The following is a 101,557-nucleotide window of genomic DNA, read 5'->3' as shown; positions in this document are numbered from 1 at the left end:
ATAGCGACCGGTCATTCTGGTCATTATGGTGTTCTGGTCGCTGGCTTTTTATATATAGAGACTAGAGGCCTGGTGCACAAAAATTTGTGCACTCGGGAGGGAGGGGGTGTCCCTCAGCCTGGCCTGTGCCCTCTCGCAGTCTGGGACCCCTCGGGAGATAACGACCTGCTGGCTTAGGCCTGCTCCTGAGTGGCAGAGGGCAGGCCCAATCCCTAGGTGCAGCCCCTGGTCGGGCTCAGAGCAGGGCAGATTGGGGAGTTGGGGCGCCGCCCCCTGTCATGCACAGAGCAGGGTGGATCGGGAGGTTGCGATGACACCCCTAGTCACGCTCAGGGTAGGGCCGATTAGGGGGTTGGGGCACCACACCCTGTCACACTCAAGGCAGGGTCGATGGGGAGGTTGCAGCGCCACCCCCTGTCATGCACAGAGCAGGGCCGATCAGGGGGTTGAGAAGCTCCCCCCTGTCACTCACAGAGTAGGGCCGATAGGGGAGTTGGGGCACCGCCCCGTCACACACAGAGCAGGGCAGATCAGGGGGTTGGGGCGCCGCACCCTGTCACACTCAGGGCAGGGCCAATGGGGAGGTTATGGCTCTACCCCGTCACACACAGAGCAGGGCCCGTGGTGGGGGGGTGCCGCACCCTGTCACACACAGAGCAGGGCTGATCAGGGGGTTGGGGAGCTCCCCCCTATCAGGCACAGAGCAGGGCAATCAGGGGGTTTGGTCGCTGCCCCCTGTCACGTTGATCCCAGTGCCGGGAGGCCTCGCGGCTCCGCTGATCCCGGTGCTGGGAGGCATCTTACCCTTTTACTATATAGGATAGAGGCCTGGTGCACGGGTGGGGACCGGCTGGTTTGCCCTGAAGGGTGTCCTGGATCAGGGTGGGGGTCCCGCTTGGGTGCCTGGCCAGCCTGGGTGAGGGGCTGAGGGCTGTTTTCAGGCTGGCGGGTGACTGAAGCTCCCAACCGCTCCTTTTTTTCTTTTTCTTTTTTTTATTCTGGGCCAGCTTTAGCTCTGAGGCTTGGCTCCAGCTCTGAGGCCTCGGCTGCTGAAAGCAGGTATCTGGTTTGTTTGGGTTCTATAATCGAAACACTGTTTCAACTCCAGCTCTGAGATCCCAGCTGGCTGAAAGCAGGTTTTTGGGGTTTTGTTTAGCTTCTATATTTTAACAATGTTTCAAACTGCAAGCTCAGAGGCCGGCAAGGCAGGCAGGGAACGTTGGCTTCCTCCGTCACTGAAGCAAGCAAGCCTCATGTTCCCTTCAAGCTGCCTGGCTGCCAGCCGCCATCTTGGCTGGCAGTTATTTTGCATATCATCCTGATTGGCCAATGGGAAGGGTAGCGGAGGTACGGCTAATTACCATGTTTCTCTTTTATTAGATAGGATTATTGTATTATTTTCCATACAAACAACTATAAACCTACTTTTGCCCCACCCTTTATATAACATCACTGAAAGACATAAAACCAGATAGAGATGCATACCATCTTCCTGGATGGAAAGAACTTAATATTCTAAAAATTCCAATTCTCCCCAAATTAATATACCAATGCAATGCAGTTTCTATTAGTCTCACCACAGAAATGGCAGATATGCAAATTGTGCATACCTCTTCTGCTTATACACATACTCCATTATCCCATCACACTTCACTTAAACATAAGTTTAAAGATGAAAGCATTAAGAATTCCAAGATATCAGTGGAGTATTAAACCAACTGTGGTCCCTTCTGAGCATGGGCCTTGTGCAACTGCAGAGATTGCACACATACAAAGCCAACCCCGCCATCCCCATCTCCATATTTAAAATGAAAATGATCCCTGCCATTTCTTCTTTTTCTCTACATCCTGATCTCTTTTTTCCCCCAAAGCACTTATTTTCTCATGTACTGCAGAGTTTATTTGTTAAGTATATTGATTGGCTTCTACTGCTAGAATGTAAGCTCAACACCGACTGGGATTTTGTTCACTGATGTATCATCCCATGTGCCTCTAACAGTGCCTGTAACATTGTAGGTGTTCAGTAAATATTTATTGAATTGAATGATAAAATGGACCCTCAAGTGCTAATAGGGCCTCTATCCTAGACTAATGAAACTCTATGAGGTAGAGCAGTGATTTTCAAGCTGTGTGTGGCAAGAATTTTGAAAATATGCAATACCTATTTTCCTCTTTTCCCTTAGATTGTCAAATTTTTAAAAATGACAACACTTAACACAATAGTTGTCCGGTATGAATGAATCAAAATTATACGTACTTTTTGTCAGATCAACAAAAAATATATTTTTTGGCGTGCAGCAGAATTTTAGCCATTAGTTTGTATGTGCCATGAGATGAAAAAGGTTGAAAATCGCTGAGGTAGAGTTTTGTGGTGATTCCTCACTGGACATATGCTGCATTGACTTCTGAACGTCAATGAAGAGCAAGGGAGACATTGGGCCCTTCACTCACATGCTTGTATTGCTGTTCATTTGCAGGTTAATTGGGTAAAAATAACCTTAAAATGGTCCCAAGTTGGTTATATTGCCCATCTTTGAATCTGAACTAAGCTTTGGGTGTGGCCTTGCCCCACATTTAGGCAACATTACCAACTGGCCTACTAATTCTTACCCACTGGCTCTCAATAACAAAGGAAAGGCTCGCTCCCTCAATTCTTTCTGCTGGCTCAGGTACTCCCAACCTCTGCTCATGCTGTGAAGAGCCACATCAATATCAACTTGCTGCTTATTAAAGTATGAAAAGTATGGATTTCTTTAAATGTAAGAACAAGTCTGAGAAGCTACACCAATCAAAATCTATGGTATGACTTTTAACAGAGTTGAGCTCTAAGCAGTTTTGGGATTTTTCACTTTTTCACTGTTCTGGTTTGTTTTGTGAAGTGATCTGGCTTGGGGGTGGGAGGTGTTGCTGGGTAGTTTGGATTTCTGGTAGTAGATAAATCCATTATATTCTGAGGTGCACCCTCTGTTTGGGGAGAATTTTCAATAATACGATCTTTTGTTACACGAAATTAAGAGTTCATCAGTTGATCTTGGAGAAACATGTGAAGTCATCATAAGTCCAAATCCAGATGTTACAATATCAGCAGCTGATTTTTCAAGAAATGTAACATGGTGGTTAAGAGTACAGGTACTAATGTCTAACTGCCCATGCTCCATCCTGTCTCTACTTGCCCCTACCTGGGTGGATTTACATTGGGTTTCTCCATGACTCAACTCTTTCCTCCATCAAAAGTGATGACAATGTTACTATACCTCATAGAGTTCTTGCGTAGATTGAATGTATTATTAAAATAACATCCGGCACAAAGTAAAAGCTCCATGAGTGTTAACTATCATCACTAGTTCTGCTTAGTAACTAGATACGGTGTTGACTGTGCTGAGCTCAAGAAGCAATGGAGAAATGCTTTTCCTAAAAGTAAATTTAGATAGGACTCTCAGTGTTCCCATGTGGTGTTATTAAGATAAACTAATTTGGGCTTTGAGAAATCCACTCTACTGTAGCTAGCCTTCCACTCCCTCTCTCAATCATTTTCAAGCAGAAAACTAAATGGGTTTTGGAATCAAGAGTGAGGGGGTGGGGCAGAAAGAGCCTCTTTGAGTCTGGATTTGGAGCATGTAAGTTCTTGGAGAGTTTTGTTGATGGGCGTTAAATTGGCCTCAGTATCTGGGAGCCTGATAGAAACTCCACAGGGTCCCTGATATTGAATTTCAGGCTCTTGAACCTGAGAAAAATTACAGCCAATGGTAGAATAAATCACTTTTGGAGCTGTCTTTTGGTTATCCCTAAGCATGCAGTAAAGCTTTATTAACCACTAGGACCTTAATTGGGGGGAATTCAAGATATTAGACTGGAGATGTAACATTTTAATAATTTTTAAAAATTGACTTTTTGTAGACCAAGCCACTAAAGCAGGAGTACACAACACTACATATTTTAGTTATACCACATTGCTTAGTTCTGTAATGTTTGAAGTATTTATAACATGTATACTAGTACATTACTTTAGAAATGACAAAAGAAAAAAATGTCATATATACACATTTTTTAATCCATCTACACAAAAATTATTATAGTGGGGTCTTATCCTTTGAGGTCAGACGATGTTAATTATTCAACAAACAGCACAATCCAGAAAGTTCTAGAAAATGTGCCTCTGAATTCTAAGGTATTTTTTAACAGCACAATTAAAGGCTATGAATATAAAACTGAAGTAGTTCTGTTACATTCAATTACTTTCTTTCAAATACCCTCTTTTTTTTTTTAAATATATTTTATTGATTTTTTACAGAGAGGAAGGGAGAGAGATAGAGAGCTAGAAACATCGATGAGAGAGAAACATCGATCAGCTGCCTCCTGCACATCTCCTACTGGGGATGTGCCCGCAACCCAGGTACATGCCCTTGACCGGAATCAAACCTGGGACCTTTCAGTCCGCAAGCCGACGCTCTATCCACTGAGCCAAACCGGTTTCGGCCAAATACCCTCTTTATTAAAATATAACTTAAATTCAGAAAAGTGCACAATTTATAAATGGACTTCTCTATAAATTATTACAAAGTGAACACACTCACGTAACTATAGCCAGGAAAGTAAACAGCACCGCAGAAGCTATGCTCTTGAGACACTACCCTTCTGTCCTTCTCAAAGGACAAGAGTGGAATCGCTGGGTATGCATATGCAGTATAAAATACAAATAATTATCCAAAGAGCAATATACCTGTTCCCACTACAAGTGTATATGAATTCTACCTGCCTCACTTTTGCCAACACATGGAATTGTCAAAGCTTCTTAATTTTTGCCATTCTGGGAATGTGTAATGGTGTCTTATTGTGGTTTTAATTTGCAATTCCCTGATAACCAATATGGTTGAGGAATTTTTTATATCCCTACTGAGCATTGGGTAACCTTTTTTGTAAACTGTTTTAAATCTCTTGCCCATTTCCTACTGGAATGTCTTTTTCTTAATGTTGTAGATGTTTCTCATATATTGTAAATATGAATATTTTAAATTTCTGCATTGTGCAAATATTTTTCTTACTCTTCTGCCTTTTCAATTCAACTCCCACCAATAATTTCTTCAAGAATCTTCATCTCTTTAAATCTAGTTCTCAAACCTCTAGACCCCAGAGATTCAGAGGATTTCTATTCTAACTCTCTCACTCCTAATTGCAAAGTCCATTCATTTTCATATCTTAGTATGATTGGAAGTTTCTAATTTTAATGTAATCCAACTTAGAATTCTTTTTGTTATTTGCAAAGATATTTTTGCCTATACAATCATGAAGATTTTTACCTACTATTTTCTAAGAGCTTTATCTTTCACATTTGGCTGCATAGTCCTTTTGGAATTTATTTTTGTGTATGGTATTAAGTAGGAGGAATCAAGATTCATATATACATACTAGAGGCCCTGGTGCATGAAAATTTGTGCACTCCGGGTGCGGGGTCCCCCCAGCCCAGCCTGCACTGGGACCCCTCGGAGGATGTCCACCTGCCAACTTAGGCCTGCTCCCCAGAGGATCGGGCCTAAGCTGGTAGTCAGACATCCCTCTGGCAGCTTGGGAGCCCTCTGGGGATGTCCAACTGATGGCTCCCACCACCACCCCTGTGCTTGCAGCCATTAGCTGGGCTTGTGACTGAGTGGAGCTCCCCCTGTGAGAGCACACTGACTACCAGGGGCAGCTCCTGTGTTGAGCATCTGCCCCTGGTGGTCAGTGTGCGTCATAGTGACCAGTCATTTCACTGTTAGGGTCAAGTTGCATATTACCCTTTTATTATATAGGATAATCCTCAGCACTAATATTACCATAAATCAAGTATCCATATATGTGTCAGTCTATTTCTAAACCATCTATTCTGCTCAATTGGTCTATTTCTCTATTCTTTTGTCAATGTTACACTGTCTTAATTATGGTAACTTTTTAATAAGTGTTGGTATCTAGTGATGCAAGTTCTCCAACTTTTTCTTCTCTAAGAATATCTTGACTATTATTGGACCTTGGCATTTTAATATGAATTTTAGAATCAGTCTGTCAATTTCCACAAGCCAGCTGAAATTTTTATTAGGATTTTATTAAATCTGTAGATTACTTTGTGGAAAATTGATTTATGGTACCAAGTCTTCTGATACATAAATACAGCATTTCAATATCTTTCTCTTAATGTTTTAGTCTTATTCATACATGTCTTTCACTAGCTTTATTCTTAGGTATTTGATGTTTTTGTAATAGGTATCATTTAAAATATTTTCAAATTTATTCCTATAAAGACTAATTTGTATAATTTGCAGTATATTGATTTTTGAATCCAACAACCTTGCTAAAGTCACTTATAACTTATCTGTAGAATCTTTAGACTTTCTAAGTACATAATCACATCATCTGCTAATGAGTTTTATTTCTTCCTATTTGCCTTAACAATTCTTTTTCTTGCATTATTGTGTTGACTAGAATCTCCATTATAATATTAAACAGAAGTGGTCATAGCAAGCATCTTTCCCTCATTGCTGATCTCAGGAATATTACTTTCAGTGTTTTACCAGTTTGCTGTATAGAGGGGAGGGCAAAAGTAGGTTTACAGTTGAGTACACGAGTTTATTTCATTAGTTACATTACAACTGTAAATCTACTTTTGCCTACCTGTATAATTTTTTATATGGTGAGATTAAGAAAATTCCTTTTGATTCCTAATTTGCAGTGATATTAACAATGGATATTGAATTTAACATTTTTCTGCTTGAGATTTTTCCCTTATGTGGTAAATTGCACTGATTTTCAAATATTTGATCAACTTTGCATTCTTAATATAAACCTAATATGGTTGTGATATAGTTCCCTTTTTATATATATCACTGAGTTTGGATTTTTAATATTTAGGACTTTAGCATCTAGGCTTATGAGAGATTACTCTATAATTTTCCTTCCTTATATCTTTGCTTTAGCATCAAGGTTATGTTGGCATCATAAGTATTGGGAATTTCTTCCTCCTTTTATATTGTTTGTGAAAAATTGGTATTAACTTCTTCCTTTAATGTTTACAGGAATCAAGAAAGTCATCTGAGCCTAAGTTTTCTTCACAGCAAAGTCTTTAAGGATTCACTATTTTAATATACATAAAATTGTTAATGTTTTCTATTTTATATATTGTTATTCAGTTTTTTAAAAATTTTTTTTGAAGTATAACCACTTAATCTAATTTTTAAAGTTTATTGGCAAATAGTTCTGGTCATATTAACCTTTTGCTTTCCTTTTAATGTCTGAAGAACATGTACATAGGTTTCCCTCTTCTCTGATATTGGTTGGTTGTGCTTTCTCTTTTTTTCTGATCAGCTCTTGCAGAGGTTTATCAGTTTCATTAGTCTTTTCAGAAAACCAACTTTTTAATTATTTAATTTATTGGGGTGGCATTTGTTAATAAAATTATATAGGTTGCCAGTGTACGACTCTATGTATGGTACATCATTTGTATATCATTGTGCTTACCACCCAAAATAAAATCTTCGGTCACCATATATTTGACCCTCTTTACCCTTTACTACCCGCCCATCCCCTTCCCACTGGTAACCACCATACTGTTGTCTGTGTCTATGAGTTTTGTCGATTGTTCATTTGTTGAAAAGATAAAACTGCCATTTGCAACACAGGGATGGATCTTGAGAATATGGTGCTAAGCAAACTAACTCAGAAAAAGTCAAGAATCTTATAACTTCACTCATATGTGGGATATAAGTTTTTACTAATCCTTTCTCCTGTATATTTTATATTTTACTCTACTTTCCTTTTATCCTATGTGTGTTTATTTTGATATTTTATTCTGACCTTTTAAAATGGATATTTAAATAATTGTTCTCACCTTTGTTTCTTTTCCAATAAATTCATTTAAGCTTTAAATTTTTCTCTATGCATTACTTAAGCTGGCTCCCACAAGTTCTGATAAGCTGTATTTTTACCATTCAGTTCAAATCTTTTCTAACTTTTATAGTAATTTTTTGACTGCTGAGTTACTTAGAAATTATTTCATTTCCAAGCATAAGAAAAGGTTTTAGTAAACTTTTATTTCTAGCATACTTCCACTGTAATCACAGCACATACTCTGAATAATTTCAAATTTTTTTTATAACTGTTAAGACATTACAGTCTAGTACATAATCAATTTTGTAAATTTCTAGTGCACTTTAAGTAAACATGCATCCTGGGGTTATGTGTGACCACCATTTACTTTTATATAATCTTTATAGAAAAATCAAATTATTAAAATATATTTTAAAGACCTCTTTACTGATGAAAGTAAAACTTGTATTAAAATTAAAATTTTCCAGAATTTTAATGACATTTGTATCCATAAATTTCTAATATTCAATATTGTAAAAATGTTCTTTTGACCAAAAATAATTTTCATTGTTAATAAAATTGCTGAAGCAGAATAAAGGCAGCTGAAATATAAGAATGACAATGTTTTTTTTTTCCTTTCAGATTTAGAAATAAATTACCTCTAGAGAATTTTGCTAACCCTTTGGTTAACTGGTAGCTTGCTTTAGACAACCTAGTTATGTCAAACTTCTAAAAGACCCCAAAAATATGCTTTTAAACACCCGAGATCCATCAAATATAAGAAAATTAGTTGTGGTATATCCATAATTTGCAATTACACTTTTCCACATACTATTGTCAAGCAGTCATTTTTGTTAACCTTGCTGAGATAAACATGTTTTCTTTGGGATTACAGTTAAGTATAATAGCTAAGAACTATGTTATAGATCTCTAGTATCTCAAGATCTACGGTGTCTTCCAAGAAGTAGCTACCTGACATCCTCAGAATTAAAGTGGAATATTCTAGCTCCGAAGTGGGAATCAAGATGTAAAGCATTCCTAGCTTGTAAACAGTCCAACTACAGGAAGTCATCTATATACTTCCCGATTTAAACTTTCTGAAGGACTGACTCCAGCTGTCATTCCTTTTGAGTCTACACATTATATACATACACTAAAATGCTAGAAAGATTTTTTCTTTTGTGCTTTAAAAAAAACTCAATTATTATACATCTATCAAATAATGTATTATTTAAATTTCAAAACCACTTCCCTATGTTCCAAAGACATGGATTGGAACATAGATTTTTTCCTTCTGCCACATTTCTAGTATTATTGAGAAAAATGCAGATTAAACTTTTTTAAGACATGTTTTTATTGATTTCAGAGAGGAAGGGACAGGGAGAGATAGGAACATCAATAATGAGAGAATCATTGATCGGCTGCTGCTTCTTGCATGGCCCCTATTAGGGATTGAGCCCACAACCCAGGCATGTGCCCTGACTAGGAATGGAACCGTGATGTCCTGGTTCATAGGTCAACACTCAACTAGAGCCACACCAGCCAGGCAAAATAGTTTAAAAATTTTTACATGACCCTAACCAACTTCTCCTAGTAAGAAAATAGATGTTCTTCCCTCACTCACTGATATTCCCCCTAAACCTATGGTTATCTAATGTCTCTGTGCCTCAGTTCCCTCAATTGCAAAATGGGGATAATAGTACCTAAGTCCCAGTGTGAGGATTAAGTGTAATATGTTCTTAGCAAGATGCCTGACACTTAGTAGTTGTTTAATAAGAGGTAACTTTAACAGCTTTACCTATCTCAACTCTAACTAGCCCACAAATTTAACTCTCTGGCCTCTTACAGCACCTGGTTCCATGCTATTATAGCACTTATTAGAGAGTATTATAATCTGTTGCATGCATTAACTCTCTCACTAGGCTAGACTCTCGAAGGCAGGATCTTTCTATTTACCCTAATATTCCTACCTTCTAATTCAGTGTCTGGAAAAAAAAAAAGAATTTCATGAGTGGGGGGATAAGGACACATATGTAATACCTTAATCAATAAATAAATTTAAAAAAAAAGAATTTCAATGTTTGTCAGAAGAAGAATGACTGAATGAAGTGATCCCACGTGGGAATAGAAGCACCTTCAAAAAAATGATATAAGTGGTAAGGATGATAAATGACCACAAAGGTCTTTTTTCCTCACTTTACAACAGTTGCACAAAGTCATATAATTAGTAAGTAACAAAGCCAAGATGCATATATCTGCCACTTGTTTGATTCATGAGCCTTAGCTCTTAATCACAATGGTATATGGTCACTGCATGCTGGTAGTGCTGTGGGAGGATTTGACTCTCAGGTAGTCTCAGTTGGTTCACATATGACTTCTTCAGTTAATCTATTTCTGACATCTCATAAGTTCTTAATAGAAAGCCTGCATTTAGAATTATAGAATTTTAGCCCTAACAATGATCATTGAGACCTAATAAGGAAACTGAGAGTTGAGTAATTTGCCCATGTATGTAGACTTCTAGTTCATAAAAAGTTTACATGCATTAGTACAATCCAGATATAGACTCCTTTCTCACATAAAGTCGATCTTAAGTGTATTTTTATCTTTGGCTTATTAAACAATTGAATAATGATATTTTCTTTGAACTTTATTAGTAAAAATACCCTCTTGGTATTCAATCCTTAGTGGTCAGATTTCCATTCACACAATCAGTTTCTCTGATGTTCTCTATCATTAATTAGCAACTACTCATACTAGGAAGAAGATACATTATTGAACAATATATTGTATACACTTGAAATTTAATTCCTTCAAAATATAAATTCCATGTTTTGGGCATGAACACTTTAACCTTCTCAATTCAGCTTTACTAATTTGCTCACCACAGTAAAAGAAATATATCAGTACACCAAAAATAGTTGTTTCTGAATAATGGAATTATGAGTAATTTTTATTCAGAATTTAAAAATCTTTACGTTTTCTGTAATGACTCTTTTCATTCTAGCTTTATCCTAAAGCCAAAGCTTTGGGGGCTGAATAGGGTGATCAAACCCTCCTTGAGTGGAGAGGAAAAAAACCCGTTGGAGTTCAAGTGGGGTGAGAAAGGTACCACACAAAGAAAGGAACGTGTGTGTGTGTGTGTACATTTAAAATATATACATGTGTGTGCTGTACACACACACAAAGCCCTCTAGCACTATCCACTGAGGAGGAGTGAGGGCAGTGACATCCCAATCATAAGCACATCTCATGCACAAATCGTGGCTTCTAAATAGCAATTTTCACTAAAAGGTGTAAAAATGGCTGATTCCAGAGCTGGACAAGGCAAGTACAAGACGAGTTTGGAAATCCTGTGTGCACAAAAGAAAGAGCTTAATAAAATGTTGACAACATGTCAAAATGACACAGAAGCCAACTTAAAGGAGCTCCCACTGGCCAAATGTGGGATAATTTAAGAGTCAAAAGAAATAACAGATAATCCAATGACTAGAAAACCACAAATCTCTGCTAATGTTAATAAATTTTGATCAGGAGCAAGATATATATATCTTCAAATTATATATATACTAAAGGCCTGTTGCACGAAAAGATTCGTGCAATAGGCCTTCCCTTCCCCTGGCTGCCGGCACCGGTTTTCCTCCAGCACCCGGGACCCAGGCCTTTGCTCTGGCTGGAGCCGCCTTCAGTCTTCGCCCCGCCACTTCGTGCCTACGTATGCAAATTAACCGCCATCTTTGTTGGCGGATAATTTGCATATCGCACTGATAAGCCAATGGGAGGCGTAGCGAAGGTATGGTCAATTACCATGTTTGTCTATTATTAGATAAGATTTTAGGGGCCCAGTGCACGTATTCGTGCACCTTGAAAGGAACTGTGGGCCACGAGGCTGCAGTAGGCACAGGGGTGGGTCTCGGCCCATCATCCGCACCGTGGCCCCAAGTCCTCTGTCTGCTGGCAGCCCCGCTCCTGTGGCCACAGCTCCCACGCATTGACGGCGCTGGCCCCACTCACACCTGCTGATGGCATGGAGTGACTGGGGCAGCTTCCAGCAGTGGGTGCGAGCGGGGCCGGTGCCATCAGTGGGTATGAGTGGCGACTGCTGCCCCGATCACCCCTCAGGAGCAGAGGGAGGTGGAGAAGCCCTCAGGGGTGGTCAGGGCCGGCAGCTGCCACTCACACCCGCTGATGGCGCCGATGATTGGGACTGGCACCGGGCACCAGCAGCGGGTGCAAGAGGTGACTCCAGTGCCGGCTGCAGGTGCAAGCACCAGACAAGACCGTGGTGTGTGGGAGCAAAAAATTTTCAGTAACCACCAGAGGCTTGGCCCGATGACAGTGACGAGTGCCCCGCCTTGGTTTGGCACCCCTGCTCACCTGGTTCACCATCGCGCCGCAGCCAATGCCCGCCATGTTCCACACACACCCTCTGGTGGTCAGCGCATGTCATAGCAACCGGTTGTTCGATTATTTCGCTGTTTGGTCTATTTGCATATTAGCCTTTTATTATAGAGGCCCAGTGCACGAATTCGTGCACGGGTGGGGTCCCTCAGCCTGGCGGGTGATTGGGGTCAATTGGGGCATCTCGCCCGGTCCCGATTAGGGCTGTGGGAGGTTGGCCGGATGATGTGTGGGGGAGGGGCCGCAGGAGGTTCCGATCAGAGCGATCGGGGCCAGCCAGCCGGGGGAAGGGGCTTCGGAAGGTTGGCCAGCCTGGGGAAGCGACCATGGGAGGTTGGCTGTGGGAGCTCACTGACCACAAGGGGGCAGCTCCTGCATTGAGAATCTGCCCCCTGGTGGTCAGTGCACATCATAGTGACTGGTCCTAATGGTTGCTTAGGTTTTTATATATATAGATGGTTTAAAACTACCCCTCCCTGCAAAAAAAATTACAGAGGGAAAAACAGTACATTTACAGTAAAGGAGCCTGATAGGTAGTACCTTAACCAACTGTTCAAGATGAACATCATCAGAAATGAGGAAAATTGAAATTGTGTACTACCTGACAATGCAATGAGAGCACAAATTTGCTTCTGTAATATCCCTGCCAAAAAAGCACAACTGGAATCTAATCAGTAGTAAATCCAAATTTAGGGACAGACATTTTACAAAATAACTGGCCTACAAAAGTGCCAGAGTAACTAAAGTCAAGGAAAGACAAGGAACTGTTCCAGAGTGAAAGAAACAAAAGATCCTACAACCTAAGGTGACAGATGATTCTGAACTGAATCATTACAAAACATTATTGGGACAATTAGTGAAATTTGAATGGTGTCTGAGGATTACATGGGAGAAATGTTAACTTCCTGGTTTTTATGGTTGTATTGTGGTTATATGGAATTCCTTCTTCCTGGGAATACAAAAGTACCAAAGGGTGTTATGGCACCATGACAGCAACGTACTCTCAAAGTGGAACATTTTTATTTGTATTGTATTTACCACCTTTCTGTAAGTTTGAGACTGTTTCAAATTTTTTCTTTAAAAAGCAGAATGCAGAGAACCAATCCACAGATTCTTAGAGTTGATAAAGGAATTCATGAGATATATAACTCTAAAAAAACATAACTTTAATTACAATGGACTCTGTCCAACTCCTGTGTCCACTGTGTACATATGTTCTTCAAAACTGTTTTAGTTTTGTCATTAAGTTGCCCAAAATTTTTCTCACAAATAGCTTTCAGAATTTCATTTAAAAATCAGCACGTGCACACAAGTGCACACACGTACACACGAATTCTGTTAGGATAGTGACATGTTCATAGGTGCTGTTCAGAGAAGCTATGTGAGTTCTATTTTTAAAATCAAACAAAAATATAGGTATTACTATAAAAATAACATCTCCCCCATGTGGCAAAAATTAAAAAATACATCCCACTGGAGAATCCTAATATAGAGGCACTTAGTATTGTTCCATATAAAGTTTTTCACATACTGGTAACTCCATATGAATCCTCTAAATAGTACACAGCATCTGCAAACAATATACTTAGAGGTAGTTTCACAGTTTTCTTTAGGTCAGCATTTTCCAGATCCTATTTGGATAATATTCTCTATAGCAAAAGGCTACAGATTTAACAGAACTGCCATAACAAAACACCAGAGTTCAAATTTACCCACAGTATAAAGGTTAAAATGATAGGCAGGTAAAAAGGGATGGTCTTTCAAAAGCGCCAGCCTATTTAAGATAACAGGGGCATCAAGAACGCTTCCTAAGTCTCCAAGTTTAATCTAAAAAATTTGACAGTCCACCATTGGAAATTAATTCCTTGGTGTTGGCTCCATCCAATCTTCACGCTTAGTTTATTAATATGAAGACACTCTGGAAGGGATAAACATTTTCCTTCACTTAAAATTGCCAATGCTGAAAACAAGAGTAAGTCACTCATCTGAGATACAAGTGAAACTTAACTTATTCCAGATTTTTACTACTATTCTTAACCCTCTATGCACCTTCCTACTAGTCACGACTAGACACTGATAATTCTGTTGTACTGACCTTCCAGTGATTATAATTTAAGTGGTTTTTGAAAGTAAACTTAATTCGTTTCAGACTTTTAAATTAAAAATGGCTCAGTTGGATACTGTCTCTTCAACACGGTAATATAAATATTAGTATCTTGGCTAAAATGAATTATTGACAAATTTAATACATGTTGCACAGTACATATTAATATAGAAAAATACATGTTATCAGCAGCATAATGTTGACCATGTTCTAATCCATTCCACCTGCTCAAATATTAGTGCAAATAATTATATATTTGTAATGCATCACTGCTGTCTAGCACAAATCTATGCCTTCTGAATAAATGACTTTCCTCTGAGGTTGTTTGCTGTTGGAGTATGATGTGATATACTCATATTTAAATTGGCTTTGTATGATGTGGCAGACTGCAGCCTTCTAAACCACTTAGAAAATGAGCAAGTGTGGTTAATTACTTGTCTCTCCCCCAAAAGTGACATTAATCACAAGAACTGAAGTTTACTGTTCACTCCCATATTACAGTGTTAAAGTATACAGGACCTAGTTTAAAAATACCAATCTTGTTAAGCCCATGGTTATCTGCCTAGCTGCTCCAAATCTCCAATTAAAATTCTTACTCTAATATATCAGGTTTCTCTCTCATATGCTCTTGAGGGGCTGTTTCTCCCCTAAATTTGGAGGAAAAAAAAAAGAACTGATCAGTGGCAGAAGTAAAAGTTAAGAGTTAAGGCAATTTTTAGAAAGATTAAACATGCAATTTTTGATACATAAAAATGACTACCTAGCCTTAATAAACTGAGTACATTTTCCTTTACATTTTAATTCCAGCATTAGCCATTTAAAAACTACCAATGCACTAACTAACAGAACTGGCAAACTTATGACACTAAAAGAGTCTTGTTTTTGAAGGCAGAAGTTCTGATTTCGTCATATCTTCCAAAGAGGTATCATTTACTCCCATGTTACAAGATATGATACAAAATACCTGGACTCTTTCTAGTACAAAATTATGAAGCAGAAACAGTATTGATTATGTAAAATAATACTCACTAAAGAGAGTTTTTTTATGGAACTATTTCTACTAGGTACAAAATTAATATTCAATTAAAATTTCATGACCACTTATAAAATTTTTAAAAACAAATTTAAAAACTATGACCAATCTTGTTAAGTCCACAGTTACCTGCCTAGCATTTAAAAAACCCAATACTAAATTGGATATACTGTATGTCCACTTCATAATCTAAACATTACAATGAGAAATAAAATCAGATTAACCAAAACCATTGAGCCTATACAAAAGGAACTATTTAATGTTAAAGAGAATTGTATACAGAACATAGAGTGAGCAAGAAAGATGTTCCAATTTCAGCCTATTCCTAGCTATACACCTTTAACAGGTCTACTTCACCTTTTTGTGCCTTAGGTGTTGCATCTGTCAAATGGATATAAAAGTACCCAACCCCAAGGGCTGCTTTGGAATCAAAGAAGATAATATATGCAAAGGGCTTAGCATAGTGCATAGGACTTAAATCAATAAATGTAGCTGTAGTTATCTTTATTAATTTAAAAATTGCTGCTTTTAATGTAGAATTATTTACTCTAACAATATGGGCTGGTATTTTACTCTAAACTAAGCACACTTGTATTTCAGGACAGAGTTTTTCAAGCAGAAAAAAAGTACTGCAGGAACCGAATATAATTAAACTAAGTGGATGAAAGCACAGAATATTTGCTATGAAATTCTCCATTAGAAATCAGAACTCAGTATGCTACTAGAAAGCATCTCACATTTGTGAGTGAATGGGCAGTTCATGGGAAATATGCAGAATATTTTTGCATTAAAAAAGTATAACTACCAGATGTGAACTTTTTAAGTCACTAACAAATTATGCACTGAATGAACCTTAATTACTTTCACATACAATTCAAGCATGCCTTAGGCACTGCCTTATAAACACGACCACCTTGAGGGCTTTTGTGGTATTTCAGGAACCAAATACATTACATGTATCTCTTTATCTGGATACATGTAAATATTCGTCACAGATAAGAAAAAGGCACTTTAAGGGAGCAGTACATTCTCCACTTTGAATCAATCTACTGGCTGATAATTAAATTATTTCACTAAGAGCCAGATAATAAAATATTTAAAAGGAAAATGGCTTAAAATATATCATAAATTAAGATACTTAGCAGCTTTTCTTTTTGGTGAAAGTCTGATCTTTTATTTTTTTAATAAATATATATATATATACATATATAATTTTAATATATTTTTATTGATTTCAGAGAGGAAGGGAGAGGGGAGAGATAGGAACATCAGTGATGAGAATCACTGATGGGCTGCCTCTTGCACACCCCCTACTGGCGATTGAGCCGGCAACCTGGGCATGTGCCCTTGACCGGAATCAAACCCGGGACCCTTCAGTCCACAGGCCAATGCTCTATCCACTGAGCCAAACCAGTTAAGGCTTAAATATGTTTTTATTGATTTAGGAGAGGGAAGAGAGAGAGAGAAAAAAAAAATCAATCGACTGCCTCCTGCACACCCCATACTGGGGATCAAGCCCGCAATCTGGGCATGTGCCCTGACCAGGAATAGAACATTGACCCCTTGATATATGGGACAGCGCTCAAACAACTGAGTCACACTGGCTGGGCTAGACTTCCTTCTTAAGCTTGTGTTCTGTATTTCACTTTCTGTACCATTTTATACAAACATAATATACTCAAGTTTTAGAAAAATAATTAATTTTCAATGTTTTAGAGTATATTTTCAACTTCAAAATATTACCTAAATATTGCCTGTTAATTCATGTGAAACTGCAGAAAATTGCAAAGATTATCCTTATTCAAACGTTGGCTAAAGTTACTAATATACAAAGTTCCATATTGCTATCTGAAATTTTACCATGTACATTTTACTCAATAATCATCTCTTTTGAGCATAAATTTTGGGCAAAATTTTATAGTGGCTGTGAATATAAAAATATTTTAAAAATTGGAATATGAAGAATGCACGTTGCTTTGTACAACAAAAAATTTTTTTTCTTAATCTGTTCAGGTGAAATTTCTAATCTTGATTATATAGTGAAGTATTTCTCTACTAAAAAAGAAAGTGAGAAGACCTATGCTATGAAAACTAAGGAACATCTTAAAAATTTAAATAAAATAATTTATGAAATTCAGTATGGGTGTTCTTAAATGTAAAATATGAAGTGAAATAAAAAAAACAATTGCAGGGAATTTGTTTATTGAGCATTAATGTTAACACTTCTAAATTAAGTATTCACTTTTGAGTTTTGTCACTGCCCTGTCAATGGACATAATGGAAAATACTGCAGAGAACTCAAGCATGGAAATAATAAACAAAATATCTATGCAACAAGTATATGCTGTACATTTAAAAAATTAATCCAAACAAAATAATTTAAAGCACTTCTCTGATTTGGAAGTCTTAAAATGTTCTCCCATGTTTTATTTGAGGTCCCTCCTCCCCATTTTTTACAAATTGACACTGTATACAAAGAGTTCAAATGGCCAGTAAAACTACTGCTTTAAAATTGTTGGCTTTAAGTAACAGAGGTATAATTTGAATTCACATCAGAGCTTTCTAAAAATGGCAATAGTACAAGCATATAACTCTCTCTAGTATCCAAAACCTGTTCTGGCTCTCCCTTGGCTAAAGAACAGAAAACTAGACAGCCTTCTAAAGCTGCCACAATTTTCTTAATGCTTTAATAAGAAATGGCATACTTCATTTCTCTTGTTTACCTTGATAACACTGGGCTAAACAGAAAAAGAAGAAAATTCAGTTAACAGTAACTTAAACAGTAGCTAGCTCTAGACCTGAAAGTTCAGGTAAAGTGGATGACCATTCAGAAACATTCTTAAAAGAAGTTTTCCAAAATTAGGCCAAAAAGCCTATTTAGAGAAAAAATACCAAGAATGAATTGAACATTAAAGTTTATCTGTTCCTATAAGGCTATGAATACAATGGAAGCTGAAATTACATGTAGTTAAGAATGCATTCTCACAGAGCAAGTTTATAGAGTAATGGCCTTTCTAAATTTCCACTGGATGTTTAAAATTTTATAAGTGATTTATTAAGTCACCATATTAAGCCAATTCAATTAACTATATTCACTAGGAATTGGTTCAGAAATGCCTTAAAAAAGATAACAGAAGTTATTGATTTGAAAAGCAACTAACTTTTTCAAAGCTCACCTCCAGACTTAGGGGTATATGTTATCTATCAATTCCCAATTCCTCTTAAAATAGAAGACTGTCTGCATATTTACCCATCCCATCTTATTCCAATTTAGCATTAAGATCGAAATATTAAAGAATTGCATTGTTGCTAAATATTGTCAATATTTCTCATATACACCATTTAGATTATACCTCACTTTTTTACTTCCCTTATAATATTAAAATAATGAATAAATATGGTCCTTATGTTAAGGTCCTCCACCTTATCTTAAGTGAAATATAAAATAAGGTAGTTTTATTAATTTACTAGCAATGACTTAAAATCTGTCTACCAAATAAGAAATAGTAAACTTTAAGTTGTGGTGTTTATTTTTCACCCAGGAGGCAGATATATTCTGATCCATACCTAATATCTACATAAAACATCTCATCGTTTTAGTTTAGTGTAAAACTTTTTCCTTGAAATAGTATTACAGTTGTACCTCAGAAAAATCCAATCAATCATTTACAGAAATTACGCTCAATTGGTAACCTTTTGAGGCAAAAAGTTCTCTAGGAATACCTAAAATAACTTGATTAACAATCATCAGTGCGGAAAAGGTCATTAAAATTGATAAAATAGGATGTTGAAATTTTCCAGTGGACTATGTTAAAGAACATGAATTGGATCACTGGTAACATCTCATTTGCCTTCTGACACTAAGATTTTCCAGGATGAAAACCGTGACATGTAGTTTCACAGAATGTGAAACTTGTATGTTCAAGGACAGTACTAAAAATCAACGTAAGGGGAAAAAATAAAATATGGCTAGTAGTCCAAATTAAAAAAAAAAAAAATCTCCAGGGTATGGCTGCTGTTTTTCCAAACAGTCATTTTTCCATAAAGTGTTGGCTATGTCATAAGAAATTTCCTGTGCTTTCTATCAACCAAGGCCTGCTGAAGTACAACATGTTTCCCTTATAAATTCAACCTCAGCTGAAATGTCGAGCAAGGCGGGCAGATCTATAGTCAGCACGAAGTTGTACGAAGGAGTGAAGAATGTTCTTGTCCAGATTAGCAAGTTGTTCACCTGAACAGACTTGCTTCAAATTATCTGGGGCAACTACCAGGAGATTGCAAAGTGCATGCAGAGTATCAAAAAGCTGTAACACCAGTGGGATCTAAATTGAGATAAGAGAAGAAAAAAACATTAAAATAATTTCCAGTTTTACAATTATTCTGTAAATTCTTCTCACGTATAACTGTCAGTCAGAACTTACTAATGTGGGATAGTTTAATATATTAGAATTTTTAAAAGCTCCTGTAGTGTTAAAACTCAAATATTTCAATCATTACATAAACTTAGCTATAATCTTCCTGAAAAGATACATATCTTGTCAACTTTCTTCAATAGTAACAATCATTTATACTTTTGTGGACTAGAACTAATTATCATTATTTAGCACTTTTCTTAATTTAAACCTTAAGAAAAAGTGACTTCAGGGAGAAGTACACGAAGAGGGAATATATTTTGCTGATGTGTGACATATACAGCATTAGTAATGGAAGTCAATAGGTCATTTGGACTGTGGAATAGAAATACGACTTTGTCTAAAATAAAGCATGAAGCAAAATGTATTAATATTGGAAATATAATTAGAGTACTTTTTTCAGTTAGGAAATGTTATATGTCATTATAGTATCAACAAAAGTTATAAACTTTACACAAATGATAAGTCAGTACAGATTTTTAATGGTCTGACATATGTTCATGAGCCAATTTACAAGTTTGATATTTATGAATACATACCTTAAAGTCTTTGGCACACTTCCTATATTCAGCTACATCACAAATTGCTAACATGCCACCCATACAACTGTAGGAATATTGTTGAAGATGCTCATAAATAAGTCGATGAAAACGTACTCCAAATTCCATCAAAACTGTATCCACATTCTTCCCATCCATGGAATTTTTAATCTTCTCTACTTGTTTCCTTACATAAGCACAGACTTTAACACAGGCCTGTAAAATTTTTCTACAATTATTACACAGAAATGTGTATCATGTTAGCTAAGGAGAAAATACATATAGTTTCTCATTAAAATCTAAGTATAAAAAGAAACAGACTATAGAATATAGTTAGATACACCAATGAAAATGTTAACACAAGTATTAAGAAAGCAGATATTCTTACTAACATATCAAATAATTTTACTCACATTAGTATACTGAATCAAAACATTGTTTTCATCTTCTGGCTTAAAGTCTGTTTTCTTTTGTTCTGCAGCCAAAATATGCTTCATTTGTCCAATCATACAATTTAATGTCCTAGAGAATTGAGAACAGCATGTATTTGATCTGTTTAACTTATTTATATTATTTATACTAAGTTAAATTAAAATTTCCTTTTTTTTGTTGGTTAATCCTAATTTGAGGATAACCTTTCCATTGCTTTTCTTTTATATATAGACTAGAGGCCCGGTGCAAGAAATTTGTGCCCGGGAGAGGGGGGTCGGGGGGGAGGTGTCCCTCAGCCCGGCCTGCACCCTCTCGCAATCCGGGACCCCTTGGGGTATGTCCGACTGTGGTTTAGGCCCGATCCTGCAGGGGTCCTGCAGGATCGGGCCTAAACTGGCAACCGGACATCTCTCTCGTAATCTGGGACCACTGGCTCCTAACCGCTCGCCTGTCTGCCTGATCACCCCTATCCACTCTGCCTGCCTGATCGTCCCTAACTGCTTCTGCCCTGGCCCCCGCCGCAGCATCTTTGTCCAGAAGGACATCTGGAAGGTCATTTGGCTGTCTGGTCTAATTAGCATATTATGCTTTTATTATTAAAGATCTTTTTGACTACAGAGAGGAAGGAAGGAGAGATAGAAACATCCTATATAATAAAGAGGGAATATGCAAATTGATCATCAGTCCACCACAAAGATGGCAGCACCCACAGCAGAGATGGAGGGGTGGGGTTTCCGTAATACAAGATGGCTGCACCCAAAGCGGAGGCTGAGTTTCCATAACAAGCCTTAACAAGCAATCAGCAGGGACCTGAGGCTGCGCTGCCCCCTCTCCCCGGACCCTGTGGGGCTCAACAGGGGACCAATGGCCGTACCTCCCATCCTGGCGCCAGGCCAGGGGATCTCAGGCTGCGCCCCCACCTGGCAGGGCTTGACGGGGGACCTCAGCCCACGCCCCCAGTCCAGGCACCAGGCCAGGGGACCACAGGCCATGCCCCCCACCCGGCAGGGCTTAATGGGGGACCTAGGCCACACACTCTGCCCAGCAGGGCTTGATGGGGGACCTCAGGCTGCTCCCCTCACCCCGGCACCAGGCTGGGGGACCTCAGGCCACGCCCACCTGCCCAGCGGGGCTTGACAGGAGACCTCAGGCCGCAACCCCCTGCCCTGGCACCGGGCCAGGGGACCTGAGGCCACAAACCCCATCCTGGCGCCGGGCTGGGGGACCTGAGGCCGCATCCCCCGCCCAGTGGGGCTTGACGGGGGACCTCAAGGTGTGCCCCCCCACCCCAGTGCTGGGCCGGGGGACCTCAGGCTGCTCCCCTTGCCCCAGGCCGGGGGACCTCAGGCCATGCCCCTCTCCCAGCAGGGCTTGACGGGGGACCTGAGGCTGTGCCCCTCCTCCCAGTAGGGCTTGGCAAGGGACCTGAGGCTGCACCCCCGCCCAGCGGGGCTTGATGGGGGACCTCAAGGTGTACCCCCCGCCCCGGCCTGGGGGACCTCAGGCCGTGCCCCCCGCCCTGGCGCCGGGCCAGGGGACCTGAGGCTGCGCCCCCCGCCCGACGAGGCTTGACAAGGGTGGGACCAGCCGGGTCTGAATCTAGCCCAATGCGGGGTGGCCAGCCAGGTCCGGGTCTGGGTCTGGGTCTTGTGCGATTTTCAGGCACATGTTGGTGGGCGGGGACTTGACTCTGGGTCCCGTGGTGCACCCCAGACTCTGACAGGAGGAAGATTTTCATATACATTTTACTAATTTTCTTTCACCTCTGACACTTCTATTATAGAGAAATGGCAAATAGCAGTATTAAAATATTTATCGCCCCTCATCCGGCGGGGCTTGACAAGGGTGGGACCGGCCAGGTCTGGATCTAGCCCAGGGGTGGGCAAACTTTTTGACTCGAGGGCCACAATGGGTTCTTAAACTGGACCGGAGGGCCAGAACAAAAGCATGGATGGAGTGTTTGTGTAAACTAATATAAATTCAAAGTAAACATCATTACATAAAAGGGTACGGTCTTTTTTTTTTTTTTAGTTTTATTCATTTCAAACGGGCCGGATCCGGCCCTCGGGCCGTAGTTTGCCCACGGCTGATCTAGCCCAATGGGGGTAGAGGGGCCAGCCGAGTCTGGGTCTGGGTCTGGGTCTGACACAATTTTGAGGCACATGTGGGCGGGTGGGGACTTGACTCTGGGTCCCATGGTGCACCCCAGACTCTGACAGGAGGAATATTTTCATATACATTTTACTAATTTTCTTTCATCTCTGACACTTCTATTATAGAGAAAGGGCAAATAGCAATATTAAAATATTTCCTCTAAGTAATCCCCTTTTAACGTGCACAAATTTCGTGCACTGGGCCACTAGTCAATGATAAGAAAGAATCATTGATCAACTGCCTCCTGCATGCCCCCCACCAGGGATCGAGCCCACCATGTTGACTGGCTGGGCTCCATTGCTTTTTAGAGAGAGTGGAAGGGATGGAGGGAGGGGGAGAGAAAAGCATCAATTGGTTGCCATTCGGACTGGCCCTAACTGGGGCGGGGATGAACCTGCAACCCAGATACAAGCCTTTGACTGGGAATTGAACCCAATACTCTTATGTGCGCAAGCTGATGCTCTGACCACTGAGAAACCCTGGCCAGGGCTAAATTAAAGTTACTTAATTTAATATCACCAGAAAACTATTTTACTGCCCGGCCAGCGTGGCTCAGTGGTTGAGCATCGACCTATGAACCAGGAGGTCACAGTTTGATTCCCGGTCAGAGCAAATGCCTGGGTTGGAGGCTCGGTCCCCAGTAGGGGGCATGCAGGAGGCAGCCCATCAGTGAGTCTCTTTCATCATTGATGTTTCTGTCTCCCTGCTCTATGAAATCAATAAAAATATATTTAAAAAAACAAATAACTATTTTACTATTGATAGACTCTGGATTTCTCTTGATGTCAAAGAACTCTCGGTTTTATTAGCTTCCTGCTCAAAACGAGGTAAAGATTCATTTACCCAATACTTCATTTAAATCTTTAAAATCTTAGAAGCCTGTATATACATACTTCCTTAAAAAGTATATATAAATAATGCTTAGAAAAGGGGAAAGATAGAGGGCTTAAGAAGAATGCCTAAATATGGAAGAACAGGTGAGAAGAACATGAGTTTCATAGTCTGAAGACAAGCAGGAGGCTGGGGACAAGTAACACTGAACACCTAGCATGGGTTTATAAGAACCCCAATAATGTTTGAGTTATGTGATATTCTCCAATAGTAATCAGTCACCTAGTTATGAGAATAAAAAAAGACTGCACTGATCCAGAGTTTAGAATATTTAAGATAGTTACGGTTAAATAAAATGAATTTTAGGGTAATTATGAGAGTAATTCAAGGATGAATCAAGCAATCTAAGCATAATAATGAATCAAGTAAAGCTAGGAAAAGAATGGGAGACTAGCAAATGATGACAATATTAAGGGCTAGAGTTCCCTCTGAGGTCAGAAAGCAGGTTGGAAGAAGAGGAGGTTGTGAGCACTGAGTGGGATTACGCAGATTCAAGGTTTTTGTTACCAGTGATAACAAGGTTGAACAGGATATGAAAATGGATAGCTAATGTGGAGATTATTAAGAAAATGACTGTGTCACACACATGGAAGTAGAAATAACCTAAGACTTAAGATTTAAAGAAAAATTGTGAATCAGATGCCCAAAGCCTCAACAAATTTAGGAAACTGATATAAATGAGAGATAACAGCAAAAAAAAAGGGGGGGGGGGGAATCCCTGACTGATGTTGCTCAATGGTTAGAGTGTCAGCCAAAGAGTAGGGGGTTTGATTTCCAGTCAAGGGCACATACCTGGGTTGCAGGTTCTATCCCCGGCCCTGGTCGGGGTAGGGGAGGCAACCAATTGATATGTCTCTCTCACATGGATGTTTCTCTCTCTTTCTCTCCCGCCCCCTCCCACCCACCCTAAACTCAATGGAAAAAATATCCTCAAGTGAGGATTAACAACAACAAAAAAGGTGTGTATGTGTGGGGGGGGGGGGGGGGAGATGATGTGAGCTTCAAAGGCAAAGAGCCTAACAGTAGATAGATATTGGTCTGAAAATATCAGCAGGGATGCAGGTGAATGATGAGCGCACCTCTTGGCCTCACCACACATGGTAAAGGAGAACTGAAGTTCACATTCAAAAGACCACCACAGACCACTGTGCCTTCAATTAGACAACTAATGTAAATACTCTGAAACTGAGGCTTACATGTAAGATAAAAATAAATGACCTAATATATATGAAGAAGACAACTAGGAAATTTGTACTTCCTATACTTTGGAAGGCTTAACATATTCAACTTCCCCCACCTCTGAAACATGATTTTCAGGTAGTCTTGAGGCAAAGCAAGAAACAAGTTAGCATGAGGGATTTAGATTATAAAAACACATACGTTCTTTAAGTAATGATTATCATGTACATAATGTATACATTATAATTTTATTAAAAGAAGTTTTATGTATGTATAATCTCATGTGGTCCTGACTAAAAACAAAGGGAGAGACCAGTGTCTAGGATTCTTCTAATTCTTCAGTAAACCAGTCTCAGTAGTTAATTCTGTAACATCCTGTTTTTCGTTTTATTCTTCAATTTTATTTTCCCCCCTTATTGTCACATATTCTATGGTAGTTCTTGATCTTAGAAGAAAACTAGGAAGTGAGTCGCAAGTTTGTTAGTACTAATAAAGTAAAAATTATTTACTTTATAATAAAATAAAGTGGATTCCAGGTTTTCTTCATAACAGCACAATAACTAGACTTGCATTCAAACATACTTTCCTGAATAGGAGAGAGAGGAGTAGAATTACAGTAAAAAAGAAAGATATGCCCAGACCTAGTACAATGGGCTTAAGAATTTGAGTTCCAGCTCTACCAACATTAACTGAGTAATCTTGAGCAAATTATTTAATTTCTTTAAGCCTCCATTTCCTCATCTGTAAAATAGAAAAATATTTCCTACCTAATACATGAAATAATACAAAGATTATTTCACTGTGCCTAGCACATAGCAAATGCTTGATACATAGTAGCTATTATAATCATCAATAAATATATGCCCACCATGATCTCAAAAGAAAGAAAAGACCCACTGCACTATACTAAGAATAGGTAATTAACTACAATAAACATTATAAAAATATTTTTAATGTAGAGTTTGCATTCACTTAGTGGAAGTTACCTTTAGAAAATTAGTACTATATTTACTTAAAGCATTTCATATATAAGCCTGAAAATTCTAAATGAAAATAAAATCCTCTGTTACATATTGGAGAAAGAAGGAAGGAGAGAGAATAAGTGTGTGTGTGTGTGGAGGGGGTTACAAAAAGATTTTTAACTGAATTTGGTTTAAAAGTAAATATAAATATACTGGCTTCCAGAAATAATAAACTTAAGGAACTAATAAAAATAATATTCTAAGAAGGATAAAAGCAATACAACCCATTTTCACTACTATAACAGTATTGGAGAAGATGGAGATACATTCAGGGTAAATTGTTATGATTCCACAATATGATTGCAGATGATATGACCTTATATATATAAACCTTAATGATTCCTCACCGAGAAAACTTTTAGAACTAATAAATAAATTTAGCAAAGAGGCAGGATATAAAATCAACACACAAAAATCAGTGTGTCTAACAAACAAACAAACAAACAAACAAACAAAAAAAAAACAAAACAAAACAAAAAATAAAAATAAAGTCAAATTGTAGAGCAGGATGGTAAAATTAACACTTTTTTCTTTTCTGAAAACCATTTTTATACTACTAGTAGAGGCGCAGCATGCGAAGTCACGCGAGACCCAGACCCGCAGTGATGGTGGGACCCCAGACCCACCACGCGTGAGTAGCTCGCTGCCGCGAGCCACTGCAACACACAAGCCGCGAGCCCCATGCCACTTGAGCCGAGAGCCCTGCCCCACCGCCGCGAGCAGCTCATGGGCCGTGGGGAGGGACCAAGAGGTGCTCCATGCACCTCCTGGTGACCAGTCATTTGGTCGTTCCGGCCACTGGCCTTTTATAATATAGATAATCGTGTTTTTATAATTTTTAGAAATGTAAGAGAAAAAGTAAAACTAACAACTTGCCTATCAATACCGGTATCCAATTTCATCTCCATCTGTTCAATTATTTCTTTTTTCTTCTGAAGGCATTCAGATAACTTAGGAGAAGAGCTATTGAATGTTTAAAGAAAAAAAATCACATTAGTAGCCTTACAATTTGAAGTTTTTCATATTCATATGTGTATTGTTATATACATTTATACACATACATGTTTTAATATGCTCTCAAATCCAAAAATTGCATAAGTAGTAAAGTAATTATAGTTGATTTTGCACAACATGGGTTTGAATTGTGTGGGTGTACTAAGACATGGATTTTTTTTCAATAAATACGTATATGTATTTTCTCTTATGATTTTTTTTAAAAAAAAACACACAATATATTTTTATTGATTTCAGAGAGGAAAGGAGAGGGAGAGATAGAAGCATCAATCATTGATCGGCTGCCTCCTACATGCTCCCCACTGGTGATCAAACCTGCAACCTGGCATGTGCCCTGACCAGTAATCGAACCATGACCTCTTGGTTCATAGGTCGATGCTCAACCACTGAGCCATGCCCAGCCAGGCCTTTATAATTTGTTAATAACATTTTCTTTTCTCTAGCTTACTGTAATGTAAGAATATAGCATATAATACATATAATGTACAAAATGTGTGTTAATCTACTATTTATTTTATCAGTAAGGTTTCCAGTCAACAGACTATTAGTATAGTTAAGTTTTTGGGGAGTCAATAGTTATACACAGATTTTTTTACTGAGGAAGAAGTTAGGGGGGTTGGCATCCCTAACCCCCACATTGTTCAAGAGTCAACTGTATTTAGTATTCATTATAATAGTAAGTTAACAGAGAAAAACAATATTTAGATTTGTTACTTTCAGCTCTGAGAAGCCATCCCTTAAGAATATAAAAATGTGATTTTGAAATTTTGGCATTATTTGGTTTTCTTGTTTATTAAATATCTGTTATAATCGTAAGAAAAGTTACAGACTATCACCAGAGTCTCAAGAACATAGTAAATTATACTAATTAAAATTTGGAGACCAACAGTTGCATTTAGCTTTCTTATATTAAAAACAAAACAAAAAAAACTTGACAGTAATATTTGCCTTCTGAATGCTACCTAAATATCAAAATAACCCAAAATAACAGGAAATATGCTTCCCTAGTAGTTATGTGAATTCTCTGCTATGAGAATAAGTAAATTTCCTTTCAAAGTGTAATTCACAGATCACAAGTGATTTATATCTTTGGGATTGTTTCTCAACTAATGTCTTGGCATATCAATGTTTACAGCAAAATGCCTGGAATTTTATCCTTTATATTAATAGTTTTCCTCTTTAATAATAAAGTACACATATAGTTTTATAAAGCATGTTAACATATACAATGTTTAATTTAATCCTCATGTGCTTTAAAAATTCACATAAATAGATAGGAAGATATAAACCAAATTTTACTTAATGCCTCATCAAAATCTATCCTATTACTCTCATAAAATTTGTGTTGTATGTCTTTATGTTACAATTGGGTACAAGCTAGAGATCTTCTTTCACATCAGATATAGGTTTATGACATGAGATTCAGTCTTTTCAAATAAATCAAAATGAATACCACAGAAAATAGGAGACAAGGAAGAAGGCAAAAGACCTTTACTTTTAATTTCATACCTTTCCATTTGATGTTACTATGAACATGTATTTTAATATTTAAAAAAATTTGTAGAATATTATATTTACTGAAATACCAAAGAAAATTTGACTAACCTTATTAGTGGCATAAGGTGGTCATTAAACTGCTTGTCAAAAAGATGAAAAATAGTATTGGCCTGATGCACAACATCCAAAAAATAGAGATTTGCGTTCCGAGAATCTGAAGAAGGAATTCCTAAAGTTGGAAGGCATGTGTGTATATGTTAGAATCATACTTTAAGGAGTTCATCTTGGCAAAAGAAAAATGAATGTGGTTTTTGTATATACAACATGAATAAAAGTAATTACTGTCTTAATAAACCAACAATGATTTTTGTTCACAGAAAAGTAAAATTAAACTTAATAACCATAACAAAATTAATCCAAAGTTTTTATGCCCAATTTTTCACCATCTACAGTCTTCATTATTTGATGAGATAAATCAATCAATCAATGCATCATCTTAAACTATACATGTTTCTTCCTTTTTCCACTCTCTTGTGCCCAATGAATCACTTGAGTCATGAACACACTTCTACCATTTTTCTTGTAGCCAGGTCTCTTTATCTCTGATAACAGTTAAAACAATTTTAAAACTAGCTTCGTGGTTCAAATCTGTTTATTTTTATGCAATAGCAACATATTTAAACTTACTCATTTCACTCACCATATTCTCCACTACTGCCTCAAAAATATTCTGCTCACTGTTTACAGAATAAATTCTTTTTTAAAATATATTTTTATTGAATTCCGAGAGGAAGGGAGAGGGAGAGACAGAAACATCAATAATGAGAATCACTGATCAGCTGCCTCCTGCACAGCCCCTTACTGGGGATCGGGCCCACAACCTGGGCATGTGCCCTTGACTGGAATCGAACCTGGGACCTTTCAGGCCGACGCTCTATCCACTGAGACAAACCAGCTAAGGCCAAAATAAATCCTTAATTTTCAGAATAGTATTCAGGCTACTCCACATTCTGGCCCCCCAAAGGACAGCTGACTGTTCCAAATTTCAATTCCCCCTTTTTTATAAAAGAGTAACAGTAATAGATAAACTCTAAGGTCCCTCTAACCCTGGATACTTACGTTTCTAGGGAACAGACTGACAGCTGTCAGAGGGGAAGGGGATTGGGGGCTGGGTGAAAAAGGTGAAGGGATTAAGCAAAGAGGAAAAAAAAGAAGTTCACAGACACAGACAGTAGTATGGTGATTACCAGAGGGGAAGAAGGGGAGGGGGGAGGAGAGGGAAGATGAATAAAAGAGGTTATAGGGGAGATAAATGGTGATGGGCAGAGACTAACTTGGGGTAGTGAACACATAATACAATATACAGATGATGTACTATGGAATTGTATACCTGAAACCTATATAATTTTACTAACCAATGTCACCCCAATACATTCAATTAAAAAAAAAAGTAAAATCCAAAATATACTGTATTATCTAAGAGCAAACAAAGCCTTGGGGAAAAATTATCTGATGGAAAAATAAATAAATAAAAGACATAAGGGATGAGGAAAAATATTCACAGGAAATGAGGAAATAAAAATACCTAGAGTTCTTTATATGATGATGATTTTTTCAAAGTTTTAAAAATGAAAATCAGCCCTAACCGGTTTGGCTCAGTGGATAGAGCGTCGGTCTGCGGACTCAAGGGTCCCAGGTTCGATTCTGGTCAAGGGCATGTACCTTGGTTGCGGGCACATCCCCAGTAGGGCGTGTGCAGGAGGCAGCTGATCGATGTTTCTAACTCTCTATCCCTCTCCCTTCCTCTCTGTAAAAAATCAATAAAATATATTAAAAAAAAGAAAAAAGAAAATCAAAGGTGCTTTATTTTCCCACAAAAGACAAAATCACTCACTGATAAGAAAATTAAAGGCTCCAACATAAACTTACAAGAGAAAAAAGTATAATCAATACACAAGTAGGAAATATTAATCCTTGCTATTCATGAAAGACATGAAAATTAAGGTATGTATACATATTTTAACCACTAAATTATTAAAGTTTTCAATAAAAGTATTTAATGATGTGCAGAAAAACTGGCACAGTCATACATGCCAGGAGCAGTGTAAATTAGTGAAATAAAAAGCCTTTAGGAAAACAGTTTACATGTATAGAATTCTTAAGAATTTGTAACACACTTTGGTCATTTCACTTCTGGAATTTTACCCTGTCCTGCTTGATGTGAGCAATATGAAAGAACTGTGTCTTTGTATAGCTTTCAGCATCTGACAAATCCTTGCATTATAGCTCAAAAAGCATTATTCATTGCAGTAAACTAAATTCGACATAGAGCTGAATATATGTAAAACATGCATATAATTTAACCTAGCAGGATCAAAGGAATTTGATACAAATTATAGCACAAATATACTTACCAGCAAGTCCTGTTTCCAAAGCATAATCAATATGCTCAATACATAAAAATTCCACAAGAATGGTAAAAATTCTAAAGGCATTCCTTGGTAAATCAGAAGGATCAGAGAGCTTTAAAAACAAAAAACAAATACATCACTCAAGTCTACCTTTAAAAAAAGGCAACATTTTTATTTCAGCAATCAACTTTGTATAAGATGTAATCAGTATTCAGGTATCAAAATAATAACTTACACCTCTTCTTTCCCACTTCCAGTGCCTCTCTCACATACATACAATGCTCCATATTTGCCTACAACTCTCCTGGCTTAGACTAGATCAATAATGTTCTTCTGACCTGGATTGCAATCCCATTAGTGGATTGTGATAAGAAAGAGACGAGAAAGGAGAGAGAACCAATAGAAAATAAAATATAATAAAATCCCTCTTGATGTACACAGTAAAACCAAATATAGTTTCATGAAATACATACATGCATACACACGCACACATATAGTACATATTCTGAGCTGCCATGTAAAGTGCATTTCTTATTGGGGGGTATGGTCAAAAAAGTTTGAGCCACCAATACTCAAAACAAAAAGTACTCTTTATTGGGGGATGAGATGGGGAAATCAATAAATTGATGTGCTATAAAATATGAAAGGCTCAAATCCTAGCTTCATCACTTCCTAGTTGAGTGAACCCTTGAGATGTTATTTAACCCTACAAAGCCTCAACTTCTTCATTTGCAAGGTGGGAATAATATCAATCATACTTACATCCTAGTCTTGAGGTGAGAATAAAATATGAAAATGCATGTACTATAAAGTACTTTTATTTTTTTTTATTTTTTTTTTAAAATATATTTTATTGATTTTTTACAGAGAGGAAGGGAGAGAGATAGAGAGTTAGAAACATCGATGAGAGAGAGAAACATCGATCAGCTGCCCCCTGCACACCTCCCACTGGGGATGTGCCCGCAACCCAGGTACATGCCCTTGACCGGAATCGAACCTGGGACCCTTCAGTCTGCAGGCTGATGCTCTATCCACTGAGCCAAACCGGTTTCGGCTATAAAGTACTTTTAACATAATATTTAGCACATAGTAAACCCACAATAATATATATTCATTTTGATATTGATGCTGGTGCTGATTAACTATTCAGTAAAAGAATTATTAGTAGTTATGATGAGAAAATATCTCTTAAAAAGTTAGAAAATTACCTCTCAAATTCAGACAACCTAATTTTACAAATGTACAAAAATACATCAAAAATATATATACAGGGTTTGGTAAGTGTAGGTTTACAGTTGTGAGCACAGAGTTTATTCTTGTATTATTTATTATTTTCCATATGAACAACTGTAAAGCTTTTTTTTGTCCCACCCAACGTGGAATGCAGACACATGAAAAGATACTCAACATCATCAGTTATTAGGAAATTCAAAAATAAAACCATAATGAGGTATGACTACACGTCCTATTAAATTGTCTAAAATTAAAAAGACTCATCATAGCAAATACTGGAGATCACATCATATGGAAAAAATGGAACACTCACACACTACTGGTAGGAATGTCAAATGAAACAATAACTTTGGAAAACTGGCAGTATCTTGATGACTACTACAATATCGTTACTAAGTATATACCCAAGAGCAATGGAAGCATTGACCACGTAAAGACATATTACATGAATGTTCATAGCAACTTCATTCGTCATAGTCAAACACTGGAACCAATCTTAACTTCCATCAATAGGTAAATTAATAAACAAATTAGGTACATACACGCAATAAAATACTACCAAAAATGAAAAGGAACATACTAATACATACACAAAACATGGATGAATCTCAATATAATTATACTGAGTGAAAGGAGACAGAAACATATCTATATACTATACTATAATTCCATTTATAAAAAATTCTATAAAATTAATCTTCTTGAAGACATCCTTTTTAGCTTTTAAGACTTAGTCCTCAAATGTGCCCTCTTTTAAAAAACTAACCTGTAGTGACATGTAATAGATCAGGAGTTGCCTGACAATAGAAGTGGAGGTAGGGAAAAAGGAGATGATAAAAGGGAAAGAGTGAACTTTTTGATGTAATGAATCTTTTCATTATTTTGACTAGTTATAGCTTCCAACTGTACACATAATTTATCAAATTTACTTAATTTTTTAATATATGCAATTTATTGAATGTCAAAGTTGTTTTTTAATCCTCACCCGAGGGTATTTTTCCATTGATTTTCAGAGAGAGGGAAAGTCAGATAGAAACATTAATGTGAAAGAAACACATCGATTGGTTGCCTCCTGCAACCAGGGCCCAGGCTGGGGAGAAGCCTGCAACTGAGGTATGTGCCCTTGACTGGAATCGAACCAGGGACCCTTCGGTCCACAGGCCGATGCTCTATCCACTGAGCCAAACCGGCTAGGGCTCAAAGTTATTTTTTAACCCTTTGCACTCCGCTGTCCCCTCTCAGGGGACATCGGAATTCTAGCATATCACTCGGATGTCCCCTCTCAGGGGACATTGCAGTTTATTAGTGATTACAGGGAATTGAGTTATTTCAACGCAACTTTTTGAGACATCCATGTTTCCCTGAAGTTTTATCTTGAAATGGCACAAGAAATTAAATCAAAATATTGTAAAATTACTAAGATATATACAAGAAATGTCAGCGGGTTTTGTGTCGGATTAAACAATAAACTACATATTCCCGATGTGGGACAAAGAAAATGGGACTGCATTGTGTGTTCTAACAGGAAAACACCTGGTGGCAGGCGTCAAACCACTTATTACTGTCAAACATGCACTAATCAGCCTGCAATGCATATTGGGGAGTGTTACAAAACTTATCATACTGTACAAAATTATAAACAATAAAATATTGTTTTTTTTTGCAAATATACATTCCTCGATGTCACCCAATTCATATAAGTCCAATATCATTATAATACGTTACTTGGTTCCAAAATTATACTAAATAATACGAGGGTCTGTAAATGCACGTTTCCGCCGCAAAGTAGCGTCGAGTAGCTGGTAGCCAATGTCCAGAATGGTTCGGAGTGCAAAGGGTAAAAAGGAAATAAAAACCAACCTGCTTGCTTATTATATTACACTGCCCTTTTTTATATCCTTTAAAGCTGCCATCATCATTTACAAGGTCAAGTCCAAATTTGTAAGCATGGTATACAGAGAGTTCTTCTCTATCTTTTCAACCTCCTCTCTTCATGTACATTTTTATTTCAAGCATTTCATGCTGCATAATTGATCTTTGTATATGTTTTTGTACATATATTATTCTCTCTACCTGAAACAGCCTGCTAGCAGCATCTTCCTAAAGATGACCTATTTAGCTTTGAAGATCTAGGTCTCAAATGCCTCCTTTTTGAAACCTTTCCTGATATACTTTTTTTCAATTCCTTAACCAGACAGAACTGGTTGCTTCCTCTTTGGTCACAACAGTGCAGACAAACTTTGCATCAATTCTTTACATGTTGACTTTCTTTCTCCATACTATTCAAAAGTAGTGTATGTATCTAATATTTATATCCTCAATGTCTAACACAGCAGCTGGCACAAAGTAAACGCATAATTTGTTGGATCGGGTTGCACTGAATTGAACTGAATTTTAATCTTGTGACTTTCCAGGCAGAAGGTGATGATTTAGAGTTGCTATGATTCAAACAATAAATATGGGGTATGGAGAAAGTTGGTTTATAGTTGTTTATATGGAAAATAATACAATAATTAATAAATATTAACACAAGAATAAACTGTTTCATTTACTCACAACCGTAAACCTACTTTTGCCCCACCCTGTATAATGTTGACAGCTACATGTTGGACAATCTGAGATACATGTTGAACTATATTTAGAAATATTTTAACATATTTCCAGTATTCAGAAAATTAAATATATTACTGTACCAAATATACCCATCACCCACCTAGGTGTGTCATACCGTAACATTTTTACAAATGTACTTCTAAATAATTTTAAAGTAATTTTGTTCTCTAAAACAAAAATCCTATATATTTTTATTACAAAAAAAATAGTTGTTCCTAACCAGACAGCAGATTTATATCTTAGTATAAATGAGGCAAAACTTAAAATACACAACTATATATAAATAAAATAAATTTACAATTACTCTTACCCTATGACATCTTTCAAAGGCTTGTTTGGTTTCTTGTAAAAGATTAACCACCACTTCTTGGGACAGAAAGGTTTCCCCATGAGTATCGATACTTGGCCCCAAAGGTAAGTTGGTACGTTGTCTAATTCTCTCTTTCAAATCTTGAATACTAGAGCATCATATTAACCAATTAAAAAAGAACACTTCACTATACATAGATTTTCATTTCAAGTACTCTCAAAGTTAGTATACATCAACAACAATAAAAAAATGGACCAATAGCCAGATCTAAAAGTTCTAATTGCAATAATTAGCTCTGAAAAGAGAAGTGAGCCTTAAATCTCTAAACCAGCGGTTCTCAATCTGTGGGTCGCGACCCCTTTGGCGGTCGAAAGACCCTTTCACAGGGATCGCCTAAGACCATCCTGCATATCAGATATTTACATTATGATTCATAACAGTAGCAACATTACAGTTTTGAAGTAGCAACGAAAATAATTTTATGGTTGGGTCACAACATGAGGAACTGTATTTAAAGGGCCAGAAGGTTGAGAACCACTGCTCTAAACAGACGACTTTCACCTGAAAAATTAGGAGATTCAGAGTTATGATCTCTAAAGGCTCTTTCAGCTCTACAATTCTAACTTGATAGCCAAGAAGTCCTTGTTCTATTTTGTAGGAAGTGGGCTACTCCAAATAAGTTAGTATTCCAGATAACTAAATGGTCCTGCTTAAAATAATCTTTAAAATGTAATGTTTTTAAAATATATTAAACAATTTAAATATAATGGTTATAATAATCCCAATAAACATTTCTTCATTATTATTAAACAAGATATGTTCAACATAATTTAGCTTTCCTTAATGACTAAAGGGTCACTCTGAACGTTTATTATATGGTGGTATCATTAGGTTAGATTTTTTTTTTTTTATCTTAGAATATGTAGCTCCAGACTACTGTGAACTAATTTACTTAAAAATGTTTGATTGTTCTTTAGTTTTTCTTTTTCTTTACTTGCTACTGCCTCTCAGCCGTCAATTTTTATTCCTAATTGTAACTTCCCCCTGATCATTATTTAATATACAACAAACTGGGAAATAAAATACTGACTTGAATGTATGTATGTGGACTCTGGACCCTGGTTATATGGCTCCACAGAAGTCATTCTGCTTCATCCTAGAATCAACTGGGTTCTAGATAGTTGAGATCTGGATTACTGAGGTGCCACCAATTCTTTCAGAAAATCACTACCTTCTAGTATGTGAATAATCACAAGTTTTAAGGTATTAATTAAATAATTTTATGTACAAGTCATTAAAAAGCTTAGGGTACCTAAACTGTGAACTGTCTATTGGCTGGTTTTTTTTTTTCACACCTGTAATAATCAACAAAAAAATAATGTGCTTCCTAGTTAATGACCTGAAATACTTTAATGAGTTTGAAACTAAAAAAGAATCTATAGAGCTCTTTATAGGACTGGTATTCTGCTTTATATTTTAATTATATTATGTTAGGTCATGTTTAACATGTGGTTCAAGGGACAGGATTTGATCAATATTATAAACAAATTGGATTAAAAGAGTTCTTCATAGAAAATTCCAATGACTCAATATTTGACAACTCTGTCCAAATATAATAAAGTTCTTAATATCTTTAGTCTTATTATATAAAATTTATCATAAACACTCACCCTCCTGTGCCAATGGATCTCTTTTGATGGTTTTTTGAATCATAATAGCGCTGTAGGATCATAGCACTTCTGCTTTTCAAATATCCAATCTCCACCTCAATATAATTCTCCAAATAGGAAATGAAAATGGATTTGATAAGCTTAGACAAGAAAGTCTGTTTATCAGTACCTAAGTTAAACTCCATCAACTTGCTGGAAAGATTTGTGGTTCTTTTCATGGAAGAGGGGGAAAAAAGATTAATATATATTTTAGGTATAGTAACAATACTAACGAATATATATTTTTACAATGTGAATTTAATAGCTTATGTTAAACCACCATTTCTTAAAGTTTGGGAAGGTACTTATTAGGATGCAGAGAGCAGCTTATTTAGGATTATATTTAAAGTAGAATGAATACTATGAACATTATGGTTTTGAAACTGCCATAAACGGCTAGGGATGGCTTAGGAAACGGAGGCAACCAACCAGTCTAGAAATGGCAAAACGTGGCAGAAATTCTTCAAGTATGGTCTAATGCTATTCATGACATGGTACACAAGTCAGAATATTGAGGGGTCTACTCTCTGTTCATTCCCTTTGGTCTTTGTCCATGTGGACTTCTCTCTAATTTTCTGTTTCCCATTGAAGACAGGCTCATAATAATGTTATTGTTTACTAGAGGACCGGTGCATAAAATTCATGCACAGGGGAGAGGGAGGAGGAGTCCCTCAGCTCAGCTTGCACCCTCTCCAATCCGGGACCTCTCAGGGGATGTCTGCGGGATTGGGCCTAAACCAGCAGTCAGACATCCCTCTCGCAATCTGGGACTGCTGGCTCTTAACCGTTCACCTGCTTGCCTGCCTGATCACTACTAACCCCTCTGCCTGCCTGGTTGCCCCTAACTGCCCTCCTCTGTCGGCCTGATTGCCCCTAACCACCTCTGCCTCAGCCCCCCCAACCGTGGCTTTGTACGGAAGGAAGGCAGGACAACCAGAAGATGTGCAGTCAACCCGGTCTAATTAGCATATTACCCTTTTATTAGTATAGATAAGAACTTTCAGATTATGGTTATTTTTCAAAACTTTCCTCTCAAAATGATGACACTGAACAATAGCCATAGGGTTGGGTAAAAACTACATATGAAACTTCTGATATAATATTTCTAAGTTTAACAATGTCTTTTACCAAAAACAGATTCTCACATTAGACTTAAGGCTGAAATTGTCATTTTTAAAAGAATTTGTCAGGCACTAGTGGGCTGAAGGGGGTCAATGGGAAAAAAGAAGGGACATATGTAATATTTTCAACAATAAAGATTAAAAAAAAGAATTTGTCACTTCCTCAATTTCTAAAATTGCAACTGCAGATAAATATAATTATACTAGTTCTTGGAGGAAAAATTAAAGAACAGTGAACTAGCTTACAATTAAAATTGGAAACAAAATTTTCAAGTCTTAGTTTTAAACAATGTAAACAAAGCTTTATGTTTCATTAGATACATTAATATAAAGCATAATACCCCTAAATTAATGTACTAAGAATACTACTCTTGTACAATACTAGTTTATAAGCCAAGTATTTAATGCTAAAAGACAGACTGCTATCTGGCAAACTATTATTCAAAAATACTTGAATACTTCCCCGTTTTCAAAAAAACATTAAAATCTAAGATCTGTTATGATTTTATAATAATTAAAAATATACCTTGTATATAAGTCATAGAGATTTTTGAGGTACTGCTCTGCATCAGACTTCCTACATTCTTCTAACTGGTCTTTCACAAAACTCTAAAAAAAAAAAAGTCAACATTTTGTCAATTAAGTAAATATTAAATTACATACTCAAGATGTATTTTCTGAAATTAACTCCACATCCTTAAATTTTTCTGACTTACAATTCAATGGAAACGGCAATGTATAGAAAATATACCAATAACAAAAATAGGTTTAAAATTTTACCGCTATATTTACTAGTCCATCTACATCAGTCATAGGAATAAGAATTAAGAATTTCAAAATATCTTTTTCCTTGAAAATGGCCTATCCTGACTCATAAAGTACATTTACAACAACAACAACAACAACAAACAAAACCCCAGTCTACACCAATATAAGCATTTTCTTAAAGCAGCATTTACCAAACTGTGGTCTTGGTAACATTATTGTCCCTTGAAACATTAATAGGCATTGCTCTAAAACTGGGAAATGCTGTATATTTCACCCCCATATCTAGATAAATACATACATATTACTACATTTAAAGGGTATTTAAAAGCCCTAAGTTGTGTTTTAAAAACAAACATATTTAATGTATTTTAATCCAGTGGTAAATATAGTTTAGGAAATGTTGCCTTAAAATATAATGCTATGAGAGTATAGGCTATCAATTAAATTCTGTTTTTTCTTTTTCATGTTAGTACCATATTATAAAAAATTCTACAGACTGCATTTGTAATTCTTATTCAGTTTCACAAATGCCATCTATTGGTCAAGGTGAAGACCCAATAAAAATAATAACCTGTTACTACAATTGATACTACTACTACTGGTAAACAAAATTCAAACATGTGTTCTTATGACACTTAGTGATTAGCATACTTTTTCAACAAAACATGTTTTTCTTTTTTTTTGTTTTTACTGTTGTTAATCCTCACCAGAGGATCTTTTCCATTGATTTTTTAGAGAGTGAAAAGGAAGGGGAGAGACAGAGAGAAACATCGATGTAGAGAGACACATCAATTGGTTGCCTCCCATGTGCGCCCCAACTCAGGGCCAGGAGTCTGCAACTGAGGTACATGCTCTCGACAGGAATCGAACCTGTGAACCTCAGTTGCAGGCCGACACTCTATCCACTGAGCCAAACCAGCTAGGGCAACAAAACATGTTTTAAAAAGCATGACCCTATCACTCCTTTCCCCCTTCAGTGAATAAGTAGATTTCTATTCCTATGGTCATTAAACAGTAAACTAGTATTTAAAAAAACTTTTAAGACACAGAGAAAAAAATCAAATATTGCTTTAAAAACTACATAGTCATTATTTAAAATTACCTGTAGTTTGATTTCAAATACGTTTTGAATAAGTTTAGCTAGTACTGTTTCTGGATTACTAAAGATATCTCCAACTTGTTTGTTCACCCGTTGACAGAGTATTGCTGCATCTTCAAATATATCATTTCTCATGTAAGCACCCTAAATAGCAGAGGCATTTTACATAGTGAATACATAATGTTTAAATGGTTTTTAAAACACAAATTAGCATAAAATGAAATGAAATACAAAAAGTGTACTGTTATGTTACCTCCTGGCACTGCTTTATATAAACATCAACACAATGGGAGTAACCCTATGAAGAAGAAAGAAATACATTATCACTGTTCTGTTAAATTGTAATAATAATCTCAATTAAAAAAAAGTATACCTATGTAATGTAATAAAGCTATGTCTGTGTCCCCATGAATGGCCAATAGTTGCTGGACTTCAAAGAAAAATTAGGTATAACTGAGTTCTTTATAGTCATTTCACCCAATCATCATCAAGTCATCTCCTTCAACTCTAAAACATGTGCACGCACACAAACAGATTCAAGATTTTGAGAAACGGTTTTAGAAATATATATTTCCTTCTTTCCTCTTTTGGATTCAAAGCATTTGCTTTCCCTTGCAAGAATATGGACAGAGCTGCATTTAACTGACATTCTGGAAATTTATTTTTAAAATTGAATCCATTTAAATAGAATGTGTTTAAATAAAATAATTTGTCATATTAAGCTAATTTAAAAAAGTAAGGTAAGCAATATAAAGTATAATTTCTCAAGAGCCATTCTTTTTTTTATAAACATTTTTTTTTATTGATTTCAGAAAGGAAGGGAGAGGGAGAGAGGGATAGAAACATCAATGATGAGAGAGAATCATTGATCGGCTGCCTCCTGCATGCCTCCTACTGGGGATTGAGCCCACAACCCTAGCATGTGCCCCTGACCGGAATCCAACCTGGGAACTTCCAGTCCACAGTCCAACATTCTATCCACTAAGCTAAACCAGCTAGGGCTCAAGAGCTATTCTTAATACTTAAATATAGTACTTAAATGAAAAGTTCAACAAATGGCTTATATTTCCCTAATCTACAATAATAAAAGGGTAATATGCTAATTAGACTGGATGTCTTCCGGATGTCCTTCCTGAAGAAGCCGGGGCCGGAGGGAAGCCAACCCGCATCCCAGGTGCTTGCCGGTGGCCAGAGGAGGGAAGCAGCCCAGGTCCTGGGTGCCTGCCGGTGGGCAAAGGAGGGAAGCCCGGGTCCTGGGTGCCAGAGGGAAGCCGGTGCCGGCAGCAGAGGAAGGAAGGCCTATTCTTGCACGAATTTTTGTGTATTGGGCTTCTAGTCTGATATAAATATAAAGAAACAGACTAAAGGAAATACTATTCCTTTAAGCATTATGTTTACAGAAATGCATTCCCATACAAAAATTATCTTTGTAGTTCAAATTCCAAGAAGACAGTTCTAGAATAGAATATTCCTTGTATTACCACCTGAGATCCTCTGGATTTAACTTATCTTTTACGAGTCACATTCTACCCACTCTGTGGTTCCTACATTCCACTAGATACTTAAGATCAAGTCTTCTTGCTTTTGACCTATTTCATAACATGCTTGACTGAAAAGAACAATACATTATAAATTAAGAAGGCAAAAAAATATGACTTTCTATGGCAAACTATATAAAAATTCATATATAGCTTGACATATGATATCAAATATACATATTGGTGTTTGATAAAATATTAATGTTATAGAATATAAAATCCCTATTTAAATAATATTAAACACCTAAAATTGAACATATCTTATAGAGAAAGATATAAAATGTACAGTAAGATTATTCAAAACAAAAATTATCATCCTGATAATCATACAATAGGGGAAAATCAGAGACTATAATATACAGAATTTATATAATCTCCAGCCTTGAAGACTAATTTTCACTTATAATTTTTACTACTTACCTTAAAATGAAGTAAAACTGCTGCTACTTCTCTCATTCTGGAGATTTCACCTTTTTTTTGAGCACTAGTAAACTCCTGAATCAGCTGGCATTCTAAATCATGGTATTTGCCTAAAAATAAAAAGAAGTCAATGAGACAAACAAGGTATGCAAGCTATTTGCTAGTATATGAACTATCCTATCTAATAAAGAGGGAATATGCTAATTGACCCTCATGCTGTTGCAAAGATGGCGGTGCCCACAACCAAAAAGGAGGGAATATGCTAATTGACTACCACGCCCTCAAAGATGGCGGCGCCCAGTCCCCTCAGCCCCGCTGGGACCTTGCCATGTGCCTGCCTCTGGAGTCCCCCCCGTCTCCTCAGCCCCCCAGCAACCCAAGGGCTGGCCCGAGGCGCAGGCAAGCCTCAGATGGTGGCTGCCCAGCCGCCCAGGGCCACATGAGGGTCGGGTAACCAGGGCCGGCCAAGGCTTGTGCTGCCAGCAGTGGCAGCAGCAGAGGTGTGATGGAGGCGTCGCCTTCCCCTGATCGCCAGGTCGCCTCCCACTCCTGAGGGCTCCCGGACTGTGAGAGGGGGCAGACTGGGCTGAAGGACCACCTACTCCAGTGCATAAATTTTCATGCACGGGGCCTCTAGTTTATAAATATAATGACTATGGATCTAGCCCTCTTTTGAAAAATTACAAAACAGTAAGATATTACAATGAATCTAGACACCACAATATATTGTGATATATAAATCTATATTTTCAAGACAAAAACATCTTTCCTATCTTCCCAAATAAACAGTTGAACTCCCACAGTCTGACTGCTATTTACCACTATTACTTTAAAAGCAACTGACAGGGGAAATCTTCCCGATGGTATCTCTGAGATCAAGAGAAAAGAAAAATCTTAAACTTGGAAGTGCAGAAAGAGTGAGGACTACAGAAATTTTTGAGTTCAGATGCCTTTGCCTTGAACAAAATGGTGGATTCAACACCAAATTCTACCTTAAGATAATATGTGATATTTGATTCACTATATTCTTGAGGCTATAATAGTTCTGAATGAATAACTGAACTTTTGACTAATCTATAGTGATCAAAAACAGGGCAGGAAGTCCAAATAGGTAGTTCTTTGAACCTTCTATACAAAATGGCCTCGCAAACAGTGATGGGGCTACCACAGGAACCTGAAATACAGTGGCTTTTCTAGAAACCTAGAATGAGTTACCTAAAATATAATCCAAAGATTGGTAAAAATCAAACTAGTTATGTAAGAAATTATAAACTTAGTTTTTTTTTAAAAAAAGGACCTACTCTAGAGATATCTGTATGAATAATCTCGAAGATACATTGTTAAATTAAAAACAGAAGGTAAAAACTATTTATATAGAATGCTACTAATTATTTTAACACCTTTCGTACCGCTCACGAGCTTTCTCGTGTTTCGCGCGCCATCTGTTAAGGACCGCTCACGAGTGTTCTCGTTTTTCACGCCCATGGAAAAAGGAGCGAATCTAGATACTTATGTAAATTTTGTTTGGTCCCTCTTCATAGAGGAAAATGTTTTACGCAGTACCATACGTTAAGTACTAGGAACTTTAATTGTTTAATTGTTTTTGTAAATAAGAATGTTATAATTATTGAAAAACAACACCTATAGTGCATTATGATCTGTAGTTATGATGATTTAAATAACGTGCAGTTTGCCCAAAAACGTGCGGTCCCTGGCGTATGTCTTAGAGATTTCTATGCGGTACGAAATGTGTTAAAATAAATGAGGATGACAGAACTAAATTTTACACATATATACATGATTTATATCCTAGGCTTATTTATCTATAGAATACTCTGGAGGAATACCCAAGAAATTGCTAATGTTTGTTTCAAGAAAAAGCAATCAAAGCCAAGGATAGGATGGAAGGATGACATGATCCACTATCTCTCCTCTTACTATTTTTTTCTTTTACCCAAGTAATTTATTGCTTGTTCAAAACAGTTAAATAAATAGAACCCCACTTACTTGCAATTTTGGATTTTACATCTGAAAATCTGAAAGATAAAAACCAATGATGAAGTTCATTAGTTGTGACAAATATACCATAGCAATGGTACTATTGTAAAATATTAATAAAAGGGGAAACTGTGTTTGGGGATATATGTGAGTCCTCTGTACTAAAGATCATCATAAAATAAGGAAGAAAGAAAAAGATAAAGCCAAAAGGGAGACAGTACTGACAGGAAGCATGCCAGGTGACAAAACTAAATTTGGGATATTCAGATGGAGTGGCTGGTTCTCATTTAGGAAACCCACATTGAATAACCAATTGTCAAACAACGAAGAATTGTATGAGGCATTAACAATCCAGCCAGCCCCATCACTGAGCTACCGCCCCTAGTCATATTCTCTGGCATTTTAAATTCACTTAATATTTGTATATTCCTCCCTCTGTTGGGATTTTTTTTTCAAAAGTTCAATTACCGTTATTTAAAATAAAAATAAAAAGTATATACAAATGAGTTATTTTAAAAGTAGTGTAGAAGCCAGAAAAAGGACCAAGCATTGTGCCTAGTAATCAATCTTTGCAAATTCAGAAACTAAAATATCACACATACCATACACTAGAATTTTTCTCAAATCTTAAATATCAGGGGAAATACATATCATGGAAAATGGATGCCAAAAGTTCCTACACAATCAGTGTGAAGACAGAGGAAAGTGACTGGCAAAAGAGATGCCAAAGACAGGTGAAGAAAGTAATAAAAATTTAAAGTTATACAAAATTGATATACAGTCTATGCCACTCAATAATAGGAATACGTTCTGAAAAATGGGTCATTAGGCAATTTCACTGTTGTGTGAACATCATACAGTACACTTATACAAACGAAGATGGTATGGCCTACTACACACCAATGCTATATTGTATAAAGCCTATTACTCCTAAACTACAAGCCTATACAGCATGTTACCATACAAAACACAAGATTAAATCAACCACAAGAGAAAATGATGCCATCAAGAGACCCAATAAACCTGAGACACAAGAGGCCATTGCTAGTGTAACCAGGCATACTGTTGTATAGAAAAATGTTTTTATAAGCAGAAAGAGTACATTGTGCAATAATGATAGAAAGTACAATAAATACATAAACCAGTAACATAGTTGTTTATTATAATTATCAAGTATTATATACTTTGCATAATTGCATGTGCTACACTTTTATATGACTGGCAGCAAAATAGGTTTGTTTACATCAGCATCACCACAAACACATGAGTAATGCATAGCACTACAACATCACAATGGCCAATGTCTCTAGATGATAGGAATTTTTCAGCTCCATTATTATCTTATGGGATCATATATGCAGTCTGTGGATGGCCAAAACGACATTATGTGAGGCATGACTATATCAAAGTCATGGCAGATCACACAGTGCACGTAAGGTGTTGTGAATCTTTGTGAAAAAAATTAAATCTGATTAGGATATATATTCAACTCCAAGAACTGGCAGAGAGGCTAAAACAAAACTGTAAGAGAAGTATGCAATTGTATAATTGAGAAATGGAAGAGATGAATATATGCCATGTTTTATAGAAACATATAATAGAGAGGATAGAGAGGGGATGGGAGAGGTAGCCAACAATTATTATGCACCTATCATGAGCTTCACATTTTACCCATTTAAGTAAATGGCACAAGAATGAAATGAGATAAAGTTAAAAGAGAGATTTTTTGTGGGTCACTTTAAAACTCATTACTCTCATGCTGGGCAAGAATAAGATTATTAATAATATCTAAGTGACAGATGACCATTACTGCTAATCCTTTATGAGGACATAGTTGAGAATAAAATAAGGTATTTTGTGGGTAGGGAACTCTCTGTGTTTGCGATATACGGTCAAGCTTTAAGTATAGCAATACATTTATATTCTACCTGTACCAGAGGATCTTCCAAGTATTACCAAAAGAATAAAGATATATTGTCTATTATATGGGAAGACATATTTCTTTCAGATATTCACATGCAGGAACTACTACTACCAATATTTTATTAAAGTGTCTGATATTCCAAGGACAAAGGAAATCATGCAAAAATTTCCATCTCAGTAAAGTTAATTTTGGGATAAAACCATTAATACTTGATTAGATGGCCTTAAGCCTTTCAACTAAAGCAAGGGTTCTTAACCTGAATTCTCCAGAGACTGCGGATAAGCTAATGAGTATAAAAACTACATAAAATTGTATATAACAATCTGTGTGAAACTGACATTTTGGAAGAAACTTTATAGCTTTCATCAGCTTTCCATTATCTCAGATCTTTAAAAACTTAAATACTGTCATCTAGAGATAGGAAAAAGCAGCTGGGTGGTTCCATGTTTAAACACTCTCAGTCTCCTCCCATCTTGATTATGAAAGTCCAAAAAATGAAAATTTAAAATCTCACTTCAGTAAATCTCAAAATTCTTCTTCATCATTTTTTCCCCAGGGGAAAACAAAGAACTGAAATTATTTCAAGGTATATTATTAAATTTAGAAACTGAAACTATATTTTTTCATTCAACTATTATATATTGTACCTTATACAAAGGAGGTACTCAATACACTCTTGTTGAATTAATGAGAAAAATCATACCGGAAAAAATACAAGTTTATTCTATAAATTACACCATATATCTAAATTAGCTCTTGAGAAATAAACTTGCCTATCAAAAGGTAATTCTTGGGCGATTAGGTGCAACTTCTGAATGATGTCTGCTGCTTCCTTTATCTATTAAAAAAATAAAAGCAACAATTTTTTTAAAACCCTTATATATATATATATGTCAAAAATGTTTATATTTGAAAATAGTAATATTACCCTATGTATGCCCACAGACCCTCACCCAAACAATTTTCTTTTAAAATTCTCAACAAATAAAACTTTTTGAGCAACAGGAATACATTTGGGGTATCACCAATAAGTCAATAAAACATACACATTTGTCTTTCTGGCACTGAAATCTTACCATTTCATAATGCCACAATCACCTTCCCAATGAAACCTATAGTTCATTTACTCTGAAAAAATTCAACTAATTACTTACGGAAATCAGAAGTGTAAGTTTCTTCTGAGTTTATGAATCCAAAAGGGGTAAACAAGATATATGAAAATAATTCAGATTATTCTGCTGCATATATCCCACTTTAAGTGAATAAAACAACAAAAATGCCACCTCAACTTTTCAATGATTAGGTCAGACCACCCTCATCCAATGAAATTTAACTATTCAAAATCTACAGAAATTCTGCTAATATTAAAAGCCAATTACAGAAAAGAAACACTCATTAATACAGTCACCTCGGCATTTCTAAACCACACATTAATTTCATGAAAAAAAAGAAGCCAACCAATCCATTTAAAAATTAGAACACTTCATCAGCAATCTGTAAGCTAGTGTACTACTTTACACATCAGAACAATAAGTCAGCTACTCAGTGATTTGAAGTTCTTCTCTGGAAAGTAATAACTGTAGTTAATAATTAGGACATTGTTATTAATGCTATAATTTGCTTTTATCCTTCAATAGTGCTCACCTTTTCAGAATTTGTAAAAACATCAGATTTCAATTCTCCATCTAGAAACTCATTAAAGTATTTCATCAATTTCTGAGCCTCTACTGCCCGTTGTCTGGGTGTGTTTACCCCTTCCAACTGGTCTCCAAGGTGACAGACCTTGGTTGCTACATAGCTAATGTGCTCATCCAGTTCTTGGAAATGTTGGAAGGCAACCTGAAAAAAAATATGCATAACCATAAAATACAATGACAGAATGCAGTTTTTACTTATAATAGAATGACAGCACCCAGATTAACTTATAATTCGTATCAAAACTAAACTACTAACTCATTACTACTCTCAAACTGAGGTAACTAAAGATAACATAGAAATTATATAAAAGATGATCTACAAAAACAATTCATGCCTAATAGATCAACACATAATCTGAAAAATTTTTAACAAAATTGCAAAATTTTATACTTTTAACTATTAAAATTATATTTTATCATGAATACACTTACTAATCAATAAAACAGCAAGACTAGTTACTATTCATTCTGTTTAACAAAGTTTCCCAGTACCACTTACTCATAAATAATGGTTCTGATAACAATGAACTAAGTATCAAAAAGACCAGTCATCTGAACAACTCACTTGCTACTACACTAAAGAGTTAAAAACATGTTAGAAGTAAAAGACACTGATTTAAAAAAATATTTAAAAAACATTTAAATATTTAAAGAGCAATGATAATATTTTAAGGTAAAATTTTTTTTTTTTTTTTTTTGCTCAGCTTTGAAAACAGAAAAGATTACAATTATTCTACTGAGGCAAATGTATATTACTTCCTAGAATATCCCTTTCCCACAGTATACTGATTATCTTCTGGTAGATAAAAATTATACACTATGAATGCCTTAGAATTGCCAATAATAAAATTGCTGACAATTAGATATACTAAGGACATTCTCTATGCTAGACACTATTCTAAGCATATTAATGTATTTATTTATGTAATCCTTACAACAATCTATTTTATACGCAGATGAAAAAACTGAGGCACAGAAAAGCTTGAGTTACTTGAAGTTACACAGCTAATACTTGGTAGAGAAAGTTGGCTTCAGAACTTGTTAAACTATTAATATTTAATTATTATTATCAAGGGAAAATTGCATTAGAAGTACCTGAAATCTATCAATTTAACTACTTAAAAATATATTTTCTATCTTATATAAATTATTGACATCATTAAATATTTTCTCACAGCCATAGATGCTTAAATAAAGGAAGCTAAATAAATGAAATCTGAGCAGAGATCAGTTTGCTAATCCCTAATGCTAAAAAAACAAATAGTCCCTGGGAAGCAGCAAAGCTAAACATTGTTCCTTAAACTTATACACTTACACACTCACAAAGGGCAAGCAAGCCTAGATCAGGCTGTGCAAGGGGTTTGGAGGTTCCAGATTCAGTCTGGAGCTAAAGAATGGCTAAGAAGCTTGACCTACTTAGCCCGAAGGCCAGTTTATTTTTTTTTACTCCAAAATGAATTGAGGAAGAATTCTGCACCCATTTTTCCAGTTACATTGTAATTCTTATTAGGGCACATAACTCATGATTTTTGTGAAACTTCCCAGACCAGGTTTCCTCTGGGGAAAAACCTTATCCAGGCAATAATTTTCTGATATTACTTTGTTTTATGATTAAATGAGAATGCAAGTGACTACGTAAATATCCAAGCTAACAATAAGCCCTTCAAGATATAGGTCTGCTGAAGCATCATTCTTGAAAGGTTGGATTGTTAGAGGAGAAGCAAGGACCACACTATACTAGACAGCACCCCATCCTAAGAAGGGAACACTGTGATCCCAAATGTAAGCCACTGCCAGGAGTGTTTGATAACAATTCATTAACATTTTATCCCATGATATGGGAGAACTAGAGAGAAGCCTCAACAGTTAATCTCATTTGACTAGATTTTTATTAAGAACTAAAAGCTGAAAGGAAATAAAGATATTATAGTCTATATAAATTATTCATTGCTTAGCTAAATATTTACCTGATTGCTTTTCTGAAGCTCTTGTACCTTCTTGGCAAATTCCTTAGCTTCTTTCTGACACTGTTGCTCTAGTTTCTCTACTTTCCTTTGAATCCTTTCATCCATTATCTGGAGTTCTTGAATATGATTTACAAATTCTTCTAATAACCTAATAAAGGAAAATAAGAATATGTATCAATCCTCCTATGATTAATTTTAGGAACTTCATTTAGAACTGTAAGGTATTAATAAACTTGAATTGAACTAAGGATGATCATGTTAATCTTCTCTATAGTATCTTGTTAGGAATTATCTCTGACATGAAAGAAAACCTCACCTAAAATCTCCATTAACCTCCAAAATAGAAACCAATTTCAAAGAAACAGTCAATAGGTAAATATACTACATAAAAATCATATTGTGCATTCTAGAGTTCAGTGACTTTCTGTTCCCCAATTTACAACTATACTTAAAACAACACATTTAACATGTTTTTATTGCCAACTCTTTCTCATTTATTAGTAATTGGAGAAAATATTAAGTTCTTATAATGTAACAAAACCCCTTCCCTCATACTAGTTAAAGTCCTTCTCTAAAATAAAAGGAATGTAAAGGGGGGGAAAAATCAACCAAACTTCTAATGCTTGTGTCTTTTAATGACCAATTGTTAACTAAAATCCCTTTACATGAATGTTAAAAGAAATTCCCAATAGTCACATCTATTTCAAACATAAATTTGTACTAGATTGGGTCTATGAAAAAAAATTTTCACTTCACCTTTTAGGATCAAAAGCTTCCGATCCTCCTCTAGAGCCTCCTCCTGGGGTTCTCCATACAAGACGTTCAATATACTCATCTGCCACAAAAGGTTCCTAGTTTATAAAATAAATGTTCTTTTAAAATTTTTCATAGAAGATAACTTAAAAACACCTACAAAAATGAAACAGGTTCTACTATGTGAGAACTTCAAATGAAATTAAATTACTAATACCAGTTAAAACATCCCAACAGAAAAGTGAACAATTTATTGAAGAAATACAAATGGTCAAGAAACATAAAAAACATGCAATTGCACAAACAGTCAAATTTTCACTTTTTTTTTTATCTCACAAAGAGACAAAGTTTTTAAAAATTATAATATGTAATGCAGGGGAGGGTAAACTGACATTCATACTCTCATTACTATTAGAAATGTTAACAGGTACAATATTTTTGGAGGCAATAGGTAATAGTTTGGTAATATCAACAATATTACAAATGTTCTTACCCTTTAACCCAGTAATTCTACTTTTAAAATTTTAAGGGAAAAGCAAATAAAAACTTAAAAACTTTTTACAGAATGTTTGCTGGGTAATATTGTCTACATAAATATTCAACAAAATCATCATTGAAAAGTTATGGTAAACTTATAAGATGAAAAACTATGTTTCTATTAAAATCATGTTATAAAAAATTTAAATAAAATGAGGAAAATGCTCACAATATCTGATGGAAAAAAACAAGATAAAAGTATTTTCTAAATTTTCTTATGGAAAAAAACATTAGTTAAAAAACAAAAAAATATTAGAATAGAAGGACCAATCCAAAATAAATAAATATTCATCCCTAGCCGGCTCAGTGGATAGAGTGCCAGCCTGCAGACTGAAGGGTCCCAGGTTCGATTCCTGTCAAAGGCATATGTCAGGTTGTGGGCTCGATACCCAGTAGTGGGTGTGCAGGAGGCTACCAATATGATTCTCTCTCATCATTGATGTATCTCTCTCTCTCTCTCCCTTTATCTCTGAAATCAATAAAAATATATTTAAAATAAATAAATATTCAAATGTTCACCATCAGCTGATAATGCATTTTTTAGACTAGTACACAATTATTTACATATTTTTCACACTACCCTCTTGCAAATAAATATCATATATTGTCTCCCACTTAGCATATAATTTAAGCTGGTAGCACTTGCTAGTGATTCCAGTTTAAATTGTTTTATCTATAAAATTTTCCATTTTTTAATCATAGTTAAAAAAACATTTTCATTGATAAACATTAACTGAACAATACCATTTCCAGTGTCAAGCACTCTGTTAGGCTTTGGATTATAAAGATGTATAAATACAAACTGAGAAACTCATAGTCTAACAATAGGAAAAAGCAATAGTAGTATGTGGTAAGTAAATAAAAATGCATGCACAAACTTCAGTGTTAAAACTGCTGAGTGAGTTGTTATAACTCAGTAGGTAGTTGGGAGATGGAAATAGGATATTCATTAAGTCACTGAGTTTGGTTCATGGAGAATTGGCTAGGCAGATATGTCTACTAAAAATGAACAGAAGCTGCAATTATAGCCTCATTCAGGGAAAGCCATGAAATTCAGTGGCAAGAAAAATATCTTCCCAATAGGCAAAGGTTAGGGAAACATACCTGATTGTTCTCTTGGGTGGACAACAGAACTGACCTGAGATTAGAATATACATGGGACTCACAGACAACAGCAAAAAGCCTGGCTATCAGAGGACAAAGATTAGTACATGAAGATAAGAAGTCTTGGGCAGAGTCATGTGGATGGATATTTGGGAATGGGCATGAAGAAATAAGATCTTGGTGACACATGTTAACACCCCTAAAAGACAGACATCCACCATGGAAAAAGAATTAATCAATGAAGACAAAATGCCTCTACCAGTTCACATCAGCCAGCTTCTGCCCAGCATTAGCACACTGAACAGAGCAAACATAATACAGATACAACATGACCCCAACAGCATGAGGTCCTACTCACCAAGGCTGATTCAGCTACTATCAAAGCCAGAGAGCTAACCTAACAGTGACAGAGACCAACTCTAAGCCCTAAAACAGCCCCATCCTACAAGTAGACTAATCAGCCAATGGTGGCAAGTTGACTACATTGTACCCTTTCCATTGTGGAAAAGTAATTCATTCTGCCAAAACTGAAAACATTCCTAGTTGGGTTTGTCTCTCACAGAGGGAGTGTTTGTTCCCCTGGCATGAGATCCTGCACATCACATCAGACCAAGGGATCCATTTTACAGCAAAGGAGGTGACTATAGGATCCACTGGTCACATTATAAACCACACAACCCAGTAGCTGCCAGTCTTACAAAACACTGGAACAGCCTGCTGAAGACATAGCTGGAGCACCAGTACAGAGACAAACCTATATAATAAAAGGCTAATATGCAAATTGACCAAATGGTGGAACAACCAGTCGCTATGACATGCACTGACCACCAGGGGGCAGACGCTCAATGCAGGAGCTTCCGCCTGGTGGTCAGTGCGCTCTCATAGAGGGAGTGCCACTCATCCAGAAGCCGGGCTCATGGCTGGTGAGCACAGCAGTGGTGGCAGGAGCCTCTCCTGCCTCTGCGGCAGTGCTAAAAGGATGTCTGACTGATGGCTTAGGCATCAGTGGGGAGCGGGCCTACGCCGTCAGTTGGACATCCCCCAAGGGCTCCCAAACTGCGAGAGGGCGCAGGCCCAACTGAGGGACTCCGGAACTCCTGTGAGTGCACAAATTTTGTGCACCAGGCCTCTAGTTAGATATACAAGTCAGAAAAATAAGTTTGTAGTACAGGGACGAAACTGAAGCTAGATACAATTTTAAAAGTATTATTTAAAACCTTTGAATTGGATGAGATCAGAAGGAAGAGAAACATGACAACATTTGGAGAAACAAAGAGGGAAAAGATCCAACAAACAAAAAACAAAGAAGGAGGGAACAGTGCAGGAAGAGGAAAAATTAGGAGAGAACAGTGTCCTGGAAACAACGCACAGGTTTTATCTTCAGAGGCAATCAAATTACCACAAAAGTTTAAGATAAATCAGCTACTGAGCTTAATGTAATTGAAGTTACAAAAAAGCAAAAAACGAAACAAAAATAAATCTTCCCGCTTATAAAACTAAATGAATCTCAATAACTTGCTTTCTTATACTCAACCTTGCTACAAAGGCATTTACAATGAGAAAAAGACAAATTAACAAATTCTAAGACCTCCAGATGACCAAGTCTTCCCAAGAGGATTGTCAAAAGAGAAATCTCTTAGAATTTCATAAACCAAATGAAGGTATATCTTCACCTTCTATTTTACTATAGTAGCAATTAAAAGCAAAAATTGCCAAAACAAAAACTGAAGTATACAACTACAGGCTAAGATACTATCATATTAAATTCAACTTTAAGTAATTGGTTATTGATTGCTTTATTAAACTGATTTTATTTCATACTCCTTACATATGCTACCAAATTTAAGAAAAACATGGGATTTGTAGTAATTTCTGTTAAAAATTAAGACATCAAGCCCTTGAACAGGAACATGAATCTTTAATTTAACAATGTTTCTGAGATACCCAACTAAACTTTTATATTTTCTCAGAACATCTTTACCAAAATAGATCCAGTACAATGTGTTACAATCACCCATATCTGTCTCTCCACTCCCCCTCTCTCCCAAAAAAGGCATGTCAACTCCCTTAAGCATGGACTTTATGAAGCCTTCTCAAAGTTCCCCCCAACGGCCCCTGAGATCTCAATGCCTTGTGTGAGCCATCACTTCCACACCTAAAACATGCAAATACAGATTCTATCTCTCCTCAGTACTCTGAATACACCTCACCTTACAAGTTGTAGTCATCTTCCACCTCTGCCTTGGAATGCCCATTTCCAAAAAGTTTCCACTCATCTATCAACATGCAATTTATGTGATTACTATATGAAACCTCTCCTAATTATCCAAGGAAAAGATTCTGTACTCCCACTGCACTGTATTGTTTCTTAACGAATATCTCCCTGTGATGATGTGATATAAGAAATACATATTTTTGTCTCTGTACTCAGCTCCTGGCCACATCTCTTAAAACCTTTAAACATTTATTTAACAGCTAATATGGCTGAAACAAGCAGCATTTCAGCACCTTAAAGGTAGAGTGGTCCTTACTTGTATATCTCACATTCATCAATATATATTTATCACATTAACAAGAGATCTTTCCATAAATATGTTTAAGTTACTTAGTTTGAAAATCTAAGAGACATAAATTTGTGCGTAAAAAATGTGTTCTTGGCTATTCAAATTCCAACCCGGAAGTCAAAGAGCCATTGTCACCACAGTCAAATTACATGATCTCAAATATTATTACCAAAGCATCAACATTTACAATAAAGAAAAAACAACAACTAATTCCTAATTCTGGCATTCAGGACCTATACAATTAACCCCCAATTTTCCTTGCATGTCATTCCTCTTCTTCATGCATGTTACACTCCAGCCAAAATGAACTCTTCCCCTGTCCCCAGGGTCTACACTTACCTCCCTTTATGGCTTGGATTTTACTGTCTACTTTATTAGAAAATCCCTCCACCCAGTTCCACAAATTCAAAACTTATCCTCTGTATATCATTCAAATGACACCTCCTAATCCTTCCACATTTCTAGATGTAATTTTCCCACCCTCTCAACTCCTATATCACTTTATCTAGGCCTGACACCATTTATAACTTTATTTCAAGAGTATCTATAATAATAAAAGTGTAATATGCTAATTAGACCACGAGCCCTTCTGGATGTCTGTCCTTCGAGACAAAGCTGTGGCCGCCACTGCAGCAGGGGACAAGGCCCTTGCAGGAATTTCATGCATCAGGCCTCCAGTGTAGTTATGTATCTATTTTTCCCCTCCCTCTACTTAACAATAAGGGCAGGTTCTATATATAATTCAACATTTTCCAAAGTATGTACATGGAATTCACAAAATTAATAAACACTACAAAATGAACGTTTCATGTCAAAAAAGCTTAAAAATGAACATCTCAGAATTTCTAACATACTAAGGTATATTGTACATCTCTAACAAAACAAAGTATGCCCATTTCCAAAACCTATTTGGCCTGTGAACCATTTGTTTTTTTTTGTTTGTTTTTTTTTACAGTGCACTGAGTAAGATTAATATTTCTATGGCGTGCAGCCTCATTACTCTTGGCACCTTATCTTGAACTTAATTGATCCTCAGTAAATATTTGTTGAATAAATGGGTAATTGACCCTAGTTAACAAAAAACTCTCCCATTAAGGTAACTTGCCCAAAGAGAAGACTCCAGAATAACAAGAGAAAAAAATAGCAAGTGAGAAGGGAGTATAATATCCTCAGTAGTGCAGTAAGAGAAGAATATTTGCAACAACAGAAAAAGAACTTACTACCCCAGCTACTTCTTTATATGTGGAGGAATAATTACTCCAAACCACATAGGAATTCCTAGTCAGAATGTCCATCCTGAGGTGATCATTTAGAAACACACACATAGATCCTTTTAGAAAGAGTTGTCAACAAGGGCTGAAACTAAGAAGGAAATAGTATTTCCAGGATACTCACTATTAAAATAACTGAATAATCTATTACTAATCATTTCTGTCAACCAAGGAAATATCCTATAGTTGATTTTGTTGTGTGAAGGTGTTTTTGTAAAAAAAAAAGCAGTCTCATGGGATCAATAATATTTTAAAAGAAGTAGAATTAACACATGGAATTTCATGAATTCAAAGCAATTTTGCATTGATTTGACCTCTTTCAACATGGAAAAATGAATGCAAAATTCCACTTAATAGTGCATTAAAACCAGGATGCATAAAAACAAAATATCCTTGACTACATCCTAAAACCAGGATGCATAAAAACAAAATATCCTTGACTACGTCCTGACCTCTGCTTCTCACAGTTCCCCAGCTGTGACTAAGAAAGGGAAGAGAAAAAAACATTCCCTGACTTGTCCTACAACCTCCTATGGAAGTAGGAACAGGAAATAACAGCAATGACTACGGTTTGTGTGGTTTTTTAAAAAATCCCTCTCCTCCCTCTAAATCAAAGAAACCAATTTTCACTTAGGGATGAGAACTTATTCAAGAGTAGAGCCTGTTGTAGGGCTGAAAAGGGAAATATTTTTCTTAATCATACTATTAAAATTCCATTGTAACTATTAATGTAATAATGCTTTTCATATTGATGAAACAACAAAGTACATATGGTCAGGAAAAAGAAATTCACATGAGTTAAGATCCATGTTTAACATTGCTCTATGAACCCTCTGGCCACAGAACTAGTCTGTTTCTATCAGCAGTGATTTTCAAACTTTTCCATCTCACAGCACACATAAAGTAATTACCAAAATTCTGTGGAAAACAAAAAATTGTATTTTTTACTGATCTGACAAAAAGTAGGTATAATTTTGATTCATTCATGGTGGATAGCTATTGTGTTGGTTGTTGTCATTTTTTTGACAATCTAAGGGAAAAAGGTCAGTGCCCCTGACTACTCAAGTATTGCTTATTTTAAAAATTCTTGCAGCAGCCCGACTGGTGTGGCTCAGTGGTTGAGCATATCAACCTATGAACCAGGATTCCCACATGGCGGGGTTGTGGGCTAGATAACCAGTGGGGGCGTGCAGGAGACCAGCCAATCAATGATTCTCTCTCATCACTGACGATTCTCTCTCTCTCCCTCTCCCTTTCTCTCTGAAATCAATAAAAATATATATTTTTTAAGTTTTTGCAGCCAGAGGCACACTGGTTGAAAATCACTGCTCTATCAGTAAGTAAATATTACCAGCTGTCACATAACTGGAGTCACTGAGTGAAGTTAAACCCTAATTCGGTTTAACTACTTTACTAAATGGTGGACCCTAGAAAGCAAAATATGTATTTCTCTACTTCCTCCCCTTCCCACCAATGGGAGTAGAAATCAAATACACTTTCAAGTAAGTTATATGAACTCATGGTCAAACGTTTAAAGAAAAAAGAGACATAATTAGGAATGTCAAGCAGTATTCATTAACTCAAAGACTAATGCCTTATGAACTGTATGACAAGATAACTTTCCTATTAAAAGCTAGCGAGTCCAGTATTTTATTAAGTAAATTAAAGATCTCAACTTCATACATAGTTTTCTACCTTTATAAGATGTAAAAAAATAAAACAAGGAACTACAGAACTCCTTTAGTACCTTTCCCAACAACACACAGTAAAAGCTTGTAGCAAAAAGAATATGTCCCTGCCCGTGTCAATCGATAAACAGATGGAATTGGAGTAGTTAATGTGCTCTCTCTCTCATCACTTAAATCTGAAGAAATGCTATTAGCATTTCCAAATTCTCTCTTGTAACTATAAATCCTTCGCTCACAACTTACTATTTTATTACAATTTATTATAACAATGGCACCTTATTCCTCTCAAAAGCATTATCTATCCAAAAGCTGGCAGAAACCCGAAATACTGGAACAGTAACAAATGTGAAAAGTTCCCAGTTATAAACACTGGCATTTACACTTTAGGCCAAAAACAAACAAAAAATACACCAAAAAAAAACCCTGCTGAATCTTAGGCAGAAAAAGGATCCAATTGTCACTCAGACAGAAATTCTCTATTGCCGACTGCAGTCTTCTCACTATTACTTCCTTTGTTGCTCAACATGAAACACAAGCACACACAAAAGGGGTCTTTCCTTCCTCCTTCTTCATATCTGTTTTCATTTCTTTCACAAAAGGAGATCCGTTCTTTTCACGTTTCATTGTTTTGTGGTCCCATTAGAACTTTCCCATCCTATTATCTCACACCGCGCAGCTTCTCACACTGGATTTCCCGAAATTACACTTCACGTCCTGGAGACTGGAAACTCCCAGGGAACCCCTCGGAGAGCTCGCCGTCTCCGCGGGAAGGCTCCTCCAGCCAGCGGGTCGCTGGTTTTATAGCGCACCCCACTTCTCGGAGGCGGGCACACACATGTTCCTTTTAGTTCTGCCCCTCTTCCGTCCAGCGGACTAAACGGGCCTTCATTATCCTAAAACAATACGTCGGCCGGCCTTTTCCAGTGTAAGAGTGAACGGGCTGGCAGGTGAGCGTCGCTTCCGGTCACTAACGGGGTGATCACAAACCAGGAGCAGCCCCGAGGCGCCCCGATCGCAGGCGGCCCCAAGAAAATCACACGAGGGGCCCAGCGACGCGAGGGGCCGGCCCAGCCTGGGGCTCCAGACTCCCCTCTCGGCGCCCGAGACAGCCCTTCCCACCGCTCATTCCTCCAGCATTCGTCTCCCCACGCCCCGGCCTCCCAGGCTTCCTCTCTCCCCCTTCAGGACTCCAGGCTCCCCTCCCCGCCCGCCACCCCACCCGAGCCCCTATCTAACCCGCCCCCATTTCACGCTCCGCCCGCGCGGACACCGGGGCCACCACCCCACCCCTCCGCTGTGCACCTTTCTTCCGAGGGCTGCTCCGGGCCGCGGGCGGACACCCGCTCCTCCGCCCGCCTACCTCGCTGCCTGAACCCCGGGCCTGCCACTCCCCGAAGACCCGCCGGGACCCACCTCGAAGAGCTCGGCCGTCGTAGCCATCCCGGCCGGCTGGGAGGCTCGCCTCGCGCTGGACGCCGTCTCCGCTCACATGCTGCGCCTCAGCGGCGCCGCGCACAGGTTCCCGCTCCGCTCGCCAGCTCCGGCTCCCGGCCGCCACGGGCTCCCCAGCTCCCCTCCGAGCCCAGGCAGGACGGGAGAGCGGCCATGAAGCGAAGCCGCAGACGCCTGTCAGCTGCCTCCCGGCGCCGCCCGCGCCGCTCCCATTGTCACCGCCTCGACGCCGGAAGTGGAGCTGCGCGCGCCGGCTCGGCAGTCGGGAGGGGCGCGCAGCCGGCGAACCGCGGAGAGGCTCGTCGCTGGGCGAGTGAGGAATCTTGATCCTGGTGGGCCACCATCCCGGAAGTGGAATGTAGAGGAAGCAAGTGCTAGGGTTGCTGGGGAGGCATAAGTTCTCGAGATTCCAGGTGTGGATTCGCAGAACTCTTTTGTGGCCTGTGTTGGCCAGGACGGACTCAGAGGCTTTCGTCACTTCTTCTGAAGGCGCTAGCTTCCCTGCTGAGCCGCACCTGTTCATGGTGGGGCAGAAGGCAGCTCGGATGAATGAACCTCGGGCTTCTGTTAAGAACCCATCTGAGAAAGGCGGTCTGCGCTCTTCCTCCGTGGCGGCCTGCGGGGTGCACTGATGCACTAGCGGCTTAGCATGGCTCAGCGAGCAGTGTGGCTCATCAGCCACGAACCCGGAACTCCACTTGGTGGCACGGTCAGATTCTCCAGGTAAATGCAAGGCTGAATCCTCCGGGATGATCCGTCGGAGGAATGGGTCATGGAGCACAGTTTTGTGATGCAGTGTATCGCTGATCCGAAACCTAGTGCGAGTTACGTAACCTCTATTTCACCTGTTAAATGAATATTTTATTTTTTTAATATTTTATTTTATTGATTTTCTACAGAGAGGAAGGGAGAGGGATAGAGAGCTAGAAACATCGATGAGAGAGAAACATCGATCAGCTGCCTCCTGCACACCCCCCACTGGGGAATCGAACCTGGGACCCTCCAGTCCGCAGGCCGACACTCCATCCACTGAGCCAAACCGGTCAGGGCTAAATGAATATTTTAATAACTAACTCACCGTGTTGTGAGAATTAAATGAGTTGCTGCCTGGCACATATTAAGTATTGTGTGTTTTCTAATAGTGTTATTTAGTAGTACTACGTCTAAAATTACTGCACCTGCTTTAGTATTGATACAGAGATGAAAGGAAAGAAACTTACTGAGCACTACACGTGTTTAAATTTTTTTCTTTCACTACTAAAAATCAGTCAATGACATTTTAACTCATTCTTCTGGAAAATCCTTGCTGAGCAGTATTAGACTGTTATTTTCATCTTATGTTTCATTCCTTGAAAATTTCAGATAGTTTAACTCCTAATGGTTGAAGAAAATTGAAGAAGGACCAAATTACATTGTATTCACTTTCTCTTACATGGTGTAAGCTGATCTGGTTTTATTTCTAGAATTTGCCACGTGTATCAAAATAACTGTGAAGGGTACTATATAACAACTTCATAAAATGTGGGTGGCAATTGAATAATCTGTTTCACCTTTTATTCTCAGTGGCTATTGACAGTTTATGTATTGCCAACAAATTCATTCTTCTCTGAGGAAAGCTCTGTAGTGAAGTAGCAGAGCTGAGTGAGATTGAAGCAAATAAAGATGAGTGTAATTTTAAATGAAAAGTGGTTGGCAATGTGGACATGAAAAATTCCCACTTTGCAACCTAAATAATTTTTGTTCCTAAGGGCATCAAGTTGGAGTTTACCATTTGCCCCCAATACAGACTTTTTGTTGTTGTACCTCAAGTAAGGGTGATAATAATATTCGTTAGTGTGGTTTATCAGCCTCATTGTTCTATCCAAAGTACTCCTCGTTTTATTTATATATTCTCTTGGGTATCTTTATTTCTGCCATTCTTTTTGCCTCATAGGTAACATATCTTTGTTGCTATCTTTGTATTTGTGTGTTTGTGTATTCATTTTTCAAATTACATCATTGTTCCTTCGACTTCATTCCCTTTCCTTTCATTTGTCAGATTTCTCAGCATTATTTTGTATTCATCTAGAGCAGCACTGTTCAATATAATTTTCTGCAGTGATGGACATGGGAAATGTTCTAAATCTGTGCTAATATTATAGCCACTAACCACATGCAGCTTTTGAAATGTGGTTATTGCAAGTGAGGAATTCAATATTGTTTAACTTTATGTTTAATCACATGTGGCTACTGGCTACTAAATTGGACAGTGCAGGTCTAAGTCATTATTTCTACTTGCTCTGTAGTAATCCATGGTTTACACCTTTGATATTTACCTATCCTCTTCCGGAGTGATGTATCCCAGGTTGCCTCCAACTCTGCCATTAGAGCAGTGCTGTAGTAGATAGCCTCAAAAGGTGTATGGGGCATATCTATGCTGATTTTGACTAAATATGGCCAAATGATTGAGTCTTCATAATACTTTCTCCAGTCTACCCTCTCACTAGCAGTGAGTGAGGGTTCCTGTATCTCCTTTCTGTCCTAATCAGTTTTTGCCACAATAGTATTTGATTTTCTCTGTGTAGCAATGATTGTTAACCCTTTGGGTTTCCTCTTCTGTGACTTGCCTATAGATATCCTTTGTTCATTTTTTTTCTTTGAGACTTGCTGTTTTTTTTCTGTTAATGTGCAGGAGTTAATTGTGTATTCTTGAAATATAGTCTTATGTCATTATTTTAGCTATTACAGGTATTTTCACTTATTGCTGATGAACTTAATGTTGCCCTTGATTAAACAGAAATCACTGTTTATTGCAAGCAAAGTAGTACTTCGCGGGATATCTCTGTACATTATCTTCTCTTAACTTTATCATTTTATTTGTTAAATTTACATCTTTAATCTATCCATAGTCCATCTTTGCATATGGTATTAATATAGGAATCCCATTTTCTTTTTCTCTATACAGTGGGCCACTTTTCCAACATCGTCTTCCAAACAATACATATTCTCTCCATTGATTTGTGGAGCTATTTGATAGTTTATTATGTTTCCCATATAACCATTGGTTTGTCTCAGTTCTGTTATTTGTCTGTTATCGTACCAATACCATACTGTATTTGTAACTGTGGCTTTGTAGCTTATCTCAGTATCTCATAGAAGTAAGATTTTTACCTGCTTACAAAAATAACTTCCTTGAAGAAGTCATGCTTGTTTTTAGAATTTTTTTCCACTGAGCTCAGAATATTTCAGAAGAAAAATTCAGATATGTTTGGTTGAGCGCTTCAACATCTTTATGGAAGCAGCAAGTTTGGTTCAAATAATTCATTTGTCACTTATTCTGTATTGTTGACTGAATTAGTTAAGTTTTATTATTTCAGTTTTCTGACTTTTTGGGACCAGTGGTAGGGCTAAACAGATATGCTCTAGCATATTACCCACATATATGCCAAACAATAATGGCCATAATTTAATACTTAAAAAAAGAAATGATCTTTCCTGTGTCTAACTACTTTTTCCCCCACAAAAGCAACTTGATTTAGATTCTGTTTTAGAGGTTTGCTGCCCGGATAGATACTAGTAGTAGTATCAGGTTAAGTCTGGCTGAGGTTGTTATTGTACCTCATAGTTGTAGGGCCACTCAAGGTGTGAGTCCTATTTTAGAAAAGGCCTAGAATAAATCCAAAATGGCAAGTTGAATCATCCAACAAAAATATTTATTGAGCGTACATTGAAGCATTGTAAAAGGTCCCAGATTAACTTCTTAGTTTACATTCAGTCATTAGATTCTTGCATTTAAGAACTTTGATTATCCTTTAAGTAACTAGATTGCAAGACACTGTTCTAATAGTTTAATTAACTATTAAATTATGTTTAGTAGTAGAATTTAGTCCAAAGTTCTCAACTATTCTTATCCAGAGACTCGGAGAAAGAAATGGCATCCACCTACAACTACATTACTGGAATGCTAACTAATTCTTTCCCTTTCTCCACCAAGAAAATGCATCAGAATGTTAATGAATAAGGATCACCAATACACTGATAAATTTGAATACATTGTTTTTCTTTTTAAACAATATTAGTAAACATCAATGTTTTATTAGTACAATTAGTGAAAAAAAATTATTTTGGCCAAGGTATGTTCTTGATCCTTGATGAGAATTACTGGTATGTTCTTTAGCCACCTCTTTATTTTACTAATAAGAAAAAAAGACTTGGGTGAGTTAGGTAATTTACACAGAAGTTAATAACCAAGAGTTTGATTTTGTTTGGATTGTGGGAAGGTAAGGAATAGGGAAAGCACGTATTTTTTGAACTAAGAAAATATGATCTAACATTTCTATAAATGAACAAAAGCACCTTCTATTCTGATTCCCCCCAAAAAGGGATCAATTAGTAACTTACCATTCAGCCTAAAGCATGCAAATCATAAAGGATTATTCAGATTTTTTTTTTATTACCTCATACTATCTTCAAGGGCCAGAGAGGTAAACCATTATTACTAAAATGCTCATATATTTTTCTAGGGGTTGGCAAGAATACTTGGGGTACCAGTTATTCACTATAGGTTAAATAGAATAGAACATTCCTCTTGTAATTGTATCATCTCAACTAGTGAACTAAAAATTGTAGAGGGTTAAATCAAACCACTTCTTTTGATCCTACTCTACTATGACGGTATCAGAAAGTAAAGTTCTTATAGACGCCTAAAACGTGTCCAGGTATACATTCCTTGCCTACCAAGTGGGAATCTCAATGGCCAAGAAACTAGGATTTCAAATTAGAATCATATTCTCTACCTATTTAAAAAAAATTATTAAATTATGTTTAGTAGTAGATAATGATACTTTATCATTTGAGATAATATACCAACTATGCAACAGTTAGTTACCACAGTCAGAACTTAACAAGCAATATACATTTTTTTTGGTTATGGCTTTCGTGGGTGTGTATGTATGTGTTACTTTGTATTTTGTTATTACTATTTACCTTCAGTTTTTAGTTTGTGTTTTGTTTTTGGATTCTTCCATTTTTATTTTACTTGGAAGAATAATTTTTAATGTTTTTTGTTTCCATACTGCAGACGGTATCCAACTGTTGAAAAACGAGCCAAAGTCTTCAATGGAACAAGCTATGTGCCTATCCCTGAAGATGGTCCCTTTCTTAAATCATTACTCTTCGAACTTAGATTATTGGATGAAGATAGAGACTTCATGGAGAGTCGTGATAGCTGTTCTCGCATCAATAAAACATCTGTGTATGGACTTAAAGTAGGAGGTGAAGAACTCTGGCCAGTTGTTGCTTTTCTGAAGAATGGCATAGTATATGCTTGTGTTCCACTAGTTGAACAAACTTTATCCCCTCGTCCAGCGCTAATTAGCATTAGTGCAATTTCACAAGGCTTTGAACTTCTTTTTGGGATACAGGATTTTCTTTACTCAAGTCAAAAAATTGATACTGAGCTAAATACAAAACTGAGCCAATTGCCTGACTTGCTTCTACAGGCTTGCCCATTTGGAACTTTACTAGATGCCAACTTACAGAATTCATTGGATAGTATCAGTTTTGCTTCTGTGACTCATCCACAAAAGCAGCCAGCCTGGAAAGCTGGAGCATACAAAGGAAAACCACAAGTTTCAATTTCTATCACTGAAAAAGTAAAATCTATGCAATATGATAAACAGGATATAGCAGATACATGGCAAGTAGTCGGAACTGTCACTTGCAAGGTGAGATTTTTCTCTGGAACTTGTTTTATTATACCATTTACACCTATAGAGAAAAGTAAAATTTACTAATTTTAGTTTACATTGTTACATGACACTAGAGGCCCAATGCACAAAATTCGTGCAAGGGGCTCGGCCCTTGCAGCCCCAGCTTCGTATGGAAGGTCATTTGGCTGTCTGGTCTAATTAGCATATTATGCCATTATTATAGATGATTATAGATTGTTGATTTTTATCATAAATAGCAGTCACTAGATGTTAAATTCATATCATATTTGATAAAATTATCCTTTTGCATTTCTTACTTAGTTATATCTTGCTACAGTAATGAATTGCCCCATTGTCCCAACAAAGAACATTTATTATCATTTCTGTGGATCAGGATTTCAGGAGCAACTTAGTTGGAACTTCTGGTGTGGAGTCTCTCATGAGATTACAGTCTAGATTTCAGCTGGAGCAGTAGTCACCTGAAGGTTTGATTGGGGCTGGAAGACCTACTTGCAAGATAGCTCACTCACATGACTGGTTAATGGTGGGAGGTCTTAGTTCCTTTCCATGTGGACTTTTCAACATGGTGCTTAAGAATGTCCTCACAACTTGGTGACTAGTTTTCTGTAGATCAAATGATTAGACAAGAGACAGACACGGGGCACAAGTAGAAGCTATATTTTTTATTACCAAAACTGAGAGGTTAGATAGCTTCACTTCCACCATTTTCGGTTGTTTAGAAACAGGTCACTAAGTCTGGTCTGCATTCAAGGGGACTGGAATTAGGCTTCATCTTTTAAAAAGAGTCAAATAATTTGTGAAGATATTTTAAAACCACCATATCTGTTTTCCATTTTCTCTAGAAGGGGTGAAATTGACAAACCTCGGATTTAATATCTAAAGCTATTTTGAAAGGCTCTTGATTTATTTAAACAAGTCAATGAGTTAATATGGGGGTTCTCTGGTTAGAAAGTAGGAAAAGTCAACAGAAATAATAATAGATAGCAGTGATCAGTACCATGTTGAATAATGATCTAAAATAAAAACCTCCAAGTACAATTTTTACAAGTGGATATTAATATTCTCAGATACCTTTATTTTTCTATCGTCCTTTATTCTCTGTACTTATGAATATAAACTTTTTTATATATCAAACTTAATATTGAATGGTTATATACAAATCCTATAGATAAAAGTAGATTTCAAGAATAGAGAAGTAGGTCCTGGGACAAATAGGGTCTTCCTTTTTCCTTTTAACCTTAAAGTGATTTATGAATATATGTGTTTAAACTCACTTCCATCATGATCAAAAATACATAGCAGTTATTAAGTTTATCAGAACTATAAATAGCTCCAATGTTGAGGTGTTTGTGGGTTATGTTATTTGTAAGTCTTAACACAGTTGAAGTCTTTTTTCTTATATTTCTGTGACAATAAATAGGGAATCTATCTATTAAACAGGGAATATGCTAATTAGCCAAGCATCGTGACCGCTCAGGAGGAGCTGCGTGCACAGATGGGCGGGAGGGGACTGTGTGCCGCCCCCACCCCAGCAGCCGTGGGGAGGCTGGGGCTGGGGGTGGGCCAGAGTGGAGACACAACACATGGAGAGGCTGGGGCTGGGGGCGTGCTGGAGCGGAGACACAACACATAAGAGCGCCTGCCCCCACCCCAGCAGATACAATGCAGTGACGGGGGGCATGCTCCGAGTGGCCTCGCGGCTTGGAGCACATCCCCACCCCAGCTGACACAACATGGTGGCCGGTGCTATGTGGGTCAGGCGCAGGTCCCGGCCCCCTGCGGGGTGCCTCCTTGCGTGATTTCAATTGTGCGCTGGGCCTCTAGTAACTATTTATCTATAATAATAAAAGCATAACATGCTAATTAGACTGGACGACCTTCCAGACAAAGCCGGGGCTGCGAGGGAAGCCTGGGTCCCGGGTGATAAAGGGAAGCCAGTGCCGGCACCCGGGGGAAGGAAGGCCTACTCTTGCACGAATTTTGTGCATTGGGCCTCTAGTGTATGTGTATATATGTATATACATATAAAAAGAGGTAATATGCAAATTGTCCGGGACACTGTAACATCATGACCGCTCAGGAGGAGGCTGCACACGCAGGTGGGCGGGAGGGGATTGCGTGCATGGTGAGGTCTTTCCCTCTTCTACACTCTCTATAAATAAATGGAAAAATATCCTCAGGTGAGGATTAAAAAAAAAAAGAAAGAAAGAAATGTCATATCCTATGAAAGAGACATCTTGAAAATGCCTAAAGAAAGTTGTCATTTTTTTTGTGGTGAAGGGACTGGAGTCCATGTTGATGAAAACACCTTGGCGGCTGTGGCGGCCAGCAGTGACAGCAGCAGTGGGGTGATGGGGGCGGCACCTTCCCCTGATCAGCCCGGTCACCTCCTGCAGAGGGAGGCCAGACTGCAGCTCCCAGATTGGAGAGGGTGCAGGTCAGGCTGAGGGATTCTTCCCCCCACCTGCACAAATTTCATGCACCAGGCCTCTAGTCCTATATAATAAAGAGCTAATATACTAATTAGACCAAACAGCAGAACAGCTGTCCAGATGACCTTCTGGATGACCTTCCAGATGAAACTGGGGCTTCGAGGGCAGAGCCCCTTGCATGAATTTTGTGCATTGGGCCTCTAGTGTTATATATAATTTACTACTAATTAATACTATGGTGTTTAAATGTCTCAGCTTATTAATAAGCTGACCCTAGTTTATTGTGTATTGGAATTTTGGGTCGATTTCTGTTTTTTTGTCTGATACAAGTTATGGAAAACTTTCTTCTTCAAAAAACTTTCTTCTAAAAGTAAAAAGAGTAGGGCTCTACTTTAACCCACATATTAAATGTTTCTTTAAACTTGTATGTAAATAGTATATCTGTTAGCCAAACATTTTTTAAGTACCTCAGAAGCTTAGTATACAAAGTTTTATTGTGAAGCCTGTTGTAAATGGAAGTAATTATCCTCATTTTATCTTAGTACTAGTAGATAACCAAAAACCAGTGGACTAAAGTTCTAGTCCCCACTTTACCGCTAATTTTCCATGTCTTTGGAAAAATCTTAATTCTTAAATTTTTTTTCTTATTTTTAAAATCAAGTAAGTTCCTAGACCCTTCTGTTTTATAATTTCTAGTTAAAAGTCCACATTTACATATGCCAGATTGGTTTAAAGGGTAGTACATAAATTTCTTCTAAAATGGATGTCCTCATTCTATAATAAATGACTGGTGATCTGGTATTTTAAATGCTTAGGAAGCAGATAATTTGTTGGTGGTTTCCATAATGGCTGCATTTTCTTGATCCCTGTAAGAATGTTAGAAGCTAATTAAATAAATATAAATTGACTGATTTAAAATTATAATAGTATTTGCTGTTAATATTTGCATATTTTGTTATCTTTATAAATATCTGTCAAAAAACAAAACCTTTTTTCTTGCTAATTTATATATGGAGATGAAATGACAGATGGTGTAGAAGTTAAAACACTAAAATATTTTTCAGTTTTATAGTAAGAGTATATGGCATTTTTATTTTCAAATGTGATTGATATTATTGTAACTGTCACTGAAAGACCTTTATAAGACAGTAGTTATGCATGGTACTGTTTATATGCCTGCCTAGTCTCTACGTACTTACATTTTATAGCACATATATTCTTGAATTTATATATATGTCAGTCAATAGATAAAACGAAAAAGGTGAAATATTTCAGATTAAAATGGAAAACAAATGTAGGCTCCATAATTAGAAAACTATATCCATTCAGCAAACTTTTTTTTTTTAGTGTCTCGTACATAGCAATGTGCTAGACACTAAGGATGTGAAGAAAACAGGTCTGTGAAGCTGTCGAATCTAGCTTCCGTGACCTTTCTAGAATACTGACTTCCCTTTCCCCTCTACCTTCCAAGTCTCTCATTACCTCTCATTGGCAAACTAACCCATAACACATAGGAAAAAAGATCTTGAGCTTCTCTATATTGCAGAGGTAGGCTGTGGAGCTGACAATACAGAATGTAAGGCTCACACAAAGCATCACATGAACTGAGGTTACAAAGAGAAAAGATTGTAGCTGGAGGGAATAGCACATAAAAAGCATGGAAGTATAGGATATTATGACTTATTCAAGAAAATTCAAGAATTCATTATGTCTACAGCATTAGTTGCAGGGTAGAAATGATTGAAGATGTAGGTGGGAGCCTAACAATGAAAGGCTTTCAAAGTAATACAAAACTGAGAGGCAACTACTGAAAGGTTTTGAGCATGGATACAGTATAATTAAAATTATGTTTCATTAAGATAATGACACTAATGGAGGGTGGATTGATTAGAGGAAAACAAATCTAAATACATTTAGAAGACTATGACCAAAATTGTAAGGTCCTATACCAATGTGTTTGCAACAAGAATGGAGAGAAGTCACTGGGTTTAATATAGCTTTTTAAGGGTTGAAAATATAAGCAGAGGATTCCAGGAAGGTTCTCCTAGTCTCTGGCTTGGGTGTCTGAGAGCATGATTACACTATTAAGGAGAACAGACAGCAAAGAGAACAATGTCTTAAGAGAAAAGTAAGTTGTGGAAAATGAATCAGATAAATTCTGAAAAGCCTTGCCCAGAAGATGTTTGCTTCTAAGATCTTGGTAATAATTTTCCTTTTGTATTACAGTGTGATTTAGAAGGAATCATGCCAAATGTTACCATCAGCTTGAGTCTCCCCACCAATGGATCTCCACTTCAGGATATTCTAGTTCATCCTTGTGTGACTTCTCTTGACTCTGCCATTCTGACTTCTAGTAGCATTGATGCAATGGATGATTCTGCATTTAGTGGACCTTACAAATTTCCATTCACTCCACCTTTAGAATCATTCAACTTGTGCTACTACACTTCCCAGGTAAACAACCTTGAAAAAGTTGAGACTTTGCAGATCATTCATACATTTGGTCCAAAGGAGAACTTTTCATGAGTTATTTACCAGATGAATGAAAATTAAGATTCATTTCTTTGAATAAGATGTCTCTTATCTCTGGTGTCTGTAACAGCACTTAATGTTTTCAAAGTCATGGAATTTTTTTTAATGTTCCCAAATAAGGAGTTTATGGTCATAGGGAAGATCTTGGTATAATTATGGTTTGAACCATGAACATGTAAAAATGCCTTTAATCCTAGGCAGCTGTGGTTACAAATATATATTATTATTAATAGCTGTTTATTGCTTATTGAAAAACTGCTGTGTCAGACATTGTCCTAGGCACTTTACATGTATTTTCTCTAACACTTTCAAAACCCTTGTATTTTTATCCCCGCTTTACAGATGAGGAGAGTCTCAGAGAAGTTCAATGGCTTGTGCAAGGTCATATAACTGATAAGTAGCAGAGCTTAGATTTGAACCCAAATTTTCCAGACTCCAAAACCTACTTTACCATTTGTTTCTTGTAATTGTGAATCAATGGTTTAGAAAAACCTACTCAAGCTAGCTTAAGTAAACTGAATTTACTTTGAGAAGACAAGAGGCAATCTCATTGTCATTCAAGGATAGGAAGTAGACCCAGGCTTTACTGAAACTAGAATCAGAAATTAAAATTAAAATCACTCTATACTCAAGGTCTACACTGTCTGTGCATCTCTGCTTCTCAGTCTCCTTCCACCTAGCTTTCTCAGCTTGCATATGTCCTCCAGTACTAGGACGGGTACTGTAAAAGTAGGTCCTTCCTATTTCTTACTTCAGATGTACTAGAAATATTGATGGGCTCACCCCAGCTTACAGATTGTCTCAATTTCAATCAATTATTGATAACCAATTTAGTAAGCTGCTGAGCTGGGTGTGGGCTGGGGTGTCAGAGTATACAAATGGGGCAACAGGAACTGTGGGCAGAGTGTCACTGCCTGTCCTAAATGGCAGGTCATAGAGAACCTGAAAGAGGGGAACCTGGATGAGCAAGAGTAGGAAAAAGAATGTAAAAATGAATTGCACACCTTTGTCAGGCACCTTTCTCATCTCTGGAAACAAAAAGAGGTGGAAGAATCTTTGCCTTTACAACGAATGTAGCTCCATCATCTATTATCCAAGCAGCTTGGAGTAACCCATTAGTCATTAAAGATGTATCTTTAAATAATGAGTATATTACTGCAAGACTTTTTTCTCAATTGCCATTGATATTTTAGACCCATTAACCTGACAATTATGTAAAAGTTTGTATATGTTTATTTCTAGGTTCCTGTCCCACCAATTTTAGGCTTTTATCAAATGAAAGAGGAAGAAGTACAACTAAAAATAACAGTTAATTTAAAACTTCATGAAAGTGTGAAAAATAATTTTGAATTCTGTGAAGCTCATATACCATTTTACAATAGGTAGGAATAAAATAACATGATGCCATGATTTCTGCCTTCCTTAGTACATTTCCACTGCCCTACAGTGAATTACCTGTCTTTGTTTTTAACCTTCCTTATAAGATTTTTTAAGTACTATTCAAATGAATGCTGATTCTGAACCAAAACATAGTGATAGAAATAATCTCTACCTTTAAATGTGTCTTTATTTTTCTGGTTAAACATGCTAGTAAATATAAACATAAGCCAGCATAGCTTTCTCAGAGATTGTTTCACTCCTAGCGTTATTTCTAGCGATTTCTCTCTACTCTATATAAGTCAAGCCTTGCTATCAACTATCTGGTGAATTAAATCAATCATATCATAAGATTACAGTTGACTCATATACAATTGAGGGTTGGGCCACCAACCCTATGCAGTGGAAAACCCATGTATAACTTTTGGCTCCTCAAAAACTTATCAACACTTGATCCTCCACACCTGCGGATTCCCAACTATAGATTGAAAAGGTTGACCTGTGGACAACACAGGTTTGAACTGTGTAGGGACCTATGTTAATCAAGGGTCAACTGTACTTCCTCATCATTCTACTTTTAAACTCGTACTGCAGCATAGTTCTTTGCAAAGTGTATCTAAATGTATATTAAAATTATAGTTTTAATGTTATGTCAATATGTGACTAGTAATATATTCTATATGATTTTATATTTATCTTTAGAATTAATAATGAAATACATGTCATCACCAAAATGTTTATTGTGCTTCTGGCATTTTTTGAGATATAATATTATTTGTTCTACTCTATTCTGCCAACTTGGATATAGAAATGCTTTTATGCTTCCCTTGTATTAAGTAACAGTAGCAAGATTTGACTTAGATTTCTTAAAATTGTTATATCTGTGACTTTTTTTTTTTTTTTTGTATTGTGTCCTTTTTTAAAGAGGTCCAATCACACATGTGGAATACAAAGTTAGTTTTGGCCAGCTCGAAGTATTTCGAGAGAAAAGCTTATTGATCTGGATTATTGGTGAGCCAGGTTTTGTTTATTGATTATTTTTCATTCATTTGCTTTAGAATCTACTTAATTTAGGCTATTTGATTGGTAAATTTTTGTTTTTAGGACAGAAGTTCCCAAAATCAATGGAAATTAGTCTTTCTGGAACTGTAACTTTTGGAGCCAAGAGCCATGAGAAGCAGCCATTTGACCACATTTGCATTGGGGGTACAGCATATTTAAAGGTAAACATATTTGAATAACTCACTCCCTTAGAAACCTTTCCTTTGTTTCTAAATTACATATACCTAATTGATTTTTAATGTTTTCTAGTAATTTTTTAAAACTCTGGGGTTTTTTTTGTCTGTGCTGTTCCTTTTTTATTTTTGTGAGATTATTTTTGTTTAGTGTTAGTAACTTTCTTTTTCACTTAATACTGTAAAACCTTTAAGGTGAAGCAGGCAACTATGACCTAAACACCTCACCTTAATCTATTTCTGCCCAGCTATCATGATCACATGTGAAATTTGTATACCAAAAATGTAAAATGTAGTCCTTTTCCCCTAAAGTTATTTTCAATAATCCATGTCAACAATTGATCAGTGCTAACTGCTTTTGGTATTTCAAAGACAAAGTGAGCGCTTCTGACCAATGTGGTCAAGGAAAGCATTGCAGTAGAAATGGAATTTAAGCAAAACTCTGAGGCCCAGATAAGCATGAATGTGAAGCCATGAAGACTAACATTTGTATGAATTAAAGAGATAACATAGAAGATTGAAGGGTAACAAAGCATGCTTAGGAACCAGTACCAGGAACAATAGTAGCACATAAGGCTGGATACATGGTTTAGGTGTGGATTGTAGAGGGTTTCAATCTAATTTTTATTCCTTTATTAGAAAATGTTATAATTTTTTTGAGTAGGGGAGTGAATGGTCTTTCAGAAAGTGATACTTTATAAAGATTAAGCTGGAATGTATGTGAAGAAGGTGAGAGAAAAAAATAACTATAGACAAACTATTTTTTAGCTCTATTAGTATTCCAGATGAAAGGTGTAAGTTAATGATGCCGAGTTCCTGTAGTGTCACAGAAAGAGAAAGGATGAGAATAAAAGGAAGAGACTGCTGTAGGAGTTGTAATAAACATAAAGCCTTGGTCACTAATTAAATATAGAGACAATAAGTACTTTAAAGTCAAAGATGGTATTATTAAAAATGTATGTAATTTAAACAAGACTTGAGGCTCCAAGAGAGTGGAGTCCATGTGAGTCTCATTCATTCATTGTTTTACTACCAACATCTAGTCCAATACCTGCCACAATAAATATTTGATGAATGGATCAGTATAGTAGTTAGAAGAAAATACTGATGTGGAGAAAGTTGAGAGGGAGCGGGCTTCATATCATGAATGTTGCTGGTGATAGCAGTGTATCCCAGTGTAAGTGTTCAGAAGGTAGCTAAAAACTTGGAGCAGGATTCTCAGGAGGGAGCTCAACTATATATAGGATTTAGGAGTTCTCCATGGAAAAGAAATAGTCGAGTCAGTGGAAATAAGATTTTTTTAAAAAGAGAGAGAGAATAAGGGATTCGGAAGAACCAATGAAGGAAATTGAAGAGGTGATCAAAAGTAACAGCAAAATCTAAATAGAATAGTATCAAAGAAGAGAGATTGAAATCCATACATAAAAGCATTAGTACTTCTGAAGTCAGAAGTACACTTGTGACATTCATTTCTTCTGTCTTAATTTCAACTATGTCCACAAGCTTTGTTTCAAGGATTATTATAAATATTCCTGCTTCCAGATATTTTTCAGAAAAAATGTGGGATGTTAGTTACTACATTGTATGTCTTTCAAAGGTAGGGATTATGACTTTTCTATTCATTTCCATCACCTAACCAGATACAGTTTAATTGAAAGCATGTACTACATATTTGTGTTCACTAAATAGACTTATTTTTATAATATCTAGCTTTTTGGAAATCAACCTTGTCATAACTTTCAGCATCCAGAATTATGCTAAACAAGCAATTAAAAGCCCTTTGTGGTTGAGATAATTTGAGTTGCAACAGGAAAGACATTGTAAAGATCTGGAAATTACATTCTATGCAAGTGATCAGTTTTGTAATCAAATGAGAAAGTTAGGAAGTAGGGGAAATTTGCAAGGAAGGGAGATCGAAGAAAGAAAAAGTATTAAAAAAAGTTATCAGGGTATTGCAAAATCAGGAACTTTTAGCAGCAAAGATGAAGAGAACCGAGGGGACTGGAGCTCTGTAAGATATAGAACCTTCATGGTTAATGTGAATATCATTGTGACTCAGGCACCCAGGGCTATGCTTTCAGAGAAGGTACTAATGGCCCTTGCTGTTAGAATCCCACATAATAATTGGCATTTATACTGATGACACAATATTATCAATTAAATCCGAGACCTATGGATTACATTTTAGAAAGGTTTTATAGGTGAGAGAAGGGGTGATTTCTAAGTTTAGTTATATAAAAGATAAAGTTCATTTTTCTGGAAAATTAAGTAGAGCATCTCATTTCTTCTGAACACCAGAATAAACTGGTGTTTTTCTTTTCATAATTGTATTTTTGTGGTTTGGTAGAAGATATATATGTTTCTGCCTGTAGAAGAATTATGATCTAAATATATCACAACCACATAGCCTTAGAGGTAGAAGAGAATATCCAGAACACCAGACACCATAGGGGAAGGAGCATCAGCTTTGTAATCAGTCAGGTCTGAGTTCAAGTGCCAGCTCTGCTACTTACATGCTGGGATTCTAATTGCTTTCATCTCTGAACTTCAGTTCTCTCATTTATACAATAAGGATACCTTGCAGTAAGGGTCAGAGTTCATATTAGTGAAGTGCCTGGTATATGTGAAGGACGTGATGATGCCAGCCTTACAAGGAAATGACCCTAATGCAAAGGGGAAATGGTGTGTGTATATGTATACATATGCACACACACACACACAATGTTCAGCTTCAATATTTGTGATTTAAAATTTGTGAACTTCGTGAATTCCCAAAATTGCATCAAGGAAAGTAATGTGACCTTTTATTTTTACCAAAGAATCCCCTCAATTTGGTACATTTTTCTTCTTTGTCTAGCTTCATTTTAGGATCTTAGATTACACACTTACTGGGTGTTACGCGGACCAGCATTCAGTTCAAGTTTTTGCATCAGGAAAACCAAAAATAAGCACACGTAAGTTGTATAGATTCATACTAACTTGAGGGAATTAAAATGATGTTATACAGTTATTACCTAAGGTAAAATTACAATGTAACTGAAAAAGATCAGGGAATAATCCCAATTTATAAAATTCTGGCCCGATCCTATTCTGTGTAAGAGTTTGTGTACTTTATATTGTCCTCTGCCTTCTTCTGTTTATGAAATTATCTGGATGGGCAAGAATTGGTGTAGAGATGGACTTTAAAATTGGATTTATTTTGCTCTGTTTATAATATACACTTTTTTTCAGGGGTTATTCATAGGGGCTTTGGTGTTGGACAGACAAGGGTTTAAGTCTAGCTCAGACAGTTTGTTATCTGTGTAATTTTAGGCAAGTTAACTTTTCAAAGTTTTAGTTTCCGCATCTGTAAAATGGAAATAATAGTATTAATTACTTCAGGATTCTAAGCAATTACTTGTTAAGGACAATAATAAGTTCTGTGTAATGTAATTAGAATGTCATATTCTTTACCTTCTTAAGGTTTTTCCTATTTTCTCCTGCACCATTTTTTTGGGGCAGTTTTTTAAAGAGATGATTATATGTAGAATGGTCTTCATAATGTTGTGTGTGTGTGTGTGTGTGTGTGTGTGTGTGTGTGTGTATGTATGTATGTGAAGGCATAATATAGTTATGTCAGTTTGGACAAACCAGTGGTTTCATCTAAATTCAAACAGACCAATATTTTAGAATGTATCTATGGAATACAGAATGCAAAATGTTAACTTAAATAATAAGGGCTAACATGTATTGCTTATTGTATGCCAGGAACAATTCTAAGTATTTTATGTGTTAACTCATTGATTTTTATATAATCCTATTATGTGTTATTTCCATTTTACAGAGGAGGATGTTGACGGAACAGAGAGATTAGAGTCACATAACTAGTAAATGGCAGATCTAGGAATCAAACCCACATAGTCTAGCTCTGAAGCCTGGCCGCTTAACCAATATGCTATGTTGCCTCTCAGTGTCACTAAGTTCCCAAACTGGGAAAAAATAAATAAATAGAAAGATAAGGTAATATATCCTAACTATATCCTTTTCACTATGAAGAAGGGCATGAAGAAGAAAGGTAGAAAAGGCAAAATTAGATATTTAGTGATGTATGTGATAAGAACTTACAGGTGTCTAGCTCCAAATGAGCATTATCTTAATTTTACATAGCAAAAAACGTTACTTCAAAAAAAGCTGTCATTTGTCCAAAGTTATAAAGCTCTTAAAGCAAAAAGCTTAGATTTTATCAGAACTATAAGAAACCACTGAAGCCGAGAGGTGGGGTAAGAGATCAACCAAAGGACTTGTATGCATGCATATAAGCATAACCAATGGACACAAGCCTCTGGGGGGTAGGGGAGACCGGGGGAATGTCAAGGGGGGTCGGGGGGAGACATATGTAATACTCTTTGTAATACTTTAAGCAATAAAAAAAAATAATAAAATTAAAAAAAAGAAAAGAAACCACTGAAGCAATCTTTTAAAAACATTTTTAGAAAGTTCTATCTCTGAAACTTTCAATGGGTAGAGAATAATTGCAAGATCAAAATCAGGACCTTGGTAAAGAGGTTACAAAAGGGAAACCAATGTAAATTTTTTTTACTGTTTTTGTGCTTGAAGTAATGATCCATAGAAACAAAATTTAGGGAAAATGTGAGGAGGGGAAATGGCCGATTTGACATAAATGAGGGATTTTGGCATAAATTTGACAAAAAATAAACTTAAACATGGATTATTTAAATGTTTTAGTGAAACCAAATTTTTGAAATGGTAAGAGTTATAATAATGCCTTGAAAAAGTCAAATTAAAATGGATATTTCAAAGTATTGCCTTCCTTGAAATAATTGTATTCCACAACTTTAAAATATCTGTCTCTTACTGAATTTTTGTTAATACAATTTATTAACATTGATCATTTATTTCTTTTATTTTTCAGACCGGAAACTAATTTCTTCTGACTATTACATCTGGAATTCTAAAGCTCCTGCTCCAGTAACATATGGATCATTATTACTGTAATTATCTCATGTTTAAATAAGGCTTATACAATAGTAACATAGCCTAAATTAAATCATAGTCTTTTATTTTTAATGTGTATGCATATAACCTATGAATGAGAAAACATTAAATGATTTAATTATAAAAATACTCTTGTTTGATGATTTTAGTCTGACATAGTTTGGCAAAAAAACACTTTCAAGACTAATGTCTCCAATTTTGTTATTCTTTGATTTTTCTCAACTATGATTCAGAGCATAAACCAGTGGTGATTCTAGTCCTGAGTTACCCTGCCACATGTTCCCTCCTGTGCCTACGGCAGACATGGCTAATCGATTGCAGCCCTTTTATTCCACTGAGCTTCCTGGATACAGGCTCAGGTTCCTCTTCAGTTCAGACCTGCAGGCAGCCACTCTTGATGGATTGCTGTTCCGAACCTGAGTACCAAGCTTCTAGTACATTGTGTTGTTACAGAATGCCAGAGACCACATTAGAAACAACTGTAAATCTCTTGAGAGGGAAAAAAAACAAACAGCCAATGAAAACAAAGCAAAATTCTTTAAATAGTAAACTGTTCTTAATCAGAACTACCCAATTGACTTATAAAGAATCTGCATAATTCTAGTTAAGGTGTTTATCTCTGTTCTGGAGTTACTTTTCAGGTAAGCTTATTATCTGCCACAATAACAATTTGCTTTAGGGTGTCAATAAGAATAGTAAGAGGGGTGGTATATCTTCAGAAGATGAGCATGGTGTTTTGTGATCACTTAATGTGTGCAGCCAAATTTTTAAAGATAAATTTAGGTATTATATTGCCTTTTTCATATTTTATTATTATTCATTAATGAATAAATTCAGGTAAAAATTCATATAGCATATTTCTTTAAATTTGTCATTATCACTCTATTAGCATTATCTTAGTTTCCTCAGGAATCATCTAGTCATACTCTTTATTCTTTACCTGTCTTGACAATTATATGTCTCATTCTGTTTTCAAAGCAGTTCATTGTCAAGTTGGACTTTAAGTGACCATTCAAGAAAAGATAAAATCTCAAGATCCTCAAATCTTAATCCATGTCAAGTTTCTTTTCATGGAACACAATCAGAAGTGTTATGAAAAAATATACATTACAGATTAGTATTCAATTAAATTATATCTTAGTTTCTATTTTTTAATGAGTCTCTTAAGGAAAAGCTTAGAAAAAGCTGCTAACTCCTTGAAAGGGAATTGTGATAATTTGAAGGGATATTGCATATAAATTTAGGATTTGAAATGTGATTTTTTAATTAAGGTCAATCCTACTCATTATAAACTCTTATTTTTTGCAAGGCATTATTGTGGCATAATGTTCTCTGTTCAAAATTATCCTAGTAACACAGGAAATAGAATAACTGCCTGATCAGGACTTTAACTTACTAGTCTAGCTTAATCATAGTAGTAAAAACCTTCCTTTTGAAAGAATAAAAAAAATGATTCCCTTTTAGTCATTTGATCCCTCTTTAACTCAAGGAAAGCTTATATTTAATTTATGTTAATATTAATAGAACCATTTGGACATCTTGATTGTATAAATGTTCAGCAAAGTACACTAAGATAGGCAAGAGTCATTTATCTAGTGAGTAGGCAGAGATTCAGTATAATAATCCCCTAGGGAAAACTATAAGCAATCAGAAAACCAGTGAATCTGGTTTGACATTTCTAGAAACCTGAGGAAAATCTAGGGCGGACTGGAAAAGTGTGGGGCCATGGGCAACCTAAGGCCATCTGTTGCCATTCCATTCTAACATAATGCTACAAAACTAAAACCAGCTCTTGCTTTCTTCCCGTTGAGATCAGCTGGACACATTGTGATGCTTTTGATTTTGTCTAGAAACCTGTCACTTCGGGATAATTTCTGAAGACAAAGTCTGCTTCCCGTTTGGTAGGTGACCTGTTTAATGTTTTCCCTGTGTCTGGGAACTCCTTAGTGTAATTAGCGACCTTTGAACTCCACAACTAATCCTGAGCTATTTTGTATTCCTTACTCATCTTTAAGGCTGGACCTTTCTTTTCTTCAGACTCCGCTGCCACAATTAAAGAAGAAACAGCTGCATTTCAAAGGGATTCCGATCCAGAAGCTTAATCGTGATTGACATGTTCTTATTCTAAGCTATAAGACACTCTTAAGAGTCCTTTCTTGGGTTAAAACTTCAATCATTTTCTAAAAAATTATCTCACTATGGATTTTATTCATTTTCTTTGATAACTATTCTTTGCATTTTTTAACTTGAAAGATGCTTTGCGTTTGCAGTGAATATGAGCACCTATTTCCAAAGATTTGGATGGTATCAGACCTACTGTAGATGCAAAATTGCTAAATTCCTTTTTAGTGCAAAATATGATTATGAAATCTGTTATCTGTCATATAGGTAATTATTCTTCAGTAGATCCAAATGGTACAAAAAGTGTTAAATTTCTGAAAATGTGCTCCAGAAAAAATGGTTCATGATTTTGGTGAAATCTTTCTTTTCTAAACAATATTTTTTAAACTTTTTTAAGCCCTTACAGAGGTGGGCATTTTTTAACTTTCTTAAAATAATTGATTTAAATATCAAGTTTGAAGTAAATAGCCCTGTCAAAAATTCTTAAGAGAATTATTTGTTTAAAAATGTTTTCTTGATTAAACATTAGTCTGTCTTATAAAATTCTGTTTTACACCAACTAAGTATTTGAGCTGAAATTGTGATTTTATGTATTGTATAATTTAAGGTCTCTCGAAACACAATTTTGTACATAATAACAACAGCTAATATTCTCCTTTTTTTTATTATAGTATTTCAAACCACTTCATAGCCATTCATAGACTCCTACACCACCCCTGGGAGGGAGGGAGGTCGAGTTTGCATCCAGAGCCTCTGCAGGGACTGCTGCCACAGCAGAACGGTTGTTTCTAAGACAAAGGTCAGGAAAGGGATGTTAATAAACAGTCCTCAGGTTTAAGGGACTTTTTTAGGATTACATCTTAAATTCCAACAAATCAGATTTAGGAGTTACTGAAAGTGAAATTGATCCATCCCTCATCCAAACTTTGCAATACTTTCCTGTTCTGACATCATTTAGATAGTTGGCTGTATTATCAGATTAGAAACCATTGTACCATGCTGCTGAAAGGAAAAGGAGGCAAAAAGCTAAACATAGGATAAATTCTGAACCTTTTAACCTGGCTGAAGTACGTTGGTCCCTGTTATGCAAATACCTTCAATCCTCTGCTAAGTTCAGTGGAAATAATTTTCTTGAATGACAGGTTTATTCAGCAAGGATTCAGTTGGTGATTAATCCCCCTTTGATCTAGGGTATTTCACTTAACTACCAGTTACCTCGTTCTGACAAAGTGCAACTGAGATTAGGGAGATCACTAGAACACTACCAGGGTGTGCGTTTATTCTCTCTAACCTTTTAAAGCAAGGGCCAAGAATGCAATTTATTTTCAGTATTTGAAGATGTAAAGTCCTGTCTGCTAAGTTAGAAAGTCAATTGAATACCAAATGAAGTTTATTTCTTACGTAACAGAACAAACATTTCTTTTTTGCTTTGTCTAACAATGATTTTTAGGAAACATAGTCTTTGAAAAAAGAAGAAAGACTACATTCTAAGTATATCTTCTAGTTTTGTTTCATGTACTAGAGAATATACTCATTGACCCTGAGATAGCCCAAAAATCAAAGCAGTCACTACAATTTAGGTTGAAAAACATGCTTCAGTTTTATTAAATTGCATGGTTTCTTCCCACCCTCATCCCATTTAAAAAGGTCATGCTATGTGGTAAATCCAATTGCGGAAACATGTAATACACAAGTATTCATCTTAAGACTTCTGATTTCAAGGCTTTATTTGTTAACTTGATTTAAATATTTTTGTCCTTTCTTGAGGAAAACAACTTATGTTCCCATAATAAGAATAATTGCGTTCACTTTCAGAATGAAGGTTTTTGTTCATAAAGAAGGTAAATGATGCTATTACAAGAATACTTCTAAGTAATTATTTTAAATTATCAAGCTAACCATTTCCACAGCATTGTTTACTATTTTTCTGCCTTCCTTTCCATTTAGCTGTGTACCTCTTCTTCCATAACTTTAAGACTTTGAAATATTCTTTGGAATCTTGCACAATATTTTAAGAATAACATTTTAAGATACGTTTTGTGCTACGGTTTCTCAAAAAATTCATCTTTAAAGACTTACCATTGTCAAAATTTATCTTGCAAGATATCAAATGTGCGGATCTATTCCACATTTAGTTTAAGACCCTTAAAAAAGAAAATAATTTTTAACAAAAATTTGTTTTTAAATACTGTTATTATTAGTGATTAATGTTATTATAGACAGAGCATTTTAAATGCTTTATAATTGTTCATTATTCTAGTAGCAGTTTGCAATACAAGTTATGTATTTACATAATTATACATTATTTTGTTCCAAAGTCTCTGTGACCCAATTTCTAAATTGAAACAATGACTCAAAGAAGCACCTCTAACTTCCCTGGGTATCAGCCTCTCCTGTTTCAATTTAGTAACCAAACTTTCCAAATATCTTTTGATAGCCGGTTACTTAATCACAGAAATTGAGGATCAGAAAAAATATAAGATGAAAGGCATGTTGCTAAGAAAACTAGTATTTTTAATAATTCACTATGCAGTAAATATTTTTAATGAAATGTTGCAATATATTTTGAAATATGTATCAGAATCTGTATAAATCATATGTACATGTATGTATATGTAATGTATATATAATACATATGTTAAGTGTCATGTCAGAGGAAATAATTCAAATATCTTTCCTCCAAACACAGTGTTAGTTAATAGTAATGAAGAGATTCATTAACATAAAAATTTCCAAAGAATTCATGAGATCACTGTTACAAATGATTAAAACTTTTTGAGCTTCAGCTAGCTTCTAATTTTTTTCATCAACTGTTTTAGAGGTATGATAATATTGTCCACATATAGCCTGCAGCAGTGCAAGGCCATATCTCTATGACTAGTTTATTGTCTTGTAAGCAGGCTGCTCTGAGGTCCAGGTTGATTTCTCTAAGACCCTGGCTAATCTGCACAATTGTTGGCAGTGTAGTGCTAATATATGATGCACAGCATTTAGCATTTACAGATTGACAGGTGCCCTGGGATGGAAACCACCTGATGAATTGTTTCTCCAATAGGATATGTGAAAATTTGTATATTTTAATAATCCGTCAACATGTAAAGTCAAAGTGTATGTTTCCTTTAAATGTCTTTTTAAATGATAGTTTTGTAAAAGAATATTGTTATCCCTCTTAAAATGTTCACTTTTTCTCTCAAGGGACTTGAGTGCCCTCTGCAGGTTATAAAGAGATAATTAATGGCAATATTTATTTTTAAACCCTGTGATTTTTCCCTTTTAGAAGCACAGCCTGCATAAATGTGATCCATTTTATTTATATTGTTAACTTTGTTGATTTTCCGGTGATTGAAGGAAGAGTTTCTTTTCCTGGCCTGTTTTATTTAGTGTGAAGTAATATCATTGAATTTTACAAATCACTTAGCTAGGGCTCTTTGAATATTGGAACTATACATATTGGAACTAATACAAAGTCCCTCACAGAAAGGAGATTGGGAAAATTTAGCTATTTTGAAATTTATTGAAGATGTAGAGAATAACTTGATTTAATTCCCATTACATAATTAGACTATTAATACATTTGAAATAAACTTTACTTTTTCAATATGCATTGTGTAAAATTTTTAAATTATATAAGTTCTATTTCTTAATCTTGTTGATGAGTGATGATTGTGTTCAAACTGAAAAAAGCTTTACATCTGATTCACTTAAAGCTTCCAGGGGAACTAAATATGATGAGAACAAGAAGAATGATTGGATCACATTAATAGAAATAGATCTTTTTGCAAGAACATAGTGATCCTGATCATCAACCTTGAAAAGTAAATTAGAACAAGCAAATTGCTATTGAAAAATTCTTTCAGCACTCTGCTGTTGCTACTCAGCTAGTCATGGCTCAGCCAGAGGCAAAGAAAAGTGCAGTTTGGTGTTAACAAAGGAAACATTATTAAAGTGAATGTTTACATTGTGTTTATTGAAGTGTTGAAAGAATATTTGTTGCAACTTCAATCTACTGTTCTCCCTGCTATAATAATGCGTGAGTGATGATAAAAATAATTTGTACATTTTAAAAGAATAAGTAACATTTAACTTAAGTGTTTGTCGATTGTCTTCAAAATGCATAAATATCAAACTTAATACTTTTTTATTTAAAGATTTCTGTCTCCAGCAAATGTATCTCATTAAAAAAATGAACTCATTAAATATACCTTCTGTTTATCTCCACACCTGCTCTTAGCCAAAAGGTTGAGAAGCAATCCAAGGATTTCCAAATGCTTTATGTAACTTTTCCCCTAGAAACTACAGTGCATAAGAAATAATAAACTGAAAATTAAGCAAATATGAAAACAATTGTGAAATTGCTGAAGTGACTGGGTAATTGAATATATAATATGTTCATTGGAGAAACAGCTTGATAATTGAGAGAGCGTTTGTGAGCAATTATTTTAAGCTACTTCATAAAAACTAACTTGAGAATAGACAACGGTTGAAACCATGCATGCCAATCGGACTTCTAAAACTTTAATAAGTATTATAAAATTGGAAAGTTAATTAAAAATTCAGAAAGAATTTAAGCTTTCACATATCTAAAATGAACAATTTAAGTTACTCATGTTATAGAAGTATAGAATTTAACAGGAATTAAAATACCATTTTTTACTTGGTCTTTTTTTTTTTTTAACCTGGTCTCTTAGCAGGTGTTATTGAATACAACAATTCAGTATTCTGTAATCTCTTTTGGACTGACTAATTTTTGAAGAACTAATTTGAGATTCACCAACAGTAAAATCACAATCTTACATATTTCAGCCTAAAAATCTTATCACAGCAAAGATGATTAGCCCATGCAATAGGCTCCTGAGAACCTTTTAGCCAGACACTTTATTATTAACCATTACGATAATATATTTACAGAGGATCATATTAATTAAATATGGAAGAATTTATATAAATTATTTTTAAAGTTATGAATTACCTGTGTATCAGTTTATATTTAAATACCTTATTTAATATTTTCCTAAGGAACTTCAATCTTTGTCCATAATGTAAAAAAAAAAAAATTTTAATCTAAAGCAAATGGCAAGCCACTAATTCTGCTTTGCTAAGGAAGTAACCAGAAGTGGTTAGTGATGCTTATCACTTGTGAACTAATCGTAGCAAGAGGACTTTTTAACTAATATGAATATCAGTGGCTTTGTGCCCATAATATGTATTTCCCTTATACATATTAAAATAGCACATGCCATCTTATTTAATTTTAAAGGCCTAAACACAAGGCATGACTTGGAATTAAAAACTGCTGAGTAATCTAGTTGAAATGGAAACCCTTCCCTGGCTTGCTTCCCTCAGTGGATAGAGAGTCGGCCTGCAGACTGAAGGGCCCCTGGTTCAATTCCAGTCAAGAGCACATTCCTGGGGTGTGGGCTCGATCCCCAGTAGGGGTTGTATAGGAGGCAGCCAATCAATGAGTCTCATCATTGATGTTTCTATCTCCCTCCTCTCTGAAATCAACAAAAATACATTTTTTTAAAAAAAAGAAAGGGAATCCCTAATCTTCTATAATAATAAAAGGGTAATATGCTAATTAGACCAGTTGAAGGACCTTCTGGATGTCCTTCCAGACGAAGCTGGGGCTGCAGCCGGGGGATCAAGGCAGCGGCCGCAGCTGTGAGGGAGGGATCGAGGTAACTGCCGCTGCTGCTAAAGCCTACTCTTGCATGAATTTTGTGCATTGGGCCTCTAGTTTGGTCAATAAAAGGTAATTAATGTTAAACTTTTATTGTGCTTCTATTATATGCTACTCCAGAACTAGATAGACAAAACAATTCTACCTGATTTTGAATGGTGTAACTCCTGGAATGTATTAACACTGTAATACAGGAGACTTCTAGATATGGCTAATACAGAAATTGTCCAAATAAGTGGTGGTTGAGGTTCTCCAGGCAGACAATGGAAAGAAGGGCATCCTAGGGGCAATATATCTCTGACAAGCAGAATCCCAGGAACCTGAACATATTATATGGTAAGAGTAAGCATGCAGGGGAATATTTCCAAAAGTTTGAGATTTGGGAACTTACAAAAATAAATTTCTAAGGAAAGTAGTTACCATATTTAATTTCCAGCCTAGTATACACAGAAATATGAAGGCACTCCTACGTACAAAATGTACTTCCCCACTCGGGCTCCCCCTTCTGCCTCCCTTGGTCCCTAATTATGGATGCATGTTCACATGTGCTAGTATGAGATTTACCTCTGTATTACCAGTGAAGAAAATATGATGTATAAATAAGATTATGAGGAAACTATATAAATGAACTGTTACATAATCTGTTTAATATATATTATACTTAATCAATTGATAAGCTGAATTTTTGTTTAGGATAGTTTACCTGTGGTAGAATTTCTACCTTGGAACACATTCTTACCCTTGAATCAGTTGAATATATATATATATATATATATATATATATATATATATATATATATATACACACATATATACACACATGTACGTGTGTATGTATAACAAGAAAAATGCAATCTCTAGAACACTATATTAAACTTTCCAACACTTCTCATGCCAATATTTTGGCTTGAGGATGACATTCATCTTTGCATGGTTGTATTCTCAGTGCCCTGAGAACACAAAAGAAGCTTAGTCTTAATTCAGTAAAGTAGCAAAATATTAAATATGTAACCAAGTAGGTTGTTTTCCACCTAAAGCAAATCAGTGATGTTTGAGTGATTGTTTTGCACGTGTATAAAAAGTCCATTGTGCAAACAGTGGTTCAGTCCACAGGAAGCACAAGTGATTTCTGCCCAGTGATTGCCATCTCTGGCGCTATTCAGAGAATGTGGCACTATGACACTGCCCTTCAGACTCTGCAGAGCTTTGGCTCAACCTGTTAGACCAGCAGCAACTGAGGCCTGCAGTGGCTGCCCATCATAGGTCACATCTTTGCAGTTCTGCTTCAGTGAACTTTGAAGCATTTGGTCCTCCCATCTTAGAAATTCCCTCCTGAACTCACTCTCCAATGGCTTTGTGAGCTCTCCACTGTTCACCCGAGTGGATCCTGATTTTGTTCAACATAATATGACCTGATACGACTCCCCTCACCCCATAACGCCACAGCTTCTCAGTGATTTCTGTGTACCGATGAAATAGAATTGCCAGTATCCAAGAATTGTGATTATTTTGTACATTTTCATTAACCATAAAGGCAGAATGGTATAGAGGAAATATGCAATCTTTCAACTCATACAGGCCTGATTTCAAATCCCAGCTCTGCCATTTACAAGCTGGGTGGTTCCCGGTAAATTACCCTCTTTGGTCTTCACTTTCCTCCTAGCTTCATAGGGTTATTGTGAGCATTAAATGGTAGCAAGTTCTAACTGCATAGGTAGTCAATACTCATTCCCTTCTATATCAAAGTTTTAAGGATGGCCTTTACATGCAACTGTTCTGTCTATAATTACGGTTATGCCCTCAAATTATCAAAATTATATGACTTGTCCATCCGACTTTTTTTTTCAATGTTCAGCTATGCGTTATATTGCAAAAATGCCTACTCTATTGCTTGAAGTTAAAACATCCATAGAATTAAGTGGGTGTGAGTGTTCTATAAAGGGTTGCTCAAGTTTAACAATTAATCATTATCCATGGAAAGATATTTACTCAAAATTCAAATAAGGTTTGAAAAAAATAGTCATATTCTGCCAAAAATGGGATTGAACAAGACTGAAATTCATCCACAGGAACATAGAACAAATGCAGTAATAACCCACCAACTATTAATAGAGCTCAATTAACTTCTGGAAGGCTTTTCTTTATATTGTCCAAGATATGGTCTGTGCCATTCATAACTAATTACTATGAGTGGAAGTCATTTCTTCATAAAATAAATCAGATTAAACCTGAATTTGATGTCTGGTAAGGAAATGAATACAGAATATTCCGACATACACATTTGTTATGTAATATACTGTATTAAGCTCTAGGGAAAAAAAATGTAAAGATTGAGTGCTTGTTTTTCCAGAATTTATAATCTGAAAGATAGTAGAAATGCCTTAAGTCCCAGCCATTTATTCCTTGGGTTTTCTTAAAATATTTTTTCTAAGAATAATAGAAAATATTGATTTAGTTGACAACATATTTTTAAATGTCAGATTACTTGATTTATTGATTTAATGAAACGTTATTTGAATTGTCAAATTTACCTTCCTAGAAATCTGAAGTTCTAGAACAAGGGCACTTAAATCTTAGCAATGCTAAAAAGATCTGAAAATAATTTGTTCTCTTCTCATAGGATAGGGACATTTTGTTTTTGTTTCATTCTACCAGCCCTTTTGCCAAAATTAACTTTACTGAATAAAGTACTCAAAGTTGTAACTGCAGTTTTCTAACAGCAGTGGGCATATTCCTTCACCTACCAGAGAGCCAGAGCCCCTCTGACCCTCCGCATGCTGAAGACCACGCCCCTACACCCAAGGAGGGGAGGAGCTTACTAACTTCCCAGTTCTGAACATGCCCAGTTGGTGGTGCCGGAGAGATTCCCAAGGGCTGCATGGAGTCATATCTACACTAATAAAAGAGAAACATGGTAATTAGCGTACGACCGCTACCCTTTTCATTGGCTAATCAGTGAGTATATGCAAATTAACTGTCAGCCAAGATGGCGGCCGGCAGCCAGGCACTGAAGCGAGCATGAGGCTTGCTTGCTGCGGACTCCAATGTTCCCCGCCTCACTTGCCAGCCTCTCAGCTGCAAGTCTAAGCAACTATGTACTATGTTGCAAATAAGAAGCTAAACAAAACCCCAGAAAACAGCCGGACTGAAAGCGAGCCAGACCGAAACATTGTATCGATGTTTTCACCAGCGAGGCCTCAGAGCTAAAGCTGGCCCAGAATAAAAAAAAAGAAAAGAAAAGAAAACAAGGAGCGGTTGGAAGCTTTAGTCACTCTCCAGCAGGAAAACAGCCCTCAGCCCCTCAGCCAGACTGGCCAGGCACCCCAGTGGGGACCCCCACCCTGATCCAGGACACCCTTCAGGGCAAACCAGCCAGCCCCTACCCATGCACCAGGCCTCTATCCTATATAGTAAAAGGGTAATATGCCTCCCGGCACCGGGATCAGCGTGACAGGGGGCAGTGCCCAAACCCCCTGATCACCCTGCGGCTCTGTGTGTGACAGGGGGCCGGGCCACAACCTCCCTATCTCCCTGCTCTGTTTGTGACAGGGGAAGGCACCCCAACCCCCTGATCAGCCCTGCTCTGTGCCTGATAGGGGGGAGCTCCCCAATCCCCTGATTGCCCTGGGGCTCTGTGTTTGACAGGGGGGAGCTCCCCAACCCCCTGATCGGCCCTGCTCTGTGTGTGACAGGGTGCGGCGCCCCAAACCCCCCCCCCATGGGCCCTGCTCTGTGCCTGATAGGGGGGAGCTCCCCAATCCCCTGATTGCCCTGCTGCTCTGTGTTTGACAGGGTGCAGCACACCAACCCTCTGATTGGCCCTGCTCTGTGTGTGACAGGGGGCGGTGCCCCAACTCCCTTATCGTCCCTACTCTGTGAGTGACAGGGGGGAGCTCCCCAACCCCCTGATTGACCCTGCTCGGTGTGTGACAGGGTACGGAGCCCCAACCCCCCTGATGGACCCTGCTCTGTGAGTGACAGGGGGCAGCGCCCCAAACCCCTGATCGGTCCTGTTCTGTGCATGACAGGGGGTGGTGCCGCAACCTCCCCATCGACCCTGCCTTGAGTGTGATAGGGGGCGGTGCCCCAACCCCCCAATCGGCCCTACCCTGAGCGTGAGTGAGGGTGGCATCACAACCTTCTGATCCGCCCTGCTCTGTGCATGATGGGGCGGTGCCCCAACTCCCCAATCGGCCCTGCTCTGAGCCTGACCAGGGGCTGCACTTAGGGATTGACCCGGGAGCAGGCCTAAGTCAGCAGGTCGTTATCTCCCGAGGGGTCCCAGACTGCGAGAGGGCACAGGCTGGGCTGAGGGACCCCTCCCCCTGCCCCCCGAGGGCACAAATTTTTGTGCACTGGGCCTCTAGTCTATTAATAGTTACTTCTCTTTATACTTCATTTTATTTCTAGCAAACACACTGGATTAAAATTTTTAATAGTGACAAAGTTTCCTCATTTAAAAATGAATACATGTAAAATAAAATAGTAAATAGTTCAGATGCTATATGGCTAACAGAAAGGTTGAAACTCAAATAAGTGCACAAAAGTTATCCTGGGCTTTTTGAAAGTCAAAGATTGATGCTTAGACTAGAGCATCTGAAATAGAGATAACTTTATTATGCTACTTAAGACAGTTTTTCAGTAAAGCCCTGGGAGGGGTTAATAAGCAGTGCCATTAGTGGAAAATATACCCTGGACTTGGGGTTAGATACAGTTCAAATGCTACTTCTGTTTAAGTAAGCCTTGGACGCAGCGTCCTCATTTGTAAAATAGGAATCTGACTCCATAAGACTTGTGTATGAATTAACTGACACCGCACATATAAAGTGAATGGGACATAGGTGATCCTTCTTCATTCCCTTTGACTCTCCCTCGAATATAATATCAGCTGTTTCTATTTCCTTAAAAGATTAGGAACTGGAAGTAGTCCCAATTATTTATACTCCATTTTTCTGTAATGTGCTAGCAAAATGAGGAAAAGAGAAGTATTAAATCCCCACATTTACTACAACACAGAGAAACTAAAAGTTTGTGTTAATGGCAAAGTCTGATTTAGATTTTTATCTAGTTACACTAATCAGCCCCCCTGCTTCTGTCTCTCTCTCTCTCTCTCTCTCTCTCTCTCTCTCGGAGAAAATGCACTCACACATGTATATTCTTATAATGGGTGATTTTCTTATCTGCTTTGGTAACTAAAAGCTGAGAGCTGAAAATTTGACCTTTATTTGACCTTTTCCAGAACATTTTTATATACGTTTTGTTATTATTTTTGTATTGTATTCATTTTACTATTCTCTTTATTTTCCCTTTGCTTCAATTTCTTGTCCTATTGTATTCTATTGTCCTATACTATCCAGTTATAGTGATCTTTGTTAATGTTATATACTATTATATCTTTTATTGTTAGCTTCCTCAAATTATTTTTGGAATAAGGTTAAAAATAATTCTATATGCAAAGTAGTGTTATTAGTCCACCACTGATAAATGTGATAGGCAAAATTTAAGAGACAAAGATTGGAGAAAATTTACTATGATCCTGAAACTGATTGTCAGTTTCCTGATGACGTCTAACTTTAAGCATTTTATTCTTCCTCAAACACAACTAATTTCGTTATTCTACCAATCATTGCTTTATATCAAAAGCCATTAGAATCCATTTGACTATTTTTTTGTAAATGACACTAACATCATTAACAATTCTACCAGTTCATGTAGTCAAATAGATTGTCTTTCAAATTACAAGAGATGACTTGTGAAGCCATCATAGCTAGAAAATATTTAGGGGACTTTCCTTTGCCGAAGCCTTCCAAGCTAACTTTCAAATATTTGGAAGAATATGCCACATGGCTTGCAGGTCATTCATAAAGAGAGATTTGACACGATGGCCGAGTCATGGAGTAAGTGTGTGGTTAACAAAGAGAATACTTTGAAGCTCAGTTGCAAGGTCTGGTGTGTTTGTTTTCAAATTATTCGCAATAATAAGCACACCTCATACAGCATAATCCTACATGTTTCTAGGAAGCCAAATATTTTCAATATCAGGATTTATTTGGGTTCTGTTTGTATAAAGCATAAAGATAAATTTTTAAATAAAAATAATAATTTGGGGGTCCTTTGTAGCAAAGATCTACTTTGACAAGAAAATTATAGCAATTGTACCTGTAGTATACAGGGTTGGGACTGCTTAAAATGAAAGGAAAATAAAAGATTATTTGTGTATGTGTTTCTATATTCTAATTTGAACACTCTATCAAGAGAAACTAAAAATTGTGTTTAATAGGACATTCTCATGCTTATGACAGTCTTGTGCTTATTTGTATTCAATGTTAAATATTTCCTGACATTTTTACTTCTATTATTCTTAGCCATTCACTCACAAATGCAGTAAGGCTGACATAATTACCCCCTTTTAATCCACAAGAGACATGTATTTACCTATTTGGTATAAGGCTTTTCATGCTAGCATGCTGTTACTGTGACAAGACTGCTTGGAACACACAGTAGGTAAAATAATATCGTATATTGCACAGCAACCCCAAAAGCTGAATGTTAATTTAACCAATAAAGGCAAAATAATTACAATAATAAGAATTCTTATCTGCTGATGCAGTTAAAAATGGAACTAAAATTGTTTTTATATAGCCCATCGCTGGCTTAGTAATCACTAGAAAAATCAACCAAAGTGCAGGTATGTTTGCAATGCTGCAACAAGTTACTACAGATCCTAGGAGAAGATCTCAGTGTAGTGGACGTTCGTGGCATACCTAGAGTATTTGACACCCAAAGTGGATTATTTTTTAACACTCATCACCTCCATATGACAATATTTTCAGTAATAATCACGAAACGAATAAGAATGGTAACCAGGAAAGGCATGCAGATAGTGAAAATTGTCTTTTATTAAATGTATATGTGTGTGTAATATATATATACCATATGTGTGTATATGTACTATGATATATGCATATATATCATAATCATGCCAGTAAAAAATGCAAAATAAAATAATAATTTCAAAATAGCTCAAATAAATAATATACTAATACTTTTAAATTACATGAATATATTTTGAAAAGGGGATGAATTTATACCTATATATTGATTTGTCACAGTAATGCATAATAACATTACAGTAAATGATAAGTAAACTTTAATAAAACTAAAACATCTGCAAAAGGTACAATTTAGACAATTAAATCATATCCCTGACTGAAGATCCTCTTTAGTTTAAAGCAAAATATTACTTGTTAGTTTAAAACAAATAATTAACAATAAAACATCAAATTTAGATCTCAGTTTTGAAATAAAATTTACACTTCTCAAATGAAAACATCACACCTCAAAGTTAGCATGCTATTTCACTACTGTAATAAAATCTGCCCAGATGACCAAAGTAACTCAATTTTATTTCTTCATCTTTCACATCACTGTGCTAAATTGTTAATTTCAAATATACCCTTTAAACATAGAATTATGCAGTACCACAAAGTTTGGAGATAGAAATGGCTTCAAAGCAAGCAAGCATCAACAATCGGCCGTCGTTACTACTCTGAAAAGAAATGGGGGCAGCCAAGTTCAATGCAGGGGCTAATGGTGTAAATGGGAATTCTCCAAATTAACTTACATGCAAGATGCAAGGTTTATGAAAGGATAAGTTATCAAAATGTGCTAATATGAAACTTTCATGTATTTTACTTCAACTCAACAATAGCCACAGCAATCGATTAGAAAGACGAATAAGAGATCATTTGGAAGAGGATTGTTTCATAACTAACATTGTTTAGAATTCTTGGCACATGACAAGAATGAAAAGCAGACCGTTTCATTTGTTGGTCCGTTTCATTTTTTGCTTAGCCTCTCTCCAGACAGTGCATCTCCTATTGCCTACGTCAGGAAGGACCACCCTGCCTTCAACACAGGACTTCCTACTCTGATTTCATCTCTACCCACAAAACCTGCTTTGTTTTGTGCCAGTATCCAGAGTGGTCCCTCACCCATCTCAAAGCTCACTTTACCTGTCCATCAAGGTCCACTTAGTGAGGAGCTCCGAGGGTGCTATCCATTAATAAAATTAGCAATTGTTAAATAACCCTGTCCCTGCATCCCAGTGCTATTACACACCATGATTAGTTCGGCCCTATACTCCCACTATTTACACTATAAAGACCCTTTGAAAAACAAAACAGAACATTTGATTGGAAAGGAAATTCAGAGCTGGCTGTAAATGGGCAGTTGACCCTCAGCCTTTTTGTTTTCTTTTGAGCATATTCCTAGGTTTTCACCCTGTTCCTCCCCAACCTAGAATCTCAGTGCTCCTGCAGTCCTAGATTTCTGAGATCACTTTGAAGTTTGTGTCCCCACTAAAGTGGTAGGAATCTGTGTGTCTCACTACTCAGAGGATTTGCTTTTCAAGTAAGATTGCAGTGAGTAAAGCTTAGCACAAAGACCAGTGATGCAATTCCTGACTTTGGGAGTATTTTATATTTTGGATATTAGGGCCACCATACTACCTCTCAGATTATACTACATCAAGGACTCCTTACTCTTGTGGTGCACCCTGATAAAGTGACTTAGCCCAAACGACTACCTTATGGTTACAAACGGGGAGTTAGGGCTCCTGAGCTTATAGGAGCTTCTGTCCTGATGAGGACACCTTTTCAGATCTTTTTTATAAAGTCAGAAGACCTTTCTACCATAAAATAAAGCAAAAGCCCCAAGATTCAGGCAGCATTGGTAGGGTAGCTATGCAATCACAACTACATTATTTTTTAATATATATTTTTACTGACTTCAGAGAAGAAGGGAGAGGGAGAGAGAGAGAAACATCAATGATGAGAGGGTATCATTGATTGCCTGCCTCCTGCATGTCCCACACTGGGGATCAAGCCCGCAACCCAGGCATCAAACCTTGACCTCCTGGTTCATAGGTCGACACTCAACCACTGAGCCACGGTAACTGGGCACAACTACATTGTTTATTGTCAATTTTCTCAGCTGAAGCATGTGGGAACAAGGCAAGATGCTTGGATGATCTCTAAGGTCCCTTTCACCTTCTTTGCTTCTGATAGATAGATAGATAGATAGATAGATAGATAGATAGATAGATAGATAGATGATAGACATACCAAATGTTACATAAACTAAATTTTATCATGTGTAGCCATGTAATTTTGGGAAAGAGAGGATACAAATTATTAATAATAGAAAAAAATTATGGTGTGACAATGATTTCAAAGCTCATGGTTAGGAAGGAAAGTTGTGGAAGTATAAAAATCTTTCCCTTATAGAATTTTCTTGGTTGGGTCACACACACACACACACACACACACACACACACACACAAAGATTTTGATAAATTCTATCCACAGATTCTTCTTTAATTTAACCTATCAATTAAGCATCTGCTGTGTTTGGCATTATTAGGGACTGGGAATTCAGCAATGAATAAAATAAAACTGTTCCCATGGAGATCATCCTATGTAAAGGTGTTGAGTGTTTAGCTAAGCTACTCCATAGTATTGCTGCCGGCATCCACTTGTCTGGCCTAGCACCCTGCAGAGGACTTGAACTGACACTAGCCCCTCCCTTAAGTGCTCGCCCTAGATAACAGCCCAGAGTCACAAAGTAAATCTAAATCCTTGATATGACTCTCTCAGTGACCCCATGGCGCTTACCCAAACCCCACTCTTTTTGGTTTCAATGGGCTGATCATGTCTTAGCCTGGGAACCCCAAAGCGCTCCACCGTGGACCCTAAGAAAGATGAGCTCCAGGTTCTGCTGCTTGCTCTACCTGCACCCTGCCTTCCTCTCCCCCTCCACCATCCCTGTGGCCCCTCAAGGCATTCCGTGTACCTCCTCCAAGACCTGTGAGTAATAAATTTCTCTATTTCACTTTCCCTTTTGGTCTTTTGTTGAACCTTCAGCTTACCATCTGACACCCTGGGCCTCTACTTACAAATGCTAATTTAGCTAAGTCATAACAGTGAAAGTCTTTCAGGCAGGGATACAGTCTTTGGAGTTTGAAAAAAGAAGAAATGGAAGAATGAAGGATGAAGAGTTTGGGGGGGGTGGAAGTGGATACAATTTTTATAACATAATGCATAGCTGTCACAGAAAGTGGGGTGGCAGAGGCAAGAGTGAACCTTCTGGTAATCAGGAAAACAGCAACAAGTGCTGTGAATAGTAGCACCCACACTATTCAGGAAAGAGAAGTGACCTGGTCTTTTCTGTCACAAGGACAGCAGGTATCACAAGAACAGGTGAAGGTGTAACTGAGAAATGCTTGTACTTCTCAAACTCCTTATCTTGATACAAACGAAATGATTTTATGTTATTGTTCTTATTATTGAATTTTGAGAGAGGAATATCGATCGGCTGCCTCCTGCACACCCCACACTGGGTATCGAGCCCACAACCCAGGCATGAATGTGCCCTGTCTGGGAATTGAACCTGCGACCTCTTGGTGCATGGGATGACACCCACCCAACTGAGCCACAGTGGCCAGGCTCAACGTAAGTGATTTTAAAACAACTGCAGTAATTTCACAAAACATCTAAGACCTAATTGCAGTTGCCAACTAACCTCTTGACACACCAGCAAAATCAAGACACTAAGCATAAATAATACTTGAAACACTATCCTAGAGAATACTGTTTCTCAATAAGGTGCAGTCTGCTATTAGACTTGCCATTTTTCTTTTTTGGCTTTCTATCAGTAATGTATTGAAAGTCAGAGGTTGGAAGTTTGCAATACAGGAAACCCTTCTGAGGGTGCTTTGAGGGTTTATACTGAGAATTTGCCTAATCCTTGGAGGTGTGAACTCCAGTGAAGGATGGAGAGAGAGGGCTCCTGGCTGAACCAGTCCTGGTCCGGAGGTACTGGGCTCACTGGCGCACAGGAGAGAACTGGCCTGATCAAGATCAGTAGTATCTGGCTGCGTGTGTGGACAGTTGATCAAAACCCCCTGTGCTCTGAATAATGGAGGGTGGAGGGAGACCCTTGATTTGTCCACATTTATCCAAACATTTATCAGTAATTTGAAGAACAATTCGGGCACCTTCAAATTGTGCAAATATCTCTACTGCTTAAATGGAAATGAAACCAAGTGACTTTTCACTGTCTATCACCCAAATAAAGTTTAAATCCTAGTCCTCACAAGGAAATCTTGAGAGTATAAAATGATCACATATTTCCTTACACCATACAACTTCATAATGTCTAGGTTAATTCTGAGCTTAAGATAATAACAACTAACATCTGTTAAGCACTTTGCATTCATCAATTAATCCCTAGCCATTTTCTCTTCCATCCTCCCAGTAACCCAGGGAGGTTCGGAACCTCCATTGTGTAGAACAGGGATTGGCACGTGACAAGATTAAGTGTGGAGCCAAAATCTGTGAGCACCGGGCCCCCAATCTCAGGACATCTCCCTCTAACACAGCGGTTCTCAACCTGTGGGTCGCGACCCCTTTGGCAGTCGAACGACCCTTTCACAGGGGTCGCCCAAGACCATCAGAAAACACATATATAATTACACATTGTTTTTGTGATTAATCACTATGCTTTAATTATGTTCAATTTATAACAATGAAAATACATCCTGCATATCAGATATTTACATTACGATTCATAACAGTAGCAACATTACAGTTATGAAGTAGCAACGAAAATAATTTATGGTTGGGGGTCACCACAACATGAGGAACTGTATTAAAGGGTCATGGCATTAGGAAGGTTGAGAACCACTGCTAACACAAGGCCTTCCAGGAAGCAAACCTCATTCTTCAGCAGCTGGAGAGCCCTCACAAGTATTTTTTTTTTCCTCTTGTGATCTCCTTCCTAGCATGGGCACACTGAAGCTAAATTACTCACATTAATCCAAGTCATCTTTTCCCTACCGAGGCTGGTGTGAACTTTCCTCTGTTTGCACCTTCTTAACCCTCCCTTTTCCACACGGTGCCATTCAGTTCATGTGTGCTCTCCAGCAAGCCTGCCAACCATCCTTCAGAGTCATCTGTAAAATAAACTTTTGGTCCCGACTCCCTCCGTTCCCACAAGCAGAGGACTCACTCAAACTTCATAGGGAAGAGGTGAAAAAAAAATAAATGTAATTCTTTGAAATATGTCCTTCAGCTTCAGGAAATGTATATTGTAGGGGCTAATTGTCAGAAAGTTTAATTGTTCCCCTGCATCTCGGGTGTGGGGCACACCATAGGTACTAATAGTGAGAAAATGCAACTGTAGCTCTGCTGTGCTCTCTTCATTAAGCTAATGGAACATTTTCCTCTCATTTTCTCCCCAGGGTGGCTCTAGGAGTACAACCTTATAATTGTTGCTCTTACGGTAATTGGAGGTAGTAGGAGTATATGTAATCTTATTGTCTTTCCTATGTGGTGGTAGTTTATTTATGACCTATCGATAATTCCCAGCCAGCAGCAGAAAACCCAGTGAGTATTACATTAGCATTCCCTCCTAGGAGAGTGACAACTAAACAAAGACTGTTATTAACCACAAAGAACATGTACCAGGGATGGCCCATCATACCAAATATAAACTTCATTCCTGCAAAGATTGACCTCTCTGGGTATCAGGGGTGTTAATTTTTTTCACTAAGATTAGCGGAGCGTTAATCTTTACCTTTCTTGAAACATGAACTGAGCTTCATGAATCTTTTGGAGATGCTCTCAAAGGCCACCACACACCCTCTTCAAAGTGATGGGGAGCCTTGTTTGGCCATTATGAAGTTCGTAGGGTATAATGAGTTCAGGAGAAAAACATAGAAATTCAGCACCCACCTTTCTGATTCAGGGCCAGTAGGCTGTGCTGAGTACAGTTTGGAGCCAGCAGGACCTTTACAAAAGAGGAATACTGGGTCGTCCTGGGAACCTGGGAAATACCAATGAGGAGATCTGTTGAAGCACAAACACCTGTATTGCCAAATATTGACCTCCTACCACATAACAATGAAATAACCCCTTTCCCATCTTTTACAAGATGTAACACTCTTTAGGATTTTGTGTGTTCTCTGAACACTCTCCATAACCTGTGTGTTGTATTTGGTCTTCATTCAAGAGTAACTAGAGAGAGCTTGCATGTTGACTATTTTACTGTTCAAAATGTTATTGTTCCATTTGAGGACTGTCCTTTATTTTTGGACAGAAATCATCTTCTAAGTTCAGTACACAGAGTTCATAAATGTAAAAAAAAATTACAAATGTTACATTATGTATTCCACCCTCATTAGAATATTTAACATCTAAGAATTTAATGCATAGTTCTGTATCTGGATTGTTAAAACTTACAAACTGAAAATTGGCATTGGTCAAATATCTTTTATGTGGCAAGCACAATGCTAAGAACTTCACAGACATTCCTTCTTTTTATACCATGGTAATAGGCAGAATAATGGCCTCCCAAAGATGTCCATGTCCTAGTCCCTGAAACCTGCATGTTAATTTATAGAGCAAAGGGGAACTTGCAGGTGTGGGTTTTGATTATTATTAATGATCTAGGTTGGCCAATGTAATCACAAGGGTCATTATAAGAGGGAGGGAGGGAGGGTTAGAGTCAGAAAAGAAGATAAGACAAGGAAGCAGAAGTCAGAGTGATGAGGCCATAAGCCAAGGAATCTGGGCAACCTCTAAAAGCTGGAAAAGGCAAGAAAATAGCTTCTCCCTCTAGGGAATCCAAAAAGAATGCAGCTCTGACAACCCATTTTCAACTTCTGACCACCAGAACTGTAGAAAATAAGTTTGTGTTGCTTTAAGCTATGAGTTTATGGTAATTTGTTATAGCAGCAAGAGGGCACTAATACAACTCCCAATAATTTTGCAAAACAAATTTATCATCTCATTTATAGATGAGGAAACTGATATTTCGAGGGTATCAAGTGGCTTAGCTCACCTGGTTCCTCTTGCAATGCGTAGTGTATAGCTATTTTTGAGTGTACCTTCATTCTCTCTTGAAGCAGGTGTGTTCTCCCAAGGTTCTGAAAAAGCTGCAAGATGCATGAGTTAGGTAACTGGCTAACTGGACACCCTTTTGCCTTCAGTCATCAGATTAGATGACTTTTTAATAAGCTTAGCTGAGGTTTTTATTTTCTAAAAATGTGGCAGCTTTGTGGAGATTAATTCAGCATTTCTGATATCTGAGCTTCTTGTATTACTCCTTCTTTGGCCAAAATTTTCCTTTGTCTCATCATTTAAGTTTAGACTCAAAAACTACTAATACCAGAAGGGAATAAAAAGTCTGTGAAGGAAAGGAGCTTGGTGTGTTTGCCAGTTTGTAACAAAAACTTTAGTTAGGCAGGGTCTTAGAGAAAGAGGTCATATTCCAGTTTCAACTTTGCAACTCATTTAAATGGAGAATATACTGTTGTAAAGTTAACAGTCATTTTCAATGTCTCTAGCATCTTGTAGTTCAGCGAATTCTTCAGCAAGTCTAGACATAATGGTTTGAGCCACAGCAATTTAGATTTCTTCTGGTTTTAAACACATTTGGCTTTATAGTAGACTAGAGGCCCGTTGCACGAAGAGATTCATGCAATAGGCCTTCCTCCCTGACTGCCGCCACCAGTTTTCCTCTGGCACCCTGGACCCAGACCTTTGATCCGGCCGCAGTGGAGAAGCCAAGCCTCTTCAGTCTTCAGTCTTCAGTCTTTGCTCCGTGCCTGCATATGCAAATTAACCTCCATCTTTGTTGGGTTAATTTGCATAGTCGCTCTGATTGGCTGGTGGGTGTAGTGGAGTGACACCAATTTGCATGTTTCTCTTTTATTAGTGTAGATATGTGTTCATTGCCTATCACCTCTGGCTTGGGGGAATATTCCTCCTCTTTCTATGTAGTTCAGTGAGGGCAACCTCACCATCCCTATGTGACCTAGGCCTGGCCAATCAGAGTATTCTACCTCCTGGCCACAATGAGGTTCAGGGATCAAGGAGGATATGTGACCCAAGTTGGTCCAGAGTTCTTCTTGGGACTTCACTGCCAGAGAAGGAAAGATGCTTTCTCCTCCTCTTTGGCAAGCTATCAGAATAATATAAGCCTATGACTCATGCATCTTATGGCCATTTTTCCTGAACCTTGCAGGGCAGCCATCTGCTGCAAGAGAGATTGCAGCCAACACCAAGGAGCTGAGAGTTAGGGACAGAGAACAAAAACAAGTTCTGATTTATCCAGCCATGCTTTTCCAGCTACCTTGCCACTGGGCTCTCCCAGTACATAGCCAACAAACCATCCTTTTAGAGTAAGTTAATTGGATACGAATTTGTGATTGAAATAAAAAATATTTTTAAATTTTATTTTTCACAAAAGTGATAGCACGCCTGAAATAAGAGATATATCATGAAAGCTTCCTCTCCAGATTGTCCCCATCTGCCCAGTTTCCACCCTGTAGATTAACATTTTTTTTTATGTAACCTTAAAGATTTTCTTCATGCATATACAAGCTACTATAAAATGGTACCTCTACGTTTCTCTATTTTAACACAAAGTGTATCACATTAGACCTATTGTTTTCCACCTTGCTTTTTCCATCTAACAGTGTACCTTGTCAACCTTCTCCTATCAATGGGTAGAAAGCTTCTTCACTCCTTTAAGCAGCTAGATAGTATAACAGGATCCATTTTGATTCGAAGGACCTTGGAAATGCAGGTTGGTTTTGAGGAATTGGGTTAACTCTATGAGGAAAGAGTTTCATTCCACGGCAAAGACCCATTATTTTTTTTAGTAAATCACTCTCCTCTCTCTCTCTCTGTCTCTCTCTCTCTCTCTCTCTCTCTCTCTCTCTTTTGTTTTTGTTTTTTACATTTTAACAATTCCCCAGAGATTAACGTCACACTTCGGAATTACATTTGCCATGAAAATTATGAATAACCCTATATGATCTTGAAAAATGAACCCAGGGTAAATGAAGACTATGGCATAGGTTGTAAATTAAAGACCTGCAATTCAATTTGGTTACAAATATGTTTTCTTTGTACAGTTTTTAAACATTTTTAAAACTATTAGATAATGTTTTAAAACTTTAAATTGGGGTCCTAGCCGGGTTTTCTCCGTGGGTAGAGCATCAGCTTGTGGACGGAAGGGTCCCGGGTTCAATTCTGGTCAAGAGCATGTACCTTGGTTGCAGGATCTTCCCCGGCCCAGGCAGGAGGCAACCAATAAATGTGCTTCTCTCATATCAATATTTCCTTTTGTCTTTCCCTCTCCCACTCTTTCTGAAAATCAATGGAAAAAATATCCTCGGATGAGGATTAAATAATCTACACTAATAAAAGAGAAACATGGTAATTAGCGTACGACCGCTACCATTTTCATTGGCTAATTAGCGAGATATGCAAATTAATCACCAGCCAAGATGGCGGTTAACTGCCAACAAAGATGGCGGTTAATGTGCATATGTAGGCACAATGCAGGGAGGCAAAAGGGAAAGCACGGAAGAAGCCCCCTGGCACTGACAGTGATCGGAAACCCAGGGGGGAGCTAAGAGCGGGGGGCAGGGCAAAGGCGGCCATGATCAGAGAATCCTGCACCTCTGCTGCACTGGCCAGTGATAGCGGGAAGTAGGGGTGGAGCCGGCGATGGGAGCTGGGCAGGGGCGGAGCCCACAATCGGGGGCGGCTGCAGCTGCGGGGGTCCCCTGCCCGGGCCTAACAGCTCGGCCAGAGGCGTTAGGCCCAGGCAGGGGCGGCTGCAGCTGGGGGTCCCCGCTGCCCAGGCCTAAGGCCTCGGCCAGAGGCATTAGGCCCGGGCAGGGGCGGAGCCCAAGATTGGGGGGCAGCTGCAG

The 101,557-nt window shown here is 37.1% G+C and overlaps 2 protein-coding genes across 14 annotated transcripts; one reads left to right on the top strand and one right to left on the bottom strand.

Annotated features, from left to right (window-relative positions):
• Positions 1 to 17,556: 17,556 nt before the first annotated feature.
• EXOC5 (exocyst complex component 5) lies at positions 17,557 to 58,923 on the bottom strand. 5 transcript variants are annotated; one of them, XM_006099775.2, is made up of 18 exons: positions 58,650 to 58,923; positions 50,076 to 50,170; positions 49,320 to 49,467; positions 47,300 to 47,494; positions 46,429 to 46,493; positions 43,741 to 43,769; positions 41,734 to 41,843; positions 40,029 to 40,073; positions 39,779 to 39,919; positions 38,435 to 38,517; positions 36,749 to 36,958; positions 35,079 to 35,226; positions 30,926 to 31,034; positions 28,620 to 28,740; positions 26,877 to 26,963; positions 20,736 to 20,844; positions 20,323 to 20,538; positions 17,557 to 19,693 (listed from the first exon to the last, which is right to left on the bottom strand). In XM_006099775.2, the coding sequence occupies exons 1-18, from the start codon at positions 58,674 to 58,676 to the stop codon at positions 19,505 to 19,507; spliced, it is 2,127 nt and encodes a 708-aa protein (XP_006099837.1). In that variant the 5' UTR covers positions 58,677 to 58,923; the 3' UTR covers positions 17,557 to 19,504. The 5 variants fall into 5 exon arrangements, with proteins under 5 accessions (XP_006099837.1, XP_023619205.1, XP_023619204.1 ...); XM_023763437.1 differs by lacking the exon at positions 20,323 to 20,538 and having other exon boundaries at positions 58,650 to 58,899; XM_023763436.1 differs by lacking the exon at positions 39,779 to 39,919 and having other exon boundaries at positions 58,650 to 58,899.
• A 45-nt stretch (positions 58,924 to 58,968) lies between these two features.
• AP5M1 (adaptor related protein complex 5 mu 1 subunit) lies at positions 58,969 to 83,432 on the top strand. 9 transcript variants are annotated; one of them, XR_002831890.1, is made up of 11 exons: positions 58,970 to 59,411; positions 63,748 to 64,393; positions 69,058 to 69,285; positions 70,606 to 70,745; positions 71,666 to 71,751; positions 71,845 to 71,963; positions 74,833 to 74,929; positions 76,888 to 76,966; positions 77,204 to 77,611; positions 78,821 to 78,871; positions 78,986 to 83,432. XR_002831890.1 is itself a non-coding variant. In XM_023763439.1 (10 exons), exons 1-9 carry the CDS (start codon positions 59,338 to 59,340, stop codon positions 78,846 to 78,848), a joined length of 1,497 nt encoding a protein of 498 aa, XP_023619207.1. In that variant the 5' UTR covers positions 58,969 to 59,337; the 3' UTR covers positions 78,849 to 78,871; positions 79,008 to 83,432. The 9 variants fall into 9 exon arrangements, 4 of the variants coding, with proteins under 4 accessions (XP_023619207.1, XP_006099839.1, XP_014320736.1 ...); XR_002831889.1 differs by having other exon boundaries at positions 78,787 to 78,871; XR_002831891.1 differs by lacking the exon at positions 74,833 to 74,929 and having other exon boundaries at positions 58,969 to 59,411; positions 78,787 to 78,871.
• Positions 83,433 to 101,557: the final 18,125 nt, after the last annotated feature.

Source organism: Myotis lucifugus, unplaced genomic scaffold, assembly GCF_000147115.1.
Source record: "Myotis lucifugus unplaced genomic scaffold, Myoluc2.0 scaffold_284, whole genome shotgun sequence".
Classification (NCBI taxonomy): domain Eukaryota; kingdom Metazoa; phylum Chordata; class Mammalia; order Chiroptera; family Vespertilionidae; genus Myotis; species Myotis lucifugus.
The sequence above is the reverse complement of the archived record's forward strand: the minus strand, read 5'-3'. Positions and strand labels throughout refer to the sequence as shown.

Bases quoted from the DNA above. Each gene is read 5' to 3' on its own strand.
- AP5M1 (XM_023763439.1), top strand. From the start codon at position 59,338: ATGGCTCAGCGAGCAGTGTGGCTCATCAGCCACGAACCCGGAACTCCA. The intron at 70,746-71,665 runs GTAGGAATAAAA...CCTTTTTTAAAG, and splicing joins CATATACCATTTTACAATAG to AGGTCCAATCACACATGTGG. The intron at 71,752-71,844 runs GTGAGCCAGGTT...TTTTGTTTTTAG, and splicing joins CTTATTGATCTGGATTATTG to GACAGAAGTTCCCAAAATCA.
- EXOC5 (XM_006099775.2), bottom strand. From the start codon at position 58,676: ATGGCTACGACGGCCGAGCTCTTCGAG. The intron at 50,171-58,649 runs GTGGGTCCCGGC...TTTATAAACTAG, and splicing joins CGACGGCCGAGCTCTTCGAG to GAACCTTTTGTGGCAGATGA. The intron at 46,494-47,299 runs GTGAGCACTATT...TTTTTTTAATAG, and splicing joins TTTTTACAAATTCTGAAAAG to ATAAAGGAAGCAGCAGACAT.